Consider the following 144,179-nt stretch of genomic DNA (forward strand, 5'->3'; position numbering starts at 1 on the left):
CCATGCGGACTGTATTATGTAGGCAAGACAAGCACCACCCTCAAAGAACGTATCGGGAACCACAGGTCAGCCATCAGTAAAGCTCTAAGAGAGGGCAATGCCCTCCAGCCGGTGGCCAAACACTTTCTACTCAAAGGACATTCCTTGCCTACTTTCCGCTGTATGGCCATAGACTTTCAGCCCCCCCTGGACAGAGGAGGCAATCGTGATCAAGCGCTACTAAGGAGGGAGTCGAGATGGATCCATAAACTGGACACTGTGACCCCCCGTGGTCTAAATGAGACACTGCCCTTGGGGTGTTTTGTTTGATGAACTTTATATAATGTAATATTCACAAGTCAATAGCCCGCCCCCCCACACTTTGATACTTGTTCCATTCTGTTTGGCTTATGTGGTCTAAAGAGACATTTTGTATCCTGTGGACTATGTGCACACTCATAATTGTTGCCTCCGCTACATAATTGCTATTTTGTAACTTTCTCTCCCTCTACCCAGACCTGTGCAGTTTGCTGATACTATATATAGTTTTTAACAGTTCACTCTAGAGTACCGTTATTACCCCTGTGTTCACCTTGCCCTCATATTTGAGTGCGCTACAATATACAGTACCCCTGAAGTACCCACTCTAGCACCCATTGTTTGCATGTGAACCCCTTGCAGGAAGGCGATTAGGCACCAATAGTAGCCCGCAATAAGTCCTTTGCACCCTCAGTCCGTTTCAATGGGTTAGCAGCAGGTTAACAGGGGGGCTCTGGCCCGCTTTAATTAGTGGACCAGCCCCCCTTAAACCAGCAGGCTTCCTCGGTCCTGCGAAGCGCAAATTGAATCTTTTGGTATTGATGCGCCTCATAGGGAGGCTTGCGAATGCGCTTGGACACGGACGCTAGCCTAGGGTTGCTAGGCAACGCGACTACACGCCTGCACGCTGATCTGCCCGGTTCGCGAGTAAGTTCCGGTTCACCTCTGCAACAGGATGGACGGGTGAGTTCAGAATGCGGGTACAGGGGCTGCGCATACTGTATCGAGCGCACTAAAAATGCCTGAATGGAGCTTCCACATTGTACTAATAACGGTACGTTCACCCTGTCACTGGTTTTGCGTGCTAACACTGTTTTCTCACTAATACGGTTGCTAGGACTCCCTAGTAACCGTTTTTGGCGCCAAACCTGTTGGTTTAAATAGCCATTTTATGTGCACTGTTATTTTTTCCTTCCCTGATGAAGGTTCTTGATTAGAACCGAAACGTTGGATACAATAAACCTGTTATAGTTCATTCTTTGCTGATTTGATTTGGTTGCTTAACTCGGAGTGCCGTCATTTCTGGATCTATACTTTGTATTAACTACGGACTGGCACCCAGATTTGGATCTCGCTTATGGTGTGCGTTCCACTTTGGACTACTATATATATATATATATATATATATATATATATATATATATATATATATATATATATATATATATATATATATATATATATATCCCATATATATATTCACTTGCCACAAAAGCATTTATGAGGTTGGATGCAGATCCTGAGGGCCATTTCCGGCTTCCAAGCAGGTTCAGTTGGGTTGAGGTCAGGGCTCTGTGAAGGCAATTCAAATTCTTCAACACAAAGCCAACTTTATAGACCTCACTTTTTTCAGTGCAGTTTGCTGATACTATATATAGTTTTTAACAGTTCACTCTAGAGTACCGTTATTACCCCTGTGTTCACCTTGCCCTCATATTTGAGTGCGCTACAATATACAGTACCCCTGAAGTACCCACTCTAGCACCCATTGTTTGCATGTGAACCCCTTGCAGGAAGGCGATTAGGCACCAATAGTAGCCCGCAATAAGTCCTTTGCACCCTCAGTCCGTTTCAATGGGTTAGCAGCAGGTTAACAGGGGGGCTCTGGCCCGCTTTAATTAGTGGACCAGCCCCCCTTAAACCAGCAGGCTTCCTCGGTCCTGCGAAGCGCAAATTGAATCTTTTGGTATTGATGCGCCTCATAGGGAGGCTTGCGAATGCGCTTGGACACGGACGCTAGCCTAGGGTTGCTAGGCAACGCGACTACACGCCTGCACGCTGATCTGCCCGGTTCGCGAGTAAGTTCCGGTTCACCTCTGCAACAGGATGGACGGGTGAGTTCAGAATGCGGGTACAGGGGCTGCGCATACTGTATCGAGCGCACTAAAAATGCCTGAATGGAGCTTCCACATTGTACTAATAACGGTACGTTCACCCTGTCACTGGTTTTGCGTGCTACCACTGTTTTCTCACTAATACGGTTGCTAGGACTCCCTAGTAACCGTTTTTGGCGCCAAACCTGTTGGTTTAAATAGCCATTTTATGTGCACTGTTATTTTTTCCTTCCCTGATGAAGGTTCTTGATTAGAACCGAAACGTTGGATACAATAAACCTGTTATAGTTCATTCTTTGCTGATTTGATTTGGTTGCTTAACTCGGAGTGCCGTCATTTCTGGATCTATACTTTGTATTAACTACGGACTGGCACCCAGATTTGGATCTCGCTTATGGTGTGCGTTCCACTTTGGACTACTATATATATATATATATATATATATATATATATATATATATATATATATATATATATATATATCCCATATATATATTCACTTGCCACAAAAGCATTTATGAGGTTGGATGCAGATCCTGAGGGCCATTTCCGGCTTCCAAGCAGGTTCAGTTGGGTTGAGGTCAGGGCTCTGTGAAGGCAATTCAAATTCTTCAACACAAAGCCAACTTTATAGACCTCACTTTTTTCAGAGCCTTCATTAAACTTTTGCCACACAACAGGAAGTGCAGAATTGCCAGAAACGATGGTTTGCTTTTGTGCAATCTCCTAGCTAAAACAATGGAAACAGCCTTGGGCCATTATTCCTCTTCCACAAAACTTCACTGTGGGTATCATGTTTATACTCCTGCTAGTTTGCAATTGCAATCAACACAACTTTAATTATGTTTCTTTTTTTATTACTACTTTTCCCTTTTTCTTGTTATTGTTATGACATATGTTGAAACTCATGAATAAAGATATATTAAAAAGAGGGACTCTATAGCCAATTTAAATAAATTAATACAGTTGAGTTCAGAATAATAGCAGTGCGTTCATCAAAGTGAATAAATCTCAAAATCCTTAATATGCTTTTATTACTATACACGCAAAGGCATTGGTAACACTGCACATTCGATTCCAAAGCAAAACATGAAGAACCATTTATAAAATGTGTGTTATACCACTACAGAAAGTGAAGAAAAGGGAATATTAGGCTGTTCCAAAAAATAGCAGTGTCTGCATTCTTCTTTACAAACTCAAACATTCATTGTATAAATGGAAAAATGTTTCAAGATTTTGCTTTCCTTTGAATCACTGAACTAATATTTAGTTGTATAACCAGTGTTTCTGAGAACTGCTGCACATCTGTGTTGCATGGAGTCAACCAACTTCTGGCACCTGTTACATTCCACAATTCTTCTGCATTACTTGGTTTTGCCTCAGAAACAGCATTTTTTATGTCAATCCACAAATTTTCTATTGGATTATGGTCTGGGGATTGGGCTGGACACTCCATAAAGTCAATCTTGTTGGTCTGGAACCAAGATGTTGCTCATTTACTGGTGTGTTTGGGGTTGTTGTCTTGTTGAAACACACATTTCAAGGGCATTTTCTCTTTGGCATAAGGCAACATGATCTCTTCAAGTATTTTGATGTATTGAAACTGATCCATGATCCTTGGTATGTGATAAATAGGCCCAATACCATAGTATGAGAAACATCTCCATGTCATGATGCTTGCGCTACCATGCTTCACTGTCTTCATAGTGTATTGTGCCTTGAATTCAGTGTTTGGAGGTCTTCTTCTGACAAACTGTCTGTGGCCCCTAGACCCAAAAAGAACAATCTTTCATCAGTCACAACAATGCGTCATTTCTCATTAGGCCAGTCAATGTGTTCTATGGAAAATTGTAACCTCTTCAGCACATCTTTTTTCAACAATGGGACTTTGCAGGGGCTTCTTGTTGATAGTTTGGCTTCACATAGTTGATAGTTTGGCTTCACAATTCTAATTGTAACAGTACTCACAGGTAACTTTAGCCCTTCTGTGATCTTCCTAGAGCTGATCATTGGCTGAGTTTTTGCCATTTTGGTTATTCTGCTATCCATTCTATTCTATTTTAGTCTTTCAGGTTTTGGTTGCCAGTTTAAAGCATTTGAGATCATTTCAGCTGAGCAGCCTATCATTTTGTACACTTATTTAAAAGTTTTCCCTTCTCTAATCAACTTTTTAATCAAATTATGCTGTTCTGAACAATGTCTGGAACTGCCATTTTGTGTATAACTCTCATTTATATTATTTTTGCCAAAGTGCATAACCTTGCATTTATCAACATTGAACCTCATTTTCCAGTTTGCTGCCCAGTTTTCCAATTTAGACAAATCAAAGTGGCATCATCTCTGCAAGGAACCTATAGTTCTGCACAATTTTGTATCATCAACAACAATATAAACAGTACTTTCAATGCCCACCTCCAGGTGGAAAACAAAGGACCAAGTACAGAGCCCTGTGGTACTCCACTAACAACACTGGTCCAATTAGAAAATGTTCCATTTACCACCACTCTTTGTAGTCTATCTTTTAGCCAGTTCTCTATCCAGGTACAAATACTATGTTCCAGGCCAACATTCCTTAATTTAACCAGTAACCTTTTGTGTGGCACTGTATCAAATGCTTTAGCAAAGCCCATGTATTTCACGTCCACTGCCATTGCAGAGTTAATGTTCCTGCTCATCTCCTCATAAAAGGCAATAACATTTGTTTGGCAAGATTGGTTGCACATAAAACCATGCTGACACAAACTCAGACTAGGGGCAGACTTTTTAAAATGTCAGATTAGAACTCGCCACAGAAAAACTCACTCATTTTCTATGCATTCCTACGGGATTTTTAGAATCCGTATTTAGCAGTGGAGTTCACCGTTTATTAAATATGCTTTTAAAAAAAAATCCCATAGGAATGAATAGAAACTGAGTGGCATTTTCTGTGGTGAGTTCTAATTTCACACAGATAAATCTGTCCCATAGTATTATGATTTGCCACCATGCACAATATTTTCTTGCCGCCCTCCCTTAAATAAGGGCCATAATTGACACCTGTTTTTTCACAGAATGAATGACCTCACTAATTGAACTCCCCACTGCTATTATTTGGAACAAGTCTCAATTAATGATTCAATTACACAGAATCAGCAGCATGCATGTCATGGCTGTTGGTTTTCTATTACTCTACTATACCTACTAGTAAATTATTTGCCATGTAGAAATATAATTTCTACCAAAAAACATGATCAGGTTAGTGATGTCGGACCGCTATTATTCTGAACACAACCATATATTATGGCCCTTTAGCCGTTTACCTGAAGCACACAGCACCCCAAACTCACTGTGATCATAAATGTATTGGCTACCAAATGAAACATTTTTAACAAATATTTTGTCAGCAGTTGTCTACAGGAGTTGCCATAAAGCAATTCTCTAATTCTTTTTCAATTTAAGGTTGTTATCTGTTCACACACTACCTTAAAATAAACTATTTCATATAACTTATATATATTGTTTTGTAGTGTCATAAATTGTATTTGACTGCTGTTAACCATTGTTCTCATTGAGATTTATTTTGGGGAGTGCTTAGCATATTGGCACAGTTAATCACTATACAACTTTGACATTGTAAAAAAAAAAAAAGTTTAGGATGATACAGTTAAAGAAATTCTTTGATTTTTTTTTACTTACTGTGGATTTTAAAATAATCATAGTTTTTTTCATTTGCACCTCTCCAGTTTAGTGTTATCTGATTGCATTATCAGATTGTTATGGTTGCACTTACCCTAGGACCAGGTTGTTTAATGGGTGACCAGAAGATGAATAGAAGAGACACACTGCTGCCAACAGAAACAACAAAATCATCTGGGAATATAAATACTAACACCGTTATTCCACTGCAAAACTCAACTATCGAAGCTGTGGTGTCTTAATCTGTTTGGCTGCAACACAAATTGACAGTTATATAGACTATGTTCTTTCTAGTTTGGCATTAATTGCCCTTTAAACTACGTTCTTACTGGTTTAAGCAATTCCTGGAAATAATTATTCCCCCCATAGGGTAAGATTACATATGAATCTCTGTATTTATATGACAAACAGCGGAGGAGAGTTATTTTATAGCCCTAGTGAAAGCGATAGGCTTCATGTTCTTAGATTTCTAAATTGTAAACCACCTGACCTTTGCAGTAAAAGCTGGGATTCCACGAACTGAACTGCAGGTTTAAATAATTGATAATGCTCCTCATTTTCAGCCCCTGCAAGCTTCTGCTAACCATAAAGATAAATAAGTGCTCCTCTAACATAGGAATTGCTAAGCCCAGGTACTGAGTAATTGCAGTGAAAATTAACCTGTTCTATACAATATAAATTGACAGCTTTAAGGGGTTGGTGCACTTAAAGGGATATATTATACCAATATACTCCTTTTTTCAATCCTACTGGGGACTACTAAACCCTTGGGTTTAAATGCCATCTTTGATTTGTCTTGCTACTACGAGTAATGCTTTAAAGATGCCCAGTTTATACTGTGCTGCAAAATACTGTATTTTTGTACTCTTTTGAGATCTCTATACTTGTATTATTCACTGTTGGTTGTTTGATCCCTCCTTTCCTATTGGCAAACAGTGATTACATCCTGTATACTCTTTATTCAACCTATGATTAAGTGCCTCGGTAAGGCTATGTTTACCTAAAATAAAGCTAGCTGTTATTTTACTTCCCCTGTCTATGGGATCTGTTAATGTCTGTCATTTCTCAGTGGTATGTTCCTTCTCCATGAGCTTTAGGTCGCAGCGTCTGCATCTGACAGTTGTGTCCGTGAACGCTGCAACAACATCCCACTGTTATTGCTAACCTTATTTTCCGTCGCACCCGATTTGACGTCTGCATTTTGGCGCAGCGTGTCGAATCCACCGGAAACGCATAGAAGTCGTCCAAGTAGTTCTACCCTTAATTTCATAAAATCCCTTGTATATTTTTGCCTGTGTGCATGGAGTTTTTAGGGAATACGGTCCACGTAGTGTAAAACATAAGGATATTAAAAGCAAGTTCCTGTACCCGACCCTAACCCAGCGCACTGTCCTATTTATATACCCGCTCCCACCTGGGACATCACGGAAGAGCGTAGGGCACACGAGAATATAAAAATGTGCGCACTTGGTCACGCAGGTTCAGGCCAACCTACACACAATGTTTGTAGAATGCAGACTTTTAGCCTGCGTCCACGCGAACGCAAAACATTGTGCAGAGGTTGGCCCAAACTTATCTGACCTGTGGGCTTCAGGTCAGCCCACACATCACTATTTCTACTGATCTTGTGTAATAATTAAATATACAAAGGTGCAAAATTAGAGTAGTTAAAAGCTATGGTAACAAAGAGGACCCCAACTGCAGTAGATCACTTGATGCTAATAAACAATGGGCTGATAACCTGGCGCATACCTGCACGAATACTGTTAAATAAGGCCTACTGAACCATCAGTCCTGCTGTGTGCAAAGAGCTATGGCCACTGACCTTACACATATTGTTTACAAGCACAAAATAAGGTTGGGGGTCAAGGCCTTTTATCCTGTAGACTGTGTGTCACTTAATTTTGCAGTTTTAACACAACACACAATACAACCTGGCATGACATTAGAAGGCAAACGAATGCATTTACTCTGCGCTGAGTAGGAATAAAGACCTTTGATTAAATTTTTGTCTTTGTAATAATGTTGACGATTTATTAACCAACACCCCAATCCACAGAGAAGCAAACATCTTTTACATGCAATGCCACCACAAACCTTTGTCTACATGAAGTACATACAAAGAGCATAAGGAACGTTCAGCAAAAAAAAAATTTGAAACACAATCTTAACATTAACACAGCAAAATATTCGGTGGTTGGAAGCAATTTCAGAAATGGTTCCTGTTTGAATATGAACTTCAGTTCAAATAACACAGGCCTTTTCTTCATTTGCAAATACGATGGATATTAACCTCTTCAGTGCTGGAATCCTTCCAAGGGCTGAAGGGGTTAAACAAGCATATACGCATTCTATTTATATAGATTAAAAAGTATATTCAAAAATAAATAAGGATCAGCATAGGCCTTGATTACATTCTCTCTGTATAGATACACAGCCGTGTATCTTCCGCACAATGTTTTCCCCAAAGACTTAAAACGATGCACGTTCTTAGATTTTACTTTATTATTATTTGTCCAATCCTAGGTCCACCATAGGCAAAAGCCGCAAAGAAAGGTTCTTCAGCAATCACAATGGAAGATCTTCTGAATGAAACAAGTGGTCCCCATGTGCCATGAGGCAGGATTCACACTGTTGACGGATACGAGCAAGCTGAGTTCTGGTCAGAAGTGTCAGCACTCGTGGTGCAGTATATGGCTTCTTCAGTAGCAGGGGTAAGTAAACAAAAAAGATAAACCGCTTGGTTTTACACTGTGTCGATGGTAAGGAAAAAGAACTTTAATTACAATTACTATCAATAAATGATGGCTACATTCAGGTTCCCACGTATATTTATATGTACTGTAACATTCACAGATCTGTAAGTGCATGTTATGTTTTTCTAAAAGGTAGAAGCAGCAATTTTCCTGCGTTCCTGGTCAGCATGTCTATTAGGGCTCGTACGGATGAGTGTTTAACCTGCATTCCCCTGCGGTCAGTTTTAAAGGAATTGTTCAGTATAAAAATAAAAACTGGGTAAATAGACAGACTGTGCAAAATAAAAAATGCTTCTAATATAGTAAGTTAACCAAAAATTTAATATATAAAGGCTGGAGTGACTAAAGGTGTGACTTAATAGCCTAGTGTTGCCACCTGTCCGGTTTTGACCCCAGACAGCCCGGTTTTTTGAAAGGCTGCCCGGGTCAAAACGGCCTGCCCGGTTTTCCAGATTAGGAAAACCGGCAGGATTCCCTATGATTGGCACAGCGATCAGCAAATTGCCGATCGCTGCATCATAGCCCCGCCCCCTCCACATCACGGCCTCGCCCCCCTGCCCGGTCTCCACCGGGCTAAAAGGTGGCAACCCTATAATAGCGTGAATGCTACTTCCTTTGCAGCTCTAAAGCATTCCACTACAAAAGAAAATACAATCTATTTTTTTTCTAAGTGGCCTGTACTAACACAGACAATGGTAGGCGCTGAACACAGGTGGAAATCGTGTCGTGTTTCACCTGCGTCTGAGCAAGTACTGAAAAACGAATGCATTAGCAAAATGAATGAACTCATTAAAAAAAGACTGCAGGTAATAACGCTTGTCAGTACAAGCCCTTCAGCATGTGGCACGCATTTTGGCCACAGCTGTTCCCCCTACTGACATAAAAAAAACAGCAACATTGCTATGAAACGCCTGTGATTTATATTAGGGATGCACCGAATCCACTATTTGGGATTCGGCCGAATCTCCAAATCCGCGGTGAAAGATTCGGCCGAATACCGAACCAAATTTGCATATGCAAATTAGGGGCAGGAAAGAAAAAAGTGGAAAAAATTCTTCTTTTGTGATGAAGTGTCACGTGATTTCCCTATCCATCCCTAATTTACATAGCAAATTAGGATTTGGTTCATCCCTGATTTAAATGGAATCTGCCTGTAACTATGTCCACAATGAATCAGGCTGGAGATTTGTCTGCCAGGTGACATTACCATAAGGGCATCACAGTAGTCAAAACATCAAGTTTCCATAGTTCTTACGTTCTTAAAAAGTGTATTTCAGGAAAAGCCCTGCATGGGAGACTTGGTCTTTGCCAAAGAAAGAATAAAATATTCTTTTATTCTTAATGATTTATGAATATTACAATGTTTGAGATACTGTAATTTCAAAAGGTTTTTTTGGGGAAAATGTTTAGTTGAACCAACATGTACAAATCTAGACTTCTTCATAGGTCACAATAGTGTTAAGATTCAAAGTAAATCTATCTCATTTTGCTCACCTGGCCCTATTCTATTAACATAAAACTCGCATGGATTAAGGGTATGACTTCATGGTGCGCGTGTACTAAACACGTCGCAATGCGACTACAGGCATGTGACGTGTCGGATGTTTTACAGAAAACTGAAGTGAAGGAGAAATCGCAGGTAACAACTACACTGATCCGACTGTCGGATAAATACGCAGCGCGTTGCGGCGTGTCGGATCCACGCGCACCATGAAGTTCTACCCTTAAGGGATACAATTATGATCACTATAAAAATGCCAATTTTTAAAAAAAATTATATTAAAGCTGGGCTGTTTCCTGTTGCTTAATATTTGGAATTTTTAAAAATAAAATTACAGTTTTTATCCGATTCATCAGCTATTAAATCCCATTAATGTTCAGGGTACATAGGGTAATTTTCCTCCCATGGAAAATATGTACTACCTGTGGATGAGGAAATTGCCTGCAAATACCTTCACACCTAGAAAACAAAAACATCAATTGGACAATCACAGTTTCCTTCCAGAGCAACTTTAAGGGATTCCCTGACTGATGTGTACTGTATTACCAGCAACTATTTTTATTGTCCCATGTACAAAGGGATTAATAAGGCAATTTGTCACTCGCGGATACTGCAGATTTCCCATGGTGACAAATTTCCCAGTGTGCCATGACAAAAGCCAGTGGTCAAAATTCTCCAGTTATGTAATGGGTTTCAGATAGGCTTGCCAATCACTTTGGGTTAAGTACTTTGTTATAAAGATGGGTAAACAGTTATGCCAAGGCTGAAGGTAAAAAAATAAGTTTCCTTTGTAAATTTCATCTGGTGGGAAAGGGCCCAAACCTGTCCCTGCTACTTTCCACTGACTGTCATGTGCACATATAAAGTGTCAGTACTGCACTACAGCCATTGCCAAACTTACTTAATTCTGTAGACTTGACAGACTTGACTCGACTATATTTCAGTATGCAAGCATGTCAGGTACTATGGGATGTTCTATCCAGAAGGCTTGGAATTTTGTGAATAAAGGGTTTTCTTCTATCATATGGACCAGCAACTCTAAAATCTACAGATAACATTTAAACATTAAGAACGCAACATATTTTTTAGCCAGGAACACTTATTTATACTTAGTTAACATAAATCAAAAAGCACAGTCTTTAGGAAAAATAATGAGTCAATAATGAAGAATTGTTTATACAATACACTATGGGGAATGGCTCTACTTGCACATATAGGCATAATGTGCCGATAAATAATAGTTCAAATACCTGTACAGTTTTTTTTTAAAATTTTCAAGAAGTAGGAAAGTCTTCGTCCACATGGGGGTGTAAAATGTTAGGCACCCCCAAGTGATTGTATATACTTACCTGAAACCCCAGGCCGGTGCTCTTATCAGGAGAAAACTGAACGGGCCTGGGGTTCATCCAACGAGAACCACGGAGCGATCCTTTTCCGGCCCCTTCTTTCTTCAAATTTCCCAGGTCAGATGCACAGTAGACCGAAGACATTTTAGTTAAAGTTCGGCTTTCTTCTATAATGTGCATGTGCAGCCGAGAGAAGAAAGAAGAAGCAGGAAGAGGATCGTTCCGTGGTGCTCGCTGGAAGAACCCCGGGCCGGTGCAATTTTCTGCTGATAGCAGCACTGGCCTGGGGTTTCAGGTAAGTATATACAATCACTTGGGGTGCCTAACATTTGGCAACCCCAAGTGGAAGAAGACTTTCCTTCTAATTTAAGTAAAGGTTAATATTCCCTACAACTGTGCATCACTAAACATTACATGAACATACACATTACATATGCAAATTAGGATTCGGTTCATCCCTGATTTAAATGGAATCTGCCTGTAACTATGTCCACAATGAATCAGGCTGGAGATTTGTCTGCCAGGTGACATTACCATAAGGGCATCACAGTAGTCAAAACATCAAGTTTCCATAGTTCTTACGTTCTTAAAAAGTGTATTTCAGGAAAAGCCCTGCATGGGAGACTTGGTCTTTGCCAAAGAAAGAATAAAATATTCTTTTATTCTTAATGATTTATGAATATTACAATGTTTGAGATACTGTAATTTCAAAAGGTTTTTTTGGGGAAAATGTTTAGTTGAACCAACATGTACAAATCTAGACTTCTTCATAGGTCACAATAGTGTTAAGATTCAAAGTAAATCTATCTCATTTTGCTCACCTGGCCCTATTCTATTAACATAAAACTCGCATGGATTAAGGGTATGACTTCATGGTGCGCGTGTACTAAACACGTCGCAATGCGACTACAGGCATGTGACGTGTCGGATGTTTTACAGAAAACTGAAGTGAAGGAGAAATCGCAGGTAACAACTACACTGATCCGACTGTCGGATAAATACGCAGCGCGTTGCGGCGTGTCGGATCCACGCGCACCATGAAGTTCTACCCTTAAGGGATACAATTATGATCACTATAAAAATGCCAATTTTTAAAAAAAATTATATTAAAGCTGGGCTGTTTCCTGTTGCTTAATATTTGGAATTTTTAAAAATAAAATTACAGTTTTTATCCGATTCATCAGCTATTAAATCCCATTAATGTTCAGGGTACATAGGGTAATTTTCCTCCCATGGAAAATATGTACTACCTGTGGATGAGGAAATTGCCTGCAAATACCTTCACACCTAGAAAACAAAAACATCAATTGGACAATCACAGTTTCCTTCCAGAGCAACTTTAAGGGATTCCCTGACTGATGTGTACTGTATTACCAGCAACTATTTTTATTGTCCCATGTACAAAGGGATTAATAAGGCAATTTGTCACTCGCGGATACTGCAGATTTCCCATGGTGACAAATTTCCCAGTGTGCCATGACAAAAGCCAGTGGTCAAAATTCTCCAGTTATGTAATGGGTTTCAGATAGGCTTGCCAATCACTTTGGGTTAAGTACTTTGTTATAAAGATGGGTAAACAGTTATGCCAAGGCTGAAGGTAAAAAAATAAGTTTCCTTTGTAAATTTCATCTGGTGGGAAAGGGCCCAAACCTGTCCCTGCTACTTTCCACTGACTGTCATGTGCACATATAAAGTGTCAGTACTGCACTACAGCCATTGCCAAACTTACTTAATTCTGTAGACTTGACAGACTTGACTCGACTATATTTCAGTATGCAAGCATGTCAGGTACTATGGGATGTTCTATCCAGAAGGCTTGGAATTTTGTGAATAAAGGGTTTTCTTCTATCATATGGACCAGCAACTCTAAAATCTACAGATAACATTTAAACATTAAGAACGCAACATATTTTTTAGCCAGGAACACTTATTTATACTTAGTTAACATAAATCAAAAAGCACAGTCTTTAGGAAAAATAATGAGTCAATAATGAAGAATTGTTTATACAATACACTATGGGGAATGGCTCTACTTGCACATATAGGCATAATGTGCCGATAAATAATAGTTCAAATACCTGTACAGTTTTTTTTAAAATTTTCAAGAAGTAGGAAAGTCTTCGTCCACATGGGGGTGTAAAATGTTAGGCACCCCCAAGTGATTGTATATACTTACCTGAAACCCCAGGCCGGTGCTCTTATCAGGAGAAAACTGAACGGGCCTGGGGTTCATCCAACGAGAACCACGGAGCGATCCTTTTCCGGCCCCTTCTTTCTTCAAATTTCCCAGGTCAGATGCACAGTAGACCGAAGACATTTTAGTTAAAGTTCGGCTTTCTTCTATAATGTGCATGTGCAGCCGAGAGAAGAAAGAAGAAGCAGGAAGAGGATCGTTCCGTGGTGCTCGCTGGAAGAACCCCGGGCCGGTGCAATTTTCTGCTGATAGCAGCACTGGCCTGGGGTTTCAGGTAAGTATATACAATCACTTGGGGTGCCTAACATTTGGCAACCCCAAGTGGAAGAAGACTTTCCTTCTAATTTAAGTAAAGGTTAATATTCCCTACAACTGTGCATCACTAAACATTACATGAACATACACAGATACAGAAAGTATATTTTGATGATAGTATCCCTTTAACTTTTTTACTCCCTTGACAAGTGATAGCACAGATCATTATGCTACCTGGTTTGAAAACGAATGTAGCCATTGGTGTGCACACTATAGATTATGTCATGCTTGCATCTATAAGCCATAATTTCAGCCAGTCACATCTAGGTAAATGTAAACTTTCAGTAACTAGGCAATTCACACTTAGCCGACAACTGCATTAAGCATATACAAAAATCGACTGCATGGGTTAATAATAATCCGCACTGGCAAAGGCCATACATTGCCCATAAGTTTGGTACCTTTACTGAAAAAAGGAATATAAAATACCAACGCTATACGATTGGACATGGCAGGAAAAGAGAAGACTGGTTGATTCTAATTGCCATAAAATAATTGTAAACGGAATAAAAATAACCAGAGAAAAACTCTACAGATTTATTTAGTAATATCACAGAGAAAGGTGCACTTCCCCACACTCAGGACTAAGACACATTTGAATGATATGCAGGTTTACAGTAGGTGGGACTATATAGAATTACATGTCCTGCCAGCCCTTCTAAGAGTAAATAAGTGTCCTGGCTATGACCGCATGCTATATTGGCACACTCAGAGCAATGAGTATGTTGATATAATATAAGATCAAGCTTAATTATGTTTTTTAATAAATATGTCTCACTATATTTTCTTTTCATACTGATCTCCAGTTCAACCAATAAAGTGCATGTTATAAATATAAAGGATGAAAGTCTGTGAAGAAGTGTCTCTGCCAATAAAGAATTTCCTTCTTTTCCTTGGTCCCTATACAGTATCATCTGAAGACATCTAGCATGCTCTAGGATATGTTCAGTACGGAACATGCTATAGAGGTTATAGACTGTACAGTACTGGACTATGCTGTGAGTCATTGGCAGTGGTAGTATTACAAGGTGTTCCCTTTAATTCATTTTTGGGAGTTACTTGATCTAAATGATACAGTGGCACTGGACATCATTAACTACCTGAGGCACCACTGGAACTCAAAGGAAAGATATATTCCTATTTATACTAGACTATCTATCCCATACCTTGTTAAAGAGAGAGATGCATACAAGCCTGAAGCCTTAAATTATATGTAATATGGGTCATGAAATGTGTTGGGACTATGGTCTAACCTAATGTCTGGCACCCTGCTCCTGCAAAGCAACTAGAGCCACCCACCAGAACTCGTGTCTGGCTGTAATAGGTTTTCAAAAAAAAAAAAAAGAAGTGTATTGTAAAGTAACCCTAAACAAAGGGGGAAATGTTCATCATTATGTCACTTGCAGCACTCCATATTAGAACGTATTTCCTCTGAAGCCGGCACCCAGACAAAAAAGGGAAATCGAAGAAGGCGAGAGGTAAAAGCAGCTCTTGTTCACCACTGAAGTGAAACACGGATTCCAAAAAGCTTATTTATGAACATGTCAATTAACTTACTTTTACTATGGAAAATATTATATATAAATGCAATTAAGGATTTTAGGGGAGAGACTGCTATGTGCAGCTGGTCACTTTAATGTAATCAACAATGAAATATTACATTTAAATTAAAAAATTGTTTATAAAGTGTTGAAAAGGAAAAAAAAGGAGGGGCCTTAAAACCACTAATACTGAATACATTTATTGAACTGCATGTTGAAGACCACAAAATAAGCAGATTATATGATGTAGAAGCCCTGCAACACTGCGGCTGGCTGAAAACATATTTCATTATTAACCATGTGACACAACATAGTGCTTTAGAGATGGAGCCATTATCCAATCTGTTGATCTCCAGTTTTAACCACAGTGACTCATCTGAGAACATACTTTATTTCCCTGCCTACCTTCCATGCTGCCCTATACCCTGCTATCGCCTAATACCATTTCTGCTCTGAAGCTTTACAATGATTTCTGATGCATGCTTTAAATATTTGAGGACGGAGACCAGACTAGAATTTAAAAATATTTCCCTTTAGTTTCATGTAGTCTCCAGGGGATTACTCATACTATCTGGAAATAGCTTTAGGAACTCTAATAGGAGGACTTAATAGCATTTTATTAGAAGGCTTGAAAATGGGCTGGTCTAGGGGAACATGTTATTTGCCTTTGTTAAACAGTGAATATCAATTGCTTTGTGTTAAACAAAGCATGGTGTAGAATATCCAGTGCATAAGGGGTTATTGGGCTACTGATGTGAGTTACTAAGAGTACACATATGTACTGTACATATTTGTGCCTGGCCTAACTGCATAGGATGTGCGAAACTGTATAGATATTTTGAATTATAATTAGGTATTCTGATGCTCATTAGCGTTGTTCATCCTGACGTCACCATAAAAATACACATCCACCATTCATTCATGTTCCAATAATCTACTTTGAAGTGAAATGTTTATCAGTAACACTGTTCTCAGCAGTCATGCCCAGTGCTGTTTATCTAGTTTAAAAATAAAAATGAATAACCGAAATAACCCTGCTAATTATTTACTTGCATCAAAACCAGGTTCTATATTTGCAATATATATAGGCACAGCCTCAGTATTCAGTGTGCTACATTCATTAAATCAAGTCGCATTCCAGTCTCAACACAACTGCCCAAAACAAAGCTAAATTCTAGAATTGAGAATGGTGGAAGGCCAGAGAACTCTCATAGGAACTCTTCAGTCAACAGGCTGGATGGGCAGCTCAGTTCTTAGCTAAAGCTCCCTGGGAGAGAGTTTTCTGCATTTTGAAAAATGTAATAACTATTACGTTAGCTTGGGAATTGATTTCTCTACATTAAGAACCCACTAATGACTCTACTGCTGGCTGACACCCATTTGTTGGTGATCTGCTTCTGGCTCCTCCTCCTCCACATCTGCATTATATTCCTCAAAAGTGTCATCATCCACATCAGGAAGGCCAAGCAGCTGTGAGCAAAACAAGGGGGAGACAATTAGAAAACAGCATCTTCCAGTGATTTCCAGTTTACTGATTTTATGCATTGAACTAAGTCAAAAGGGGATGTTGACAAACATGTTTATTTTTTTTATTGAAACAATTGATTGACGTCTTTGTTTATGTCACTTGACTAAACCAGAAGTATTTTAGTAAAAGCAACCAGCCAAACAGACTGTAGAATCTAAGTCATCTGGCACTCCTGGTAAAGGGTTAATGACAAATGAGTGGATGTGAGTATTTTAGTAAAAGCAGCAGGCCATACAGACTCTAGAATCTAATAGACTATTATTAAAGGGTTAATGACAAACGAGTGTATGTGAGTGGAAGTTATAGCTGTTTCCAGTTTTGAAAATGGGGATGCCCCAATCACATAATAAGAAGAAGCATGGGAAGATTAATTTTCATTTGAAAAGTCTGAGATGTTGGCAGTATGGCCGAAATCAACCTAACTTTTCTACTAAATATGGTCGAGCATTAGAATAAAGTCAAACCTATTAGCCTTTTACATTGTTTATTTTTTCCTAAAACTTAACTAGATACAATGATAGTTTCCCTTTAAAAAGCACTGCCCTACTACTACACATTTACTATTACACATCAAGTATGTGGTTAACTACTATGCAAAGACACAAAATGTCTGATTCTCCTAGGATTTAAGAAGTCAAACCTGGACTCTTGGTTTAATTAATATTGTATTAAAGTGTACAGCAGTGCTTCTTTACCACTGGAGGCTAACACAGGTATAGATTTTCTTTTAATTCATTTATAGATCTTACAGAGGAAAAGAAACTTACAGGTCTGAAAGACTTGAAGACTTTTTCCAGTATTTCATGCAGAGTCTTCTTGCCACATGAGGAAATATAATCCTGGGCTAGCTGTAGAAATGGCAAGCAGTCCTCACTTTCACTCCATACATGCTGCAAGACACAAGTACAGAACATGTTAGAAAGGTGTATAAGCCCACATACACCTGTATAAGTCACGGTCAAACAGTGAAGTTCACCATCTAGCATTAGAGCACCTTTATCTAATGACTTTTCATTGCATGTTTATTTTTAATACTAAGAGAACTGTTGCTACTTCTGCCTACACATGTGCACCACACACAAAGGCTGTCCCACTGTGATACCCAATTATGGAAGTTTAATAACACTGAAGAACTAATGCTCTTACAGTGACATTTGCAGTGATTCTTTGATTACAGGCTTTAACCAGCTTTGCATTAACATAATAACATAAAATAATCATCTTTGTGTGCACACAGACACACACCTTATTGCACTTCATGATACAGAGTTCATCGGTGCAAATTTCACTTCCACAGACACAAAATTTAACCCAAATCCTCTACTCTCTATCAATCACACTTTAGGTTGTTTATTCGTTTTTAAGTTGCCAAGTCATGATAAAGGGGCTGTTTGGCAAATAAACTTATGATATAGGAAGCAGAATTCTCCTATAGAAAGATCCATATAATGTGTATATATGTGCACTGGGGGTCGTTTTGGGGGGGGGATTGAACTAGATGGACTGTGGCCTTTTTTTTCCAATCCAATCAATTATGTTACAAAGTCAACATTAACAAGAGCACTCCTTATAATTTTTAGCCCATAACCATGAACCTGCACTAAGCTCTTAGGGTCTGGCCTTCCGAAGCCCAATTCACACACTATACAGTATCATAGACAAGCCAAGGTGCTCTGTATTAACAAGGCACAAGGTCTATTCATTTCAGGAAACTAGGCCTCAATTAAAGGGGCATATTTATCACAGTGAAGTTACAGATTGCCACTCTCCATTCATTTCTATGGCATTTTTAAAAGCATGTTTAGCAAAGGGTGAACCTTCACTTTCACCCATTGATAAATACTCTTAAAAAAAATCCCATTTCCTTAGCACCTTATACACAAACCTCCCTCCCCCATGATTTTATACAGCCTTCATAAATCGGATATATAGGGAAGGTAAGAACCCAGGATATTGTGACTCTTACCAACCAATTAACCTGATTAACACTGATGCTAAAATATTTTCTAAAATCCTTGCAACTTAGGCAGGTATACACTCATTTGCAAACCCAACATGATAATGTAGGCTCTAGGATCATGGTGTCCTTGGACACCGTATGATTTCGTTGAGTGGCCATACCTCTGGGGAGCGCTTAGACGCTTCAGATTTGGCCCCATCTTTGTCAAATGGATTCAGCTTCTTTACCAGAAACATAAAACTCTAGTGAAGATAAATGGGATATTATCATCTCCGTTTTCCCTGACTCTGGGAATAATATATAAAAACAACTCCCTGGAGGACAAAATGGCATTATATGCCGATGACCTCTGCTCTTTCTAGGGAATTATGAACGATCACTACCTGCAGCACTGGATGTCCTTCGGGAATTTAGCGTTTATTCAGGCCTGACTGTTAATAGAGACAAGTCAGTTATACCCCATCTTTGTCAAATTGATTCAGCTTTTTTACCAGAAACATAAAACCCTAGTGAAGATAAATGGGATATTATCCTCTACATTTCCCCTGACTCAGGGAACTCGGCAAGGGTGCCCCTTGTCACCTCTCTTGTTCGTTTATTGCTATTGAACCCCTACCATAACAGGATATAAAAACAACTCCCTGGAGGACAAAATGGCATTATATGCCGATGACCTCCTGCTCTTTCTAGGGAATTATGAAAGATAGTGATCTTTCATAATTCCCTAGAAAGAGCAGGAGGTCACTGGATGTCCTTCGGGAATTTAGCGTTTATTCAGGCCTGACTGTTAGAGACAAGTCAGTTATACTCCCCCCTTTAAATTAAATTTTAGTATAATAGAGAGTCTGATATTCTGAGAAAATTTGATTTGCAATACATTTTTTATTATTTGTGGGTTTTGAGGGTTTTTTTTAGCAGCTCTCCAGTTTGCAATTTTAGCAATGTGGTTGCTAGGGTCCAAATTACCATAACAACCAGGCACTGATTTGAAAAAGAGACTGGAATATGAATAGGAGGGGCCTGCATAGAAAGAGGAGTAATAGGATGTAGAAATAACAATACATTTGTAGCCTTACAGACTGTTTGTTTTTTAGATGTGATCAGTGACCTCCATTTGAAAGCTGGAAAGAGTCAGAAGAAAAAAGCAAATAGTTAAAAAACTATAACGAATAATAAATGAAGACCAACTGAAAAGTTGCTTAGAATTAGTCATTCAATAACATACTAAGAGTATGTTTTTAATTTTTAAAAATTTAAATGGCAGTGTTTCAATAAGGGCTTGTCCAATTGTACAGTCTTTAGTACCGTTTTTATTTAGATCACACATTTAACAAACGGTGTGGTTTTTAATAAAGGGGTTTAGTTTATTTTAACCCCACCCAAGTCTCTACGCAGAACACAAGAAACAAAATAAAAGGTGGCCAATGAATTCTGTGAGGCAGCTGCTAGATACAAGGTTTTCTGCCAAAGCTTTAGCAGCTGTTCCCGGACTCTGAATAGGAGACTAAAACGGAGCAGCTTCCATTCAGGGCGTTTTCTAAATTGACCTCAGTAGGAGCATTTCATAATGTCTTCATTTTGTTTTGTTTTTTTGCTACACAACAATGTTATCTATAATCCAAGCCAAGTCTAATTATATTGTAATTGTGATAGCCTGCCAGTATGTGAGAGTAATGCCTACTGCAGATCTGGCCTTTGTCAACAAGCTCAGTTGGAATGACTGCTCGCTTACAGAACCGGATCAGAGTGCTAGTGGTGGTACTCAAAAAATGGCTTGTATTGAGGTTGAATGCAGCCCGTGTGCTTCTGCTCGCACTGTCTTTTCAAACTGAATTCCCAAACAAAACACAGATCTTGTAAGTTTTGTTATAAATAACACAAGTGAGTGACAAAGAGGTAAAGGTATTCATTATCCAGAATACTTGGGAGATGGGGTTTTCCAGATAAGGGGTCTTTCTGTAATTTGGATCACCATACCTAACTCTGCTAAGAAATAACCCAATAGGTTATCAATGTGAATTAATATGATAATGATAATATTAAATAATATGATATAAATGTTATCAATCCCCACGATTTCCTGATAAAAGCTAAGAAACATTGATATGATACTTTGAATTAGAATTGCCACAAGTCTTGATAAATTTGCAGAAACACCAGCATAGGTGTTTTGCCACCGTTGCCTTTCTATAGAAATGCTTCAGAGAGAACTGTTCTCACGTGGCCTAATGATGCATTAATAAATTGTAGCAGTAAACAACTGGGCAAAAGGAGTTGGATTTTGTGGGAAATTTCCCAGACTGTAGGGGCGGCGTTCAAGTATAAAGAGACAACATAACTACAATAATTAGGATGTGTTTAAATGCATTTGCAAATCATTGTCTTGTTTTTTACTTGAATTTCCTCCCATTTTTTCCCCTTGTACAGGAATGGGATCAATTATCCAGAAACCCATCAAAAGATCTAAATTACAGGAAGGCTATCTACCATTTTCTCTGTAATAATAAAACAGTACCTTGCACTTGAGCCAAACAAAAATATAATTCATTCTTATTGGAGGCAAAACAAGCCTATTGGTTTTAATTTATGTTTTAATATTTTTAGGCTTAAAGGGGTTGTTCACGTTTGAACTATTGAATGATTTGCAATTGGTTTTCATTTTTTATTATTTGTCAGTGACCCCCATTTGAAAGCTGGAAAGAGTCAGAAGAACAAGGCAAATAATTAAAAAACTATATAAAAAAAAATAATGCTATTCTATAAGCCATGTTATAACATACTAAAACTTAACTTAAAGGTGAACCACCCCTTTAAGGCATGGAGAGCCAAATTATGGAAAGACAGAAAACCCAAGTATTCTGGATTACAGGTCCCATATCTGTAATTACAATAGTTTATTGAGATAATAAGCTGTATAAACCACCCCTCCCCCATCTGCAGACTATGTCAAGTTTTCAGATAAGGAGAAGGTCTTATCTGTGATGTAGCAATATTTTTAGAACCCTTCTTCTCACAAATTACTTGTAAGGGAGTTAAAAAGTACACCTGGTTTTAGTTTTTTTGCCCTGTTTAGTGCAAGAAAATACATATTTCAGCATACCATAGAATATTGAGGTGTGGCAGGTGGAGAAGGTTACTTAGGAGATCAGGTACAGGGAGGCATGACAGCTCTCACAGTGGAGCTGGGTTATTAAAATGTTAATGATTTCATGCATGGGTAAATGAGGCAATTCATGGCAGAGATGTTAAAACCGTCATGATTTTTATGATGTCGTTTTTTTTTCTAAATTACATTGTTTAAACTGCTAATAATTCACTCTACCAATTAAAATGTAATTCCTGAACCAAGAAGTATATTGCCTGGTCATGTACTTTCAGAAAGAGCCAGTGCTGCACTATGGAACTGCTTGCAGGTAGGCTATTGTGCCTACTACTCAGTGTAACTGGAGTCACAGAGGGACTTGGATTTTTACTATTGAGGGTTATTCTCGCATGTACCAAGGAGCTGTTATCTAGTTACCTTCCCATTGTTCTGCTGCTGTGTGGGGGGGGGGGAGGTGATATCACTCCAACGTACAGGGCAGCAGTAAAGAGTGACTGAACTTTATCAGTGCACAAGTGACACAACTGGGGGAACCTGGCCAGTGGCAGATTTTAAATTAAAATATAAAAAAAAAAAAAAAATCTGTTTGCGCTTTTGAAAAAGGGATTTCAGTGCAGAATTCTGCTGGAGCAGAACTTGCCCCTCTGGTATTTTGCCTTATTTATATATTACAAGGCCAAAAGAGTCACAGGGTAAAGAAAAGTACAGCGGTGTAAATAGACATTACAGGGCCCCACAGCAAATTATTTTTCAGGCCCCCAAAATGTTTAGGGGTTTACTTGTTTTACCAATATTTATTGAAATGGTATATGAATTAGGGCCTCATGGGGCCTCTATATTTCCTGGTCCCCCCTGCAGCCACAGGGTCTGCTTCCTCTATAGTTTAGCCCCTGGCTCAGTGGTTTCCAGACATTTATACTTAATTGTAGTTAATACATATTCAATGGACCTTTCAACCCCAAGTAAGTGTGTTTCTTGTTTCTTTTATAGGGTTTGGTCTGTGGTTGAGGTACTCTGGGAATAACTGAATTTCGGCATTGGCCTAGTCACATGCTCACTGCATAAATTTACAAAGCCTAACCTAAAAACATGAAAGGCAGTGTAGCAGCTCAAGCATGTGACACAAGGGACAATTTAGTGGGATCAGTTTTCAGGTAGTTCACCAGTCCAGCTTCATTGAAGTTTTCCCTCTTACTTATCTTGAGTTTGGAGATGACCCCACATAATATCTATTTCAGCAGGTCACCTATCATGCAACGGTCCAAAGCATAGGGGCATCAGTTATGAATCAATGGTGACCAAATGGCCTAGTTACTGTCAGCCTAAAGCTGCCCCTTCATTAGTGCTCCGGGTTGCACTCTTAACTTTCTAATAAACTCTCCTGTTTCTGTCAGGGCCAGATTTACATAGTGGGAGCCCTTAGTCATTTGCTGTCCCTGTCCCCTCCCCTTTATTCACGCAAATTTTAGGAGAAATGGGGATTGGCGCATGGGAAGATTAAAAAAACAATTGTATCCCCTGCGTATCCCTAGTGTTTCTGAACCAATGTGGGTGTGGTTGGGCAGTACACCGCACCCTAAAATCCTGCTGCCCTATGCCTGGGCCTTGGTGGCCTTTCCACAAATCCAGGCCTGGTTCCTGTAAATCAGTGATGGGCAGGGCCGCGCCGCACAGGCACCCAAGGCATGCGCGAATTGCAGAGAACATGCGTTCACGCTCATGTGCAGAAGCACAAGAAGACGTAAATACCACAGAGTCGGGCACCAGACTGGGGGTAGGCGACAGAGGAGGTACGTGCCTGGCGCCCCACAGCTTTGCGCCCTAAGCACGTGACTACTCTTGGTCCAGCCCTGGTGATGGGCACAAAGGGCTTTAACCCCAGTGACATCAGCACATGTTGTGGGTTTATGATTAGGAGCAGATGACAATTTCAGAAGATGCAGGAAGAGCTGGTGGGTCACACAGGGCTGATACACCTGCACCTTATCTATAAAACACTACGACTGAAGCAAAGAGCCCAGAGCCCTTGTCGCTGGCACAGCAGGTGTGTGGGACACGAGCATATACTCATGATGTGCCACACTAATGACCCCAATGATCAAGCCGTGTGAATGTTTAGGTAACAAACAGCTGATCGGCGAGGTTGATAAGAGGGAATATCACATGATACTACCAATAGGCTTGTGGCAGGCCCCGCTCCTCTGTGGCTGCCCTACATAACAGCCGGCTAGCGCCAACCCAAACAATGCGCCTCCCTGGCCGCAGCCCAGGCCCCACCACCTTCCCACTTACAAAATGGTCACCACAGCCGCTCTCCGGGCACAGTACGTAGAAGGACACACCGGGGTCGGCGTAGAAATCCATTCTTCGCTCGGTCTCCTCGGTGGCGATGAGATCGAAGGGAGTATTGGAGCACCATTTGTCCGCCACGTCCGCCAGTTGCTGGAAATCCATACTCGGCGGCTCTCTTCCCCCAATCAGCCCGCGATCCCCTGGGTGTCCGCTTCCCGCGATGGGCAGCTCGCTGTAGCCTATGGGCGCATTGTTTACATGCCGCTCAGGAAGAGTGTGGGGAGGATGAGGGGAGGCAGTGCCACGGATTTGCAGAGGATGCTCGGGTATTGTTCGCCTTGCCGGCCGCCCTAAACACGCAGCTTGGAGTAGGGTTGCTGATGTGACGCAGCCAATGCAGATCGGTGACGTCAGGGCAGGCCCTGCCTCGCCAATTCTGTAGCGCCGCGTGACGTCACCAAGGCGGTGCCCAACCAGGTTCTCTACTGACAGGATGGAATGCTGGGAAATATTCTCTGCAGCATCCTTTAGGCTATAGCCTCAGTGTGTCTGTGGGAGATGTGCTGTGTGGCTGATTTATAGCTTGGCTGTGGGGACAGTGTGTTTACAATGAGATAAAGGGGAATTAAAAGAAGATATTAACAAGGCTGCCAATTGTACATGTATGGCTTCTTCCTATGTATTTTGTGGAGTTTCATGACATTACCAGTATATAGAGAATTAGAGTGCTCACCTGAACGTAATTACCCTCTCGGGTGCCGGGTGCTAAACAGTCCACAGGACCTCCTGCTCAAGGTCCAAATAACTCGAACATCCAAAGAAAACTGTAGCACACCGATCAAACTTGTCTTGTGAAGAAAAGTGGTTTTATTGGCTCACGGCAGACATAAAGTTTGGCAACGTTTCGGGCCACGCAGGGCCCTTTATCAAGCCTTGATAAAGGGCCCTGCGTGGCCCGAAACGTTGCCAAACTTTATGTCTGCCGTGAGCCAATAAAAACACTTTTCTTCACAAGACAAGTTTGATCGGTGTGCTACAGTTTTCTTTGGATATTACCAGTATATAGAGCACACATAAAAAAAGGAACATAAAAAAGGCATCCACTATGTGTTTTTCATAATGGAAGAGGATATAAATCTTGGTACCTTTCATATATATATACTTCAATTAAACATTTCCAATTGATTCAATGTTATTTGCAAATGGAACGTTTGTTTAACTCTTTCTGTTCTGTAGGTCTGACTTGAAACAGTGAAGTGGTTGTCAGTTCTCTTCCAGATCTGGCTTCTGCTAAATTGTTTTCGGAGTCAGAGCTGCGCGAGGTCTAGCCCGCCGCACAAATGCACAGCGATGGAGCGAATTGAAAGTGCGTGTGCCAATGTACTCGTGCGCTGAGCCAGCCAAAGTATCAGAAGACAAGCTATGTATAAATATATATGGGGATCATATAATAATTTCCCAAATGCTTTATTTACCAGTAGGTCTTTCCAGCTGACACAAGGTCACCCATTTTGATTAGAAGAAAGGGGGTTCCTCCTAAATATTCAGAAGTTTTTTTTTTACAATGAGAGCTGTGAAGATGTGGAATTCTCTCCCTGAATCAGTTGTACAGGCTGATATATAAGATACTGTAGCTTTAAGAAGCTGTTGAATGTAGAGTCCTGCGCGGGTCGATTTTTTGGGACCCGAACCTGACCCATACCCGCATTCTTACCCACTTAGACCCGCTACCCGACCCACAAGTACCTTATCCGCAACCGCGACTCACTGACCATCAAGAATCAGGAAGTGCTGTCATTGTAAACCGGAAGTGACGTCATCTGAAGTAGATGTGACCAGAAAAAAGGAGTAAATATCGTTATTGAGAAGACCCGCGGCCCAAACCGGCAGAACTGCCGACCCACATCAATACCCGCACCTGGAACTTCTACATGCAACCCGCAGGGTACAGCAGGCTTTTGCGGGTAACCAACCCGTTGCAGGACTCTAGTTGGACGTGAGGGAATACAGGGTTATGGAAAATATCTCATAGTACAAGTTGATCCAGGGACTAGTCCAATTGCCATTTTGGAGTCAGGAAGCAGGGTCAGGCCGGCCAGGCGTCCAAGGCAACCCGGCGGACCACCCCGCACGCACCTCCGGTGCGCATGCGCATGCCTGGCGAAGGAGAGAGCGACGGAAAGGAGGAGAATGTGATTGAGGGGAGGAGAATGCGATAAAGGGGAGGAGAACATAACTGGGGGGAGGAGGAGAACGCAATGGAGGGGAGGAGAACGGAGGGACGGAGGTAGGGGAAGGAGACAGGAGGGAGGGGAGAGTGATTGATGGGTGGGTGACAGAGGAAAGGAAGTAAGGGGTGTGAACCCTGCTAGGGGTAGGCAGAAGACAATTTTTAGAGGTAGCTGCCCAGTGCCCCCTATCATTGCGCCCTAGACAGCTGCCTTTTCTGCCTACCCCTAGTTCCTGCCCTGTCAGGAAGGATTTTTTTGCCCTCTCTGAGGTAAATTGGAAAGGCTAACTGTGTTAGGCAGATTATATATAGATTTACAAGGTTAAACTTGAGGGACATGTGTCTTTTTTCAACCTAACTTACTATGTTACAAGCGTGTGGCAGGTAGATCAACTGGCGACCAGAGGATGAGGGCCCGGAGAAGGGGTAGGCATAGAGAACAGGTATGTGCCTAGTGCCCCCCCCCCCACACCTTTGTGTGCTTTTTCTTCCTACACCTAGTTCTGGTCTAGTCAACAGTTTTGATAAGTAAAGAGACAGATTCTGCTTTCATATAGCAATTATATTTACAAATCACGTTAAAGCCACTTAAAATGTGTAATTAATGTTTACTAGAATGTTATTAAAATTTGGGAATCTTTATTAAAATTTGGGAATCTATTAAAATTTTGGGAATTTGGAAATTTGTTACATACATTCAGTGTTACAGGGTTGGACTGGGCCCCTGTACTAATGGGACCCGCCGGCCCAGACCCGCTCCCCTGATTGGCTGCCCCCTCCTAAAGAAAAATATGATGTGCCGCAATGCTCGGCGGGCTGGCGTTAGGGTTGCCACCCGGCCGGTAAAACACCTGCCAAGGCCGGGGCCGGTATTACAAATTTACCGGCAATGCAGTTGCCGGTAATTTGTAATACCCTTTAAAAAAAGCCCTCGGCCTGCCCCCAATTCACGCAGAACTTACCCTTTTTGCAGTGTTCTTGACATGGGTCGATGTTGCTCCGCCCCTTTCGTGGCACACTGCATAGCCCCGCCCACTCTTGCGTCATGGTCCGTCCCCTTTTTGTGCCCGCCCCCCACCGGCCGGTAATTTTTTCCAGCCCTAGCTGGCGTTCATGCATATGAATGGGGGGGGGGGCAAAGAGATTTGGAAGTTTAATAATGCTCCAGTCTGACCCTGCACTGTTATATGTTGTTATTGAGTCCAGCCATCACCGGGATAACGTTGTGTAAGGCCAAGCAGTGTTTTGTGTACAGTGCCCCAAGAAGTCATGTGGCCTTGTGATAGGGGCATTTATGGTTTGTACCTTTTCTGGTAAACAATAAATATCTGTTACCTGTCTTCATAGTATTATTGCCAACAGTGGTCCTTTAATCCGCCAGGTGAGGTGACAGCCATATATGAAGGCAATGTTAGTAGAAAAAGACAAATCACATTTTGCTTGCTGTAAAAAGCTAATAAATCATTGGTTTCCAGCGGCTACTGCCCAGGTGCAAAGTTGCCCAGAATTGGTAAATGAGCCCCCTTATATGACACTGTGGTAAATATGCTGCCCTAGGCCTATATGCAAAATACACCCATTGATAGGACCACCATCAAGAAAAAAATTACAAATGAAAAAGCACCAAAAATGGATGCTGCTAGTACTGTGGCTTGGGTGGATGACAAGTGGAATTTTGAAATAATTGGGGAGTGCTTAGGGCAGCGGCATGCTTGCCAGGGGGCACAAGTGATCCACGGGATTGGAGGAGGGCCCATGGATATTCCATGATCCATATCAAAATACTGGGCTGAAATTGAGAAGTGGCTTTTGGAATCCTTGCTGACCTGCGCCCTTTGAAGACACTAGAATTTAAATCATATGTAGGTGGGTTATTCTTAAGCTTAGTCATTGGAAGACAGGGGAAGTTGTAAGTGGGAAGGCCTATTGTTACTACTTTTTCCCCCGACTTGTCCCTGTACTTAGGTTATTAGCTTGTGAGTTTGAGGCCTATCTGCAAACCACAAGTAGTCAGCTCTCCTCCAGCAAAGATTCCAGCACACACAATAATTTGTAAACTCTAGGATTAATAGATCTGAGAAGGAGCAGAATAACAGTGGAACAAAGAATTGGAGAAATTGGAACTTAAAAAAGTATATTGTTATCAAAATGGTTTATTTACATGAAGCAGGCTTTTTCAAATGCATACCTCCCAACGTTTTGGAAGTAAAAAGAGGGACAAAAAATTTTTTTCCGCACGTAGCGCAGCATTTTTTGATCACACCCCTTTCTGTGGCCACACCCCCTAATTACCATGTTTGTTTTACAAAATTTGGCAGGTTATGAAAGTTTGAAAATATTTCTCCTTATCTAAACTGTGTTTTTGTGTCTCAAAATTGTTACAAAGTATCTTATTTGCACCTGTAGCTGTTCTGGGCTCTCTGCTAAAAGCCAATTAAGTGAGAAACTTTGTTTCTTTTTCTGGCTGATCAGTGCAGAGAAAAGAGGGACTTTCCAGTACAAATGAGGGACTGCGGGTTGAGCTGTCAAAAGAGGGACTGTCCCTCTGAAAAAGGGACAGTTGGGAGGTATGCAAATGAGCTGTTTTATGCAATATCTTTTTATAGAGACCTACATTGTTTGGGGGCTATAGTTTTCCTTTAAGTGTGAGGCTTCATTGAAAAATAGGGATATTTAGGTTACAAGGTACTCTGAAATCAGTTTTAGCACCCTCACCAGTGCTAGAGGGGTGCTATGGGGGTTGTTCTGGAACAGGAGTCACAGGTAGTGGTGGAGGGGGCAGAAAGCAGGAGGATCATGTGCCACTGGAGGTGGGGCCTAACGTGGGTCCTAGTGCTCGCCACTCTAGGCCTTTGTGGACTCGCCACAAATCTGGGCCAGGTGGTCACATGCACCCCTCTAGCTGTGGGCCCCCTGCTTACCCTGAGAGGTACACCACTGACTCCACTGGCAGTAACATGACTTAAAGTCCAGAGTGGATCATATGGAGTCCACTGACATGAGTGCACCATTTTAAAACACATAGCCAGGTATGGGACCTGTCATCCAGAATGCTTGGGACCTGGGGCTTTCGAATTTTTCCATTATTTGAATATTCATACCTAGGGCTACTAGAAAATCATGTAAACATTAAATAAACTCAAAAGGCTGGTTTTGGCTTCAATAAGGATATGTCTTTGTTTGGATCAAATACAAGGATAGTGTGTTTGTACTGAGACAGCTAGACTGATAGCTAATGGATAGATTTTTAATATGTGCCCTCTAATTTTCCAGTGAGGTTAAACAGGTTAATGAATACGGAAGAAGCATACAGCCCTCAGTGATTTCTCTTCACCTAACTGGTATGACTGTTGCTGTCTTGTGACCCAGGGTCACGCTCAGCTATATCTGTATAACAGAGCAGTAAGAGCAGGATGCATCATAAACGGCTGATGATATCAAGTGACGAGAATATCAATCAGTAAAAGCTGAATAGAATCCTAGATGGCAAGTGGAACCTGAAACTGCAATGAATGGAGCTTCAGCATGCTCTGCAGGAATGCAGCCATCATTATGCCTGAGTCAATGACAGACTGGAAACTTTAGACTCTGCAGTCTCTGGCTGTTGTACCATCACTGTAAACAACTCAGTTTGAACAGATCATGCCACAAGTGTAGCTTAACTACACTGTAGTTAGAAATATTGTACATTATGTTTTGGTCTTCTGTACCAGCCCAAGGCAACCACAATCCTTTAGCAGTAAAGATCTGTGTCTCCAACGATGCCCCAGTAGCTCACCATCTTCTTTTTTCTGCTGATTCACTGCACATGCTCTGATTCACTGCACAGGCACTTACTGAGCTTAGGGACCGACGCACAATATACACATAGAAATGTCACAGTATAAGGCTGATTAGTAATTAATAAAGATAATTACTACATAGCAGCACAGAAACCAGTGCAATTAGCATCATCATTTAATAATCAGCCCTGTAGCATTAGCTTATATTACAGACCAACCTCATTTTCTGCTTGATAATTTGTGACGACCCCCAAGCTTAGCTTCTCAATAGCTGCTCAGAGCCCACTGAGCATGTGAGTGTCACACTTTCCAAGATGGTGACCCCTGTGACAAGTTTGAAGTCCTGGATCACTGCTACTATTGAGAAGCTGAAACTTTAGGCTGGTGCAATAAGTTCAGTATATAAAATATGACATTTTTAGCCACATTAATGTTTAGGGTTTAGTTCTCCTTTAATGGGGGCTTTAAAGGGGTGGGGCAGCTTTAAGTTAAGTATGTTATAAAATGACCAATTCTAAGCAACTTTTTAGATGGTCTTCATTATTTCTTTTTTTATAGTTATTGAAATACAAGTATGGATTACAGCCTTACATGTTTCATGCACCCACAACACTCTGTCATAGGTTGAGCCTATGATTAAGTGTTGTGAGAGCACGAAATGCGTAAGGCTTGTACTTCAATAAAGACCTTTTTACTACAACTGCCTGGAGGATTGCTGTTTGAGTGCCTACCCTACAAACAATATGGTGATGTCCGCTCCCTTATGCTGAAGGCTTGGGGCAGAGCACATGGTGAGTCTCTCTAAAAAGAAATGTATTGGTGATGTTAATCTAATTAGTTTTCCAGAAATGTAATCTATAAAAGCTGGAGTGAACAGGTGTCTAAGATGTCAGAGAGCTTCAAAGGAAGAAGTTGTGTTCTGGTTATTATGTTAGAGATCTATCCACTGCAGACTTCAAAGACTACATTTTCAACTATATATTAAACATTTTTTATTTCTCATAGACTATCCCCACTATTTTACACTGAAGAGTTGCTTAAAAGGAAATGTAAACTTGAAAAAAATGTGCCCAGATTGCTCTTTTGCATTTTTTTAAAGTGATTAAGCTGTTTTAAACTGCCAAAATAATACACTTTGTAATACTACCACCTGAACGTTTCAACTCAAAAAGAGATCAGAAACCTCAGATATTTTCTTAGAGTCTTAGTGAAAAAGAACGCAGAGGCCTGTGGCTATTGCACAATGCCTCACTCAGTGGGGGATAGTAAATGTGAGCAGATGAGTGACATATAGAAAACTTGGACTAAATATTATCTGAATAAAGGCAAATACAAAAATTTCCCTATATGCTGATGACATGCTGGTCTACCTGGCAGACCCGAGGGACTCCCTGTCTGAGCTCCTAAGGGAGATATGACATTTCGGAGAGTTTTCAGGCCTCAGGGTGAATTGGGGGAAATCGCTTGTGTTCCCTATTGACCCGGATACCCAAAAAGACCCCAGACATGGTCCACTCTTGCAGTGGGTGACTCGTTTCAGATATCTTGGCATAGAAATTCATAGAAATCTATCACTATATCTTACACAAAAGATATAGTGATAGAATACAAAACTGGGCGACTCTACCACTCTCCCTCCCAGGGTGCATTAATCTACTAAAAATTATTTTTTTACCCAAGTTTTTATATGCGTTTCACAATGCACCAATTATACCCCCCAAAAGGTGGTTCGCAACAGTAGATGGTATTATGCGGGGCTTTATTTGGGCAGGACAACAGCCGAGGATTAAGTGGCAGACCCTACAGGCCCCAGTTGCTAGAGGCGGTTTGGCGCTCCCAAACCTTCTACTCTTTTTTTTATGCCAGTCAGTTAGTCTATGCTGCTCTCCCCTTTGGATGAAATGTAATCTTGATCAGGGAAACTACATGCATGTGTTTTGGGACTGTCCTCATATTCAGAGATTCTGGACAGAGGTTTTGGCGTATGGTGCACTTAAGCTTGGACTCCCTAATGTTCGCTCTCCTGAGCTCTGTTTGTTGGGTATTACTGAAGGACTATCGCTAACCCATTATGAAAGGATGAGTCTGCTGCAACTGTTACACTTTGCCAAGAAAGCCATCCTGATGAACTGGAAAGCAACAGTTCCTCCGATAATAGGCTTCTGGAAAAAGCTTGTAAATGATGTTCTCCCTAGTCAAAAACTTACTTACTTAGTCAGAGGCTGCCCAGACAAATTTGGGAAGATATGGGGTGGCTGGCTAGAAAGTGACATGGATACCTAGATGCTCTTCTCATCGTAGGGCTGGAAGGCAGAGTGATATAGTTACACTATCCGAACCCGTGTCTAGTATGGTACTGACATACGCTTTGATTAAAGTTCTGTACAGGGGAGTAAATAGAATTCTATTTACGTACCAGTTGTTGGAGGTGCCGTCCTCCTATGTTCCATGCACCGTGAACGTTGAAAGAGGGACCAGGTGTGCATCTGCATTTCGTTTGGCTCTGTACTGGGGAGCCCATCCCCCCTTTTTTCTATACAATCTTTTTCTTCCTTATCCCTTTTCCTACTTTCAATCTCTATCTAATCTATTATGATTGTAAAAATTCAATAAAGAAAATCTTGCAAAAATAAAAAAAAATAAAGGCAAATACAAACTCTGCTATTACTTTATTTTGAAGATAAAATATATATACAAAAGCCTTACATAAAATTAAATATAAATGTTCATGTAAGAATCTGAAATTATTATAACACACTTACCAAAAACACTGAGGCATATAGTCTTATGCCAAACTCACAAATAAAAGTAAGCTTTTCAAAACAAGCATAAATAATGAGATTATTATTACTTGACTACAGGGATAAGCAAACATGCTGGGACACCTGTTAGGGCTCTTAATGATGGTTGTTTTTGCCCTGCAGTCCACTGCTTTCCATTTTAATGCGTTCAACAGTGGGGGAGAGCAGGACTAAACACATCAGATTTTTCCTTATGGGCGTGTACTCATGATGCCGCACAGAAGGAATCATATGCGTTTTGTGCTGCTCTCCCCTTTGGATGAAGGGATTAAAAAGAGCCCTAAAACTACAAGTGGGCCAAGATGTCAGTGGGAAATTTTATTCAGTTTGACATATTTTCATTGTGTATTCTAATCATGCTTCTTTGCCCAAAGGCATGCAGTTACGATTATAAAGGACAAAGAGAAATAATGGTCACTAAGCACCAACTCATGTGGGTCTTTTGGTAGACAAGTTTGACTCTGGATCACAGCCGGTTTGTCAAAACAGAAAATGAGATATGCCACTGTTATAAGTTTTACACATAATTAAGTAGATCCATCAAGTAGATCATCCCAAAAGATGCTTATCACCAGCATAAGATAAATGTGTCTTAAAAATAATATATATTGTTGTTAAAGGGGAACTATCATGAAAATGAAAATTCTCATACTGAAATAAGAAACGTTTTATATTCATTGACAGTTAGATCCAATATATCTTATAGGGAGATGAATTAGAGCTCACTCAAATAACGGATTCCAGTACAAACAAAATCTAACAAAATAACTGCCTGTTGCACAAATCCTGCATGTAGAGAGACATGACGTCGGGTAATTTTAATAGAGTGAGCTCTAATACATCTTCTAGGCAAAAGGAGCCCCCCTATAAGATATATTGGATCTAAGGGCAGAGACACACACTCAGATTCAGGGAGATTAGTCACCCAGAATGAAAAGAAACAGATGTTGAGAGAGGAATAGTGAACATAAACTTGATTAGTTCAGAAACAATGCCGAATATTTAATTTATTATATTTAGAAATCTTCTTATTTCAGTATACTGAAGCTTATAGATAAGTAGGCAGATACATTAGATAGCTTTAAGAAGGGGTTGGATAGCTTTTTAGCAAGTGAGGGAATACAGGGTTATGGGAGATAGCTCATAGTACAAGTTGATCCAGGGACTAGTCCGATTGCCATTTTGGAGTCAGGAAGGATTTTTTTCCCCCTCTGAGGCAAATTGGTGAGGCTTCAGAAGGTTTTTTTTGACTACCTCTGGATCAATTGGCAGTTAGGCAGGTTAAAAAAATTAAAAATGTTGAACTTGATGGACTTGTGTCTTTTTTCCACCGAACTTACTATGTTATATTAAATTTAAATTTTCGTGATAGTTCCCCTTTAAAAGAAAAAAGGGGATTGAGGAGAGCATAATGAAAAAATGGGTTATTTTATCATATTATGCAGTGCAGAAATAGTTTATCATTCACAACAGTCCCTGCGCCAGTGGAAGCTTAGAATTTACCTAGTCACATTCACACAACAAACACACACACACTCTATTTCATAAGGGCCATCTAACCCACCTGTATTAGTGAAGTAGATACTGGAATGTGGGAGAAACCCTAAGGTTACTTGCACATGGCACCATGGTTGGAAATTAAATCAAGGCAGCAACCCAAACCCCTGAACCACCATGCAGGGTAAAAATGGGACAAAAGGCCAGAGAGAAGATTGAAAGAAAAAGAAGAAAATGCCTAAAGAGTAAACATTTTGTTAAGCACCCTGGATATTTAAGGTCTTTATTGTCAAACGCTGATGCAAAGTCTCATACAAGTATGAACAAATTAAAATGCTGTAAGGAGATCAATTAGTTTAGCTCAAATGCCCCTGCACCTTTTTGTGTGAATGAGGTACAGAGGCACATTAGCAAGGAAGCCCTGTACTTTACACTTCCCACTGACCAGGAAGTACAGGGTTATCAGAAATAGCATGCAATTGAGGAGTGAGTAAGTGAATGTCTATACTCTGCCTGCATACTGCCCAGAATATGCATCTTTTTAAATTGAGATTAAACATCATTCACACCAGTCCCTGTCCCATGGAGTTAACAATCTAAGTCCTTATCATATTCACACACACATGCGGTCATTTATATAAGGAGCTAGAGAAGGATAATACAATAATTAATGACTTGCTATGATCTCAATCTGTCTAATGAATATAGTTCCACATTTGTAGGCCTGCCTTTTTATTCATCTCTAGTCTAGAAAACAAATTATCTAGTACTGGAGGGTACTGCTGGCAATAATCATGTCTGTTTCAGTACCTGTCCTGAAGGTAATAGATGACTGCATCAACCCTAGTCAGTAATTATTTATGGCCTTTTAGTTGGCACATGACATGGGCAGTTCAGAGAGTACTCAGCTGCCATTTCTTTCATGAATTTTTATTAATATCACTGCATGCTAAGAGAATGTTGCATATGTTCAGGTTCCATCAAATCACTTATATTAGTATAGTAGAGAGAAAAGAACCAACGCAAGGTGTACTTATTATACTGGTGATGGCTACAAGAAAGCACACATTACTTGCACTGCAAATGAGCAACAAGTTTGTGGGTAATAGCTATGGATATTTGTCCTGCATTATTACCATTTGAGAATGGTAACTATTACTATTTCAGCAAATAATCGCTCAGTCTCCAGTCCATGAACTGCATCCCCATTCATCCTAGTAAACACACAGAGCTAGAGCTGCCTAATTCAGACTTTACAGCCTTTAACAGTTTTATGACTGTGACATTTCAGCCCATGGCTTGTTTGCTGCATTTGTGCAAATATATACATACAAAAAATAACATATATACAGAAAGGAGACTTGTCCTTTAGTCATCACTGTCACTTCCTGATTCACTTAACTGAAGGTCATTTCCTGAAGCAGAAAGAAACAGATATAGAAAACCAGTTAATACATTTGAATAGGCAGTTTAGCAAATAAAATTATCATACTAGATACAAGTCAGGTATTGCAGAAAATAAGAGAATATCAGCTTTGTTACATAGCCTTATTTATTGCACAGTGGTGTTGGTAAATAAACATGAATGTGGATTCACTCATGAAATAGTGAGGGGTGTAAGGGTAAAGCATATTTGCATCTGTACTATGTCTAAAATATTGCTTTTAATAATCATTCTGCATCTTTATAACTCCTATAAGATCAAATCCTACATATTGGAGTACCTACATTAGGTTGAGGCTGCACATCTACATGCTATAAATGTGAGTGCCTGTTAGTGGAACATACTTGTAGCTTGTAAGCTCTTTTGGGTAGTAGGTTTTCTTAATACATATCATTTAAAGGACAAGGCAAGTTTAACATTCTCTACAGTGATGCTAACTGTACACAACTTTTCCTGCATTTGTGCTCAGAACTCTGCAGCCTGCTCTTCCAAAATAAAATCTGCTCCCAATTCTTCAGGTTGCAGGCCATAGACCCATAAAGCCTTTGCTGATTGCAGGATCTCCAGGCTTCCCCTGCAATCCAAATTGCAAGACAAGGTGGGATAGAAACAGTTGCACTAAGTGCAATTATGTTATAGTGCTGTAGACGCAAGTACCTTTATATGACTGTGGTACTAGACTGTGCGAACACTTGTAAATGAGCCCTACCCTTTTTACAGAAAATAAAGTAGATATGCACCGAATACAGGATTCAGCCGATTCTGGCTTTTTCAGCAGGATTCAGCCGAATCCTTCTGCCCAGATAAACCGAATCTGAACCTTAATTTGCATATGCAAATTAGGGGTGGGAGGGAAAGCGTGTGATTTTTTGTCAGAAAACAAGGAAGTAAAAAATGTTTTCCCCTCCCCACCCCTAATTTGCATATGCAAATTAAGGTTCGGATTCAGTTTGGTATTCGGCCGAATCTTTCGCAAAGGATCCGGGGGTTCGGCCGAATCCATAATAGTGGATTCGGCGCATCCCTAAAATAAAGTATGTATGCTTCAATATTGAGTTTGTTTGGACGCCTTTATAATGATCTGTAATACAGGTATAGGGGCTATTATCAGGAATGATTGGGACCTGGGGATTTCTGGAAAAAAGACTTACTTGAAAAACGGCAGGTCCCAAGCATTTCAGATTAGCAAAATTTGGATTACCATACAAATAGTCTAAAAAAAATTACTTGCTTAAAATAGACAGTTTGGGAAATGGTATAATTCTGTTTTGTTAATTATGACTTGGTAAAGAAAGAGTCTTAGGGGTTTTTTTTTTTTTAGGGATGCACCGAATCCACTATTTTGGATTCGGCCGAACCCCCGAATCCTTTGCAAAAGATTCGGGCGAATACCGAACCAAACCCTAATTTGCATATGCAAATTAGTGGTGAGAATGGGAAAACATTTTTAACTTCCTTGTTTTCTGACATAAAGTCACGCAATTTCTCTCCCCACCCTAATTTGCATAAGAAAATTAGGATTCAGATTCAGTTCTGCCTTGCAGAAGGATTCGGCCGAATCCGAATCCTGCTGAAAAAGGCCGAATCCCGAACCGAATCCTGGATTCGGTGCATCCCTATATTTTTTTATCAAAAAAGTTCTCATTTTCTGAAAACTACTCCGATCAAATCCACAAGGACTTCCCCCCCCCCATTTATCAATAAATTTTTCCAAAAATTTTGTGTGGGAAAAAAATTGATAAAATCCTAATAGTATAACTTTTTTGGATTTGTTGCCCGAAACCAGCGACTTATTCGGATTTGTGACCTGCAAACCACAAAATCTTCGGATTATTGGACCAAACCCAGCGCAGATCAGGATATAAACGGGACATTTACCATTGACTTCTACATGATCTCGGTAGGTCTGAGTTGGAGTACTTTTTTATTTGGATTTTAACACCATCGGGGTTTAATAAATAACAAAAAAAAGTCTGAGTTTAAAAGTCTGACCAGAAAAAAAACAGACTATGATAAATAACCCTTAAAGTTAGCATAGGTGGAGCTGGATCAGCACCTTTATCGGTGAGTGTATGGCCACCTTTAAGCAAAATCTGAAGGATCCAAATAATGCGTCTAGTTTTTGATGCTTAATAGCAATAGTCATTTAGGAGCTTATCTATCAATGTCTGCTTCTTCCTAGGTAGAACTAATCAGAGTTGGTGGAGCAAAGCACTTTTCTGGTGGAGAAAAGCTCTAACCCTGAGACACGTCTTGCTTCTTGAATAGGTAAGCAGGTAAGTTTATAATAATTGAAAGTCTATTTTAGTACTTTCTTGACTATAGAGGAAAAGTACCCTTGGGGCCACTTAAAGTAAGTAAAATGTCTATGGTCAATCATTCCATCACGTGAAACGGAGAGATCAAGTGGTGCTCCAGAATAGCAAAGTAAATAGCTCACCAAGTGCCCATGAATAAGTACCAAATGCCCACGACTAAGTACCTTGGAGGTACGAAACGCATAGGGCCTATGGAGATGCATTTATACTTTTAACTATGCACAATAAAGACTTATTTTTTTAACTTATATTATTGGCCCTGTGAATTCCTCTGAGTGCTGGATAACCCCTTCTCTTTGCTGTATACATCAATCATTCCATTACACCACAAAACCTTTATGATAGAAACATACATCTGTATGCTTGAAAAGTTATTCTGAGAATTTTTCTTTTCTTGGAAACACAGTAATAAACAATATGAACTGTACGCAAAACTTACTGAGTGTGTTCATTAGTTGATTTGTTCCTTGTGACCTACTGCTGCCATTAGAAACAGGTATCCTGCTGTTATATTGTTGAGGTGGCAGCTGTTGAGATGGAGATTCCTGTGTTTCTTCTTCACCACTGCTAGAGCTGTCATCGTCACTCCCAGAGGTGCTCCCAGACTCAGAAGAACTGCTGCTGCTGCTCATCTGCTCTATAATCTCTACCTCTGCCCTCAGTTCTGTGGAGAGATGCATAGGTTCTTGTTCAGTACAGCAGAGAGAAGATCACACACCCAAACTTTCCCATCATGTATGAGATTTTATTATAACTATTGTATGGTTTTTAGAGCTGGACAGTTTATATTAATAAATTATACATTTTAAAATGTTGATCAGCATTCTAATCTTAATCATTTGAATTAATCCTGCAGCAACGTAAACAATTAATTTGTAGTATACACACAAAAACCTTAAGCAGTAAAGCATGAAAGAACTGTTCATTTTAGGAAGAACGTAAACCATAATTCCAACACTGCTCTACCTAACAAATTATGACACACTATTTGCAGGCATGAAAACAAACTTTAAGGGTAGTGACACATGGGAAGATTTGTCGCCCACAATTATTTTGACGTGGCTGCAGGCGACAAATCTCCCAAAAATGTCTCTCTATTGCCAGTTAATGAAATCGTGTTCCACAATTTTCCACTAACAAAATATCTCTTCATCAGGGTAAAACCTGCCTGAAATGTTTCAGCGGAACCACAGTGACTGGATTTTGGTGACTGTATGTCTCCTAGATAAGCTAATTTAATTGGGTTGATGTAGGAAAGGTAAAACATACTAGGGTGCAATTGCCATATTTTTTTCTCACAATGCATTACCCCCCCCTAATTACAACCTTACTGCATATGCAAATTAGCAATTCACTTACCTACTACAGTTGTGTAGGCTCACCAAAAAAGTGCATATTCTTTGTAGCAAATATAATCATAGTCTGCCAGGAATCATTTCTGATGTTTGCTGTGTTATGTCTGCACCAGATTCTTTAGGTGCAAGTATGCTGTGCCCATTGCCACAGGATGGAACATTAACCCTGGTGCTACCACCTGGTCAGAAGGAGGAATAGCTCCAGGGTTACCGATGTGCATCAATAGGCACAGCCGCGGCTTAATCCGAATGTAAGGCAGAAAGGAGTGAGCTTTTAAACACCTGTTTGAAGTGGCTCTAAGCATATAATCACAACATATATGTGAGGACATATATATCAAAGGGTGATTTATCAAACAGGTATGTGTACAGAGACCAAACAAAACCGACAAAACTAGTGCTTCCACTTACCTCTTTTAATGTCATCAAGCTGTGGTTCAGGAGAAGGATGATCTTTCAATGGAGATGTTTTAGGCCCAGCAGCTACTTTGGAAGGTGCTTTAAACTGAGGTGTGGGTTGAGAAGCACGGGCAGCCTGCTGTTCAATACGTGCTTGGATCTTACTGCTGCCCTCAGCTCTGAAAGACATTTGTGCCCATTTTACTACTAATAAGAATAGAATGCATCTCCTATTTCCAATGGTGCTGGACTGGTAAAGATTGAGGCGTGCCATTCACTGCTACCCCTGGAGGGGCAATTGGTCAGCCTCTTGAGGGGGATTAAACAAACAGTTACTTTGGTCCTACTTGAGCTGGATTGCACGATAGTGGAGTGCTCTACCTGACCGGTGATCATTAGTTGAAGGTGCCGGGTGCTTTTACAAGAAGACCCTTCCTTTGCACAGGGTCATAGATACTTGTAGTCAAAAATCCAGCAGCACACCGTTAGATTGCTTTTTGAAATCAGTGTTTTATTAAGCCCATATGTATCCGCAAAAGGGCAACGTTTCAGGCCCCTCCGGGCCCTTTATCAAGTCTTGCTGGATTTTTGACTACTTGAGCTGTATAGCATAATCCAGGCAGGCAGCTGACTTCAACAGTATTCAAAAAGAGGTTTTCCTAAAGGGATTCTTCCTTTCTTCATGAATTGTGGGATACATGTAATTCACTTTAAATGGGATCAAGCACTAAAGAGTTAAATTGTATCACATGATAGCTCACATGGTGTTAAAGGTATTTAATGCAATTGTGTTCACTTGATTTTTATTGCACCTGAGGAAGGGTTTGACCTCGAAAGCTTGTGCCAACTCTACTGGAATAAAATGTTCTAAAAGGCAAAGCCAATGTCTGGTGTGCTTCCTCCCTATGGGAATTCTTGTATGAAAAATTGGCTTGGAAGTAGCTGGAGGAGTTGAATGCACCCTATGGAAAGAAAGTAAGTGGTGTGCCAAAGAAAATGTTTTTGGTTCAAAAAGAGGTGCCATTTGCCTAGAAAGATATATAGATATTAAAGTATGCTGTTTAATCTAGGAAAAATAATATGTATGGCTTCTATTCTTTATATCTACATTATTCCCTTATCCAGGCAATCCCATGTAACAACATTCCATAAAACAGATCCCATACATGCACAGTTTAACTATAACTGTTATCTGTTAAAGGAGAACTAAAGCTAGAAAGAACTAAAGAAGTAGGCTAGAAATGTTTTACATTATGTTTTGTGCTTCTGTACCAGCCCAAGGCAACCTCAGCCCTTTAGCAGTAAAGATCTGTGTCTCCAAAGATGCCCCAGTAGCTCCCCATCTTCTTTTCTGCTGATTTACTGCACATGATCTTTACTGCTGTCTGTTACTAAGCTTAGTGACCGACTCAAAATATGCAGTAAACATAGAATATAAATGTCACAATATAAGGCTGATTAGTAATTAATACAGATAATTACTACATGACAGCACAAAAACCAGTGCAACTAGCATTAGAATTTAATAATCAGCCTTGCAGCATCAGCTTATATTACAGGCCAACCTCATTTTCCGCTTGATAATTTATGACAACCCCTAAGCTTAGCTTCTTAACAGCTGCTCAGAGCCCACTGAGCATTTGAGAGTCACAGACACTTTCCAAGATGGTGACCCCTGTCACAAGTTTGAAGTCCTGGATCATTGCTGCTATTGAGAAGCTGAAACTTTAGGCTGGTACAATAAGTGCAGCATATAAAATATGGCATTTTAGTCAAATTCATTTTTAAGGTTAAGTTCGCCTTTAAGGCTGTACTCACGTGTAGTTAACGTTGCTTTCTGTTAGTCATTAACTTGACCCCTTAATAAGAGAAACCTTTTGTGGTCTCTCTTTATAGACTACTCTACCAGAGCTGAAAATATTAGTGCTTCAGGGTAATTCAAAAAAGTGCCTCCAACTAGCTATACCTGGTTTTCTTTACTTGAATGCTGCTGCTCAGTTTTTCCAGCACATATTCCCCTGTGTCATGGTTAATGATCAGCACACAGTCCTTTTGGTAAGGACGTTTGTTTCCTTTAAATACCGTCATGGGAGGTGTAGAACCCTGATAGTACAGAAGACAAAGACCTTAATTAGACATCTTTCTGTATCATAAATTTAGTTTAATTCACTTCAGCCACATAATAGTATTTTGTGGTATTAGTAACCATAATAGACCTAATACAGAGAAAGGGTTCAGAAGAATGGTATACTTTGGGGTTATAATGAAAACATATTTTGATCTGTGAAACAATCCTGTATATATTGTTGTACGAACTATCCTTTGCATGTCAGTGAAATGGAAATAACTATTATTAGACCGATATAATTTATATTGTTTATTATTTAAGGATACATAGTAGGACTTGTTTACTAAGAATGTGCATCAGCAGAGCTTGTACCATTCTTGAGAAAGCAAAAAGTGTGGGAGTTTGCTCTGCCCTAGTCCCACTGGAAGACTAGGGGGCAAATTCACTAAGCGCCGAACGCTAGCGTTAATTCGCTAGCGTTTGGCATTTTCGTTACTGCGCAAATTCACTAACGAATGCTGGCGTAGTTTCGCTAGTGTTACTTGCACCCTTACGCCAGGCGAATTTTCGCTAGCGACGTAACTACGCAAATTCACTAACTTGCGCAGTGTACTGAATGCTACCTTTTACGCTAGACTTCCTTTGCCACTTCAGACCTGGCGAAGCGCAATAGAGTAGATAGGGGTTGTTTCAAAAAAAGTCAAATTTTTTTCTAAGTCACAAAAAACGCTGGCGTGTTTTCTACATTATGGGTGATAGGCTGAAAAAGATCGAAATTTTTTTTGGGGCTCCCCTCATTCCCACCTACATTTCCTGACTCATGGCAACTTACCTATACAGTGGGCACATGTGTAGGGCAAAATAAAATTTTGATTTGATGATTTGAAGGTTTTCTTGGCATTTGTAGTGCTGATACGTATTCCTCCATTGAAATTTGAATTTGGCGCCGTATGCAAATTAGCCTTCGCTAGCGTAACTTCGCTTTACATAGCGAATCAACGCTAGCGCAACTTCGCAACCTTACGCTACCCCTGAGCGCAACTTCGGATTTTAGTTTATTTGCGGAGCGCTGGCGAAACTACGCCTGGCGAAGTGCGGCGAAGCGCGGCGAAGTTGCGCCTGGCGCAACTTCGCATCTTAGTGAATTTGCCCCTAGAAGTGGTGACACAAGACACGTAGTTTAAGTGGCCTGATATCAAACTACGCACAGCAAGGTAAGGAGAAGCGAAGGTCCCTCATTTTAAATGTTAACATATAGACCCTGGCTGGGGCAAGATTTTTTATATAGGTAAATTGCAATTTTAAACTGCAAAGCAAGGGATTTTAAGGGGAACTCTGCGTATGTGACCCTATATAGATTTGTAAAACTTCAACTTTCAAAACAGATTCTCCTGCAGTATTCAATTGTATTTGGCTATCCACACTCTGCAGTGGACTAGGGATAAGCAGGAGAGGCACGTTCCTCTGGTAAAGTTGCAGGAGGGCAAAAGAAAGGAGCATTTGTGGTGGCTTCAGCAAGTGGCTTTTGCCATACTTCCTTTTAAATGCTATATTTTATGTAGACTTTTGCATAGTTAAAGGGAAAAAACCCCATAAAGGAACAGTAACACCAAAAAATTAAAGTGTTTTGAAGGAATGACAATATAATGTATTGTTGCCCAGCACGGGTAAAACTGGTAAAAATGCTACTATAGTTTACATTAACATTCTGAAGAATCCCATTGTATACTACAAAGTTTATCTCTGCATCATATTTATCAAATGGTGAACTCCATTGATAAATACAATTCTAAAAATCCCATAGGAATAAATAGAATGTAAGTGGTGAGTTCTAATCTCAAATTTTGCTAAATCTGGCCTTGATTTATTATGTGCAAGGGAGTGAGTTGGAGAAAGGAGAAGGGAAGCAAATAGAGTACAGTGGGGGATCAGTGATTTTTTTTTAAAAAGTAAAACAATACATCTACAGGTATTGGACCTATTATCCAGAATGATTGGTACCTGGGGTTTTCCAGATATTGGATCTTTCCATAATTGGGATCACCATACCTTAAGTCTACTAGAAAATCATTTAAACTAAATATAAAATAAACCCTATAGGCTGTTTTTGCTTCCAATAAGGATACTTACAGTATATCCTTATTTGATCAAGTACAAGGTACTGTTTATTATTACAAAGAAAAAGAAAATCATTTTTAAAAATGTGGATTATTTTGATAAAATGGAGTCTATGGGAGACAGCCTTTCCTTAATTCAGAGCTTTCAGGATAACAGGTTTACCAATAATGGATCCCATAAAAGGTAAAAGTATTAAAGCACAGTAAAAAGTATAGAGGTAGCATTATGAAGCACTTGAAGCATGATGAGCAAGGTATGGTAAAGGAGGTCAGAGGAAGAATCCAGAAATCATTTTTTGGAAAAGGAGCATGAAGGCCTGGGGGCATAGTTATTCTGATCTTGTTTTCACTTTTTGTACTTGGGGACTCTGGGGAGAAATGTCCCCAACTGTGAATTCTTCACGTGTTTTGGATATGTGCTCAGGTGAGGAAAAGTTGCAATGTAAATATGTACATTTTGAAGGAGGACTGTTTCTGTTTCATTTTAAAAAATATATTTAAAAATGATACATTTGTATTATATATATATTTAATTTTTCATTTCATACCACAACCTAAGAGAGGTAAAGGCCACAAAACTGCAGGACTTACAGGGATATGTGGCAAGGTAATTGTTACTTCATCTCCTTTGCCAACCTGAAGTTCCCCCTCGCAAGAAGTGTCTATGGATGCTGGCTTGAAATCATCTAAAAAGAAAAAAAAATTAAAAGATGGTGTTTAATAATTTTAAGAATTATAAGGACAATTAATATATAAGTGCTGACCTTTACAGCCAGTCATTATCTGATTTCTGTGAAAACACTCAGAGGCACATTTATCAAAGGTCAAATTTCAATTCATGCGAGTTTTCTAAACTCCGATAAATTTGAAATTCGACCAATTCTAATTTTCAACTCGGAAGATTTGAAATGACCCAAAAATTTGAATCAAATTCAATCAAAGTTGATTTGAGTTTTGCCCCGAAAAAAACTTGAATGTCAGGAAGGCTGCAAACATCTCCAAATTGAATCCTGGACCTCTCCTATTGACTTAAACAGTAATTTGGCAGGTTTTAGATGGTGTATAGTCGAATTCTTACAGGGCCAGAGTATGATAAATCGAATTAGAATTTTTTAAAAAACTTGAATCGAATTTGCATAACTCCCTAGTCGAATCTGACAGTTTGACCACAAAAAAAAATTTGCCCCAGAATGTAAGGAATACAGTGAATGTACCAGTAGAGTCTAATGCTGGATAGTGTCTATTTTCTTATGTTTCATTCATATATAGAACAGTTGTGCCTCTTTAATACAGAACAAACAATTTTCTTGAAGGTATTGACTTTTTCTCTTCGATTCTTTTCTGGCCTAGACATTAAGATTGAGGGTGTCGTTTATTGTGAATACAGAAGATAGATTATTGTCATAGTATCTAGTGAACAGTAATATACTTATTCACACCTCTCAGTTGCTTGTGTTGTATTTTGCTTGGCTGTGCCATGTCTCTGTCCAGTAACAAACACAGGAGAAGCGCACACAGGCCTTTGCTTGTGGGATTTTGAGCTACACCATTTATTAATCACAGAAAATGATTGTGCAAGCTTTCAGGATTACTCGATTTGTCATATGCAATATAACAAAAAGTTATATATTTCATCTGATGACAGGTTTGCCCAAAGAGCTTGGGTTATCATTCTATAAACATTCTATACCGTAGGGGCTATCACCCTATACTGTGTGCTCTTCCCATGTATGTGCTATTGGCACTATAAATATATGATATCAGTCATCTGTCCATACCAGTAAAAATATCAATCTAGTATGCACTTTACCAAAGATCTATATTTGGCTCTTTTTTTAAAGGAGATATATAGCATAGCTTAAAAACCATACTCATATTTAAAGTAATATCGAATAATATATGGTGCTGGTTTCACTCTGGGCTAAAACGTTATTATATTTAAAAAGGTTGGAGCTCCCTACAGATCTGCTATGGTCCCTGTTCGTATTTCAAATCAAGGGTGGGTGTGTCCTAACAGTCCCTGCCAAAAGCACAATAGTAGGGGGCATCCAATCACAGTCCTGCAGGCACACAATCAAAGACAGGCTTCAGTTCCCTATCAGGTCAGCCTAGCTGCTGATTGGTTCCTATCCTACAGTGCAGTGTTCTGGCTCCCCTACACAGCCTGGGAAAGGTGGCAGCAGGAAGTGGAACATATGGACGGGACTAGTTGGGCTTTTGTAGTAATTTTCAATAAAGTAACTAGAAACCCTACTTTTTAAAGCACATTACTTCTATATTTATGCACTGGCACATTCTTGTTTTTATGCAATATTTTTCCTTTAACCGTGTCCTAAAGAATCCTTGTAAATGTTGGTACTTGCATCCAAATATAAAAAATAATAGATTTCAAAGAACTGTACACTGAATGTGAATATGACATGGTCTGGGTTAACTGGTCCCATGACATAATCTAAAATACAAGCTCAAGTTTCTGCAACTAAGAGTTAAGGAAATTCCAACCATGTAAAAAGGGGTGTTTTGTCAACTGGGAGGTGTGAATTTAGGAGGTGGGGCTATAAATGGCACGTCCTGGATTTTTGAATCCCATCATACACCCACCTACAGCAGGTATCGGGTACAGGGCTCCCCCACACCTGAGATTTCAACCAACCCCATATATTAAGGGTGATAACTGTTCTCTGCAGGCATTTTTGAGACTTTATTTTAAATTAGCATCCAGGGCAGCCAGGATCATTATCACCATCATGGGGCTGGTTGATCTCTCTTGTAGTACAGTGCTCAACACCCTGAGATGAATTCCTAATTTAGCAGAAATGCACAGGCTGCACAAATCAATGTAGGAGAAAATGCAAAGTCTACTGGCCCTAAAGTGCAGAATTGTTCACCTCTTGTTTGGGGCAATAGAAAATGACCCCTCAGATTTGCGACTTTTGGATTCTGTTGCCACTTATCACTTCACTACTCTTTTGACATATTGAAATTGCTATTCTTGTGGTGTTGAACCAGCACACTGGTGGTTAATTAAAAGGCAGTCATCCATGGAAATTTAGCATAAAGACCTTCCAGGACCAGTCATCAGATATGAAGGCACATACAAGCCCCGCCCCGTCCTGGTGTAGTCGTGTGACGTCATGGTACTCACAGCGTACTGTGTGAAAAGAGGAACGCGGCCTCTTTTCGAAGCTCTCACCGAGACGAAGGACGTGCTCCTCTCGGTCCAGCGGTGGAGGGGGCGGAGTTCCGTTCATTCTGAGACTCGAACCTAAATTATGATTCTAATAGAATAGACAAGAACCGCTGGAATAGCCGCCCACAGGTATCTCAGCGCAGGCGCACCACCCTAACCCGCAATGGGATTATCGCACGCAAGCGTTGAGAATGGAATCACCGTACTGTAATTTGTGCGCAGGCGCATGTTACTTTTCTGTCAAATCATAGAGGTTATGGATAGACTGTCGCTTGCAGGCTACAGAGCAGTGCAGTAGCAAATTTGCTCCGATGCAGAAATCCAGTTGGGGCTGGAGAACATAGTTCCGTTTACCTATTGCAGATTAAACGAGAGAGGTGCAATTGCAATACATATTTTTACGTACACACTGGTATAACTTTTTTTTCCAGAAAGACATCATGTTTTCTAATTATATCTGAATTAGTTCTATTTTTGTAACAATGTATGGCTCTATATACATTAAACGCAGTAATGTACACACTAATGGAGATTTCTGCTTTGTATATAAAAAAAAAAGATCCATTAAAAAGGACAACACCAAAAATAAGCACGCTTTGCACTAAAATCTATAATCTTATATTTCCTCACTAACTTCAGAGCTTCCATAAATAACATCATTATTATTCACCAGTTTTATGCCTTGTACTGTGTTTTTGTTTTTTAAAGAAATACATCAACTCAACAAATTCATATACAGAACTATATTGCTGCATTCTCATGGGCAAAAAGGTCAGAATATTAAAGTGATACTAACATGTTCCTATAATAAGATTAAGCCGTCTTTTTTTTTAATTGTTCAGTTTAAAAATAAAAACTGGTTAAACGGATAGGGTGTGCAAAAAAAATGTTTTCAATATAGTTAGTCAGCCAAAAATGCAGATTCTAATGAAGACGCCACCTGAGGCGGCTCCTTAAATGCCGCCCCTCGCAGGAACACTAGTGCGGAGAGCGCAACTGCGATCTCTTGCAATAGTAAAGCCGAATTTACCGGAAATTCGTCTCTTTAAAATGACAGGAGCGGCTTTTTGCCGGCCCTGGAAACTCATCTGGCGCTGCCGTCTGAGGCGAGTGCCTCAGCTCGCCTCATTGGCAGAGCGCACCTGTGTCTAACATAACATCCAGAACACTATTTGCAGCTCTCTTGGTTTCCACTGATTACCAGACAGTAATCAATCAGTGTCTTGGGGGGGTGGCACATGGTAGCTTACAACAAAGGTTCCTGATTCCCCAGCCTCTCCAATTACTTAGCTTGGTGTCCAGAAGAGAGGTCGGCACTTCTCCAATATACATAAGAGCAAAAGAATCACCAGACACTCTACTGCAGGTGAAGCGGGGCGGACCCCTGCGTGTTTATTCAAGTCTTTGTCATGTAACGTTTTGGGGGCGGACCTCTTTGTCAGACATGGGTCATAACTGTTGCTTTTGAATCTGAATGCTGAGGATCAATTGCAAACTCACTGAACAGAACAAAAAATAAATAATGAAGACCAACTGAAATGTTGCTTAGAATTGGCCATTCTATAACATACTAAATGTGAACTGAAAGGTGAAGCACCCCTTTAACACAAGTCAGTCAGCCTTGTAGTAAAACCTTTGTCAAAGGCTCATTAACACACCTTTCATGAAATATAATATTGTGTTATATCATATGATTACACAACTATGTCATTTACTTATTTTTATTTACAGTAAACTACCATATTTAAGAGTTTTTAAATAAAACTGCTTGGTAAATATTATACTATTCCTTTATTAATATGTTCTGTGTGCTGCCACTAGATGACACTGCATTCTAATTTGCAAATACAGTATATATTTTTTTAACACACTGATTCATGCTTTAGTCTTTTATTACTTTTTACATACAAATTTGTCAAAATGTTTAAGTTAGCAAGGTGAGCCCAGTGGGGATCATCTGGACAAATGTTTTAAATGCTGTATATTTCTCATATTCATTAACAAATGATATAGTTGGAGTGAATCACAAATAAACATTTGTTTCTGCATTGCAGAATTTCTAATATGGCCTCTAAAACAGAAGAAAACACGCATGAAAGTTGTGAAAAAGAAAGCTCTGAATTGTGGTCTGAACCCTTATCCCAGAGGAAGGAAAATGAATTGAGACTTCTTACCTTTGAAGAGGCTGAGAAACTGCAAAATGATAGAGATCTTGTTTCAGAGTTCAAACAGCTGAAATTGGAAAGAGAGGCACAGAAAAACTGGGACCTGTTTTACAAGAGGAACAGTACTAATTTCTTCAAGGACCGTCACTGGACAACAAGGGAATTTGAAGAACTCAAAGCCTGTAGGGAGGTAAAAATTAAATTATATTATTATACTGACCAATACATGTTTGTCAAAGTTTAGTAGCTGATTAAAATAGTGCTTATCCCATGTGTGAGAGATGCTGCATTATAAAAATTTTGCTTTGACAAGTGTAGCAAGTATTGCACCATTTTCAGGATAATTTAGCCACTGGAGAGCACCGATTAGTTGATTAGATATGGCTATCTCATCTTCAAAAAAGGGGCTGCCCCATTAATATGAATAAGCACAAATACACAGAAAGATAAAGATAGCAGAATGTTTTAACAAACATCTAGACAAATAAAGAGTGCATCATGTGAAATAATAAAAAAACGACATTTTACATTTAAAGGGGTATCCAACTTTTAGTATGATGCAGAGAGTTGTATTCTGAGATAATTTGTAATTGGTTTTCATTTTTAAAATGCATGGTTTTTGAGTTATGTAGCTTTTTATTCAGCTGCTCTCCAGTTTGCCATTTCAACCATCCAGTTGTCAGTTTCCAAGTTACCCTAGAAACCTTGCATTAATTTGACGGAAATATGAATAGGAGAGGGATTCAATAGAAAGATAACGAATAAAAGGTAGCAATAACCGTACATTTGTAGCCTTACAGAGCATTTGTTATAAGATGGGGTCAGTGACCCCCATTTGAAAGCTGCAAAGAGTCAGAAGAAGGCAAATCATTCAAAATCTACAAAAAAGAAAAAATTAAGACAAATTGAAAAGTTGCTTAGAATTGGCAAAACATACAACATACTAAAAGTTAACACAAAGGCGAACCACCCCTTTAATGATATCGAATGACTCATGAAAGTTTAGATTTGTGTGTGTTTGGTTTAAGGGAATCAAGTTTCTTCAGGTTGAGATGGTTTTACGGTAGAGAGAGTTCAGGCTAGTCATACCTTGTTTATGTTTTTAATCTGAGTACTAATGTTTCTGTATTTTCATAACTGTTATTATTATATCATATACTATTATGTGAGCTTCAAAAATTAATTTAAGGAATTGGACACAAAGTCCAACTTTTCTTTTCTCAAGTACTAATGCTGCTATCCAAAGCCACCACATTCCCAGTGCAGACATCTCCATTTCAGAACTCTGGAGCTGCGTTTTTACTAAAAGACAAAGACTCTGGAGCTGCCTTTTTAGGCAATAAGGACAGAACAGATTTATTGTATATATGTCTCACTCTGTCCTGTTATTGGCTCAATTTGGTGAGGCCTCCGTACTATACGCAGTGCAGAAATGGATATCTCTTTCTAGTAGTTAAGGCATCTGACCAGTTCATGGCAGATTTTGGTATTGATTTTTCTTGAAATATGGCTTAAGACATGACCAATCAACATAATAAGAGAGTAACCCTTCGGGCTAAAACTGTATAAAAATGATCAGAGCATAAAGCACTTTCTGCCCTCACAATAAGACGAGAAATGCATTTTTTTTAAAACTATGCCATAATTATGTTGCTGTATACTGTATGAGGTGCATTTCACATAGTGTGTTGATAAGAGATACAGTTGAAGCGCTATGGTTGTAATTATGTAGCATGTAAACATATGTTGTGTACAGGTATATGTTTATTCAGTATAGTACTATAGTACTTTTTAGTATATCTCATTATCAAGGTAGAGAAGTAGGATGTAACATAAAGCTATTATGTAACTTGAAGGAGAGACTTTGGAAGATTGGAAATAGAATATTTCCTTTTTGATGGATTTGACTTCAGTTGTTTTTTTGTAATAGTGTCACAAGACAAAAACTCCTGCTTTCATTGTATTTCTTTTTTCAGACTGAGCAGCAGAGACTGATCATCTTGGAAGCAGGATGTGGTGTTGGTAACTGTTTATTTCCACTTCTAGAAGAAGATCCCAGCCTTTTTGTCTATGCTTGTGATTTCTCACCTCGTGCTGTGGACTTTGTCAAGGTAATAATGTTTTTTTTTACACACCTTTTTTCAATTCTCATAAATTTGGGTAGGATTTACAATGTAGCCCAGGTAAGGTTATGGCCCCCCATAACTTCTCTGCTTAGCTGATCATAATTTTCAATGTAAATGTTGCTGCTATAGGTTCTCCCACTAGAAATCGATGATGGATGATTTCTATTTTACTATTGACTAAACTCATATTAAGTTTTAAGCAGTTGTATAATTTAATCTACAGCAAAACCCATCTTACAATGCTGAGACATGCAAAGCGTTTCAATGTGATCTGACCAAGGATGACCTAACAGGCAATATCCCTGCAAACAGTGTGGATGTTTCTACCTTAATCTTTGTGCTTTCAGCAGTCCATCCTGACAAAATGCATCTTGTTCTACAGAACATTCATAAGGTATGTATGAAAGAGAAATTTAAATTTCACCCAAATAATAAAAGAATACAATTTTACAACAAGAAAGATAAGGTAATTACTATACTTACAAATATTCAACGATTTAAAGTTATTTATAAATGCAATTGAAAGTATTAGCTCTGTCCTTTGCTTTTTTATTCTATGCACTGCTTGGTCAACCACAGAAACAATGCATCACAAATCAGCCAGTCAAGACTTCAGTTACAACAATGCATTGCATGTGTCTGTAATTATACTTTTATCTTAAGACTGTCTGATTTAAATAAGCATAAATTTAAAGCTTCACTTGTTTAGCAAGGCTGCCAAATGAGCGGCTCTTACTCCAATTTGGCCACCTTGAGTTGGGCCATATGGGACTTATCCGATAGTCTGGTCCTCAGCCCAAACAATCAGTTCAAAGTGAAGGGAATGCAGGATTTTTAAAGGAGAACTAAAGCCTAACTAAAGAATTAGGCTAGAAATATTGTACATTATGTTTTGGGCTTCTGTATCAGCCCAAGGCAACCACAGTCCTTTAGCAGGGAAGACCTGTGTCTCCAAAGATGCCCCAGTAGCTCCCCATCGCTCCCCATCTTCTTTTCTGCTGATTCACTGCACATGCATGAAAGAAAAATAAAGATTGCACACTCTTTTGAATCAAAAGAAAAAAAAATTATTACATGCCAGTTACACCATGTGGCAACAGCATGTCGCCCTAGGCATTTTATCAGGGGCACAAAAATCATAAAAAAGGCAGAAAGAAACACATATTCACTGCACATGATCTGTGCTAATGTTACTTACTGATCTTAAGGTCCCACTCACTATACAGTATACAGTACACATAGACTATAAATGACACAATATAAGGCTGATTAGTAATTAATACAGATAATTATTACATGGCAGCACAGAAACCAGTGCAACTAGCATAAGAATTTAATAATCAGCCTTGTAGCATCAGCTTATATTACAGACAACCCTCATTTTCTGTTTGATAATTTGCAACGACCCCTAAGCTTAGCATCTCAACAGCTGCTCAGAGCCCACTGAGCATATGAGTGTTGTAGATGGTGACCCCTGTTACAGGTTTAAAGTCCTGGATTATTGCTGCTATTGAGAAGCTAAAACTTAATTCTGGTGCCAAAGGTTAAAGGGGACCAGTCACAATATTCTAAATCCTATTTTATCATGTTAGTCAAGCAAAATTAATTTTAATTACACTGTATAAATTATTTGAATCTTGTTTCCATCAGTCTGGGAATTCATAATAATAGCAAGCAGGCAGGAGCCATTTTGTGGACACTGTTATTAAGACAAGCCTTGCATCGTCTCTAAATCTTGTTTGTGCTCCAGAATGGGGGACCTGGTGTTCATCCCCATGCCCTGTCTACACAATTAAATGGTGAAGAGAATGGGGAATGTGGGGAGAGCAGTGACATCTAGGAAGTGCTGAATGGAAAGTAAAAGTAATTGTCTGCCCCGTCTAAGGCATAGAGGCGGGGCAGGCAATATTTGACTGACAGATGAGATTTTTTAAATGAGTTTATAACAGCTATGAATGCTTAAATAAAAAAAGAATTTGGGTTTCATGTTTAATTTGTGAAGGACATTTATTATACAGCTTTTTATGTCTGGGTGACAGTTCCACTTTAAGCATGTAAAATATGGCATTTTTAACCATATTCATTTTTAGGGTTAAGTTCTGATTTAAAGAAGAAGGAAAGTTAAAGTCACTGTGAGGGGTGGCAAATGTTAGGCACCCCTTAGTAATTGTAATCATTTACCTGGCGGAATAAAGAAGAAGTAGAAGATGAGAATGGTTTGTTGTGCTTGCATAGAAGAGCCCCAGGCCAGTGTAGTTTTCTGCTAACAGGAGCACCCCTAGTGATTTTAATGTTCTCCTTTAAACCTGCCAGATCAATGACCGAAATTCTGTTAACTCTTTCATATATTATTTCATATGTGTTGTTTGCCTTGCAGGTGCTGAAACCAGGAGCATGCGTTTTATTTAGAGATTATGGACTGTATGATCATGCAATGTTGCGCTTTAAACCCGGAAGTAAATTGGGCGAAAACTTCTATGTCAGACAAGATGGGACAAGATCTTTCTTCTTTACTAAAGGTCAACCATATTTTTTTTTTTTAAAGTTGTTTTTATTAAAGAATTTTGTAAGCATGTCATACATCAATGGACTAGAAAAGTCCCAGTATCAGTCAACATAGTGAAGGAAGTATGCAAATAAACAGAAACATAAAACAAAGCTAGCATAACATTATATTTTCACGGTTTTGTATTACAAATATATCAATATTCCGAGATTGGACACAGATTCCCAGATCTAAAGAGACAGGTTAGGTCCATTTACCTTAAATAAGACGACAGAAGCCTATTAGTACGGTCCTGGGGGGTGAACTTGTGGATGGTCTGGTTCCTTGAAGCGAGTTTTGGATGTAGTCATTTGTTTCTTGAAGCAAAGAATTACCTTTCAAGATTTCCATGTCATACCATGTAGTATTTAGGTCAACCATATTTAATAATTCAAACTTTTTATTAAATCAAATATATGAATTAAATCAATCAAGTAATAGTTCAAACATTTTATTAAGTGCAAGCATTTTACCACAGTTATATACAGGATGGTGATGGAGGCTTATCAGAAGGAGACATAGCTAAGGCGCTGGCTGAAATGATTAACTACGGTAGCTTACACAAATATTGAGAAAAGTGGAAAAATAGGTGGTTGTATCCTCTTTTACACTTGCATTCAGGAAATTGTGTTTATATATCAACTGTGTGATCAGTTGAATCAGTTGAGTTTCTTTCATTATGCAAGAACAATTATTAGCAGGAAATCCCCTTTAACTGCAACATTTCATACGTATTTTTTTCATGTATCACACATTTCCTTTCAAATGGTAATTACAAAATCAGAAAGAGCAAGAGTATATTTTAAGTGTAACCAAAATCTCAAGCACAACCTCTTTATTCTTTCAGACTATTTGCAGTGCCTTTTTAAGAACACTGGTTTTGAAGAAATGTCAAATGAGTATGTACTTCGGGAGACCGTAAACAAAAAGGAAGACCTCTGTGTTCCAAGGGTTTTTATCCAGAGCAAATTTTGTAAACCTAATAAACAATGTTAAATGAATATAAGAATGTTTTTAATAAGTATAGTTTTGCCAATAAAACGTGTTTATTTTTATTCTAATTACTTTTTATGGGGAGATTGAGCTTGTAATAATCTCTTTTCTCCAGTACTTTTTGTGCGAGGAAAAAAGGTCAATATTAATAAGATATTATTATCAGTGATAATAGGAAAGATCCAGGCAGAATGAAACTGAGAACTCCATAGTATAGATGAGAGTAGACAATAAAGATTATAATAAAAAAAATAGCAATAGTAATGGTTAGAAAGATATCCAGAATGCCCAAGACCTGGGGTTTCCAGATAATGGATCTTTCCATAATTTGGATCTTCATACCTTAAGTCTACTAGAAAAACATTAGATAAACCCAATAAACTTTAAATGAACATAATAGGCTGCTTTTGCTATATATAAGAATTGATTATACCTTAGTTTGGATCAAGTACAAGGTACTGTTACACTATTACATTGAAAAGGGAAATCATTTTAAAAATATGAATTTTTACGAATAAATATTAATAAAATGGAGTCAATGGGAGACAGCATTTCTGTGATTCTGAGCTTCCTGGAAAGCAGGTCCCTGGATAATGGGTTTCCGGATAACGAATCCCAAAGGTATGAGAGTGTATAGAAATGTGAAGTAATAATGAAATGATCATTTTTAGATTGGAAAAGCTAGGGGCATAATTATCACACTGCACTTCTTTATCAAGAAGCAAGCAATATGTTTAAGTTACCTGTGTGCAGTGTGCAAAGTGCAAAAAACTGACCTGTTGTTTGTGGCACCCATAGGAATAAGTCTGTGTTATAGTTAGATGAGCAAGTTAGGAAGGGCCAAAAGGAGCAAGATGCAGTGGTTTCTTGTGGTTTCTGCCCAGCTCTGGCTACATAGCTGTGTTACACCCACAATGCTGTGCTTTGTGTTTTGGGTCAGATTCAGTGTTAATTAAGTCCCATTTTCCAAAGAGTTTTAGGATAAGTACAGTATATTCATTCAGACTGACAATTTACCCATCAGTCTTTCCTGTTCCATTTGCTAAATGTGGAGAAAATTATTGACGTGGTTGCACTAGACAACATGACAACATCAGAGAGAATGATTGCAAATCACTCTGTAAACAATTTACTAATATTCACTAATTATGAATATGCAATGGTTTATTAACATGTGTATTCATAAAATTAATTAATCACGAATGAAATGCTTTAAAACTGATCAGATCTTTATCCAGAAAAACTGAGGACTATATATTTTTATATAATGTTATTGCAAATGTTTTGGTTTAAAGGACAAGGAAAGTTAAACTAAAGAAGTAGGCTAGAAATGTTGTAAATTATGTTTTTGACTTCTGTACCAGCCGAAGGCAACCACAGCCTTTTAGCAGTAAAGATCTGTGTCTCCAAAGATGCCCCAGTAGCCCCCCCATCTTCTTTTCTACTGAGCTTAGGGACTGACGCACAATATAGAATAAATGTCACAAAATAAGGCTGATTACTAATTAATAAAGATGCAGCGAATCCACAATTTTGGATTCGGCCGAACCCCCGAATCCTTTGCGTAAGATTCGGCCAAAAACCGAACCGAATACTAATTTGCATATGCAAATTAGGGGTGGGAAGGGGAAAAAAATATTTGCTTCCTTGTTTAGAGACAAAAGGTCATGCGATTTCCCTCCCACCCTAATTCACATGTAAATTAGGATTCGGATTTGCTTCGGCCAGGGAGAAGGATTCGTCCGAATCCTGCTGAAAAAGGCCGAATCTCAAACTGAATCCTGGATTCGGTGCATCCCTAATGGGTAAGTTATATAAGAAATATATATGGCCATGTTGACATATTGTTTTGATTGTAAAAACTTAATGTTGGGGGAGGCAGCTAGACAAAATTTTAAAGGGGAACTGTCACCTTAAAGGAACAGTTCAGTGTAAAACTAAAAACTATATAAAAAATGTTTCTAATATAGTTAGTTAACCAAAAATTTATCTATAAAGGCTGCAGTGACTGGATGTCTAACACAATAGCCAGAACACTACTTCCTGCTTTTCAGCTCTCTAACTCTGAGTTAGTCAGCGCATTTAAGAGGGGCGGCATGGGACATAACTGTTCAGTGGATTTGCAATTAGTCCTCGGCATGCAGCTCAGATTCAAAAACAACAGTTATGACCCATGAGCCCCCCCCCTCAAGTCACTGATTGGTTACTGCCTGGTAACCAATTTACTTACACTATTTAAATTATTTTCTTTTTACAATCACAGGAAGCAGGCAGGGACCATTGTGTGGGCACTATTATTAAAGGTTGTTCAACTTTAAGTTAACTTTTAGTATGCTATAGAATGACCAGATGTAAGCAGCTGTTCAATTGGTCTTCATTATTTATTTTATATAGCTTTTTTAATTATATGCCTTTTATGTCTGACTCTTTTCTGCTTTCAAATGGGTGTCACTGACCCTGTCTAAAAAGCGGTTCTGTATGGTTACAAATGTATTGTTGTTGCTACTGTGTTTAACTCCTCTTTCTATTCAGGCCCTTTCATATTCAAGTTCCAGTCTCTTATTAAAATAACTGCAATGTTGCTAGGGTAATTCGGATCATAGCAATCAGATTGCTGAAATTGCAAACAGGAGAGCTGCTAAACAACAAAAAGCAAGTAACTCTAAACCCACAAAAATAAAAAATTAAGACCAATTGCCAAGTGTTTTCGAATATCACTCTCTACAAGTTAACTCCAAGATGAACAACCCCTTTAAGGAAAATTTTTGTTTCAACCCAAAATCCTGTGTAGGTGCCAGAATGGGGACTTAGTGACCATTCTCATGTACAGGCTAAACAGTTATAGATGGTGAGGAGGAAGGGGTCATATGAGGAGCACAGTGATATACTGTATAGAAAGTGCTGAATGGAAAGTGAAAGTGCCAAAGGTATAGAAGCGGGGCTGGCAATATATAATTGACAGCTCCGATTTTTAAATACATTTATAAAGCTGGCCATAGATGCAAAGATCCGATCGTACGAATCAACGTACGATCGGACTTTCCCATCTCCCGACCCTCCACTAACCATTCAGATCAAAGTCTTTACCATTCCGATCAAATAAGAACAGATCACCCAATTTTCTGCCCCTGACAGCAATCGTACGATACTTATGTCTGACAACACTAGTGACAGTCTCCCACTGAAAATCGTACGATCGGCAATACACGCAGAGATATTATCGGCAGGCGACAGAAATTTTCTAACCTGTCCGATCGACCAAACGACCGATCTCCGACGGACGAAAAATGTCGGGACTCTCCACACACGGTCCGAAAATCGTACGAATCCACGATTCGTACGATCGGATCTTTGCGTCTATGGCCAGCTTAACAGTTATATGGGTCTCATGTTCAATTGAAATAAAATCGAGGTGCAGGACAGATCCACGGCAGTAATCTTTGACTGCAAATACATTTATTGTGAATGTGAAGAACACATGTTTCGGGCTAGGCCCTTTATCATGTTTAATTTGCAAATTACTTTTATTATGATACTTTTTATGTGTAGGTGACAGGTTACCTTTGCAATGGATGGGGTGAGCATAACTGCTGGTGCAGATTACTGAGCAGGCAATTGGGTATTTATTGCAGGGACTTGATGAGATAGGATCATATCAGAGTAACTAGAAGAATCATTGTGAGCTGACATTTAGTTTAGGGTAAACTCTTAAAGGAGTTGTTCATCTTTAAAGGAGAAGGAAAGTCTTTGTGCACTTGGGGGTGCCAAATTTTAGGCACCCCCAAGTGATTGTATTGACTTACCTGAAAACCCTGGCCGGTGCTCCTATCAGCAGAAAACTCGACTGGCCCAGGGTTATACCAGTGAGCAGGGCCGCTCCGGCCATGAGGCAAGGTGAGAATCTTGCCTCAGGCGGCACAGAGCGGCCAGTTACCAGGGGTGGCAAAAAGCCGCCCTTTGGTAACTTTCAGAGCCGAATTTTTTAAAACGCAATAGCATTCACTGCACTAGCGATGCGACCCCTCCTTGACCCGCTCTGACGCTACAAGTTAGAACCACGGAGTGATCATCTTCTAGCTTCTTCTTTCTTCAAATTTCCCGTGGCAGACGCATGCAAAGTTGAACGAAATAACAAACTTTTAGTTAAATTTTGACTTTTCATTCTACTGAGCAAGTGCAACCGCGTGAAGAAAGAGGATTGCTTTGTGGTGCTCACTGGTATAACCCCGGACCGGTGCAGTTTTCTGCTGATAGGAGCACCAGCCTGGGGTTTCAGGTAAGCCAATACAATCACTTGGGGGGGGGGTAGCATTTGGCATCACCAAGTGCACAAAGCCTTTCTTTCTCCTTTAACTTTTAGTGATATTCTGAGAAAACTGGTTTTCGTTTTATTATTATTTGTGGTTTTTGAGTTATTTCGCTTTTTATTCAGCAGCTCCAGGTTGCAATTTCAGCAATCTGGTTGCTAGGGTCCAAATTACCATAGCAACCATGCACTGATTTGAATAAGAGATTGGAATGTGAATAGAAGAGAACCTGAATAGAAAGACAAGTAATAAAAAGTAACAATAACTATAATTTTGTAGCCTTATAGTTAATTTTCTTTTTAGATGGGGCCAGTGAGAAAGCAAATTGTTAAAACACTATTAAAAAAAAAAACAAAGAAGGCCAATTGAAAAGTTGTTTAGAATTGGCCATTTTATAACATACTAAAAGGAATTAAAGGGGTGAACCACCCCTTTAATTCCTGTCCTAGTTATCTTCGAGACTAGTTATAAATGATGTTAGTTTTATATATAAATTAAGGTGGGCCCTGGCCCAGTGAAAAATTTAAATAAAGGCAATAGAGTCAGATCAGGGGCTAGGATGATTTAAAGACAGAGCTGAGGTAAAAATGTTGCCAAACGCACAGGTCAGTGGGTGTTTTTTTGAAACCACTAATTTTTCAAACTGCGCAACATTTGTTTTTACTATCCATTAGAGTCTGTGGGTGTTTTTGTTTTCCTATACGAAATGTGGCAAACTACCCCAGATATTTTGCTCATCCCTAACTATAAGGTAAACCATTATGTGTGGGGGTTTACATCCCCATTGAGCTTGAATTGAAGGGGTAAAAGGTGATCATATGAATCCCCACCAGGTGTGTCGGTATAAATAATATCTTGTAGACCCTTTAATTAACTACATATTCCAGCATGCTCCATAGTGGATTGCAACTCGGGGCTGCAACCTGAATTTTGCCACTAATCCAGCCCCATTGTCTTTGCAATAACCTCACACATCCGCAGCGCAGAAGATGAGTTCTCCCTCCTTCCAGTGACAGCTTTGTGGGCGGGGTTTCGACATCATCTCCCTCCCCCTCCCGCTGCTTCCCATTTGCACAAGGGAAATAGGTTTGAGTTCGCTGCATTTGGGTCTGGCTCTGTACTGGCCAAGCAGGGAAGAGCTCGGCGGGCAGACTGTGGAGGCTATTGAGGGAGAGCCATGCAGGGGGTTCACTGAGCTGCGGCGGCTGCCCGGTGTAGTGGAGGCAGGTCCCAGAGACACAGCTGCTGCCGCAGAAACACATTCTCGTGCAGCAAAATGGATACAATACTGATAAAGAACATGGGGCAGCAGGAGAATGAGCAGCTGAAGGAAGAAGATGAGGAGGAGGAAGTGGACCCCCGGATCCAGGTAGTACAGTGCTGAGGCTTTAACTGGGTGCCTGTTAGTCATGACTGGCAAGGTTCTGCTTGTTGGCCAGTCTGTCAGGGTGGGAGGTGTGTCTGGCTCTGTCTGTCCTGCCACTGCAGATATTGGCAGTATTATAACACGCATCTTATTTGGATTCCCTGGCTACTGGCATGAGATGAGGGGAAATACTATGACAGCTGTGTGCCAAAGGCTTTGTTGCTTTAAAAACGATAATATTGCCTATGTTTGTACTATAACAGGGATGTTCAAGTGCTACTACTAATCCCAGCACCCCCTGCCACACGGATCAGATTGGACCTTCCTGCTAGTAATATCTCCTTTGCGAGGGCTGCTTATTAAAGGAGAGGTATTATATAAGTTCAATAGGCAAACTATAGTTCCCAGAATCCCCTATCAACTAAAAACTGTCAGAGGCTGATAGCAAATGAAGTAAAACAGCAGCTGCATGACTGTACGCTGGATGTACCTAGCATAGAGTGTCATTTAGGCATTTCGCCTTTGTTAGGACTGGATATTGGCTTTCATTTCATAAGGGAACAAATGCAGAGACTTTATATCGTTTTGAAAAGGATCAATAGTTATGCTAAAGCAGGAATGGGCAAACCAATGCGTGGGCATTTTAGTTAAGTCTTCCAAGATATGCTGAAACAAATCCAGGGGAATATCAGACTATTTACATTCTCGGACATTGCTGTGGATTTTTAACATACTGCTGTTTTTTTTTTCAACTTCTGTTCATTAGGAATGTGTCCGTTCCTAGGGTCTCCTCCTAGCTAAGGATGGTGGCATATATTTTGTTGGAGGCCTTTGTGTCTAGGATATTTCAGTAACCTCATGCAGCAGGGGCCCTGCTTCTAGTGGCACATTGCAGCTTTCAGGTGGAGCCACAATGGAAGTGCATTGCCCTGTGACTGTACCGCAGTATCTAACCTCACTTGGTTTTATTTGTGCTGGGTCTTCTAAAAATGTAAAACTAGACTCAAGCCATGATGAATCATAAGCAACGTGTTTTCTTGCAATTCATTTTATTTTGCCATTGTTTATTTTTTGATGCCACTCAGCTTGGCTGGCACATAGTCGAGAGTAAGACAACGGACTTCAGAGTACAATCTTTCATTGGTGATAGATGGGGGGTGTTCTGCTAACTCCTATACAAAATGCTTCCGCAGGTGTAGGAAATAACCTAGCATAGCATGATGCCAGATGTTGCATATAAATAAATGATATAGAAATCAGTTGTACAATGCAGAAATAGTGGCAAAGGGGCACATGCGATTTTAACTTCTATGACATGATATATCGGCAATGAACATGTGCACGTATATATTAGACATGCAAACCATGTGTAACAGATTTTATACAGGTATGGGACCTATTATCCAGAATGCTCTGGACCTGGGGTTTTCTGGATAATGTATGTTTATGTAATTTTGATCTTCATACCATACATCTACTAGAAAATCAAATAAACATGAAATAAAACCAATAGGCTGGTTCTACTTCCAATAAGGATTATGTATATCTTAGTTTGGATCAAGTACAAGGTACTGTTTTATTATTGCAGAGAAAAAGGACATAATTTTTAAAAAAAATGGATTATTTGGATACAATGGAGTCTATGGGAGACAGCCTTTCTGTAATTTGGAGCATTCTGGATACCGGATTCCAGATAACAGATCCTATACCTGAACTGTCCTTCCTACTGTACATTACAAGTATATTAGAAGCCACCGACAGGATCCCTGAGGTCATACAACCCCCTGATGATTTTTAATTTCCCTTATACATTGCTGACAAAAGAAGAACAGCGTATATACATTTAAAGGACAAACTCAAATCTTGGATAAAGTTCAGTTCAAGTTCTGGTCAAGTTGGATCTGAAAGGGGGAAAACAAACAAAAAAAAAAATGTGAACAAACAAAAAGCCCACTGCTTAAGGGCTAGTCCACACGGGGAGATAGCGACGTGTTTGCGACAAAGCGCCGCGACAGTCGCCGCGACCGGCGCAGGCGACAGTTTTGTATGGGCGCCTATGTAAAAACGCCTGTGCTAACCACACGAGGCGATGCGCTTTTCAACAGTCGCCTGAAAAAGCCTGGCGAGGCATTTTCAGGCGACTGTTGAAAAGCGCATCGCCTCGTGTGGTTAGCACAGGCGTTTTTACATAGGCGCCCATACAAAACTGTCGCCTGCGCCGGTCGCGGCGCTTTTTCGCCGCGACCGCAAACGCGTCGCTATCTCCCCGTGTGGACTAGCCCTGCTATTCCACACGGGGAGATAGCGACGCGGTCGCGGCGACTGTCGCGGCGCTTTGTCGCCGCGACCGCAAACGCGTCGCTATCTCCCCGTGTGGAATAGCCCTTAAAGTGGCGAACGAACAGAGGCAGCAATCTTGTGTACACACACAATTTTGAAAAAAGCTTTCATAAATGTAAATGTGCAAATTGGGGTACAGCTTTGGTTTGTTATTCAGTAAAAAGTTTTGCAGGTTTTGGCATATGGCTGAATCCAAAGATACAATGCTAATACAATTTTATAATCTGGAAATTGTTGATAAGGTCATAACTGTTTATTTGGCGATGAAGAGAGCTGTAACTGAGCAACAATTACAATATGCAAGTTAGACCCACACCATTCATTAGTATTCTAGTTTTTGTATACAGAATGTGCTATCATAAAGAAAGTGAAATCAGCCTGTTGCTTGGGCGCAAAAGAGACTGAATATAGTTATACAGTGCTTAAGTTGCCGACTTTTTGGCACCATTTGTTACATCCTCTTATTAATCCTTATATTCAGCACTGGAGTTTGAAAATAGGGGGCACAAATCACCTTCTTCCTTAATTTTTCTCTTATGGGGCCCCTGTAGTGTCGAGGGTCCAAGCCAAGTTCCTTTTCTACCAAAGCATAACACTGAACCTGCTTATTTATATGCCAGTTTGGGGTACCTGAAAGTATAGTAGTGTATAATAATGCTGCTTTGTCAATTATAGTACACAGACAATGTTCCCTCTAATTCCCTCTAGGCTATGTGCTCATAAAAAAAATATTTTTTGCGTGCATTTTCAACTGGTGTGCGCAGTTTTTAAAAACTGTGTGCTCAGGTTAGAAGTTGTACAAAATTTTTTGTGCCCACCACAATTTGTTGTGTGCACTGGACTCAACATGTATGTCTGTGCTCACATGTGCACACCTTAGAGGGAACATTGTTCACAGATAGGGATGAGCGAATTTTTTCGCCTTGTTTCGCGGAAAAAATGACGCCCATAGACTTGTATGGCATTGTGCGTCAAAATAAAAAAAGTTCGCTGCGTGACAATTTTTTTGACGCCCATAGACTTTAATGGGCGTTAGCGTAATTTTGCCGGCGGTGAATTTTTGGCGAAACTAAACGGGTTAAATTCGCCCATCCGTATTCACAGATCTAGTTAACCACTGTCTGCGCTATGTATAATATTGCATGAAATTCCTCTAGGAGTGCTTACTAGTTGTCTCAGCTGCTGCTGAACTTCAACTCCCAGCATCCTCTGCCACCAAGAGTTTAATATGTATTATTGGTTAAAGAGCATATAACATCACAAAAAGTCTTGTTTTCAAACTGCAAATTATTTTTTTATTGATTTTTTTTTGTTCAGTGTAAATTTGAATAAAATGACCCCCCCCCCATACCCATCATGCTTCCCAGTAGCAGTCAAACATGCCTGGCTTTTTGTTAGAATACACAGTTAAAGCTAAAAAAAACCCCCAGATCTTTTGTTTATTGTAAGCTAGAAATTCTAATTGGAGTACCTTCTAGGAGAGGTGGAAGTATTGTGTAATGGTTTTCTCAGGGCATAGTGTCACTGCAGTTTAGTATGGCAGTAAAGAGCCTTCCCAGGGAAACCAGCTGGACGTGGTACACTGAGGAGTTGCCCTAATTTCCCTTCCTTCCTCTACAGCAGGAGAACTCAAACATTGCAGATGTTGCAGAACTGGAATACCCACTTCCACCTCTGCCAGGAGAACATGTTAAGAGTTGTAGGCAGATGTACCATATCTGACCTATATATGACAATATAAAATGTAATACACTGTACCAATAAGTTTATTATCTCACCAGTAATACGTGGGGTCTGGGTGCACATGCTCGAGACCTACAGCTCAAGGTGGAGGTATCCAAACAAAGGAAAAACTGGCAGGCACTCACAGATCCCACAAACAGGCTTGTAAAAAAAACTGTAAACTTTATTTTAAGGCAAAGAATAAATCAATACATAGTCGTACCTTCTGGCACTTAATCACAGGTCATCGTTCCATTTATGATCAACTTTAGCTTAGAAACATTGCTGTATAATCCAATCGGCAATCATTTCAAGGGAACCTAAGGCAGCAAACATGATTTTAAGTCAAATTATACACTTGGTGACCAGGCCTCCCTGGACCAAACAGGCATTTTACAAAAATCTCCCCCTGACTGGCCTTCATTGTTTTAGCAGCTCACACCTCATCTATTCTAACCATCTCAGCTTCTTGCCTCTGTTGTTTTTGACATCAACACCTATAGGAAGATGTAGGGTGCTGTGCGTAAAGGTTGTTTAGTTCTCTATGGAGCAGTGAACTCTTTTTCAAAGGTACTTTTTGTTTATACTATCAATCTGACCTGTTTACTACTTATGGTTGTAAATTACGTCTCTTGTTCTTCGGGGACTTTGTGTTTGTACCTATGGCAAATGTTAAATGCAGGCTTTTCTTAAAGGAACAGTTCAATGTAAAACTAAACACTGGGTAAATAGGCTGTGCAAAATAAAAAATGTTTTCAGTGAGGCAAAAATCTATAAAGGCTGGAGTGACTGGATGTCTAACAGAACAGAACCCAACGTCCTTCTTTTCAGCTCTCTAACTCTGAGTTAGTGAATGACTTTAAGGGGGGCCACATGGGACATAACCGTTCAGTGAGTTTGCAATTGATCCTCCGCATTCAGCTCAGATTCAACAGTTATGACCCATGTGCCCCCCTTCAAGTCACTGATTGGTTACTGCCTGGTAACCAGTCAGTGGATACCAAGAGAGCTGCAAAGCAGGAAATTGGGTTCTTTTATGTTAGAAATACAGTCACTCCAGCCTTTATACATTACATTTTTGGCTAACTAACTATTAGAAATGTTTTTTATTTTGCACAGCCCTGTTTTTATTTTTATACTGAACAATTCCTTTAAAGTGCATATTGCATATAATTGTGATTTGGGACAGAAATATTCAATGGATATAAAATGGATAAATTAGTTCATATTTTTGAGCAATGACATTTTATAACTACTGGACAGTTTTCAAAATATGTGCAGTATTAGGATATTTGTCTATCCAAACAGGCTCTGTCCACTTTCATATCATTGTATTTGAATATGATGTGATGTAACTGAATTTGAGAAGGCTATACAGGTATGGGATCAGTTACCTGGAAACCTGTTATCCAGAACGTTCAGATTTACTGGAAGGCCATCTCCCATAGACTCCATCTTAATCTTATTTTTTATTTATTAAGACAGTACATTGTTCTATAAATAAGATAAGAGGAACAACAACAGAACACTATATATATATATATATATATATATATATATATATATATATATATATATATATATATATATATATATATATATATATATATATATAGTGAATAAAGTACCCCCTATTCTAAAATATAAGGATATTATAAGTTACCGAGGAGTTTTCATGAAACTCAGAGGAAAATGGCAGAAATTACATCAGAACTCACCGTTTATAACTGATGACATCAGTACTCACCGTTTATAATTTACAAGATATTCATGGCTTTTGTGTATTATATATATATATATATATATATATATATATATATATATATATATATATATATATATACACATACACACACATATACACTGTTTCCTTTGTAAAGAGCTCTTCTTCATAATGCTATAGAGCTTGCAAGGCTGCCAGTACTAGTTATATTGCTCATATTTGGGTTGGCTTAAAAACATAAGGCTAGTATTAATTACTGTTGAATTTACTTTTTTTTAAATGTAGCACTGAGTTATCTTAATTTATATAGATGACTCCTAGAATTTAATATTAAAGGTTGACACAATAACATACACCCAATTATAACACCTACTTCTTTAATACAGTCACACCAATCCGATCACAGAAGCATCTGCCTCTATTTCTCAACTTAATGAAACATTGGGTGTAGTGGGCAAGTTCCAACCACATCTATTCATGACTTCTTAAAAGTCAGAAAGCCATTTTTCTAATGGGAGACATCATTGTGCTAGCTTTACTACATCATTGATCTCACTGATGATATTAAGTGATATTCTATTACGGTAACTAGAATATAATAGCTTAATTTTTAAAACAAAATGGTTAAACATTTCTCCAAAGCTCACTTAATTATTTAGCGAAGTACAATTTGATGTATGTTCCTTTTTTTTCTGCTCTGCATAATAATGTTTTATGCCGTTTTATTGAATGAGAGAGATTTCAAGACTATATGGAAACATACTGAGAGTTGAAGAACATTTTTGGGGATTTCCATAAACCTTTTCCACTTCGTACAGTTTCAGAGTTGATGTGGGAAGGCTGAAACTCCTACCACTACCATTACATTTAACTCTTAAGATAGGCAATTGTTTATATAGACATGATGTAGATAATAAAAGTAGCTGTAATAAAAGGCACTTCATTATTTTAATTAAGGGTATAAGCCAAGGGCCTGCTCTGAATATGTGTAACTTCTCTTCCCTACCAATAAACAAACCTTGTAGAGCTCATACAACATTTTGGCAATAGATATGTTCTTTTTTTAATCATAAATTAGTGGATACTGTAATTGTTGGTTTTATTGTACATAAGTACACTGACCTAGCTGGAAAAGATTACAATGTCAAAAAGTTGTCAGCCTTTCCAGCTTTGTGTTGTGCCTTGCAATATGATAATATAATCAGCCAAGAGGCCCTCGTACTTGTTGTTCATGGAAAAGAATGTCAGTTTGTTGTTGTAGGATTGCATGTGTCAGGATGAAGGGTCGCCTTGGAGATATGAGTTGAGTATGTCTTTAATGAGAACCACATTTTCAGTTTCCATTTAACATTCCAAAGCTTTTTCAGTTCCCTTGTTCTGCTAATGCTAAGTGCCAGGAAAAGCCTTTCTATGAATACAATCTGCTATTAGCAAAATTTAGCAATTCAAGAGCTATGCTGCTTTTCTTTATTAAAAACTGAAGACCTATATTTAATATTGTGCAAACTGGGAAAATGTTATAATACTGTTGCACAATAAGTCTGCATCAAAGCAAATAACATGTAAGGCAAGAAAAAATACATTTTAAAGTAGGGTTGATTTATTCTTCGAGAAGGAAAAGTGGTGGGTTGCATAGAATATCCAGCGATTATGTGAGGGTCTTGAAAGCTTTGAAGGTGGGGTAGTGTTCTGAAGAACAATAGTAAACAGAAGGTTTGATCATAAAGCCATACCGTATATTAAAGGTAATTAGCTGAATATAGATTGTAGTGACAATCTTTCAAACTTCATCCTAAACTAATAAAAACAACAAGTTACATATATGGGAACTGTTAACTGGAAAGCTCCAAATTACAGAAAGGCCATCTCCTATCCAACTAATCCAAATTTTTAAAAATTATTATTCCTTTTTGTCTGTAATAATAAAACAGTACCTTGTACTAAACTAAGATATAAATAATCATTATTGGAAACAGAACCAGCTTATTGAGTTTAATAAATGTTTTAAACATTTTCTACTAGACTTAGGGGGTTATTTACTAAACTCTGAATGCCAAAAACCTGAAAAATTAGTTTTATTAGTTTTTTTTGTATAAAATCTGAATTTTTAGTGGGGGAAAAAAACCCACTAATTTTTCAGGATTTATTATACCCCGAGGATGGGCAAAGTCCGAATCTGAAAATCCGGCATCTCAGACCTGCCGAGGTTGCATATAAGTCAATGGGAGAAGTCCCAAAGATTTTCGGATGGAGAAAATCCAAAAAAAACGCAAGATTCGTATTTTGCACGTTTTTTTCCCTGTTTTTTTCCGGCAAACAATTTTTTTTGGAAAGGTGAAACATAAATAAGGTGAAAGAAACCTGTAAAAATGTGGTCGTTTTTTTTTTTTTTTCCAGAAAATATTGAGATAAATTCAGACTTTGATAAATAACCCCCTTAAGGTATGAAGATCCATATTACAGAAAGATCCATTACTCAGAAAGCCCCAGGTACCGACCATTCTGGATAACTGGTCCCATACCTGTACTACTTTTACAGAAAATGCATCTTGGGAAAATAAAATGCGAACATGTACCGGCTACATATAACAGCTGAATTAGGCCATCTAGTTATTAATCAAGTGAAACTGTTAACCATCTAGTACAGTTTGTAGTCGCATTTTATGACAGGACAGATGTGATGAATTAATTTTTAAGTTTTAAACGTCTTTTCATTATCAGTGAGGATATCATAAAAAGTGCAAAGTTTGCTACAGTCACCCATAGCAACCAATCAGCAGATAGCATTTACTGGTCTCCATGGGTTTTATTAAATCTAGAGCAAGTCCAATAATGAAGAACAGAAACCATTATAAAAGCTCTTGTTTAAAACTGATGCAGATGTGCCAATTTGTATTGCTAGCAATTTAGCAAAACATGTTTCCTTATGATGTACAGGTATGGGACCCATTATCCAGAAAGCTACAAATTACGGAAAGGCCATCTCCTGTAGACTCCATTTTATCCAAATTTTTAAAAATGATTTCCTTTTTCTCTGTAATAATAAAACAGGACCTTGTACTTGATCCAAACTAAGATATAATTAATCCTTATTGGAAGCAAAACCAGCCTATTGGGTTTATTTAAATGGTTTGTTCACCTTTGAGTTAACTTTTAGTATGATGTAGAGAGTGATATTCTGAGACAATTTGTTATTGGATTTTATTTATTTTTTTATTTGTGGTTATTTAGCTTTTTATTTAGCGGTTCTCCATTTTGCAATCTCATTGCTAGGGTCCAAATTTGAATAAAAGACTGTAAAATGAATAGCACAGGGCCTGCATAGAAACATGAGTAATAAATAAAAGTAGCAATGTTTATAAATGTGTAGCCTCAAAGAGCATTTGGTTTTATAAGGGTTCAGTGACCCCCATTTGAAAGCTGGAAAGAGTCAGAAAAAGGCAGCAAATAATTCAAAAACTGTAAAAAATAAACAATGAAGACCAATTGAAAGGTTGCTTAGAATTGAGCATTCTATAACATAATAAAAGTTAACTTAAGGGTGAACTACCTTAGTAGACTTAAGGTGTGAATATTCAAATTACAGAAAGAGCCGTTATCCAGAAAACCCTAGGTCCAGTGCATTCTGAATAACAGGTCCCATATCTGTATAAGCAAAGCAAATGGAAAATCTGTCTTGTATAAGGGGTCCATTTATGTTTTATTTTTTACAAAAAAGGTTTATTTGTGTTTATGGTTCTGGGTGTATTTTTATATAAGGCTTCAGATGGACTTACAAAGATGGAACTGTCTGTAAACTGCAGAGAAGTTGTTACAATTTGTAACATCAGTGTTTAGTCCCTCAATATCTGCCAGGATTTCAAATGATGCAGGAAGAGAAGAACTGTTAAACATCATGTGTATTTCAGCATAGAAAATGGCATTTATTCATACTTTTTGAAGAAACCGGTAACTGTGATGGATATATAAGGGGTTTCTGTGTTATGTGGGCCTCTTTATCAAATTATTTTGGTTTGGAAGCCAGAGTTCCCCTTTAATAAAGATTTGCAAGTAACCCTATTCAATATTTTTCTAACTTGTATTTATCTTTCCACTGCCACATATTATGTGCCCCTATTATTGAAGCTGATTGACTGTCACGGCTTGCTTGTGTGGTGCTCTTTTATTTAATGTGCAATGTAACATTTCAGCTTTCTTTCCCTGACAGGGAGAACTAGAGAAGCTTAATCAGTCCACTGATGACATTAACAGAAGAGAGATCGAACTGGAGGTAAGGTGACAAATATATTAAGTGTGTCATTATATCATTAACAGCTACCGCTACTATGGCATAGTGCACTATTATTGAGATGAAACTGGGGATTTCGTTACATAATTTTTCCATTGAATGCCCCCATTTCTTCCTTTTTCAGTGTTATTGTATAGTATATCTTCTTAGATCCCTTGCTCATTAAAACACTGTGTGGGCTCCGATAGGTTGTACTCTTCCTGCCAAGAGCACCAGAGCAAGGCCTGCAACCTAGAACTAAAACTAGGAACAAAACGAAGAAAAACTATACCCTCAAAATGCCCTTTAGCAAAAGATAATTGACCTTATATTAAAAGAGAACTAAAACTTAACTAAAGGAATAGGCTAGAAATGTTGCCCATTATGTTTTAGGTTTTTATACCAGCCCAAGGCAATCACAGGCCTTTAGCAGGGAAGATCTGTGTCTCCAAAGATGCCCGAGTAGCACCCCAACTTCTTTTCTGCTGATTCACTGCACATGCTCTGTGCTACTGTCACTTACTGAGCTTAGGGCCTGACTCACAATATACTGTACACGTAGAAGATAAATGTCACAATATAAGGCTGATTTAATAATCAGCCTTGTAGCATCATCTTATATTACAGGCCAACCTTATTGTCTGCTTGATAATTTGCAACAACCCCTAAGCTTAGCTTCTCAACAGCTGCTCAGAGCCCACTGAGTGGGTGTTGTTGGTGAATGTTGCAGGTACTTTCCAAGATGGTGATACCCTGGGACAAGTTTGAAGTTCTGGATCATTGCTGCTATTGAGAAGCTGAAACTTTAGGCTGGTGCAATAACTTCAATTTAAATGGAAAATGAATCAACGTCTGTTTGATAAATTTATTACAATTATTACACCTATTAATACATTCAGCTATTCCCAGTTTGACCTCTAGTTGTTAGTTATCATCAAATTATTTAAAGCATATGCCATGAGTTTTTTTCCGTACTCTCCTGTGCTGCTACATGCACTGCCAACAATAGCTACTTGTATGAGGGTTGCAGTTTTTTTTTTAAAAAAAAAAGGAAAGTGAGATTATAAAACTTTTTTCTGCACCTGGGGAAAATTTACATGTGTATATTCACACACGCAATTGCCACACCAAACTGTTTATAGATAAGCACATGCTTCATTGTTAGCCGGATGTGTTTAGGTCAGCGAGGCTGATGTGTTGCTCTATGCAAATAACCTAGTCTAGGGATCAGTGTTCCAAAAATCAAGCAGTCTACAAAGTGAAACAATAATTATTTCAAACTTGTTCTCATTATAAATTTGAGGACACATATACAAAATCCAAGTTTTAAAAAATGTTGAATACATTGCAAAGATCATAATAAATACCCCCCAACAGTGTGGGCTACAACCAGTAACAGTGAAAAACTATTGAAGTTTTATTTTTTAAAATTAAGCCTTGTGTTTCTTTTAATTGCATGTCTGAAAGTTAGCTTCAGATTCACTGTGTGTGAGGGCACACAGGCTGATCAGATTCAAATCAATGGAGTACGGGCACTGAGGCTGACAACATCCAGAACTTCCAGCCTGTGTGCCTGTAGCCTAAGGCGCCTGTGGGCTTACAAATGCAAATGTAAACTGCAAAATGTGCATAAATTGTATACGTTTGAGCACTATTCACAAAGCTTCTATATATATGCTCCTCTATACAGCCATAAGGAGGTGTTACTTCTAGGTTTTTTTTTTTGATTGGTGTGATTTTCTGCAATACCAAGAGGGAAATTTATTATATGGGGAAAAAAATGGAGGTATAATTCGCCACACATCTCTAGGCATCGCTGTGTAAAAAAAAAAGGTGTAAAAATTGTGTAATTTTTTTACAGGCTTTTTCTTTAAGCAGCATCTGCCGGAACTTACATACAAAGGTCTGAAGCAGTTGGTGTTCACATGGTGTAAAATAAATCACACCTTGATAAATTCGCCATTTATTGAACACAGCTTTTTACACTGTTTTTCAGCAAATTTTGTTATACCAAGCATAATAAATAGGCCTCCAAGTTTGCAATTGTCCTAAGGTATTGCTCCTGATGCTGCTACATAAAAACTGACTTGAGGGATAAGGCAACAAAGTTTAGCCCATACATGGATCCCACAGCATAACTGACCCATATTAGTGGAAAAAAGGGAGGGAGCAGAGGGTCAATATTTGAATTACATTGTTATTTGGGTTGGTGACAGTCAGAGCTATTGCACACAGGGAGATGTTTTACTGTGTGTTTAGTGGTCCAAATGTAAGGGCCCAAAACTCCCTTTTTTGGCCCCTACAATAATTGCCTTTCCTTCTCCTTTAAGAACTTAATTTTCTTTTCAATTTAGCTTGGTCAGTGGATTTAGATAATTAGTGCCTCGTTTAAAGGTGTCTGACAGAACATTTCACTTGGCTCATTGTGGAGTGTCTCTCTCTCTCTCTAAGGGCTCTTACAAACGAGCATTTTGAGCTGCGCTCCCCTGCGTTCCGGTTTCATGCATTCAGTCGCAGGGGAGCGCAGGAGTAGACGCACTGAATTCTTTTCAATGGGGCTGTACTCACACAGACGCGTGTAAGCGCCGAACGCAGGTTGGGACGCAGCAGGTTGCATTTTTCCTGCTTTCAGCACTTTTGGGTCTGTGTGAGTACAGCCCCATTGAAAATAATTCAGTGCGTCTACTTCTGCGCTCCCCTGTGGCTGAACGCATGGAATCGGAACAGAGTTACATGCAGCCATCTTCCGGGTCTTCAGCAAACGGAGTGAGAAATTGGCATATCGGCGCATGCGCAGTTGGAACAATTTGCCGGTTTGCGATAACTGCGCATGCGCTCAAAAGGGGCATCAAAGATTTCCAAATTTTAGTTTGGAACCCGGAGTTCCCCTTTAAAGATGAACCACTTCTTTAATAAGAGAGCAAAGAGTTTTAGTAGCGGTGCATTGCTGCTCAGTGCTGAGCTATAGTTATGTTGACAATTTGTAAATGCTGATATTTCTGTCAACTGCTTGATAGCTCTTAATTATCAAGTAGACTACATGTTAAATATCCCGAGAGTATTTCTACACTCCTTTGTGCAACCAAATGCAGCAAAAGCTTAATTATCACAATAGATATCCAAAAGCAAATCAATGTTCCATACCCACCTTATATACAAAAACTCGAAACAAATATTTTTCTCCAAAAAATGTCAGGAAGGCTATTGAGATCTTCAAATGGGTCACTGGACCTCTGTCATTGACTTCTACATGAACTTGCCTGGTATTAGGTGGTATACTATTGAACTTGAGTTGTTCCCAGGGTGAAGGTATGATAAATCTCAAATTCGAGTTTGGATTTTTCCCAACCACAATACAATATATATGTTTGTTGTTGCTATGTGTGTCAGAAGACTGTCGGTACTAATAAATCCTGATTTGCCAAATACTGATGATTTGTATAACTGAGCTGAAGTGTCCTAAACAATCACAACTTCAGCTTTGAATATGCATTTATTTTCTTAAAGGAAAACTATACACCCAAACAATGTAGGTCTCTATAAAAAGATATTGCATAAAACAGCTCATATGTAAGACCCTGCTTCATATAAATAAACCATTTTCATAATAATATACTTTTCTAGTAGTATGTGCCATTGCGTAAAAGGGCAAGATTTACTTAAATATATATTCCAGTTTGGTAAGATTCTTTAATGTCACTTAATATGATATAAACTGTTGCTTATTTGTTTTGGGGGTATAGTTTTCCTTTAAGTTCTCCAAAGCTATAATGTAAAATATGACTCGGCACACCATGGCTCAGTGGCAAGCTTATAGTTTTATTGATATGATGATAAAATAGGTTTATAATTTATTTGGGTTACTTCTGGGGCACAACAAGTAAGTCACTCTCGGTAGGAGTTTCTAGCTTTGATGACAATAAAATCATGAAATCCGATATTTTTTTTGAGTAAACGCATTGTTTATAAATAATAAGTAAAACCTACCTATCTTTGAACTTAGTGAAGTAACTAAAGAGGAAGCAGGCCTGGACTGGGAGGTCTGCTTCCTCTATAGTAAAGAAATCTCCTCTCGCCAGCTGCTGCCTTACCTTTGGGGCAAGTGTCCAACAGGCAGGTGCTGGTAGAAAGGGTATGGCACCTCTGAAGCTTTTTTTAAGGGGAACCGGGTGCACTGTTGTTACCCCGCTGAATTTAGGTGATCTGTCAGACTTTGTACAGGTTGCATGACTTGAAATTATAGCCTTCCATTTATTGCTGTATTACAGCTCTGTTTTAAGGTCCACAGGATGGACATCACAATCTTATTTTTAAAATCGAGTTGGGTGTGGACTTATCATTATAATGTATGGATGATATCACATGAATAGAAATTGTCATAATCTTGCAGTTATTGTTGAAGTATATAATTCCAATATGACAGCAGTTATATATTTCTTTTGTATTGTAAATATTATTATATATATTAGTTGAGTTCATTAAGGTTTCTCAACATGCATGTAACTAGCCTGGAACATATTTATACAAGGCATTGTTTTGTCAGGAAGGAAGAGTTCAATTTTGCTTCCTTTACATGACCGCTTCATGTTTAATTATCTGCAGGATTCCAGACAGAAGTTCCGTTCCGTACTAACTGAAGCTACCCTGAAACTTGATGAAATGGTCAAGAAGATTGGGAAAGCTGTGGAGGATTCTAAACCTTACTGGGAAGCCCGAAAAGTTGCCAGACAGGTACATTAATCCCTCGCTGTGTTGTTGCTTTAGGTTCCACAAGATTAAATCAAATATTCATTTGCACGGACATACTCATTATTTCCATCCAATACTTGTGAAATGATTTTCTCATACTCTCTTTCAGGGTGCTTACTTATTGGCACTGAAGTCTCCAGGTACAGGCATGGGACCTGTTATCCAAAATATTCGGGGCCTGGGGTTTTCTGAATAACAGATCTTTCTGTAATTTGGATCTTCATACCTTAAAGGGGTTGTTCATCTTTGAGATAACCTTTAGTATGATGTAGAGAGTGGTATTCTGAAACCATTTGCAAGTGGTTTTCATTTTTTATTATTTAAGGTTTTTGAGTTATTTAGCGTTTTATTCAGCAGCCCTTCAATTTGCATTTTAAGCAATCTGGTAGCTAGAGTCCAAATTACCCTAGCAACCATGCATTGATTTGAATAAGAGACTGGAATTGGGCCTGAACAGAAAGACAAGTAATAAAAATTATCAATAACAATACATTTTTAGCCTTACAAAGCATTTGCTCTTTAGAAGGGGTCAACGACTCCCATATGAAAGCGGCAAAGAGTCAGAAGAAAAAGGTAAATAACTATAAAAAATAAATAATGAAAGCCAATTGAAAAGTTGCTTAGAATTGTCCATTCTATAACATACCCAAAGTTACCTTAAAGGTGAACCACCCCTTTAAGTCTATTAGAAAATCATGTAAACATCAAATAATATACAAAAAGGGGGGTTGTGGGAGCACTCAAAAGTCTAAGTTAAAGTATATTTAAGTATAATGGAAGTGCTACTTTTTAATGCACATTCCCTGGTCCCCTGTCTCATGAGCAATTCAGTATAAATGCAAGTGTATGTGTTTACAAAAAGTTATAATCATAAAGTTGATAAGCCACCATACCACGTCAAGGTAAACCCCATAAGGTGGTCCCTAACTTGTTTACCTCTGATCATAGTATAAAAACATTAAATAAACCCAATAGGCTGGTTTTGCTTTCAATGTGGATTAATTATATCTTAGTTTGGACCAAGAACAAAGCACTGTTATTATTATTACAGAGAAAAAGGAAATTGTTTTTAATCTGGAATATTTGGATAAAATGGAGTCTATGGGAGATGGCCTTGTATCTAATTCATAAACTGAAATCCTGCAAATCAGAAAAAACTAGTTCACACTGATTCATTTTCAACTTTTAATCCAACCTGATTGCCCACTGACTGGCACATGAAGTGTACATTGACATTTTTTTCTTCTGTATTTTTCTACTGGTGGACATAACACCACATGTGACTTTAGTTTAATACACAGTCATGAGTTGAAGTACAAAATCATACCATACAGTACGACCTTTCAATACAAATCTTCATAGACAAGTCATAATATACGCTCTTGCGTGAACATGGTTTAGCAAATCGAATTCGAGTTGAGGCTACTGTTTTAGAGTTGGGATTGCATCACTTCTGACACTTGAAATTGCATTTGCATATCATTCTTTTTATGCAAGTCTGCTATATCTATTGAATTGACCAACTGTTGGAACCCTGGAATTAATGCCACCATCAGTACAGCACATACTGCTTTGAAAATATATAACTGTTTACTTGGTCTTTGTGCTCATGTCATACCTGTCCTAGACATGTATTTACTTTAGCTCGATGATTGCTACCCTTGCAGGTAACAAGGTATAGCTTTTTTAAGCTAGAAGTACATGAGAGCCACATACTGAAGAGTCACATGTTGCTTTTTAATATCCATGTCACTTTATACCTGTTGTCTGTTAATACATTTTGCAAAACACAATTTTTCTTCCCAAAAAATGAAAAGAGGCTTAAAGGAGAGAAGTGGGCTAGAAATGTTGTACATTATGTTTTGGATTCTATACCAGCCCAAGGCAACCACAGCCCTTTTGCATGGAAGATCTGTATCTCCAAAGATGCCCCAGTAGCTCCCCATCTTCTTTTCTGCTGATTCACTGCACATGCTATGTGCTGCTGTCACTTACTGAGCTTAGGGACCAAGTTAAAATATACATTACACATAGAATATAAATGGCACAATATAAGGCTGATTAGTAATTAATACAGATAACTACTACATGGCAGCACATAAACCAGTGCAACTAGCATCAGAATTGAATCAGCTTTGTATTATCATTTATATTACAAGCCAACATCATTTACTGCTTGATGATTTGTGAAGACCCCTAAGCTTAGCTTCTCAACAGCTGCTCAGAGCCCACTGAGTATGTGAGTTTTGCAGACACTTTCCAAGATGGTCACCCCCTGGGACAAGTTTGAAGTTCTTGATCATTGCTGCTATTGAGAAACTGAAACTTTAGGCTGGTGCAATAAGTTCAGTATAGAAAATATGGCATTTTAGCCATATTCGTTTTTAGGGTTTAGTTATCCTTTAAGGCATTATCTGAAGAAACCGCTCTCAATAATAGTTAGCAATGCACAAAAAAAATACTCTTTCCTATCTATTTAGCCTTGTGAAATCCAGTGAGAATTGCAGGGCGTGTGCATATTTGTATGCTTTAGTAGCTATGTGGTGTGATGGTATATGTGTTGGTACTGCTAACAGAAACCCACTAATAGCTGACACTTGTTTCCAGAGTATGCTTTGACATCCTGTTTTCACTTTTGACTTTCCTGAAATCCTTAACCCATCCTGTGCCTGAGGAAAATGGTTAAAGAAAAATATACTTGTGCTAATTAGCTTTAATTTGTACGTGTGTCATTTATATAAACTAAGCAGCCCATAGGGCAAATTAGGAAGGGATAACTACCCTGTACCTTGCACTCAAAATTAACTATAGACTAGAATGTTAATGCTAACACTTTGAGGCACATTTATTAAGGGCTCTTACAGACGAGTGTTTGTAGCTGCGCTCCCCTGCGTTCCTTTTTTATGCGTTCAGCCGCAGTAGAGCGCAGGAGTAGACGCATTCTGTTTTTTTCAATGGGGCTGTACTCACACAGGCGCATGTAGGCGCCGAACGCAGGAAAAATGCAGCATGTTGCGTCTCAACCTGCGTTCGGTGCCTACATGCGCCTGTGTGAGTACAGCCCCATTGAAAAAAACTGAATGCGTCTACTCCTGCACTCCCCTGCGGCTGAACGGATAAAAAAGGAACGCAGGGGAGCGCAGCTTCAAACACTCGTCTGTAAGAGCCCTTAATAAATGTGCCTCAAAGTGTTAGCATTAACATTCTAGTCTAAGAGCCCTAAGGGTCGAATTATGAATTCATGTGAGTTTATTTTAAACTCCCATAAATTCGACTATTTGAACTTTATTATTAAAATCAATTTTTTCCAACTCGGACGAATTTAAACGTCCGACAATTCAAAACGAAATCGATCAAACTTGATTAGTATTTTTCTCTGAAAAAAAAACTCATATATCAGTAAAGCTGCAAACATCTCCAAATCAATTCCTGGACCTCTCCCTTTGGCTTAAACAGCAATTCTGCAGGTTTTAGGTGGCAATTAGTAACAGTCGAATTCATAAAGAGCCAGAGTATGATAAATCTCAAAAATCTAATTAGAATTTTCAAAAAACACTCAAATTGAATTTGGATAAATTCCTAGTTGAATTTAACAGTTTTGACCATACAAAATGCATTCACTGAAGGCTGAGAAGGTGATGCAGGAAGTTGTAGTTCAACAACAGCTCAAGGGTCATTGGTTGGACAGTTCTTTATCCTGCAATGCACGGTGGCTGGTAGTCAAGAAATCTGCAGGAATAGTTTATTATTGGAAAGCGGATAGACACAACTCATATGTGCCACCGAAGGAACTCGCATTGCAGCAAGCCTTTATTTTAATGGGAAGATTCAAAACATTCCTAAGTAACTCGTGTTGGATTTTTTTTTGGTTTTGATTTCATCAGTCTGAAGGAAAAAAGATGTACAGGTATAGGATCCTCTGGAAACCCATTATCCAGAAAGCTCCTAATTACAGAGAGGCCATGTCCCATAGACTCCATTAAGCAAATAATTTAGAATTTTTAAAATATTTCTTTTTTTCTGTAACATTGAAATTGTATCTTGTACTTGATTTTTTTTTTTAGTAGACTTTAGGTATGGGCATCCAAATTAGGGAAAGATCCCTTATCCGGAAAACCCCAGGCATTCTGAATAACAGGTCCCATACCTATAATAAGAATTTAATAAAGCTCAGAATTGCACAGTTCTTCCGCAGAAATGTCAATGGAGAAGATGCCACGTCTAGTAACGATTAAGGCTTGCTGGCTAAAAATTTAGTTTTTGCATATTGCTACAGGCCATTTAGGAGGTTATTTATCAAAATCCAAATTTATCTCATTATTTTTTTAAATATACTCCGACTAAATGGGTTATTTCCTCTATTGATCAATACATTTTCCTGAAAAATTCCAGTGCGGGAAAAAACTCGCAAAAATTGTATGAAAATTTGAATTTTCAAATCTTTGGGATTTCTCCCATTGACTTATATACAACCTCGGCACATCTGAGATACCGGATTTTCGGATTCTGACTTTTTCTAGTTCAAAAAAAAAAATTTTTTTTTGAGTTTTTGGCATTCGGACTTTTAATTAATAACCTTTAGTAGTGCTGTTCCTGTTTTTCTAAACCATCAGAAACACCGCTGAGCATTTATAGCTAGAAAATACTTCCCTTATTCTTGCCTTGCATCACTTCGAATCTGGCTTTTCTTAATAGATTGATCTCCCTTTAACATTGTTAGTTTAGAATTTTTTTTTTTTTGTTCGAATGTACCCTGATGAACTCTTTGATGTCTAGAGTAAATGAACCATTAAAAGAAGAAAAACAAGTTACTCTTAATCATTTATTAACCTTGTAATTGGAAATTGAGGCTGGCTCCTTTTTTCATGTTTTAGTCTGAAAGTCGGACAGAAACTTTATTTGTTGGTGGTCCCTGTCTTGAAATACATTAATACCCTATAGGAGCATAAAAACTGTCGGGACCAGAGAAAACTATGAGAAAATTCATGACAGCTATGAGTAGCAGCCAGTGTTCTCACTGTAGTTCTCTGTCCCACAAACAGTGTGAATGTCAGTTGGAAATTTTATATGTAATCCATTAAAAAGAGATTATTTCTTGTGTGTATATAAACATGCATAATGTTTTACACTAGGATATGTTTCATGGCAGTGGTGAGATTCGGTGCGCCACCTACTTCCTATATATTTCAAATGGGGACGAAGCCAGTTGCAGAGATACTCTGAGAGTCATGTTCTTTTCAGAATCTTCTGTAATAATTTGGTTACAGTTTCCTGTGTTTTTCAGCTATATCTCTTACTGTATATAGAACACCAAATAAGCGCTAACCCCACTGTATTTGGACTTTGTGCAAGACAGGATTACCTTGAACAGGCCCGGATTTGTGGAAAGGCCATCTAGGCCCGGTCCTAGGGTGGCAGGATTTTAGGGGGGCGGCATGCTGCCAATCTACACGCACATTGGTTCAAAAACACTGGGGATGCGCTGGTGATACAATCATTTTTGAAATGCGCCAATCCCCATTGCTTTGATCTCGATGATAAAAATTTGCACGAACGACGGACGGACGGCAGTGGGCCTAGGGGCACCCACTATGTAAATCCGGCCCTGACCTTGAAAAGCAAATTAATAGGCATTCTCCCAAATCTTATACTATTTGGCCTTTGAGCCCCCCCCCCCCCACGTCACTGCTACAGGGGGTCCAGTTCCACCGCATTACTGTGATGCAACCTGGGGTAAAACACAGCAATTTGGCCACCATTTACAGACAAAATTAAATTTCTGCTATAAATAAAGCAAAATATACAGTATCACTTTCTGCTTAGAAGGCCTATAGGCCACAACTAAAGGTGGCCATAGACGCACAGATAATATCGTACGAAACGAATTTTCGTCCGATATTCGTTGCGTGTATGGTGGAAAAAGAGCCGACCGATATCGGCAGAAGACTTGGATATCGGTCGGCTCGTCGATCGGGCTGGACGGAAAATTTTGATCGGGTGCCTTTGAAGGGACCCAAACATCGCCCATTGTTAGTGCTGAATCGTCAGATACAGGTAGAATTCTATTGTTTCTTCCCGTATATCTACCTGTATATCTGCCGATTCAGCTCTACACGTGTGTATTGAAACTAACGATCTTTCTTGGAAAGATCTTTTCCAAGAAAGATCGTAATTGTTACGTCTATGGCCTCCTTAAGAGAGGCAGTGCCTCAAATGAGAAGTGCTTTCGTTCCTTGCCCCAGAACCAATATTGATTATATTTTGGAGGGTGCAAATAAAGACACTAAAGTCTTACCCCCATATGTAATAAAAGACACAAAGTTTGCCCAGGAGCAGTAACCAGCAGCAACCAATTATATATGTGCTTTTGAACAGGTGACCAGTTAATGCTACATGCGGATTAGTTTCTATTGGTTACTGCTCCTGGGCAAACATAGTGCATTTTATTACATAACCTGTAATGCTTACCTCTGGATCTAAGCCAATAGAGTCTGAGTGGCCTGATGGTCTATTTTCAGCTTTGCACAATCTGTAGAAGTGTTATTTAAATGTTGTGAAAATGCTATTACCGTCTTGTGAAAATACACTTTAAATGCCTTATATTATAAAACACTTTGTCCCAGTGTCAGCATTTAATAAATAGAATCCTCTACAGGAATAATAATGGTAAATTGCAAACATACCACCATTTCCATTGCAATTTATTTGCCTAATAAAAGAAACATACTTCTAAGCAATTTTGCATTATATATTAATTACAAATGTTTTTAAGGTACTGTCATATGCATTGCTTTTGAAAGCTGCGTTTGTCCCTTTCTAGTCTCTGCCCTGGTGGCTCAGACTGTTGGAACAAAATAAGACAAGACAGTTGATTAACAGACCTGTCTTTGCTGGGGAACTAAGCCTTTTGCAACATTGTTTAAAAAGTAACAACTAGGAGTTAAAGGGGAACTCCGGCTTCCAAACCAAAATTTGATAAAGAGACCCACATTACTTAGAAACCCCTAATATACCCATCACAGTTACCTGTTTCTTTAAAGTGGACCCGTCACCCAGACATGAAAATCTGTATAATAAAAGTCCTTTTTAAATTAAACATGAAATCCAATTTCTTTTTTTTTTTATTAAAGCATTCATAGCTGTTGTAAACTCATTTAAAAATATCAGCTGTCAATCAAATATTGCCTACCCCGCCTCTATGCCTAGGCATAGAGGCGGGGCAAGCAATTACTTTCACTTTCCATTCAGCACTTCCTACATGTCACCGCTCTCCCCACATTCCCCCAGCTCTCTTAATGAATTAATTGTGTAACCACGACATGGGGATGGGCATTGGGTCCCTGTCCCCTGGTGCACAAATAAGATTCTGAGATGATGCAAGGCTTGTATTAATAACAGTGTCCACAAAATGGCTCCTTCCTGGTTGCTATAATTTTGAATTCCCAGACTAATGGAAACAATATTCAAATAATTTATACAGTGTAATTAAAGTTCATTTTGCTAGACTAACATGATAAAATAGGATTTGGAATAATTTTGTTTGGGTGACGGGTCCACTTTAAAAAGTATGAATAAATGCTGCAATCCAGCTGTTTAACTGTTCTTCTCTTACTGTATCATTTGGAATCCTAGCAGAGAAGGAGGGACTAAACCAGGGGTGTCCAACCTTTTGGCTTCCCTGGGCCACATTGGAAGAAGAAAAATTTTCTGGGCCACACTCGAAATACACACAAACACTAATGCTAGCTTTTTATTTATTTTATTGTAAAAGTACCGGAAAAATAAAAGAGTATCATAAACCTAGTGAGATTTTTGACATTGTGTTTGAGAAACTAATGTATCAATATCTGGTTGAATGAAAGTAGTTGCAATTCTCAGTGAATTCTTAAGGTGCTCATCAGATAATTTGGTTCTAATTTTACTCTTAGGGGCATAATTATCAAAGGTTAAAAAAACTTTGAATTCAAAAAGACCAATCGAATGGAGGTTGAAGGGTTTTTGGGGTCGAAGTGGGCCGAATTCGGCCCACTGCGAATCGTATGATTGTACTTTGACTCGTACAATCGTACTTTGATTAGAAGTTTTTTAACTTCGACCTTCGATATCCCAAACTCCCCCAATTGCCTCCATACAGGTTCTATGAGGTCCCCCATAGGCTAAAACAGCACTACGGCAGCTTTTAGGTGGCAAATGGTCGAAGTTTTAAATAGACAGTACTTCAAAAAAATTCTAATTTTGAAGTTTTTTAAAATTCTAATCGAAGTTGGAATCGAAGTTGGACTATTCCCTAGTTGAAGTACCCAAAAATTACTTCAAAATTCAAAGTTTTTTACTTCTAAAATTCACTTCGACCTTTGATAAATCTGCCCCTTAGTGTGTTCATTCTTTAAAAAAGTTGCTCACAAATGTAGGCGCTGCATATATCCCTATTATAGCGGGCGATGCTTACCTGCCTTTGTAAGTAACCGCTCCCTTGTTAACCGCTTTCTCTGCTCTAGGAAGCCACACACCCCATGTAAAATTTGAACTCAACATGCACACAATTAGCGACCGCATACATACGCTCTCTGTGTGTGACATTGCAACATGCCATTTCCTGGATTGGTGGAAGTTCAAGCTGGGCCGCATTCATATCGATCCTGGGCCGCATGCGGCCTTCAGGCCACGGGGTTGGACACCCCTGGACTAAACACTGTTACAAATTTGTAACAACTTCTCCAAAGCTTACAGACCGCATGAGGGAACTACATAACCCACAATGCATTGCACTGACGTACCATTACTTATTGAAATCACGTGTGCAGGGAATTGTGGAGTTTGGATGCAGCCTGAGATAGATAGCTGCTGATACAAAGTAACAGTAGTCAGCCAGCTCAGCAAAGTAGTCAAACAGATCAGCAGGAGAGCAGGGGGCTAGGCTTAGGGAACTGTTCCAAACCATTAAAAATCATGAAAAGTCTGAATATTTTTAAATTGATGTATATTGCAAAGTTGCTTGAAATTATGTTTACTTTTTTTTTTTAAGAAGCTTAAATTGTGTTTGTGTGGAGTTCCCCTTTAAGCAAATGTTGCTGTCAATAGCAATTGTTTTTACAAATAACTTTAAAAGCACCGAATTTTTCATGATTGTATATTGGAAAGTTGCTTAGAATTATGTTTTTATTAGGCAAATTTGTATTTTGTGGTTGGCTTGCCGTATAAAGGAGGAGAAGGAAAGTAGATTGTGGTCCAGATGCACAAGCCCAACACCCTAATCAAGGGGAGCGGAAATCCGTGTCTATGCAAAAACAGCATAGGCACTCAAGAATCCATATAGTTTACCAATAAGTATGTTAAAAAGGAAAATCTTTATTCAAGCCAATATCTTCACCATTTTATGCAATTAATTCTCCAAGCTATGGATTCTTGAATGCCTATGCAGTTTTTGCATATGCACAGCTCTTCTACTTTCTCATCTGCCAGTGCACCATATACTAACAGATATGGTGCATCAAACATATAAGATATTCAGACCCGCCCAATTCCAAACAGACCGAAGTCCTTCGTACATGAATATTGCATTCATGCTCCAGAAATTATATGATTTTGTTGGTATGTCTATTGGAAAATTTACTGCTCGCACAACAAAATATTTTTAAACTGTACCCCAAGCTTTTAAAAGTTTTATCAAACATGTATGAATAAAGTGCAAGTTAGGGGTTGTGTGAGGGGTCATGAGAGAAGATGCTCCTTCCACCCACCCCTAATGAATACAGAGTTACTGAACACAGTCATTGCTATATTCTTTGGGGCGGGCGTTAGATTTCTGTGCTCCAAATTAGTCTTTTACTTGAGGTTTTGTCATATATGCTGGCGGCTGAAGTTTCTGGTGCAGTTGAGCTTTATAGGTTAATTGAGTAGTCTCACTTAGCATGCATGAGACAAAGCATTAATCCTGCCTTAGATGTTCAGATTTTATATCTTCTAGGACGAACTCAAACTAACCATTCAGATTTAAATTGTAGGATTAAAGTAGAAAATAACAAATCAGATGATGTTCTGGCCATTAATTGACAGACAGATATAATTTGAAAGTTATGTCCCGGAAATAGTAGTGACGGTCACCCATGGATATTGTGAGATAGGCAATGCATATTATTTTTACCAGACTAAAAATTTCTAACCTGCCTGACTAAACAACTGTTCTCCATTGTAAGGAAAATTGTCTGGACATTAAATCTGAGTCAAAATGTGCAAAACTTCTTTTTATGCATAGATCTGTGCGTCTATGGCCAGCTGAAGGGTACTTTATGCTCAGCCTAAACTTTGGGAACCTCCTTAGAGACTAAACAAATAAGGCAGACAGTTAGTATAGAGTCCCATTGCAGTTAGGGGATGGGACACCTAAGTGCCCCCTGCCCCTCATACATTGCTGCCAATCTCAGGAGCACAGAGCTCTGGGGCAATTCTTTAAACTTAGAACACTGGGGAAAAATGTTGGATTGTGCAGATTCTTTTCCCTCTGCTTTTCAGTTTACAAATGACTCCTTATGTGTTTTTCATAGCAAGATGATTCATGAAAATAACTGAGTTTGCAAATGCATATACAGTAGTTGGTATCATGTCCCTTTCAATATTTCATAGCAAGATGAATCATGAAAATAACCGAGTTTGCAAATGCATATACAGTAGTTGGTATCATGTCCCTTTCAATGTAATTACAAAATCCAGTGACCAGAGAAGTCGGCCAAAAATTTGACCTTGTACTATTCTTAAAGGTATTGTTCATGTAGTTACAAAATCCAGTGACCAGAGAAGTCGGCCAAAAATGTGACCTTGTACTATTCTTAAAGGTATTGTTCAATATAAAAATAAAAACTGGGCAAATAGACTGTGCAAAATAAAAAAATGTTTCTAATATAGTTAGTTAGATAAAAACATAATGTATAAAGGCTGGAGTGACTGGATGTCTAATATATTAGCCAATACACTACCTGCTTTTCAGCTCTCTTGGTTTCCACTGATTGGTTACGAGGCAGTAACCAGCCTTTATACATTACATTTTTGGCTAACTAACTATATTAGAAACATTTTTTATTTTGCACATATAATCTATTTACCCAGTTTTTATTTTTACAGTGAACTGTTCCTTTAAGAGAGAGACTATAGAAAGCTTTTTCTGCTGTAACACTAGAGCTTGTTACAGTGCTTGTATCTGTGACCCACTTGCTTAGGCAGTTGCGCTTCACTTAGTATTTTCTGCAGCCTACAATATCATTATCAGGTAACTTACTTGGATGAATCTAAGAGAGAAGCACAGTTTACAAATAAAGATGTATATGGATGTTAGAGAGCTGAATGGAATGTATAAATAAAGAATGGTAGTCTTTATATAATGTTGTCCACCAAGCTTGCCTTGTGCTAACTACAAAAGAAATGAGAGAATAAGAAAATGCTTCACTGGTTATACACAAAGGCCTTGAACATGGATAAATAAGCACAAAACAAATGACCCCTGACAGAAAGCAACACCCTGCGGTAGGCTTTGTCCTCATATGTTGACCACTCTTCTGGCTATGGCAATAAATCCACAAGAATATTCTTTTATCTATGCCAGTAATTATGGCTATATTTTGTGACGAGTCCTTTGTGTAGCCTGGTTTTGCTGATCTCTCTGTATACTAGATAATCACATTGTGCAGTAGGCTTGACAAGCCACTTAAAGCCATCAGTATGCTGAATAAAACTGTTGTCTGTTCTGCTAATAAGACACTGTGATTGCCTCCTCTTTCATGACCCAAGGTCTTTATATAGGTCTCAGTGGAGCTAGAAACATCGGTATAAACAGAAATATGTGGATGTGACCTACAGATATTCTTAAATATATACCAGAACTATTTTTTAATGAAAAACGAAACCCTTAAATTGAATATGGCTAGAAATGCCATATTTTATATGATGAGCTTATTGAACCAACCTAAAGGTTCAGCATCTCTGTAGTTGTAATGTTCCAGGCATTAAAAGTGGTCACAGGTGTTTCCCATCTTTAATTTTGTTAGGAGTAGCTACAACACGCACATGCTCAGTTCACTGAGCAGCTGTTGATAAGTTGAGCTTAGGGATCGTCATAAATGGCAGAAAATTAGGCCGCTCTGTCATATTAGTTCATGCTACAGGGCTGATTATTAAATTCTGATGCCATTGTGCTGGTTTCTGAGCTGTCGTACCAATAATTTGATTTTATTTTTACTAATCAGCCTTATATTGTGACATGTTATGATATATATTCAGTATATTGTGTGTTGGTCCCTAAAGGCACAGATCTTCCCTGCTAAAGGGTTGTGGTTACCCTGGTACAGAAGCCCAAAACATAATGTACAACATTGCTGCCCTACTTCTTTAGTTAAGCTTTAGTTCTCCTTTAAGTTAATTTGAAAATGTTCTCCTTTGCTTTGTTTTTATTTTCTGTGGTTTTGTTTGTGGCCAGTAAGAAACATTTAACCTTTGGCAGATTAAACTGTATTTTGCAATGCAATGAGCTGTACCATATAGTACATGCTAAAAAGCCAAAAGGACTACATCGCCTGGTAGTGTTTTCCCTTCCTTGGATTCTTACTTTTTGTTGCATTTATTTCCAGACTTTTAAACAAAATTCTTGTTACACCGGACTATATTAATGCTGACACCAACACTATTGAATAAACTGAACCATAGTATTTGATCATTAAGGTTGAAGACACACAAAGCTACTAAGCAGCAGCTACTTGTTGTGGCTACAGAATACCCTACCATAGACAATACTGGTAAAACATATCTAGTGTCTTAGCCAGTTATCACTATTGTCTATTTTGTAGCTATGACAAGTTGCTGCTACTAGTAGCTCTGCGTGTTTTTACCCTAAATGCTGCCTGCTGACTGGTTTCCGATCTGGTAAAAAATTTCATTGCATTTCCTCTTTGATTCCTTATTCATTTGTTGATGGGAAAAATGTATGTATATTTTTTTCCTGCCTTACTTAAGTTTACACCCCTTCTTACTGCAGATGGGGTGATGGAACGACCATAAAGAAATCTGAGTATTCCATCAACCTTTGATTTCTCATGCAGTTTTTTTTTATCAGCCTCCACAGTGTACATTAAAAACTATTGTAATGTTAATGCGCCCTCATAGTCAGCTGATGCCCTTGATCCCTGTGACAAACAGAGTAATACCAATGATAAGAAAACCTTAAGGGTAGGGGCACGTCTTCCCTCTGTCTTGCGCCGGCTAAAATGAAAAATCGACTGCGCTCACGAGGAAACTTCAGGCGACTTCGGAGTACGAAGCGCCGCGTGTGCTTTAGCGCAGGCAATTTTTAATTTTAGCCGGTGTAAGAAAGAGGGAAGGCGTTCGGGGAGATTGGTCGCCGCAATGACGAGGCGATTAGTCGCCTTCCTACTACATCTCCCCGAATCGCGCAGCGTGCCCCTACCCTAAAGGAAGAGTAACACAACAAAGTGTTTTAAAATAATGAAAATATAATTTTCATTAGCCCTGTACTGATAAAGCTTGTGCGTTTGTTTGTTTATAAAAACAAGCTACTGTCTATCCATGGGGGCAGTGATTCAAAACTGAAAAAGGCACAGCTTACACAACAGATAAGCTCTAACAAGATAACTCCTGGTGCAGAATATCCAGATACAGAAGTGCTCAATAAAAAGTGCAAAAAAAACATCCACCTTATCAGTATGGTAACCCCACTAATAAAGGTAATAAAAAAAACTCTCTGCAGAGAATGCTTACTCACCAGATTTAAGAGGTATATAGGCCAAACACAGTCAATTCAATCTTCACAACCTTGGATAAAACAAAGATATGAATGCCATATTATGAAGTATAGCTTTTTAATTTGTCAATAAAAGAGCCCCAACCGAGTCCACAATATAAGTTCCTCTATTATATAGTGGGCTAATAGAGTTTCTGAAGCAAACACACAAGTTGTAACTGTGCAGGGCAACAGTACATTATATTGTCAATCCTTTAAAACACTTTTTGGTGTTACTGTTCCTTTAATCCGTACTTCATAGAAGAGATAATGAAAAACTAATTTTCTTATGTGATTTTGTGTAAGCCAGAACATTGTAATTTGGTAAAATTGCGTGTTTGATTTCTTTATTTTTTCTGGTTTGATTTTCTCTTCAGGCTCAGCTAGAGGCACAGAAAGCCACCCGAGACTTTCAACGTGCCACGGAAGTATTGCGGGCAGCCAAAGAAACAATCTCTCTGGCAGAGCAGAGGCTGCTGGAAGATGACAAACGCCAGTTTGATTCTGCTTGGCAGGAAATGCTGAACCATGCCACACAGCGGGTAATACTTGTTAGAGGCTTTATAAAAAAACAAATGTCTGCTTTACCTTCTGTGGACTATTCTGTTATGATGGTACTAAGGATATCTAATTTTTGTAGAAACCTAGAACTTTTGTATTGATGCATTTATAAATGCAACTGGTCATAAGCTTCCTCCAAGTGTGTACAATGCCCCCAGCCTGGTGATGCTGAATGTCAGAGGAGCAAATGGGCACCCTCAGGATCACCATTACAAATGACGAAGCCTGTACAACAAAATTTTCTGGTCCCTGCCTACCCCAGATCCCACACCACAGTTAAAAATGGTAAAACCCCCCACACACAAGTTATCAAAAGCCATTGATGGTCAGGGCCCCCATACAAGTTAAAAAAAATTGTGACACCAGGCCCCCCCCCATAAAAGTAAAAAAAAACAAAAAAAAAAAAACATTGGTGGTCAGGGACCCCCTACAAAAAAAAAATAAATAGTTGGTGACCAGGACCCCCCTATAAGTAAAAAAAAAACATTGGTGCCAGGGCCCCCCATAAAAGTTTTTTTAAAAATCATTGGTGGTCAGGATCCCTCATAAAAGATATTTACAAAAACTTTGGGACCAGGCCCCCCCAAAAAGACACATTGGGGCCCCAGAGAATATTTTTAGAAAAACATTGATGGCAGGGGCTTAAGAGTATTAAAATAATACATTGATGACTTCAACTTCGGCTCCTTTCTCGGCTTCTGGTCTTTTTGTGGCTTCATGACTTCAATTTCTGCTCCTTTCACAGCTTCGGTTCTATTTTCGCGGCTTCATAACTTCAACTTCGGCTCCTTTCGTAGCTTCGGGACTTCTGCGACTTAGGCACGGTTTTGGTGCTGACAAGGGGGGCCAGGCTATTTTGAAAAGTGCAGCACAGCTGGGCCCCCCTTTAGGCCCAGGCCTGGTGTGATAGTACCCCCTGATGGCACTGGGCACCCTTCAATGGCCAATACTGCTCTGGTAGGCAGCACCAGGCAGACCCAACAGCAGAAGTTTGGTGTGAGCTGATGAGTTTATACAGTTACTCAGCTTTCTTTTTCTGATACAGTCACTGTGGGTCTCCAGTATCTCTTCAGGGCCCATTCATGAGCTGTTGGTATAGTGGCTTTTGCCTAAAGCTAGTTATTAGTTGTACTATGGCTAGTAATGTAAAAATGTGTTTTTACTGACTTCAATAGTCTATCTGCATTAATTTTAAAATAAAGCAACTTAAAGTAATTTTAGGTTTTAATCAGGTGGGCTAGAGACAAATTTCTCCCATAATGACAAAGCACATTTCTAATGAGGCATTACAAGCACTTGATCTCAAGTTAAACTTTCCGGTCCATTAGACGATCAAGTTACTGGAATCCACCATTGTTTCAGCACAAAGGTTATGTGAGGGAAACAGACCTGCGAATATATTCCCTAGCATGTGCTGACTCATAAAGCCATCATAAAATCCTGGTTTGTTGCAGATTATGCAATTAGTTTAAGCATTATACTGGTAAGGTCTAAATTCTTCTGTAATGTGCATAGTATGGTAATAAAACCCATTTGTGTGGCGGGTTAAATTAATGAAAGCAATATATTAGATAACCAAGCTCGTCATTATCAGGGCCGTTTTAAGGCCTTGGTGGGCCCTCGTTGAATTTGAAAAGGACTTTTTTCATACAGATTTTTGTGTCTGGGTGACAGGTCCACTTTAAGGTGGTCCTGGTCATTAAGCAGCACATGAACCAAATGTTATTGTTCTTATCTTGAATGAGCAGGACATAATGTAAGTATTCCATGCAGTTTTATTTGCCAGTTGGTGCAGATTAGATTGTTTTTTGGATTTCACATAATCCTTATTTATTCCTCGTGTAATACACACATTTGCCAGTCCCTTGCCTTTTTGTTCTCCAGAAAATGCTTTGAACTAGTACGGAGCGCAAAGTTAAATAGGTGAAGAGCCGCGCTTGGTTATGGTAGTTATACAGCTGCACCAAAATGTGGGTCCACTTGTATAGTTCAAACAATCAAAAGGAAGGTGCGCCAATTGGAGGTTGAGTGCCGTATGTCAAAAGAAAAAGCAATCCCAATAGTGTATTAACCTTTTTACAGGAATTGATGTTTGTGTCCCAGTCTCCTGGTGTATACAACGGTACCTGTACGGGAAAAAACTTCATATAGTGCAAAAACTTAAGTGTATTCGCAAAGGAGAGCTAGTAACTGCACTTACCCCGCCTTTGGATAAAATAGCATGTGGAGGTAGTGCACCTTGGATGCAGGTTTCACGCCCAAGTCTATTGTTCCACATGAGTTGAAATCACACCTGGAACAAATTGTTTATCAGAAACGAAAAAAGTTTCTGACTTGAAGCTAAAAACACCAGATGAGGATCAGGGAGACCCTGTCTTTCACACACCTTTTTGTATTAATGGGCACCTCTTTGTTTGCAAGGTGATGGAAGAGGAACAGAAGAAGACCCGCAGTGAGCTGGTACACAAGGAGACAGCCGCGAAGTACAATGCAGCCATGGGCAGGATGAAGCAGCTGGAGAAGAAGTTAAAGAGAACAATCAACAAATCAAAGTAAGCTCTAAGGGACACTAAACAATATGTTTTGAACAATGCTTATTATGGGGCATGACTTGGCTGGGGTGATTTCAGAGATTTGCTACTCCTGAGACAAAAAGAGAATGCTATTACTTTATTGAAGCTTTGATATTGAGATAACATAGATAATCTGCATGCCAGCTTTCCCACATTTATACATTGTTATTAGCTGTGTAATAATGTATTGCATGTATTCTATATGTAACACATATTGATTTTATTGGATGCATAAGAATGTAAGTATGGGGTAAAGTTGCTCTTCTATTCTGCAGCAGTAGTGACATTGCAGTAGGAGAGGCTACTTACTTGCTTGTCCTTGGAGATGTGTATTAGCTGAATGAAAGCAGTAAAACTAGATTGTACTAGTGCTTTATTCTACTGTGCATAGCCTTGAGAATGGTCCTAGGTATGAGCTGTAATATTAATCGCTACTATGTTTAAAGGGATACTGTCATGGGAAAAACGTTTTTCTCAAAACGCATAATTTAATAGTACTGCTGCAACGGAATTCTTCACGGATTTCAATTTCTCAAAAGAGCAAACATTTTTTTTTATTTAATTTTGAAATCTTACATGGCGCTAGACATATTGTCAGTTTCCCAGCTGCCCCCAGTCATGTGACTTGTGCTCTGATAAACTACAGTCACCCTTTACTGCTGTACTGCAAGTTGGAGTGATATCAACCCCCCCCCCCAGCAGCCCAACAACTGAACAACGGGAAGGTCCCCAGATAGCAGCTTCCTAACACAAGATAACAGCTGCCCTGGTAGATCTAAGAACAGCACTCAATATTAAAATCCAGGTCCCACTTCCGACACATTCAGTTACATTGAGTAGGAGACAACAACAGCCTGCCAGAAAGCAGTTCCTTCCTAAAGTGCTGGCTCTTTCTGAAAGTACATGACCAGCAAAATGACCTGAGATGGCTGCCTACACACCAATATTACAACTAACAAAAATATACTTGCTGGTTCAGGAATTACATTTTATATTGTAGAGTGAATTATTTGCAGTGTAACTGTGTAATTTAGAAATAAAAACTACATCATAAAAATCATGGCAGAATCCCTTTAATGTTTGGATAAAGTAAATATAAGTCTTCAAGTGTGCAGCTCACTACAATGGAATAACTATCTCTACAGTGCTGCAATTGCGAAGCAGTAAGAGGCAAAAAGTGCACCCTTAAAGGAGAAGGAAACCCTTTTGGCGCAAAACCCCTCCCCCCCGGGCAAATACCGGCTGGAATCTACTGCGCATGCGGCAAAAGTCACAAAGTTTTCCGATTTCTTTTTTCGGCAACTTCGTGACTTTTGCCACATGCGCAGTAAATTCCAACTGGCAAATGCTCCTACTGCGTATGCGCCGTCAAACGCCGGGGAATCCAAGAAGAAGACTGCACGGGAGAAGATGGCGTCTGCAAACTCCACGGGAGAGGACCTGTGTCGTGGGGTAAGTAGCAACTTAGGGGCATTTGCCCAAGGGAGGAGGGCCTACGGGGGGAGGGGTTTTGCGCCGAAAGGTTTTCCTTCTCCTTTAATGCTTCTTTGTGGCTGAGTCAGTGCTGCACTCTGTAACCTTCACCAAATTAAAAATGTAGGCTGAGGTACAGCGAGTATAGCAGAGGGTGCAAGACAGCCCTGTCAATTTCCACTGTAGGGCAGAAGGTAAGTATGTTGCACTTTTGCAGATGGCAAATGCCAGTGCTCCCTAGCTTGGGTGTCTGATGAGGCACAATTTAAGTGGGTAGTTGGGGGAAATGCCTACATGACTTTCCTTCCATCATGAATCTAATACTACTGAATTCAGAGCACTGTATTTATGGGTAAGACTCAGGTTTTCTCACTTCATTTTGGGGTACAAAGACCATGGCTATTCTGCAAAATGCATTTAAGTGTGCAAAAAAACTGGCATTTTGCACCTTTCTGGCACTTTGCCCTGCACTGTAAATCTGCATACAATTTAAATGTAAATCAGCCATACATTGGATGGGTTGGATTTGTTTAGGGCAGTGAGTTAAGATGGTATGTTTTATACAAATACTGAATTCCACTTAATATGTTAAGCATTGCATTTCAAAAGCATTATGAAATAAATTTTGCTTTTTGCATGCTCTGTGTGCAGCAAGAATGTTTCAGTCCTAGCACTTAAATATAGTATGATTGATAAAGATAATCTGCCTTGGAGTAGGGTGATGACATTAAACAAACTGTTTGAATTCATTCATGTGGCCTATTTGTCTGTTTGCTTTGTGGGTGCTGCATATACCAACTAAAATTAGCTGCCCAGGTCACATGACAATGATTCTCATTGGGACAGACATAGCTCCAAGGAGGCTATTTATAGATATTTATTTTTCTCAGTAAAATCTTGCACAGCTTAAGCTGTTTGTTCATATGAACTGTTTGCTTCAGGGTTTTAACATGATCTGTTGATGTTTTTCCCAGCCGTGCAGCTGAACACCTTATCCATAGCCTATGAACTTAATGTAAACATGAGCTCATTTTGCAACAGTCTTATGGTAGTCCAAGCTACAGCAGTCCGTAGTTTGATAACAATTGAACACTGATACTTTTGCATTGGTCGTGAAACTGTACCCATGAACATTGAAGGTCTTGATACATATATATCTCATAAAATAAGCCCATATGTAAAATACTGTTTTATATGAAGACTTTTTATTTACAAATATATTTTTGTACTAGTATGTTCAACTAGCTATTGGAACACTCTTATTTCAGAAGTGTTTGGGTCCTTTCTAATATGAATGAACAGAGATTTTCATCATGGCTTCCCCATTTCGCTAGAACAACCCATAATGGGGGCATTTACAAGGGTGGAGTGGCATAAATGATGTTGTTATTGGCTGCCCAGAGGTGTGGGTAATTGGACTTATCTGACTTATGCAGAACCATTAGCAGTAAGTCCCTGGCTCAGGAACAAAGTGTGTACAAAAGGAGACATGTGACATATCAGTATTCTAGTGAGTCTCTTGGTCTTTGTAGAAGTAATGGTGTAACCAAATAATAACGGTTATCAGCACAAGGCTGTGACATCTTCCCAAATACCAATTATTTTCATCATGGTGTTATCATAATATTTTGCACAAAGCTTAATAGCCTGTGAATCTGATCTTAATGTTCCTGTTATTCATTGTCAGTTTGTATCACAGCGGCTGGATAATATTAACCTTTCTGCTTCCTTTTCTTACACAGGCCTTATTTCGAACTCAAGGCAAAGTATTACCTACTGCTTGAGGTAAGTAGCCAATTTTCACTATCAATCTTTATTGCACATCATGTGGGAATACTGGTCTATCTAATATGTAATTTTAGTCTTATACATAATTATTTCTTACTTTTGCTGAATTAAAGCTATAATATTTAAAGCAACATAAGCTTATATAGCAGTATTTCTCACCCGAATGTTGCTGAACTACAGCTTCCAGTAGTCTCTTCGATATTTATTAAATATGGGTTAAAGCATACTGTTGCTGTAGTCCAGCAACAGTAGAAATAGATTCTTGGCTGAACTATACAATGTTTTAAGTCCTTAAGGGCTCTTGATGCAAGAGTATTCTGTCTGATCTGTTGATCTTGATTTTATATTTCTGACTAAGTAGAACAAGGAAGCCAATAACGTGCTGTGTTTTTGTTCTTGTAGCAACTAAAGAAAACAGTGGATGACCTCCAAGCTAAACTCTCTCTCGCAAAGGGAGAATATAAGACTGCCCTCAAAAACCTAGAGATGATCTCTGATGAGATTCATGAAAGGCGCCGAACGTCAACTATGGGCCCCAGGGGGAGAGGAGTAGGCTCTGAAGGCAATAATTCACTTGAGGACCTCTCATCTTGCAAACTGGACTCAGATACTATATCCAGTGAGTAGAGATTTTTATTGACCATAATAAAAGATCTAGCTAATACAGGTATGAGACTCGTTATCCAGAAGGCTCTGAATTATGGGATGGTCGTCTCCCATTGACTACATTTTATCCAAATAATCCAAATTTTCAAACTCTTGTAATAAAACAGTACCTTTTACTTGATCCAAACTAAGATACAATTAATCCTTATTGGAGGCAAAACCAGCCTATATGATTTATTTAATAAAATCTCTAGTAGACTTAGGGTATGAAGATCCAGATTACTGAAAGATCAGTTGTCTGGAAAGCACCAGGTCACGAGCATCTGAATAACAGGTTCCATACCTGTAGTTCTATTTCTCTGTACTCAAGTGCATGCTTGTGGTTTGTCCAACCATAATCTTTGGGTAACGTGTCTGAGAACTTGTAGTAGAATACTTAGTAGGGCTAATGACTTGTTTCCACCCAGGCACCAGCACCGCATCTATATGGAACAGTCTCCCAAGAGATTTTGCTGGGATGACCGTGCTGGGAATTAGCTTTCTAAAATATCTTTAGTATATATTTAGCATCACTGAAACAGCCTCTGTCAGATTAGTATTGTGTTCTGTGATACGGGTCATCTGACACTATTTAACCACTGATAGCCCTGAGTTTAACATGGCCCAAATAAACAGGACATACCGTATGTAGGAAATGTGTACTACCTATTATTAAGATTTTGATTATCATTATTAATAATAATAATAATAATAAGGGACAGTATACACCTAAAAACTACTAAAAATGAGCATGATGAATAATTTTGCCTAATATTTTAACATTTTCCTTAGTTCATTATCAGAGGCTTATCTGTGGATATGTAATTAGTTTTATCAGCTTCTCATCTGCACTTCAGGACCAGGAAGTGACAGGGAACTGGTTTAATTTAATTAATTTTCTTGTTTAGAGCCAGAAATAATAAAAAGAAAAAACAGATATTTCTTTATTAAAACAATAGGCAAAAAGTATGTTGAACAAGTATGTAGTACCATTGTCTGGTAACATGCATGTAGAAAGATTAACTGAGCTGACATACAAAGGGTTACTAGTGCTGATCAATATATGTACAGACCTGGTCTTGCCTAGAGGGCTTCTCAGTAAGTGTGTTTTTTGTCCTTGGCAGGCTAATAGTTCTTAGGCACCTACAAAGACATGACACACATATTATTCCCATATATCTATCATGTACAATCATGCCTTCCAAATGATTTTGCCTCTATTCTTATTGAGCTTGCCAACACACATGCATTTACATTAGATAAAACCCTCATGTAATCTGTCTGTGAAACAGGGACATGGTGGCATGGTTGGCATTTGTTCTTATGTTTGCTGAAATGTGATTGTTTTATTTGAGTACTAGCTGTGCTTTGTTTTCTCATTTTGGCTGACCTAGCAAAACCCAAATGCTTAGTTTTCCATAGAGCAATTACAGCCTGATCCAAGGGGTTGTTAACCTTTAAATTAACTTTTAGTATGATTTAGACAATTTGCAATTGGTTTTCATTTTTTATCATGTAAGGTTTTTGAGTTATTTAGCTTTTTATTCAGCAGCTCTCCAGTTTGCAATTTCAGTAATCTGGTTGCTAGGGTCCCAATTCTCCTAATAATTATGCATTGATTTCAATAAGAGACTGGAATATGAATATGAGAGGCCTGAATAGAAAGACGAGTAATAAAAAGTAACAATGGCAATACATTTGTAGCCTTACAGAGTACTTGCTTTTTAGATGGTGTCAGCGACCCCCATTTGAAAGCCGTAAAGAGTCAGAAGAAAAAGGCAAATAACTAAACAACTATAAAAAATAAATAATGACCAAGTGAAAAGTTGCTTAGAATTAGGCATTCTATATCATACTTAAAGTTAACTTAAAGGGGTTGTTCACCTTTGAGATAACTTTTAATATGATCTAGAGAGTGATCTTCGGATACAATTTGCAATTGGTTTTAACATTTTATTATTTAAGGTTTTTGCGTTATTTAGCTTTTTATTCAGTGACTCTTCAATTTTCATTTTAAGCAATCTTGTTGCTAGGGTGCAAATTCCCCTAGCAACCATGCACTGATTTAAATAAAAGACTGGAATATGAATAGGAGAGGGGCTGAATAAAAAGACTGGGAATGCCAAGTAGCAATAACAATACATTTGTAGCCTTACAGAGCATTTGCTTCTTAGAAGGGGTCAGCGACGCCCATATGAAAGCTACAAAGAGTCAGAAGAAAATAACTATAAAACTATAAAACATAAACAATGAAAACCAATTCAAAAACTGCTTAGAACTGGTCATTCTATAACACACTAAAAGTTACCTTAAAGGTGAACCACCACTTTAGGATGAACCACCCCTTTAAGAACCACAACATTTGAACTTGAATTACCACCAATGTGTTTATGTATTGCAGTGACATCAGAGGTGTTTGATGACGACAACCTTAGCAGCTTGGTGTCCGAGGAAGATTCTGAAACCCAGTCTCTGTCTAGTTGTAGCTCTGGCCCAACCAGCCCATCTGAGATTCCAAGTCCATTTTCAAATGCCCCTCATCCTGGGACCTTGGATTTGTCAAGCCCCTTGTCCCTCTCTGACTTTGGTTTGATTTCACCAGTACTAGGCCCTCGAAGCGAATGTAGCGGGGCATCCTCACCAGAGTGTGATCTGGAAAGAGGTAAGAGAGGGGGTTGCTCTGTATTAATGGCTGCTTATTGACATTGCACACTTGCACATTTAATATATAATACTGTATGTCTCCTATTATTATTCTTATTATTTTTTTTATTAATTTTATTAAAAAGTTCAAGCATTACAAAGTTATTTCAGTATATACATTGTTTCATGCATTTGTAGGTTTGGTACCTTATATAAATACAAATTCGAGCAAAACAATCGGGATCGGGCCTGAAAGGGGGCAGCGCGATATAAATGGCAGATTGGGTGGGCCATTTGTTGGGTTGGGGATAAAGGGGAGAGTGTGGAATATCAAGGACTGAACCACTGATCAGGAAATTCACTGCTGGTAACTTGTTATACTAGCCCTGGCCTTGACGGATATATTACTGGATAGCCCAAGTCGTATACAATTGGCAGCAGTTAATGTTTTTGCTTTTTGTGCTAGTTAGTAGTACCGGAAACCCTTTATCCAGAAAGCACAGAATTACGGAAAGGCATTTTCCCATAAACTCCATTTTATCCAAATAATCCAAATTTAAAAAAGATTTCCTTTTTCTTTGTAGTAATAAAACAGTACCTTGTACTTGATCCAAACTAAGATATAATTATCCTTATTGGAAGCAAAACCAGCCTATTGGGTTTATTTAATATTTACAGGATTTTTAGTAAGCATAAGGTATGAAGATCCAAATTACAGAAAGACTTGTATCCAGAAAAACCCAGGTCCCGCGCATTCTGGATAACAGGTCTCATACCTGTAGTTAATAAGCAGTGGTGCAATTTTGTACTTTGAATTATGATTTCTTATTTTTCCACTCCGTTACGGCTAAAAACAGAGCAGAATGGCAGCACAGAGTTTCTGAGTGGATACGAGAGGTGCATTAGTCTAATTCAATGTTAGTAATGGCTAATGTCATATTGGGAAACTTTCCATCTCATTAAATGGCAAGGCTGCTTCCTTCACAGTGAAGAATGCACACTAGCAAGCGTCTTTGTTCATTTGTAATAAGTAAACAAAATGCTTCCATTTTGTCCCCTTTCTATAAGAAGAGAGGTGCCTGTGTAAAGATCTGTAGAGAAAGCAAAATGTGGTGAGGAATGGAAAGGAAGCACACAGCACAGATTAAAATCTAGACAACAACTCACAGGGTTCCCACCTCCATGTTGTGATTGGTTTGGAGGTAGAGGGGGACAGTCTCAGTTTCTGGTCTATGTAAAAATCCAACAGGGTTCCTCATATTCCTGTTTCCAAAAACAATTTTTGCTTGATTTAAATCTTCTGGTATTAATGGATTGTTTTTTTTATGTTTTGTTTTAGGGAACAGGGCAGAAGGATCAGAGAATGCTGCCCAAGACCGATTAAACAACAATAATAACAGTAGAAGCAATAGCAAGAAAGCCATGACATTGCCAGTCCTGGACAACAAGATGAAGCAGCTGTCATTGGAATGTACGAAGACTGGGAACGGCACAAACACGGAGGAGAAGAAATGCAGCCGTTCCCAATCTTTAGTCTCTACTCTGTTGGTCAATGCTGTGTGAGCATATAGATAAGCGAGCAGGAATCCTGTGCCAACGGCCTTCTTTCATTCCATGCAGACGTCCGCAGACTGCTGGGACATAAGCTCCACACACTGGGAGATGATTAGCAGGAGACTCCGCACTATAGGAAGTAGAGGTGGCTTTTTCAGCACGCTACCTGTTGCCTTTTACCAAGTGTGTACATTTAGGTGTGTATCCTGTCCATATAGCCATCACTAGAGCAATAAATTCAATGAACTTTCTGTGCCAAAAACTCCTGAATTCCAAAGGGAGCTTCAGTGATGAGGTGTTTTCTTCCCCTGCTTTTCTAGGTAGGACAACAATCTCTTATTGTACAGTATAATGGAGAGACAGCATTGATGTCTTAGCAGATCAGCTCCTGTCACATCTCATATTATGTAGTCAAACAACTGTGTTCACATTTTCTATGCTGAAGTTGAAACAGTGCCAAGTAATTTGCACAATGAGCCATTAAATTATACGTGCACAGATCCATTTGATGTGATTTAGACATTTACAAGTATTCCTTTCGTTATCTGTCTAGCCCCATACATTGCTCCAATTGACTCCACTTGGTCTTCTTGACCACTTAATAGCAATTTGCTCAGATTAAATAAAGCCTTCGGAAAGTAACTTCCCATGTGTCTAACCAGTAACTTCATAGTGCTCCTATAAGTCACTCTTCCCAGTCAAATGCCATCCAGTATTCGTGCTTCGTTCATCCGTGCTCTCGAGTGGTGAAGAAAGACATCACCCAGTTCTTCAACTCCTACCCTGGAGGGAATTTGAGTCATGCCATAGACAAGTGTATGAAGATCAGGATTGTTTCCGTGTGTTCCATCACTAGATACTTTCAAATTATGAGGATTAATACACTCAGCGGTGGATAGTTCCATATGATTTTATCTTGCATATGTTTTATACTATACCCATAACTTGCAGGCCACCACATAATAAGACGTTTGAAGGATTCTGGGAGTTCGAGTTCACAAAAGCCAGGCACCAGTGAGTTGGACATCCCTGTTTTATACCAGCTTCTTATAGCTTGTGTTTTTCTTTCTTGCATAAATGGATTACTACTATGTGCCATTGGGAAATAACTACTGGGCAAATAGCAGTTTTATGCACTTCTAGTTTCACTGGGCTGCCCTTGTGGGAACCTGAGGAAGGTTGCAGATCTGGGGCAGGGGTTGCTTCCATTAAACTGACCACAATTTGTCAACTGCCATGCCCAGCTATATTGCACCCCTTCTCTGAATCTCCACCCCCCCCCCCATACTTTATTACAAACTATCATAACCGTCCATAATGTATGGGAAGCCTAGGATTTGCCACTGAGATTTAACTATAGACAATGATACTGCTGGGCCAGGGCAGAGGAGTCTTAGCTGCTGGTTTGTAGTAACAGGGTTTGCACGTCTCTTTTCTATGTTACTCCAAAGTTTTTGATGTATGACTTTGCTAGGGGAATTTAGTATTATTGGAATATGGTGACTGCCACTGCTGCTGTCTTTGTGTTCATTCCACAGCTTGTGTGTTTCTGCAGCGAAATAAAGGGTGTTTCATGCAAGTTATGAGACGTTTATCTTGTATTATTTGGACTTCTCAAGAAAATCTTTCCTTAAAAAAAATCTTACAATCTATATTGTTATTATAATAACACAGAGACTGACAGAAAAACTGGAGAAAAATGCCCACTTTTTGGCAAGCTCATTCAGTTAGGCTTACGTAGAAAAGGTGCATTAATGCTGGACTTCCAATAAATATATTTTATATAGACATACATATTATCCACAGATAAGAATAAACCATGATAGTCTGTCTCTGATTTACAGCCTGACCCACTTTAGACTGGCAGAGTAAATTAAACCTTGTTCTCTGTTGAACTGAAATCTCTACTTTCCAGAGAATCAGTACACCACCACCATGGAAACATTGTGTAGAATCTATTCTATGGAGAATGTGAGTTTGTGTAAATTACTGGCAGATTATAAATCTGCAGGATACAATTACTGGCAAGTGCAAATACTGGGAGTGCCACACTGCATTGTTGTTGTGGTGTCCCATGCTTCCCATGGACAAGTTTAGCTCATATGCTGTAAAGAACTTTATTGATTTTTGTATTGAACTTGCTTTTGCTCAGCTTTAGTAGGGGCACAATGTAACTCAGACAAACCCCCCCTTAACTGGCCTTTAATCAAGCTCACTGATCTATGAATTACAGTGCCAACTAATGGTAACAACATGTAACCACATGAAACAGTATTTCCTCACCAAATCCAAACACTTTTAAAGTACTTTTTACAGAATTTATTTGCAGTCCTTGTCATTGCCATATCTATAATAGACTATTTATCAGTGTGTCTTGTGTTGTACTTAAATAATCTCAACACTAATAGGTGGGGGCCTTAACAACCCAAGCCAATTTTATTCACAGGCAATTTTATACAGTGCCGGACCAGTTGGGCGCCCTCCTCGTGTGCAAACATGCGCAGAACTACTCCGGACTTGCTGAAAATGGCATGTTTTATATGTGTTCCATAATGCACCAGAGCACTTCCCTGAACCTGGTTCAAAACACTTGATTCAATAATAAGGGGTTTTATATGGTCAGACGAACGACCCAGGCTGGCCCTACAGACGCTTCAGGCTTCGCTAACGGGGGGTGGACTGGCCCTTCTTAACTTTGAGAGATATTTTCTAGCCAGCCAGCTGGTCTATGCGCACTGGTGGCTAGCTCCACAGTTAGACAACCGTTCGCTCATACTTGAAGCCGCTATTGTGTGTTCTTTAGAGGCCCTGGCTAAGATGCTATACAGGGATATTTCCCCACCACAAAGAATGACACCCCCATTAGAACAGTAGTGGAAACCTTTTAGGTAGCACTTAAAATTGCCCAAAATAAAAAGTCGTCTAGTCCAAATGGACCCCTATTTGGGGCAACAAACATCTCCCACATTTTAACTCTGTGCCAGACATTTCAAGATGGGTGGCTGCAGGTGTTAAAACATTAGGAGATATCATAGCTAATGGGGACTGTAAACAATTCAATATACTCCAAATGAATTCCAACTCCCAGCAAATATGTTGTTTAGGTACTTTCAATTAAAACAAGCCTTTCAGTCCTAGTTTCCTCCAAGACCACTAGCGGTCACAGATACCACCTTGGAAGTATATCTCCGCAGACTAGACTTGGCAAAAGTACTAACACACGTGTTTATTATATTGATGCAATCGAACATAACCCAATTGGACAAAGTCAAATAACATTGGTGTGAAGATATCCTAGAACTAGACTATGAGAGGTGGAAAGATTCCCAAGCTTTAGTGCCACCAACTTGCAATCTCTAGCAAGGATAGGTATATATAGACAAATTTTTTTTTAACAGAGTATACCTTACCCCAAAACGATTGGCCAGGATTTACCCTGGAGTTTCAGACCAGTGTCACAAATGCCTTAATTCTGTAGGTATATTATTTTATGTCTTCTGGGAGTGCCCAATAATCCAGGGATTCTGGCGTGAGGTTCTTGCATACGCAGAAAATACTCTAGCGCTCCCCAATATACTGTTACCCAGCCTCTGTCTACTGGGTATCATTGAAGCAGTACCACTGAGACCCCCAGTCAAACTGTTTTGCCTGCAACTGTTCTATTACCAAAAAAGTCAATACTGCTTCATTGGAAGTCCACAGGGCTGCCTGCGTTGAACTTCATCACTTTGATCATCCTGGATCAAAGTGATGGGACCCGCTGACAATTTTGTTCACTTGTGAGTTGCAATAGTCTTGCACTTGTTCTTAACTGCACCTTTTTGTCAGATGACCGAAAATGCAGAGGGTGTTTTATTGAGGTTGAGAGAGTGCTTTATGTTGTTGTGGTGATCATTTGAAATTGATGCAGTGTGGAAATATGTGCAATTAGGCAATATTGCAGGATCAGTGAACATACAGGGGCGGAGAGAGGTGGCATCAGCAGGGGCGATGTGGGTGCCTGTGGCTTTTGATTCATACTCAGGTTGCTCCATCGCCCATTATATATATTATATAGTGTGTTTAGACTATTGTTTGAGAAAGGTGTCGAGTTATTGTCGCTAAGAACGAGTTTATATGCAGAGGGTGTCTTATTGAGGATGATATAGTGTTTTATGTTGTTGTGGTGTTCATTTGAATTTGATGCAGTGTGGAAATAGGTGCAAATAGGCAGTACTGCAGGATTCATGAACATACAGGGGTAGAGAGAGTTGGAGACAGCGGGCATGATGTGTTTCAGGCAATTGCTTAGTATACATGTCATTCCCTTTTCTTACTCTAGGATTGTGTCATTGCAGGGGTGCTACGCCAATGAGGTGAGTTGAGAAATTCGCCATAGATTGCAGCATCCCAGTAGTTACCATTGGCATCAAAATGCCACTCTTGTAACTTTAAGAGCATAATTCAGTTTTCAAACTGGAAATTTTGCTCTTCTAACGCAGATAGCGCAGTTCCCTCCTGTACCCCCTGGATCCCTTTGCCAACATTATGGACACCCCTCGACCCCCTCTAGTGCATAAAAGTGATTACATAGGGGAGGGTGAGCGGCAGCAGCAAACCAGGTCTACCCCAATGTTTTTGGCACAGTATAATATTATTAATCATATTTTGTAGTCTATTTCTAAGTCATAATGGAAAGCCTTATGATGGATTTGGTGAGTATTGGAGAACGTTTCAGAGATATATGGTTAGATGTATGAACTGCTTTGAACACAGGGCCAGTAGTATAAAGTCGTTTCTGTGTGAAGTTTTAATCTAAAATGTTATTCTTGCTTTTATGAAAAATAAAAAAAAATATATTTAGTGTTTTTGACAATAAAAAGTAGGAGGTTTTTTCCACACTGATCCCATGAGTGTGCTATTAATTTATCGGTTATTACTTATACCTTCTGTGTTCCTGAAACTCACACAAGGAGCATATGATTAAAATCCTCATCTAAAGTTTCATAAGGAAATGGAAATCTCCTGCAGGAATAGGAATTTTCTGTATCCAGACGGTAGGTAAGATGGACTAATTCACCGTGCTCCCATTGGCCAATATTACTATTGTATTCACATTTCATCAGCCTTGCTCTTATCTACAGACTTCAGCTCTTTTTACAACTATGTGTAACATCTGTGTCCTCCAGTTACTGCCCATATAGGGGTGTGCAGCAGTCAGGAGTAGGGAGGAATAGGGAATGAAGGATGCCTTCAAGGCAGGGCACTACATGTTTTGGATTAAGGTGATCCTTCCTCAGGTGCTAGTGTTTACAATGTGCATAACCCAAACTCCCAATTTATCACACAGAAAAACCAGCAAGCTTATCAGTTCCATAGTATTGCCAGATAAATTACATTACATGATAAAAATATTCTTTATTCAGTACTGCCCTCTAGGGGCCTACTCCAGAAGTACACTAATCACTTAAGGCAGTTATCACAGTACTTGTATTCATATTTATACAATGTTGCAGGTGTTTGTTCCCTACCTGCCTCATTACAATAATGTATTCAAAATATCAAAGTCCACTTTCCTGAAAAAATAAATAAATACATTTATAAGAAACATTTGAAGCTTTGTGTATCATTCAGACCAAATAGTTCAAGGGTATTAAGTATGTCTATCCATTTTTCTTCACATTGTAGCAACAATCTTTTGCTGTTTCCACCTCTGCTAGGCATTTAAACTTCTTCTAGCACAAGCCACCTCAAGCTTGCACTAGTATGTTTATTTTCAAAGAAGTGTTTTCCAACGGGTGTGTGTGTTTTGGCTACTTGAGGATTGATGTTGGTTATCGACCTTTTATGTTCATTAATCCTGATTCTCACCTTCCTAGAGGTTTGTTCCACATACATTTTCCCACAAGGGCATTTTAAGCCATATATAACAAAATCAGTGTTACAAGTACTGTACTGTTTGACCAGTATTTTGTTAGCCTTTAGTGGATGAGTTACATGACCTCCCTTTATAATTGAATTACAATAACCACAGTTGAGGCATGGGAACTTGGGTGTGCTTAAAAATCTGGTAGTGTTCTGTTTCTGATATATATATATATCCGATTTTTATCAATTTATATATCCGATTTTATCAATTTATCAGCTACATTTGGACCTCTTTTGTAAGAGAAGAGTGGCAATTCTCCATAATATTTTCCCAATATAGGGTTCTTTTGTAATATTGACCAATGATGGTTAATGATTTTTTGTATACTTTTACTGTTGGGGCCATATTTTGATACAAAGGGTATTGGTTCTGCTCTTTTCTTCTTTACAGTTTTATTTAACAGGGACTCCCTCCCTATCCAAAATACCCCATCACGTATTTTTACTGGAGTACCCCTTCTGTAGCCTCTGGCCGCAAATTTTTCAAGAAGCACATTAGAGCTATTTAAGTATTTCTGATCAGTTGATGCAATACGTCTAATACCCTTGAACCATATGGTCTGAATGATACACAACGCTTCAAATGTTTCATTTTTTTCCCCCCAGGAAACATTGAATACATTATTGTAATGAGGCAGGTAGGGAACTACCACCTGCAACATTGTATACATATGAATACAAGTACTGTGATAACTGCATTAAGTGATTAGTGTACTAATCACCCCTAGAGGGCAGTACTGCATAAAGAATGTTTTTATCATGTAATATAATTTATCTGGCCACACTGTGGAACTGATAAGCTTGCTGGTTTTTCTGTGTGATAAATTGGGAGTTTGGGTTATGTACAATGTAAACACTATCACCTGAGGAAGGATCACCTCTATCCGAAACATGTAGTGCCATGCCATTCAATAAAATATTATGTGTTTGAGCAACAAAGGTACTCCAGAGTACTATATTTTTGATTTATGAAGATAAGGAATTTTGGCTACTCCCAACTCTGTTTGATGAACTAAATACACTGAGAACAAAAGGAAAACCTTTACCAACACTTGGACTTTGCCTTCAAGGCAGCTCTATCTACCAGGCAGATAACAACTCAGCCACACCCTGCTTCTAGGCTAAACACACCTCCCCAAGCTGATTGGTCAGTACACTCTAGCATTGCTTTCAATGAAGTTGCAAGATATGGAGTGTGTGATGTCATCTTCTCCTCCTACTTTAACTGGTATGCAGGCCCTGCTCCATGCCATCTAACAGTCATTCTCTTTTTTTTCTTTCCCTTTGCTAAAATACTTTCATTCCTCTACTCTAATCTTATTCAGAATTCAACTCTTCCTTCTTTCTGCCTTACCTTCTCTTGTACCCTTCTAGATATCCACCCTTTAACTAACAAATCCACATTAACATATGGGCTGTTTTGCTCCAAGTCAATTAACTCCTTGCACTAACTGACAGCTGGCCTTCACAGAATGATACTGCCACTGAGGCTGCACTTTCTCATGGCAGTCTCTTTTTCTCCCACACCCCTGGTCCACTGGATGCAGTTGGGGAGTCAGAATTCTCTTTTCATTGTTCGTTCCTTTAGCTTTTTCATTCAAATTTTGAGGTACATGCCCTTCAGATCGTTGATCCTCTCATGTCATTTAAGGACCTCCTTCAGCCACATTCTCTGATAACTTCCTTTTTGACTTTGAAACTTGGATCCTTAGTGATTATAACTGCCACATATATGATCCCTTACAACCTTGAACCTCTCATTTTTTCCAGTCAATATGCTCTTTTGAACTCCAGCAGTGAGCTAACACCCCAACCCCAACATAAGAATGGCCACTTTCTGTACCTAGTATATACCAATAATCTGTACAGTGATCCCTTTCTGATCATTATCTGGTTACATTTTCTGGCTCACACTTTCCTATGCCACCTACTCCTTCTCCTTCTGTGTAATGTGGTACCTAGTCACTCACTGTCCTTCTTAGCCGAATCTTACTCCCACCAATGTCACACACTGGGGATTGCAGTAAACTTTGAACTCAGTAACACTTTATAAGTCACCAGTACAGCCTCATGAATAATCTGCCCGATAGATCATAACCAGAACTCATGGCTCTCTAGGCTCTACCAACTGCCTACCTTCCCAGCCTTCTCCATGATTCAGGAATGATGAAACCTTTTACAGATTTTCAGCACCACCTTGTGTGAAAGTCCTAGGCCTTGTCTACCCTATTCTTTCTCCTTTTGGGGGCCCTACCTGGGCAAGGGACTGCCAAGACACTGGTCATTTTCTTATGTGCATAAACTTTAACACATGTGCTTTAAAACTTGCCTCTGAATGTGGTTTCTTGCCCAAGCTGGTGTCTCTTCTACATGACTTAGTGTAGTAATTTCTTGTATTTGTAGTCAAGTTCATCTGTCTGCTTTGAAATTGATCCTATGCCTTTCCATGGATTGGTATTTCTCATTGCTGTCATTGGCCTGTCCACACATTCTGAGCTACATTGCTCATTATCTCTAAGCAAAGGTTAGTTTTAACACCTTTGCTACAAATTCATTGCGGTCTCACATTGGTCATAAAGGATACAAACAATGAAAATCTTGGTCACTAACGTTCACAAACGTTTTTTTGCGCTAACTAAACATCTTACATACCCCCATTAGGTTTTTCTTCAGTAACTATTGCTGCTGTTGGCATGAATTTGGTCAGGGAAAATATTTTAACTATTGTACAACTGATGTACTAAAGCCTTACAAATAGAATAGTCCATAAATGGACAAGAATGAATTGGGTCAGTCTTTCAGCACCAGTGAAAGGGATACTTTTGACCATGTTCTCCAAATCCACAAGCCAGGGGAATTTATAACTTTTGGGAAAATAATTTGTTTTTAACATGTTTACCTATATCTATATAAGTAAACATGGTAAATATATATATATAATATTAAAAATTTGAAGGCCTCTAAGAAAGAGGTATATATTGCAATATATGGACAAACAATCCCTGTTTTCTTTAAAGGAGTGGGCTATTTTAGTAGCTTAATGCACAAAATGTCTCAATTTCTTTAATATATTGATAATGGGTTGAGTGCAGAAGACCTCTTGTCTTTGTATGAATTTTGTGGTCACAGCCTCATTGTACTGCCGGTTTATGGTTTAAAAATTAGTGGTGAGCACAACTTTCCCTTTGTTGTAATAGTTTATACAGGAGCAGTGACCAGCTCCATGTTGTAGCTCCCACCCTTTCCAGCTATAGTCAGGTGATCCCAGTGGTGGCCAATAAAAGGGCAACCATGTTTTGGTGTTTTAACCTTGAAAGCAAGTGAGTTGCAGGTAAAACCTAGTCCCTGTGTAAAATGTATAATGAAGTAGTAGAATGAATCAGATTAAAAAGAGTGTAGGACTGGCCAGATATGGGATGACATTGATGTAGTTGGCCAGCTTAAATATATTGCAATATATGGACAAACAATCCCTGTTTTGTTTCAAGGAAAGGACATTTTTGGTAACTTTATACACAAAATGTACATTAATTATAATTAATTTATTGATAATGGGTTAATGAGTTGAGTACCAAGCTATAACCCAATTTAAACCTAGCCAGCATGCATCTGCCAATACAACTTTCCCTGGCAGGGTATTTCACAGTCTCACTGACCTCACTATGAAGAATTGTTGGTTGCAAGCTACCTTAAATATAAAGTTTTAAGGACCCTTTCTGGCTGCATGCAGCAGCACTGCACTTGTGAGGGGTGGGCAGGATAAGGCATTTAGGTTCTCCCCTTCCTGTCCCAAACTTACATATCATTCATCAAGACTTGCCTTGCACCATTCTGCACCTAGCATTGGATTTTCAATCTGGACACAAAGTGCTTAAATAATGAAAACAGAGCCTCCCAGGCGGCCGGCCCAGCATGCTGAGAGGAGGACTTGACGGCAATGAGCAGAGGGAAGCAGTGATGTCTGGTGTGTGACAAATCAGAAATTACATCACACAGGAGTGTCACGCCATTTTCTGTGAGACGCCCACCCGCCCTTAAGTAGTATGGGTTGGGGAATGTGGGTTAAGTTGATGTGGGGAGTTAATTTAAGCAAGCATTCCAGGGTGTGGTTGGTTTGTCATATACAGTACATATTCAGGTTATAATGTGTTACATTGCACTTTATTGATATTTGTAAAACATAAATGTATTATTAAAGCTGTGGCCTTTTCAATCCCAAACCAGGTGTCCTTATCTCTTTGTAAGAGGGTAAGATACCTAACCGAGTGGGTAAGAAGAGGGCATTATGATTAAGGTTACAGAGTTAATACCTGCTTTCTCCTTTCACCCCATGGACAATGCCTAAGTCAATATGGGGCATGCTTTTAGCACTTGTTTCTGGATCATAGTAAATTACACTTAGGGGGCCCATTTACTTAGCTCAAGTGAATAGAATAGAATAAAAAGAACTTCGAAGTTCGAATGATTTTTTTGGCTACTTCGACCATCGAATTGGCTACTTCGACCTTTGACTACGACTTTGAATCGAACAATTCGAACTAAAAATCGTTCGACTATTCGACCATTCGATAGTTGAAGTACTGTCTCTTTAAAAAAACTTTGATCCCCTACTTCGCCACCTAAAACCTACCGAGGTGCCATGTTAGCCTATGGGGAAGAAAAATCATTAGATCGATCAATTAAAATCCTTTGAATCTAACGGTTCGAAGGATTTAATCGTTCCATCGAACGATTTTTCGTTTGATCAAACTATTTGCTGTAAATCCTTCGACTTCGATATTCAAAGTCGAAGGATTTACATTCGGCAGTCGAATATCGAGGGTTAATTAACCCTCGATATTGGACCCTATGTAAATCTGCCCCTTAAAGAATAATTATTTGTCATTTGCATTGTACAACTCTAAAGATAAAAGTGGCATTTTTGTGTTACTTTAATAAAAACGTCCTAAAAATCCTGTTCCTCTGTCTGCTTTCTCAGGCTGTGCAGAAATGTCTGCAGCTCTCAGCACTCCAGTGTATCATGCTATCATGCTATCAGCAGCTTATAAGAAACAGTATGGAACCACTTCACCCCAGTGGAAAATGTGTATCAAAATTCTGTATTTTACTACTTTCACTTTGTCCTTGGGACATGTTAATTAAAACCTTTTCAGGTGTCAGGTGATAAAGAGTCCAAAGGCCCACCTGCCCAGGGCCAGTTTTATTATTAAAGAGTCCAAAATTTGCTAGCACACTGATCCAACATTGAGTGCAAAAACTGTTTAATGGGCTCAAAAGTAGACAAGAATTCTGGCAATGTTTTGGACCACACTGGACCCTTTATCAAGCCTGAATTTACACACAAAGTACTGTATTAAATAGTGTAGCAAGGAAGGATGTTTATGGAGTGGCCAGCCCAATCCCCGGATCTTAATCCAATAGAAAATTTGTGGGGTGACATCAAAAATGCTGTTTCTGAAGCAAAACCAAGATATGCAGAAGAATTGTGGAATGCTGACTCTATGCAACACAGATATGCAGCAATTCTCAGAAACACTGCTCATACAATTACATATTAGATCAGAATCAGAGATGCAAAGGAAAGCAAAATCTTGAAACATTTTTCTGTTTATACAGTGAATGTCTGAGTTTGTAAAGAAGAATGCAGACACCGCTTACATATTCGCATTGTAACAGTGTCACACCAGTTAATATGAAATACTTTCTGTTAAAAATATCCAAAATGACATGCATAATAGCCATGTTGTACCTTGATACATTATTATATTTAAACTTTTGTAATATATGTATATATTTTTTAAAAGTGTTTCATATTTTCTTCAGTTAACAGAATATTAAACTAAAAAAGAAAACATAATTTATAGTTTATGGAAACATAAGACCTTGTTGTATAATTTGTTGTGTAATTTAAGAAACCAAAACATATTCTACACAGGTATGGGACCTTTTATCCACAATGCTTAGGACCTGGGGTTTTCCAGATAATGGATCTTTCTGAAATTTGGATCTGCATACCTTAAGTCTACTAGAAAATCATGTAAACATTATAGTCTGGTTCTTCTTTCAATAAGGATTAATTAATATGTTAGTCTGGATCAAGTACAAGGTACTATTTTAATATTACAGAGAAAAAGGAAATCATTTGTAAAAATTTGCATTATCTAAATTAAAATGGAGTCTGTGGGAGACAGCCTCTCTGTAGTTCGGAGCTTTCCAGATAACTGGTTTCTGGATAGCAGATCCCATACCTGTACTGTATTTTGTAGAATTTCAGGAAATCCACATGCAAAGGCAATATATGAACTTGAAAGAATGAGACATAACTGAGAATTGATGAAAATGGGTCATATTTAACTTTAACTATGATTATTTATAAATAGTCTGTCTAAGTAGTGTTATTTTTTTGTTTATATTCAAACATCCAGTGTAGTATTTTAACAAAGTAGCGTTAAAAAGGTCAACCCCCCCAAAAAAAGGCATCTCCCACAGACCCCATTTAATCCATATAATCAAAATTTATAAAAAGTATTTATTGTTTTCCATGTAATAATAAAACCGTATGCAAAGTCTTTCATGCTCTGAAACGTGAAAACTTGTTATTGGGTAGTTTAAATGCCAATGCATAAGGTGCTGGGAGAGAAAGGGCAGCCTTTCTTAATACTTTTGTTAATAGGAACAATTACATGTATAAACCTTGAATCTAAATCTATGTTTATTTTATAGTTGGTTTGCATTTATTGTATAGGCTTACCTTCCAAACTTTTGAAAAACAGAGTACAATATGGCTGTTGGGTTGAGTTTCTAAAATCTGTTTATTGGCTTAAGATGTATTGTTTCAAGGTCCCAGACTCATTACTGTGTGTTGCCAAATGTCTAATCCCTTGTGTTAATATCACATCATTTTACCAATGATATAACCATTACTGCAACCACTTTTGATGATACGCCAAGTGCTCAAACTGAACTTTTGCAACTTGGTGTCATTTAACGGGAGCAGGAGAGGACTGGATAGCAGGAGAGGGAAGGTCAAGGCAAGGTTAGAATGCAAAGCAGGTACAGGGGAAAAGGCAAGAGCAGGAAAACAGAGCTAGGGGCAAACCACAGTACGCAGGAAGGCAAAGGTAGGATCAAAGTAAAAGGGCTAGAGCTAGAACCTTTACTACAGTGCTAATATACAGTAGGTAAATGCTCAGTCTCCTATGGTGAGGAGGGCTGCCCTTATATAGGGCAGGGTCAGCCCAGATTGGCTGACCTTAACCCACCAATTAGGCCACAGCTGGGAGGGACTACAAGGGCCAGATGACAGATGGTGAGCAACACTGCCAGCTGCTCACCTGGCCCAATGGTTAAGGCATTAAACCAGAAACCCAGAGGTCCCCGGCTTGAATCCCAGCAGAGCCTGACATTAGCCCCTCCTCACCAGGCGCCTAAAGGCCTGACAATTTTAAGTGCCTGGGGTACTGGCAGCGGTACAGTCGAATCCACCCTAGCGGGTGCCCAACTGAGAGTCAAGACAATAGGCAGAACCACCTTAATGGGTGCCTGGGGTACTGGCAGCAGTACAGGCAACTCCACCTTCATGGGTGCCTGGGTTTTGGAAGTTATTGATTGAGTGGTTACAGTTACTGTGTTAACTTGGTAGAAGCCCCTCTCCTGGGGGCACTGGACTTGGCAAAAGCCACTCTCCTTGAGGCACTGGACTAAGAGGCAGTGGACCCTGCTGGGGAGCCAGCACAGGGGGCAGCTGCTGGGGAGTTAGCACTGGTACAGGGGGCAGCTGCTGGGGAGCCAGCACAGGTACAGGAACTGTAGGCAGCGGAGGCTGCTGGGGAGACCCCTCGGAATCTGAGGGTAGGGGAGGCTGCTGAGGAACCGGCTGTGAGCAGTGGATGCTGCAGCTGAACTGGCTCTGGAACTGTGGGCAGTGGAGGCGGCTGGGGAAGTCCCTCTGCAGCTGTGGGAAGCAGAGGCTGCTGGGGAAGCCCCTCTGGAGCTATAGGCAGTGGAGGCTGCTGGGGAAGCCCCTCTGGAGCTGTAAGCAGTGACATCAGCGGGGTAGCCAGCCCAGGAACTGAGGCAATCAGCTGAGGGGTAACCGGCCAGGGAATTGAGGCAGACAGCTGAGGGGTAGCTGGCCCAGGAACTAAGGCAGACAGCTGAGGGGTAGCTGTCCAGGGAACTGAGGCAGCCTGCTGAGGGGTAGCTGGCCCAGAAACGGAGGCAGACTGCTGAGGGGTAGCCAGCCTTGGAACTGAGGCAGACAGCTGAGGGGTAACCGGCCCGGGAACTAAGACAGACAGCTGAGGGGTAGCCGGCCCGGGAACTGAGGCAGACAGCTGAGGGGTAACTGGCCCGGGAACTAAGACAGACAGCTGAGGGGTAACTGGCCCGGGAACTAAGACAGACAGCTGAGGGGTAGCCGGCCTGGGAACTGAGGCAGACAGCTGAGGGGTAACTGGCCCGGGAACTAAAGCAGATAGCTGAGGGGTGACTGGCCAGGGAACTGAGGCTGACAGCTGAGGGGTAGCCGGCCTGGGAACTGAGGCAGACAGCTGGGAGGTAGCCAGAAGATGTTGTCCGCGAGCTCTGCTGTGCTTACTCTGCATCTGTATGTGAGTAATGAATTAGGGGTACTTTCAGGGGTAGTCACCTTTCCGGGGAGGAAGCACAGAGAGGGGACTATGTAGGGTAGTGGGTAGGCGTTTTTATTATTGGGGGCCTAGTTCACCTTTAAACATACAGGGGCTCAGCCTTTATCATGCCGAATACTCCTCGCATTCCAGAGGAGTGGCAATTTTCACTAGGAAGGGGCTAGGTCTGGGGGTAGAAGACCTGCGAACTGACACGAAAGGTAGATATGTAATCCTAAAGTGCCTGTTGTTGAATCAATGCCTAATCATCATCAATGTGTATGTCCCTCCCCCGTTCACTGTACTCCTTCTCGATGAGATACTAATGCATGTTGCTAATTTGGGGCAATTCCCGACTGTATGGTTAGGGGATTTCAATGCAGTCCCTGATTCTTCCATGGACAGGCTCAGGCCTTTAGCCCAGGATTCCTCAAGTTTTCCAAACTGGATAGCAGGTGCGGGACTACTTGATGCATGGAGGTGCAAACACCCCAACGTTAAGCAGTACTCCTGCTTCACTGTTGCAACCTCAGCATTATCCCGCATTGACCTTGCCCTAGTTAATCAAGAGGCACTCCGCCTTATTATGACTGTAGATTTCCTACCCCGGGTGTGTTCTGATCACGCACCCCTACAATTATCCCTCCAACTCCCCGGCCCTGAGCAGACTTCCCCTTGGCGTTTGGCCCCAAAATGGGTTCACAACCTTAGTGTACTTGAGAGTTTCCAGCCCCAGCTGAAAGAATTTTGGGAATTGAATGCTGGTACTGCGGCAGCAGAAACAGTTTGGGACTCATGTAAAGCATGGACTAGGGGTGCTTATATTTCACTCATTAAGGGGGAGCGTACTAGAATAGAAGGGGACATAGAGAGGGCCAAGACGGACCTGTCGGAAGCCGAGTACAACTTGACGCTGGGTGATAGCCCCTCACACAGACAAGCCTTAGCAGCAGCGCAAAGATCTATAGACCTTTTGCTTACCGAGAAATACTCCCAGTTTGAAGTGAATAGGCGGGCTGCCTGGTATGATAGAGGGGATAAGAGCGGTAAATTGCTGGCGCTATTAGCGAAGGACCCCATGCAGCTGACAGTCATACCTAGATTGATTGCACCCTCCGGGGAGGAGCTCTTAGACGCTAAAGCAATAGCGAATGCCTTTGGGATTTTTATAGAGATTTATATCAATCAGGTTGCTATGACAGGGCCACTTTGGAAGAATTTTTGGAACTGACACCCTTCCCAAAACTAACTGGTGCGCAAATGGATTCCTTAGTTTCCCCTATTTCGGCCGACGAGATTAAAGACGCAATAACTAATTTCCCTAATAATAAAGCCCCCGGCCCGGACGGAATTCCAATAGAGTGGTACAAGGCGAATGCTACTCTGTTGGCCCCTATCCTGGCCTCACTTTTTAATGATTGTGCTGAGTCTGGCAGTATCCCGCTCTCCTGTTCTCTAGCAACAATAACTGTGATCTTAAAACAGGGCAGACCCAGCCACTTGTGTGACTCATATCGTCCCATTTCGTTGCTGGACGCAGACATTAAGATATTTGCCAAGGTCCTGGCTACCAGGCTTAAAGGGGTAATAGAACATCTGATTTGCCCGGATCAGACGGGCTTCATGCCAGGTAGAGCGACAGATATCAATATTAGGCGTCTGTATACAAATATTCAAGCCAACCATGACAATGGGGGCGAGAGGGTTGTGGTCTCATTAGACACGGCCAAGGCCTTTGATACTGTCCAGTGGCCTTATCTGTGGGAGGTCCTGGCCCGCTTTGGTCTGGGTGACAGATTTGTCATGTGGATAAAAGCTCTGTATAAATCCCCGACAGGGCAGGTAAAAGTCAACAACTACCTCTCGGACCCGTTTGAGCTTCATCGAGGCACAAGACAGGGCTGCCCTCTTTCCCCCCTTTTGTTCGCGTTAGCGATAGAACCACTGGCCATTCGGATTCGCAGAGATCCGGGCATAGTGGGTCTTAGATTAGGTCAGCTGGAGGAGAAGGTGTCCTTGTATGCCGATGATATGCTGGTATACCTGGCAGATCCGGGGCCTCGCTAACTAGGCTCCTGCAAGTGGTTGACCAGTTCGGTGTTCACTCTGGGCTTAGGGTAAATTGGGAGAAATCTACAATATTTCCAATAGATCAGATACCTCCCCTGGCTCGAACTCCTTCCCCACTGCAATGGACTTGCTCCTTTAAGTACCTAGGTGTGATTATTCATAGAGACCCCAAAGAATACATATCTAACAACTTAGACCCTGTCTTACAAGAGTACCGCAGGAAAACCACCACCTGGGCCAACCTTCCGCTTTCCCTAGTGGGAAGGGCGAACCTTGTTAAGATGGTATTCCTGCCTAAATTCTTGTATAAGCTTCATAATGCCCCAGCATATATACCCCAAAGCTGGTTTAAACAACTGGACAAAATCACCAGCTCCTTTCTCTGGGAGAATCGAGCCCCCCGCATCAGTTTGACAACCCTCCAGGCCCCTGTATCAGGGGGAGGCCTGGCGTTGCCAAATTTTTTACTCTATTACCACGCCTCACAACTGGTTTATGCCCACTGGTGGCTGACGTTTGATTTGAATAATCATGCCCTTTTGGCGGAAGCGGCATGTGCCACCTCACTTGAGGCTCTGGCAAATCATTTGTACAGAGGAGGGAACTCTGTTTTTCCTCAGACTTCATCTATGACCCCAGTGATGAAAATTTTTAATCTATATATTAAGCACATGTACCCCCACCAAGACACCTGGTCACCTGGCACCCCCTTATGGGAAAATCCCAACCTCCAGCACTTTAGGGGGCTTCCCGATTCTGGGCTTTGGGCGTCTCTGGGAATCAAATACTTGACCCAAATTGTAGAGAGAGGGCAGCTTAAACCCTTCCAGACCTTGAGAACAGAGCACCAGCTCCCTACTAATATGATATTTCGCTATCTGCAATTGAGTCATGCCTTCCAGGCCCAGTTTCGGGTTCGTCCTTTAAACTTAAACCAATGCTCGTTGGAACGATACCTCAGGCAGCCAGGGCTGCAAAAAGCCATATCTTGGTTTTATGCTATTTTACAGAAATCCTTGGGCTCACATATAGACCGTTTACGCCTAAAATGGGAAGTGGATATCCCAGGTCTGGATGAGGAGGCCTGGACGGGTGTCATAGAGCAGATTCCAGAACTTTTCATGTCTAATAGGGATAGACTGATACAGTTAAAATTTTTCAACAGGGTGTATCTTACTCCCCAACGGCTTGCCAAGATCTACCCGGGAACGCCAGACACCTGCTACAAATGTGGGGTAGAGGTTGGTACTCTCTTCCATGTGTTTTGGGAATGCCCTAGTATTCAAGGTTACTGGGGGAGAGTACTAGATTTTATTCAGTCTAGTTTTGACTTACCGAATATTCGCTCCCCGGAGCTATGCCTAATGGGTCACACTGAACCACTTACTTTCCCCCAGTGCCAGAGATTGTTTTATTTGCAATTACTTTATTATGCTAAGAAAGCCATCTTGTTGACTTGGAAGGATACTTCCCCTCCCTCTTTAAGTCGATGGAAACGACTGATAAACGAAATTCTCCCCCTGCAGAAGGCAGTGTATTTGGCTAGAGGGTGCCCGGAAAAATTCCTAAAGATATGGGGCCCTTGGCTTGAGTTGCCTGACACTGCTACTCACTCATTTCAAGCATTGACTTAGGCATGGTGATATTGCTCCTCTTGAAGCTAATGCATGTATATTGTTTTGTAGTACCTACTATGTAACCTTTGGTAGACAATTGTAAGACTCTCTTTTCCTCTGTACTTTGTATGTCTTTTTGAAAAAAGTTAATAAAAACAAATTAAAAAAAAAAAAACATACAGGGGCTGGGGTATTTGTGTCCGGGGTATTTGCTTGGCACACAGGTTAATCCATGGCACGTTCCTTTACTCTAGGATCAACCTTAAGCAAAGTAAAGGGACCTGCTGACAACTTTTGTGACTGGTGCTCTTTGTATATCCCCACATTTTGTTTTACCCATACCCAAAAATGTTGAATACGTTTTCTCTTGATATTACTTTCTTATTGGTTTGTTTTCGCAAAATTATATTGCATATCATGTTTTCTTATTTTTTGTCCATTTTTTTTCTTGATATTTCTTTGTTATGGGTATGCTTTTGCAAAAGGTTTATTGCATAACATGTATTTGTATGGTTTGTCCATTTTATTAATTTACAAAATATATATAGAGTTATAGCGAATAAAAATGCCTTTAGATGCAGAGCGTGACATTTTGAGCTTTATGTTCTAGTGGGGGCTATTTGAACTTGATTCGGTGTGGACATAGGTTCAAATAGGCATTTTTATAGTATTATCATGCTATTGGGGCGGAGAGAGGCTGTATTGGCAGAGGCAATGTGTGTCTGGGGTAACACATATGCAAATAAGTGCTAAGAGGTGCATATTGCAGTTTGAGCGCGGAATTCATTTTGTTAGAATGGGGGTACAACAGGGACGGTACATGACCAGCACTCCCCAAACTCTGCACCCTAGACACTTGCCTTTTCTGCCTACCCCCAGCTTCAGCCCTGCTTGGAGGATCGTGGAGGTATGTGAAGATACACGGTTCCTTCTTCTTACTTGTCTTACTACATTTTTGGATTTATCTTTTTAGTAGTTCATAGCATATTATTTTTTTCAAAATAAATAGAATTAAACATTTTAAGAATGCATTCAAATGATTGGTGTGTTTAACTGAGATTGATCTTGTTGTGGTGTTCACTTTCATTTCAATAGAAGTAGCAATGAAAGAGGCAAAAATTAAGCTCTCTACCTTCATAAAAAATACAGCCCTCGCCTTTTTGGAACCTTTGAATACAGTGCAATCTATATAATCAGTGTTGCACATGGGCACTAAGGGCACACCATAAGTGAGCCTTTACTTAGCAGGCAGTGAGAACAGGGATACATTTCCAAGTAAAGTAAATAAATTTAAATTCTCTGTTGGGTAAATATGAAGGGTAAAATTGCTTTTTGTGCATTACTAGATAGTTTTGTATTATCAATGTGTGGAAATGAATACTTTTTTGGCAGCAATAGCCTTGTTATGCAATAGGGATTATTGTTTGGTCAGTGGCACATGGCTCATTTTCAAGCACCTTGACATCTTCAATATTTACTAGCTCAAGAGGCGATGTCATTTAACCATAAATGACATCGATCTCAGAAAGAGAGTCTATGATGCCAGCAGTATGGTCTCTAAGTGGCTCCATAGATTCTATGGGACAGATTCACTAGAGGGCGAGTTGTCGCCAGCGGCCACTTCGCACACACCGCACCACTTTGCCAGGCGCAATTTGCTACCACTACACTAATTCACTAATATGAGAAGTTGCGTTCTGGGCACCGAACAATGTTGACTATTCGCTAGCGTTACTTCAGCAGTGCGAGCATTTCATAGCAAAGATTCGCTAGCGTTCCTTTGTGCCTAACGAAAACAACAGGGAAGGTAGGTGCCTAGCACTCCCCAAGCTTTACACCCTAAACACTTGCCTTTTTTGCCCACCCCCAGCTCCAGCCCTGCTTGGAGGATCGTGGAGGTATGTGAAGATACACGGTTCCTTCTCCTTACTTGTCTTACTACATTTTTGAATTTATCTTTTTATATTTTCTGTTTGATTTATAAATTTGTGATTGTAAATTTTCAAACTGAATTCAGGGTCCAATCAGAGCAGATATCAGCAGCACACTGTAGATATGAATAAACGTGTATTTTATTGCATCAAATTATTTCAAACAGGGCAATGTTTCGGGCCACCCGGGCCCTTTATCAAGCCTAGTGTTACAATTCCCACATCCATATTTAAAATATATAGAGGGTGTGGAAAAAAAGGCCATTCCCTCTTCCTGTGACAACATAAAAAATCAGTGCTATTTACTTAACCCATGATGGTCAAAAATATATAAAAATTCAGTCCACTTCAGTGAAATCCATAAAATGTCTGTCTTTAACCTCGTGCTCAACATTACTTTGTATACACTTAATATATACAATGAATAAAAATGTAGTGATTATATCATCAAGAAAGGATAACATGAAACTAGGCACTTAAACATAGCTTGCGTGATATCATGCCCGTAATATCTTAGTATCAGAAGTTGCGTGACTCATATTGAGGGAACCAGCCCTCAAAAAATGTTCTAGGAACTCAATTATTATATTCCCTTTCCTTCCCTATCAAGACTGTAGTAATTGTTTGTATTCGTCTGTATCTCTAAACAGTAGCCATCTCAACCAGGTGTCTCTATACTTAGAGTATTGCTTACTTGAAAAGGTAGATAACTCCTCAAATTTAGCTATCTCATTCACTTTACCTGCCCATTCCTTAGCGGACGGTGGACTGGAAGATTTCCAGAGCCGTGGAATGAGTATCTTAGCAGCATTCAGTAGGTGCCTCTCCAGGGTGGTATCTGGGATTACCTCTTCGATCCCAACCTCCCAAAACAATAAGACATGAGCGGGTGAGTCAGATAGTTTCCTCCCTAGAACTTACTTGACGATATCATCTGACCGTAAACGAATTTGCATTGTGTTAATATGTAATGGCATCGTAAAAATTATTTTGGATGCAGACTTGCCTCCCCCCTTTCTTCTTTCTGTATCCCCCCCTTTTTTTTTTTCACTTATGTATTTATTATTTAATCATTTTATTTCTTTCTTCATGTATATTTCCTTTTTCTTCAAAATTAATAAAAATTACATTGCAAAAAAAAAAAAAAAAAATTTAGTGATTAAAAATTGAAAAAAATTGTAATAAAGTCTTAATAGTGAACTTACAAAAATCTTTGATAAAAATAGAAAAAGTTGTTGCTTTACATAAAAAATGCATCTTAAATGCTTAACAGCTCATTTTGCAAAATACACCCCAAAGAAGACATAATACATTTGAACAGCATAGTATTTATCACCTGAGGCACACTCCATATCCATTCCGCATACCGCACTCAGTACATACCTGAGATACATAATGATATGCCTGCAAATGATGTCGGCACTCAGGGTGTCTGTTATCAGTAACCTTTGAAAAAAAGGGGGACAAAAACATTTTTACTAGTATACAATCACAGTCTCAAATTAAGTACAGGACACATACCTCTACCTAAGAAATAAACATGGCAGGTGTGTACTCTCTATTGAGGCCCCGAGGGCAAATGGTATTTAACTTATGGATCCACATCATCTCAAATTTCTTGAGCATAAGTAATCTATTGCCACCCCTTCTCAGTTCTTCTACTGAATCAATTACTTGAAACTTCAGCTGACTTATGGAGTGTCTGGCTGTATGGAAGTGTAAAGGAACTGGTAATGCTGTTAGGCCCCTACGTATAGTGGATTTGTGTTTAGATATCCGATCCCGAATCTTTTGAGTAGTCTCTCCCACATACAACAAACCGCACGGGCATTTCAACACATAGATTACAAATGTAGATTCACAGGTGTAATAGTTCTTAATCATATATTTTTTACCCGAATGCGGATGGAAAAAACAATTGCCCTTAGTAATTGAATTACATTGTGTACAGTTTAAACAAGGGAACGTTCCAAATTTCGGATTTTGCAAAAGTTTTTGCTTTGGGCCTTTTTTACTTCCAACATCAGCCTTTACCAGCTGATCCTTAAAACTTCTCCCTCGCTTATATGACAGAAGGGGCACCTCACGGAAAGCTGTCACATCTGGATGGCACGATCTCAGTAAATGCCAATGTTTACGGATAATGTTACCCACTCGCCTACTGGCTGTAGTGTAAGTAGTTACAAAAGCCAGTCTCTCACCCTTCTTAACATCTCTTTTGACTGGGGCGAGTAGCTCACTCCTGTTCTTTTTTTGTGTCCTATCCATGTTCGTCTTGATTACCCCTTCTGGGTAACCCCTCTGTCTAAATCTCTCCCTCATTTCTCCTGCTGTGCCTTGATACTCCACTTTGTTACTTACAATACGCTTCAATCTCGTGAATTGTGACAGGGGTAGCAAAGTTTTGAGTGAGTCAGGGTGGAAACTACTATAATGTAGGAGATTATTCCTGTCTGTTTCTTTTCTAAAAAGATTTGTCTCAAGGTTGACACCCTTTCGAATGATTTGGACATCTAAAAAATTCAGGGTTGTTCTATCAGACACACAGGTAAATCTCAATGTCGACTCAATGTTGTTAAGAAATTTGTGAAACTCACCCAAGCTCTCCTGTGTGCCATCCCAGATGATCAAGAGATCATCTATATAGCGTAAAAAAAGTTTGCAATGTTGTTGATACAGTGAATGTGTGTATATTATAGTCTCCTCAAGATGTGCCATATATAGATTCGCATAGGTTGGGGCGACATTACTGCCCATCGCGGTCCCCCTTTGCTGCATATAAAAAGTGTCCTCAAATAGAGGTCAAGCAAAAAGGTTTTGTGTGGCATAGTATAATCCGTGGTGTTCAAAAAGTAACGAGTAGCATTAAGGCCCGACTCGTGTGAAATAGATGTGTATAAGCTAGCCACATCAAAGCTTACAAGGAGTATATCATGATCAGGGAGAACAATGTTGCCGAATATATTAAGGAGATACGTTGTATCTTTCACATATGATTTAGTGTGCTGTACCAATGGTTGCAACAAAGTATCAAGATAAATAGCTAGTGGACTTAACACTGAGTCAGTACCTGCCACTATAGGTCGTCCTGGGGGATTTTCTAAATTCTTGTGTATCTTTGGCAGAGTATACAACACAGGGGTAACTGGATCACTTTTGATTAAAACATTTTTGAGATCTGTCACGGCCGGCACCCAATACCAGAACTAGAGCCAAGCACCGTGGTCAGAGCTCTCTTCACCAGTATGTGTGACCACTTTTGGGCTTCGGGAAGGCCCTCCGCCTACTGGGGTGCCACCTGGACTTATGAGTGGGCAAGGCTAGAGTTCTGGCAGGCAATGGGGCACGGCAAGTATCTAGAGTCTTTTGGGCCGAGGATCACGGATACAGGCAAGGATGAGGCAGAGAGGATAGTCAGACAGGCTGGGTCGAGGCAGGCAGATAGCAAGGATCGTCAGGCAGGCAAAACCGGGTATCAAGCAGAAGGGGTTCAGGCAATAGAGTAGTCGGGTATCAGGCACAGGTCAGGATTCAGATGGGAGCGTCGTCAGGAAACAGGCAGAGGTCAAAAACCGGATAACTAGCAGAATAAACACGAACAAACAGCACAAGGCTTCAGGCAAAACCACAGGATAAATCCTATCACGGGCAACCAGCAGTACCAATGAATGGGCTTAAATACCGTTTGAAATTCGTGCCATTGCGTCATTACGCCAGCGCGCCTGCGCCTTTAAATAATGCGCATGTGCGCCGCGCGCGCACTAGGACCCGGAAGCCGACGGAGAAGGAGCGCGGCGGCGTGGCGGCCGTCCACGCCGCCGCGACTCCGGTAATTTTCTTACATTACCACCCTCTCTAGGGGGGGCCACTGGACCCCCAGGCTTCCCAGGAAACTTAATGTGAAATTGCCTCCTGAGGCGGTCAGCCTTGATGTCATCAACTGAGACCCAGGAGTTCTCCTCAGGACCAAATCCCTTCCATCTAGTGAGGTACTGGAGTTTGTTACGTACCAAACGGGAATCAAGGAACTCCTGGATCTCAAATTCAGGCTGACCGTCAACTTGCACTGGAGGAGGAACAGAAACAAGGCGGGTGTTAGAAGCAGGTTTTAGTAGCGAGACATGAAAGGAATCAGAAATTTTGAAATTAACAGGTAACTTAAGACGAACAGAAGAAGGGTTGATAATAGAAGTGATGGGATATGGACCAATGAAACGGGGACCCAATTTTAGGGAAGGAACTTTCAATTTAATGTTCTTGGTGGAGAGCCACACCAAGTCTCCCACCTTATATTGGGGTGCCTCCCTGCGTTTCCTATCGGCAGCCCTCTTCTGAGAGGATGTAGCCGTCTTAAGAGAGTTGTGAACTTGTGACCAGACTTTAGAAAACTGTTCGACAGAGGAGTTGGCAGATGGAACAGAGGAACCAGACCGTGAAAAAGAAAATGCCTTGGGGTGCAACCCATTAACAACAAAAAACGGAGACTCCCCAGTGGAGGAGTGAGAAGCATTATTGTAGGCAAATTCTGCCCAGGGTAACAATTCTGCCCAAGAAGACTGATTCTCAGAGACATAACACCTTAGAAATTGTTCTAAGGTCTGATTTACCCTTTCAGTTTGCCCGTTGGTTTGTGGGTGATAAGCAGTAGAAAAAGAAAGATTAATCCCCACTAAAGAGCAAAATGCTCGCCAAAACTTGGAGACAAACTGAACCCCTCTGTCAGAAACAATATTAACAGGAAAACCATGTAACTTGAATATGTGCTGAATAAAAAGCTCAGATAAGGTTTTAGCGGAAGGAAGATGTGGAAGTGCGATAAAATGACCCATTTTGCTAAATCTGTCCACGACCACCCAAATTACTGTTTTCCCCTGGGACGATGGTAAGTCCACTATAAAATCCATCGAAAGATGGGTCCACGGTCTCTCAGGAATAGGCAGGGGAATGAGTAATCCCTGGGACAAATTTTTAGAAGATTTAGAGCGTTGGCAAACAGGGCAAGAGTCTACAAACGATTTTACATCTTGCTTGAAAGTTGGCCACCACACACTTCTAGACAACAAAGATGTAGTTTTACCTACACCGGGGTGTCCTGCCATTTTGGAATCATGAACCTCTCTTAACACCTGTTCTCTGAGATTTTCAGGAACAAAAAGCCTCCCCTCAGGAGTGTTGGAGGGAGCATCAGTTTGAACAGAGGACAATAAGGAAGAGAGGTCAGATTCCAATGTGGCTACAATACATTCACTCGGGATAATAGAAGGATTATCATCTGAGTCAGAACAGATTGAGTCGAAGCTCCTAGAGAGAGCATCTGCCTTGATGTTCTTTGTACCAGGTCTAAAGGTTAAAGAAAAATCAAACCTGGTGAAGAACAGAGCCCACCTAGCCTGTCTAGGGTTTAATCGCTTAGCTGACTCAATATAGAGCAAATTCTTATGGTCAGTATAGACCGTAATCTGGTGTTTAGCCCCCTCCAGTAGGTGCCGCCATTCCTCAAAGGCCCACTTGACCGCCAACAATTCACGATTCCCTATATCATAGTTTACCTCAGCAGGCAGGAACTTCCTAGAGAAGAACGCACAGGGATGCAATTTGTTGGTAGTCGGGTGCCTTTGGGAAAGAACCGCCCCTGCTCCTACCTCAGAAGCATCTACCTCCACAATGAAAGGTAAAGCAGTATCAGGATGGCGTAGAATTGGGGCGGAACTGAATTCCCTCTTGAGGGTTTCAAAAGCTTGAATAGCTTCAGGGGGCCACATGCTGGGATCAGCACCTTTTTTGGTTAAATTAGTGATGGGCGCCACTATGACAGAAAAGTTTTTGATGAATTGCCTGTAATAATTTGCGAACCCCAAGAATCTCTGGGTTGCACGCAGTGAAAGGGGTTGAGTCCAATCCAGGACAGCTCTCACCTTGCCCGGATCCATCTCAAGACCCTTAAAAGAAATGTTGAACCCCAGAAATTGGACAGAGGTTACCTCGAATGTGCATTTCTCTAGCTTAGCATACAGACAATTCACCCTTAACCTACGTAATACCTCACAGACATGAATGCGATGTTCGCAAAGGTTTGCAGAAAAAATTTGTATGTCGTCAAGATAAACCACAACATATACCCCTAACAGGTCCCGGAAGATGTCATTGACAAATTCCTGAAACACTGCTGGGGCGTTACATAGACCAAAGGGCATTACGAGGTACTCATAGTGGCCATCCCTGGTATTGAAAGCAGTTTTCCACTCGTCCCCCTCCCTGATCCGTATGAGATTGTAAGCTCCCCTCAGGTCTAATTTGGAGAAGATTTTAGCATCCTTGACCTGGTCAAACAATTCAGAGATAAGGGGTAAGGGATAGCGATTTTTCACAGTGATCTTGTTCAAGCCCCTATAATCAATACAGGGGCGTAAACCACCGTCTTTCTTGCCTACAAAGAAAAACCCTGCCCCCGCAGGGGAACTGGAAGGCCTAATAAACCCTCTAGCAAGGTTCTCTTGAATATACTCTCTCATTGCCTGGGCCTCAGGCAATGAAAGGTGAAAGGTTCTGCCTCGAGGGGGAGATGATCCCGGAAGCAGATCAATAGGGCAGTCATACTGCCGATGTGGGGGTAGTGTCTCAGCTGCCTTTTTGGAAAATACGTCAGAATAGGCAGTGTAGGCAGATGGTAACCCCTCAAGGATGGTATTACCCACTACAGATGGAGTACACACCCCACTACAACCAGAACCCCACTGAATAACCTCCCTAGAAACCCAATCTATCAGAGGGTTATGCCTCTGGAGCCAGGGTAAACCCAGAATGAGAGGACAGGAAGCTCCCTCAATGAGGTACAGAGCGATTTCTTCAGAATGCAGATTACTTATACACAAGGACAGGTTGATGGTCTTTTGGGAAACCACCCCAGACCCCAAGGGTCTTTTGTCTACAGCAAGGATTCTCATGGGCGGATTAAGGGCAACCAGTGGAATTTTGAATGAATTTGCAGCAAAAGCCGCGTCCAAGAAATTACCCTCTGCCCCAGAATCAACGAAAGCCGACACTTTGATAGTGCCCGTAGGCCAGGTCAATTTAACTGGTAATAGAACCTTGGAGGCAGATTGGGGAGAGGAAACGCCTGCACCCAAATGGAGCTCCCCTTCTCCATTTAGGCTTGGGCATTTCCCGGCCTCTTGGTGCATTGATTGAGAAAGTGACCCTTCTCCCCACAATAAATACACAGCCCAAGGGACCGCCTGCGTGCCTTTTCCTCTGGAGTAAGGTGTGAGATGCCTAGCTGCATAGGTTCCTCCTGAGGTTGAGACACAGAGGGGTTTGAAAACTTAGCACTATGCACATGTTTAAACCCAACAGAAGTATCCTGTTCATCCCTATTCTCCCTTTGTCTCCTATCTATCTGGATGACCAAAGACATAAGGTCATCCAGACTGGAAGATAGGGGATAGTTAACAAGGCTGTCTTTGACAGATTTGGCCAGACCAATGCGAAACTGACTCCGTAGAGCCGTATCATTCCACCCCGTTTCCACCGCCCACCTACGAAACTCAGTACAATAAGTTTCCACCTCCCGTTTACCTTGGCGTAATTTACGAATCGCGGAGTCGGCCGAAGAGGCGCGATCCGGGTCATCGTATAGAATAGCCATAGAACGGAAGAACTGGTCTAAAGAAAAACGGGCAGGATCGGTGGCTGGCAGTCTAAGTGCCCAGATTTGGGGGTCACCCACTAATAGGGTCATAACGAATCTGACCTTTTCCTCATCAGAGGGAAAAGAATGGGGGAAAAAGCTGAGGTACAGCTTGCAGGCTTCTTGAAAAACTGGGTTCTGTCCCCACCGAACTTGGCAGGAAATGCGATCTTGGGTTCCTGGGGTCTGGATGTAGAACCCCTATCTGGCGGGGAACCCACAGAGGATGTAGGAACAGAACTAGCTGAGTGTTGCGAGGGTCCCAGCTGGCGGGTTAGATTATGGAACCCCTGGAGCAGATAATTTTGCTTTTGCTCCTGGTCCTCCATTCGTTGCAGCAAAGTAGTAAGCAACAGATCAGTGGATGTTGGGAGAGGAGCAGCAGCAGCTTCAATGTGATCGTCGTCCTCCATGGCCCGTGATAATGTCACGGCCGGCACCCAATACCAGAACTAGAGCCAAGCACCGTGGTCAGAGCTCTCTTCACCAGTATGTGTGACCACTTTTGGGCTTCGGGAAGGCCCTCCGCCTACTGGGGTGCCACCTGGACTTATGAGTGGGCAAGGCTAGAGTTCTGGCAGGCAATGGGGCACGGCAAGTATCTAGAGTCTTTTGGGCCGAGGATCACGGTTACAGGCAAGGGCAAGTATCTAGAGTCTTTTGGGCCGAGGATCACGGTTACAGGCAAGGATGAGGCAGAGAGGATAGTCAGACAGGCTGGGTCGAGGCAGGCAGATAGCAAGGATCGTCAGGCAGGCAAGGGTCAAAACCGGGTATCAAGCAGAAGGGGTTCAGGCAATAGAGTAGTCGGGTATCAGGCACAGGTCAGGATTCAGATGGGAGCGTCGTCAGGAAACAGGCAGAGGTCAAAAACCGGATAACTAGCAGAATAAACACAAACAAACAGCACAAGGCTTCAGGCAAAACCACAGGATAAATCACGGGCAACCAGCAGTACCAATGAATGGGCTTAAATACCGTTTGAAATTCGCGCCATTGCGCGCTGACGTCATTACGCCAGTGCGCCTGCGCCTTTAAATAATACGCATGCGCGCCGCGCGCGCACTAGGACCCGGAAGCCGACGGAGGAGGAGCGCGGCGGCGTGGCGGCCGTCCACGCCGCCGTGACTCCGGTAATTTTCTTACAAGATCGCTATCAATAACGTCATCATCAAAGGCTTTAAATACTCTGGTCATTATACATTGTTGGATAGAGGTTAAGGGGTTCACATCAACCATAAGTTAGATACCATTTGGCCTCAGGGCCTTAATAGAGAGTACACACCTGCCATGTTTATTTCTTAGGTAGAGGTATGTGTCCTGTACTTAATATGAGACTGTGATTGTATACTAGTAAAAATGTTTTTGTCCCCCTTTTTTTCAAAGGTTACTGATAACAGACACCCTGAGTGCCGACATCATTTGCAGGCATATCATTATGTATCTCAGGTATGTACTGAGTGCGGTATGCGGAATGGATATGGAGTGTGCCTCAGGTGATAAATACTATGCTGTTCAAATGTATTATGTTTTCTTTGGGGTGTATTTTGCAAAATGAGCTGTTAAGCATTTAAGATGTGTTTTTTATGTAAAGCAACAACTTTTTATATTTTTATCAAAGATTTTTGTAAGTTCACTATTAAGACTTTATTACAATTGGTCCTTTTTATTTTTAACTTTATCTTTTTTCAATTTTTAATCACAATTTTTAATCACTACATTTTTATTCATTGTATATATTAAGTGTATACAAAGTAATGTTGAGCACGAGGTTAAAGACAGACATTTTATGGATTTCACTGAAATGGACTGAATTTTTATATATTTTTGACCATCATGGGTTAAGTAAATAGCACTGATTTTTTATGTTGTCACAGAAAGAGGGCGTGGCCTTTTTTTCCACACCCCCTCCTCATATTTTAAATATGGATGTGGGAATTGTAACACTAGGCTTGATAAAGGGCCCGGGTGGCCCGAAACGTTGCCCTGTTTGAAATAATTTGATGCAATAAAATACACGTTTATTCATATCTACGGTGTGCTGCTGATATCTGCTCTGATTGGATAACTTGACCCTGTAACAGGCGTGGGTCCTTCAGTACAGCACCTGGTACCACAATGGTATGTGTCCAAGGTCTTAAGCTCTCCACCTCAGTTTCTGCACTGAATTCAGTGTCATCATTACTATGCCCTTTTACTAAATTACATTTTTTCATTAGTTTCCCATCTTACAATTACCTGACTTGTTGTTTTATAAGTTCATGGCATATTATTTTTTTCAAAATAAATAGAATTATACATTTTAAGAATGCATTCAAATGAATTGGGATGTTTAACTGAGATTGATCTTTATGTGGTGTTTACTTTAAATGCAATATAATTAGCAAAGAAAGAGGCAAAAATGTTTAAGCTCTCTACCTTCATAAAAAACACAGCCCTCGTTTTTTTGGAACCTTTGAATACAGTGCAATCTATACAATCAGTGTCGGACATGGGCACTAAGGGCACACCAGAAGATAATTATTAGCAGTCAGAAATATATTTATTTAACTGCATGACAAATCTGTGCAAATAGAAAAACACAAACCACCCCACTGTCCCTTTGTTTTTATCCTTCTGATTCAAGCAGAGGTCTGACTGCAGTCAGTATTCAAATTTCACAATATCGGAAGGGATAGAAAAGAACCCCCACTTGATCAGTTAAACTAAAGCAGTCACAATGTATTTTTTACACACTTATTAAATCCCAGTTAAGTTATTAGCACTTAGATAAACACCACTAATTAGTACATAGAGTTGATTATATCACTTAGTAATGAGTTATAAAGTGCTGTGCAATAAGTTATAAAGTGCAGTGCAATAAGTTAATTAAATATTAAAAGCTCAAAAATCCAAAGGGATCTATATTGCAATAGACCATAGAATTCAGACGAGACCCCTTCACACAGATTTATACCCTACCAAATTAATCAATTGTATTGTGCCAAATTGATTAAGTGCTACCCCGAATGATGACTAAATTCTTAATTGATAGTTACTATATTATTAAATAAATTGATTGTATAGAGGAATTACTAGATTAAGAGATTTGATTCAATAAATATAAAGTGCTAAAAAGTGCTGTATTAGTTAATGCTCCTACGTGAATAGTAAGGTTCAATTGATTAAATTAAATAGACTGCCATTGGATAGGATAAAAACTAAAATCAATGCTCAAATTCATGAAAAAAGGAGGAAAATGAAATAAGAGGAGGTGGAGTTGTCCCAAAACTGCTGCCTAAATTGTTTCTATCCCTGGGACTCCACAAAGATGGAGAAGGCAGAGTAACCGGGACTGTGGTCTCAGTTTTTAGCTGGGCCCTAAGCTTGTTTTTGAAGCTCATATAACCTATAAAACCACAATTCCACGGTCTCCTGGGAGTTTGGTATACAGAGAAAGAGCTGAACCAAGCAAAGATTATTTCCGCCACCCCCAAAAAAATTTTTTTAGCCAAGGTTTTTGAATTAAAATTAAAAATAGCCAAAGATCAATGGATAAGAACGCCGACGCGCATTTCGCAATGTTTGCTTTGTCAAGGCGTAATGAAAATGTTCCCTCAGGCACGTGGTTTAAATTACTTCCGCGTCCTACGTCACGTGGCTAAATTATCGCGAGACCTTACCACTCGATCGCACACGTTCACTTGCTCCACATACACCTATCGCAAGGACCTCCTGGAGTACGTGTGCCTCTCTCCTATTGGCTCCGCCGTTGTCATGACACCCACGCCGTAACCCAGTGTTATACAACACAATAGAACACCCCTGTCATTCACCCTGGTTTGTTTAAACTTTCTACATGCCGGTATTGCGCTTATGATCCTAAACCAGGAGTTTCCATATAGACAGGAATGTTGTGGAACATTTCTATTTTTACAAATAACCAGTGTATATGGACTAGTTTTTCTAACCTATTATTAAATTATTTATATATTTATATTCTGTACTTTATTTATAAAAAACATTAATTGCTCTTATTAGATGTATATGTGATTAACTCCTAAAAACATATTTATTAATTATTCATTAAAAGAGGTTCAATATAATCATATATGTAGCTTTTCATATGAGCTCATGAAATTTTTATATTTTTTTATAAAAATAGAATAAATAAAATTGTTAAAAACCATTCCTGTTTCGTCTGTAATTATTAAATGAATGATGTAAATAAATTATTTTCAATTATCCCATTCGGGGACACCGTATTTTTTTTTTTTAAAGAGTAATTTTTATTGAATTTTACAACATAAAGAGTAGAGAGAAGAAAACAGATTAAGAAAAGAAAGAAAAGAAAAGAGAAAAGGGAGGGGGGAAGGAAGTATGGCTGAAAATTGGCAATCAGTTGTTAGTTGAGGTGGCAGGTGACTCGATCCAAGGGTTCCATATATTCTCAAACTTCTTTGGGCATCCTCGGGCAAAGTACGTGAGTTTATATAATTCCAATTGCGAGTTAATTAGTCCAATCCATCTACTCAGCGTTGGGGGCGAAGGGCCCATCCAGTGAAGGGCAACCACTTTTTTCGCATAAAAGAGAAGCAATCTCATCAGGCATCTAGTGTTTACTCTAGGTATCACCGAATCAAGAAGGCCCAGAAGACAGGTAGCAGGGTTAAGTATTTGGGGAAGTTCCAGTTCAGCAGCCATAAAGTGCACAATTGCTCTCCAAAATCGGAGTATTACTGGGCAGTCCCACATTAAATGCATAAAGTTGGCGACAGAAGCACCACATTTAGGACAGGCGGGTGAAACTGCTCTACCCATTACAAATAGTTTCTGCGGGGTGAGGTATGTTTGGTGTATGATCCTAAATTGGATAAGTCTGTCTCTAACACTAATGGAGTGTAAAGGTTGTCTATAATTTCTTCCCAATCATCTGGATCCACACTGACTCCACAACTTTCCCACTTATATTTCACTCTGGGCCTGGGGTCATATCTATTAGAGATCAAGTGCTTATACGTATGCAACAGGAGTTTTGCTTTAGTGGGCTGAGCTATCAACTCCTCCACCATCGTGCGTTGTATTTGCACAGGGGAAGTTGGGAATTGCGCTGCAAAAAGGTGGGCGATCTGGTTGAATCTAAATTCGGACAGGTTAGGCAGAGAAAGGATCTGACAAAGAGTAGCTAGCGTAGGAAGACTCCCCTCAAAGAACACTTGGGACAGTCGTTTTAACCCTAACTTAGTCCAAGTTCCCACTTCTAAGAATGTAGCAAAATGCAGATAGTTACTGTTACCCCATAAAGGCGAGTCCGGAGATAAAGTAATATCGGTCTTAGTGATCTGTACCATTGCGTCCCAGGCTCTTTTAGTAGCATCCATAGCAGGTAATAAGGGGCCAACATCTTTCTGAGTTCTATATAAAGCATTGTGTAGGCTGTCCACTGAAGTAAAATATAAGGCTTCTATTACGGAAGCCAGGTTTTCTGCGTCAAACACTTTCCAGCTGGCTGCATGTGAGGCCTCGGAGGCAAGGTAGTATAGCTCAAAATTTGGAGAATTAAGTCCCAGCTGATCGTGTGGGGCATTGAGAGTGACTCTGGATAGCGTGGGCGTTTTATTACCCCAAATGAATTCCGATTGTGTGCGGTCTATATCATGTAAGGCTTTTTTGGGTATGTGGCAGGGTGTATTACTGAATATATAAAGAAATTTAGGAAGATAGATCATTTTGCATATATTTATCCTGCCTATAAGGGTAAGAGGGAGTTTAGTCCAGTGTGTAAGTGTATCCTTAAATTTGCGATGCAAGGCATATAAATTATGCTGCAGAAATAGCGTCGGATCTTTGTGTACCGTTATCCCCAGGTATTTTAAAGTTATCTACCACTTTAAGATTACAATCCGGGTCTACCACTGTCGGGAGTTGTCCATCAATGGGAAAGATTACAGACTTGTCCCAATTAATTTGGAGGCCCGAAAACGTACCAAATTTCTTTACAATCCCAAGTGCAGAGGTGAGTGAATCATGCGGGTCTGCTAAATACAGTAGCGTATCATCTGCATAGAGTGAAACTTTCTTCTCAATTGTTTTGTATATGAGTATCTTTACTCTTTGAGAGTGTCGAATCGCTATGGCCATAGGTTCAATTGCCAGAGCAAAGATTAACGGGGAGAGGGGACACCCTTGGCGAGTACCTCTCGTAAGGTGGAATGGTGAGGAAGTAATGCTATTAACCCTGATGGAAGCCTTTGGTTCACTGTACATCAGCTTAAGCCATTTTGTGAAAGAAGGACCAAAACCCATCCTAGTTACTACCTCCCATAGATATGGCCATTCAACCGAATCAAATGCCTTAGCCGTGTCTAAAGAAACCACCAACCTGGAGCCCAGATTTTCGTGTCTCAGTTGTAAATTAAGGAATAGTCTTCTCAGATTAAAACTAGTCGATTTAGAAGGCATGAAGCCCGTCTTATCTGGTAGACACCACCTTGACAAGACGTGTAGCTAAAATTTTTGCAAGAATTTTAATTTCCATGTTGAGCAAAGAGATTGGCCTATAAGAAGAACACGCTGTGGGGTCCTTTTCCGGCTTGGGGATGACCACAATTGTTGCGTCAGAAAACGTTTTGGGTAAAGAGAAATTCTCAAAGGCATACATCAGGGTTTCATGTAATTTGGGCACTATCTCACGTATATGAATGCGATACCATTCTATGACAAAGCCATCTGGGCCTAGGGATTTACCCGAAGGAAAAGATAATATGGTTTCTGCAATCTCATATGGGGAAATCTGTGAGTCCATATACTTTGCTTGCTGAGGTGAAATTTTCGGAATGGGAATACCATTAAGATAATCGTGGAGGTCAGTATTAGAATAGCATGCAGTAGATGTGTAGAGAGAGGAATAATATTTACTGAATTCTAGGGCTATCTCAGATGGGGCAGTTAACACCTCACCTGTTGATGAGAGTATTCTGGGGACAGCGGAGGTACCATGAGGAGGATTAGCAAGGAAGGAAAGAGTTCCACCCTATGCAGATTCAGCCGCCTAAGAGCAGCTGCAAATTCAGCATGAGTCTGAGGTGTGGGATTGCCAATGTATTCAGCTTCAGATTGGGCTACTGCTGATTCCAAAAGTTGCAGAGTATCTTTAGAGGTGTTTCTAGCCCTGGTAATTGCAGCTATCAGGGTACCCCGAGATACAGTTTTAAAAGCTTCCCAGGTAGTCAAGGGGTCCGCGGAGCCATGATTAAAAATCCGAAATGGACTCCGTGGACTCCTCAACTACACTAGGGACCCACAACCAGTATGGGCTCAGCCTCCAGTTCTTGTGAACAGGGTCAGAGAGGAGATCTAATGAGAGGAGCAGAGGGGCATTATCTGAGATTCCACGGGGCAAATATTTAACCTCTCTAACTTTGGGGAGGAGATCCGAGGTAACCAGTGCTAAATCTATTCTAGACAATGATTGATATGTAGTAGAATAACAGGAAAATTCCCTAGAGTCAGGGTACTTCCAGCGCCACACATCAACCAAATTGGGGGACACCGTATTTAATTTAAAGATCCAGTAGCTTTCTCGTTTTAACAGGGCCTGTTCGAGATTTCCTTTTCAAATTCCCAATTCCACCTTTTCCAAAGCCCAAAATTTCATTCCATATGGTGTACTTTTTTAAAATGCTGAGCTACAGTAGAGAGAGTTTTTTCATTTTTATTCCCATTTCCTGCCGTTCTGATAGCACTACAATGTTGCTGCATCCTTGTTTTTAACATCTGTGTGGTCATACCTATGTACTGTTTACTGCAAGGACATTCGATGCAATAGATTACACCGTGGGTCCTGCAATTTATATAATCATTAACCTTATGGGTTTTGCCAAAACGAGATCTCTACTGTAGCTCACATTTTAATGATTTTTAAATGTTAAAATGTTTATGATGTTAATCATAAAGGTTAATCATAAATGAACCTTCATAACAAATGTTAACCCCTAGTCCCGCCAGTTTTAAACAAAACCACTGTAAACTCTATAAGTGCATCAAACATTGACTGTCTTGTCCCTCCATGTGGGACTTTCTTGAGGAGCATAGACATGGCGTTACAGATTGAATGTTTCTTAAACATCATGTAAGGAAAAACTTTTTTTGTTAAGTAACCCTGTTCTAAAACAGTTGTAGAAATGTATGTTTAAAATGTATGTTTAAAAAAAAAAGCCTCTAGCCTCTGCTTAATGAGGTACTGTTCACCTTTAAATTGACTTTTAGTACAGTATGTTTTAAGCAAACTTCAGCAACTGAAAATGCTACTTGGCTTAAGAGGGGGGATCTGCTGTGATATTTTAATGGTATTCTTATTTTATATTGCTTAACTTTCTTTTTAGGCCCTCACCATTCATATTCACTCAGACTGCTGGCATCTTGCTAGGGCTCAATTAAAATTCCAAACCTGAGAAAGGCACAACAAAAACTGTACTGATTTCAAATACCATAAAAAAATTAACACTAACTACAAACTGTCAAATTTTTTTTGCCAAACAGTGAGAAAAAGAAAAGTTTTAGTAAATAACCCCCTAAAAGTTATTTTTTTTAAAGAAAATTAGGGCCCAACCTAAATGGGCACCCCCAAACTATGCTTATGTATTATTTTCTATTACTCTATCTCAATTACTTGTCGGATTAAAGATCACAGTTTTCTGTGATTAAAGGGAAAGAATAAAGATAATCTCAAATATTATAATATAATTTTAACATTTTAAAGATTAATTCAACTAAAAGAAACTTGAAAATGCAAAAACGACACCATAACTTGTAGAGATTGGACAAATTAAGCATTTAAGCAAATCCATGTTGGATTTTTTTTTCTTTGAGACTTTTAAAATAGCAGTGTTGTAATAGCCCCATAAAAATGAATGGAGCAATGTGATTTTCATTTGCTAAAACTCTTTTAGTAGGATTAAACGTCATCATGTTTTGGAATTTAGATATTTCTATGTGATTGTATATTATAAAGATGCAAAATGGGAAGTTGAGATATCAGCCTTTATGCATTGTCTTTATTGTTAAAGGACAAGGAAAAGCAAAAAAATAAAATCCCATTTTTACTTTCTTTAATGAAAAAGAAATCTATCTCCAATATACTTTAATTAAAAAATGCGTGCCGTTTTTATAAGAAACCTGACTGTATGCAGTGAAATTCTCCCTTCATTTACTGCTGTGGGTAGGAATTGTCAGACGGTCCCTAACTGCTGAGCAGGGAAACAATCATACTTATGAACAGCAGGGGGAGCCCCTGCCTTACTTACCAATTCAAGCAGCTTTGTTTATGACAATCCCTAAGCAGCCCAGACCACACTGAGCATATGCACAGTCTTAGGGGCACATTTACTAAGCTGGAATGAAGTATTCGAAGTAAAAAAACTTTGAATTTCGAAGTAAAAAAACGTTGAATTTCGAAGGTTTTTTGGGTATTTTGACCATCGAATAGGCTACTTCGACCTTCGACTACAACTTCGACTTCGAATCAAACGATTCGAACTAAAAATCATTCGACTATTCAAACATCGATAGTCGAAGTACTGTCTCTTTAAAAAAAACTTTGACCACCTACTTTGTCACCTAAAACCTACCTAGCATCAATGTTAGCCTATGGGGAAGGTGCCCATAGGCTTCCTTACAATTTTCTGATCGAAGGAAAATCGTTTGAAAGCATAAATCATTTGTTTGACTAGGCTTGTGGTGCAGTAAGTTCATGCTTATGTTTAGTATACAAAATACAGCATTTCTAGCCTTATTCTATTCTATTTTAGACTTTCCTTATCCTTTAATAATAAATTAATAATAAAAAATAAGTGAATATATAGTCAGAATTTTATATTTTTTCAAATTAATGATATTATTGGTATGGCTCCTTTTTCCAGAAATCTGTTATCCAGAAACCTCTGAATTACAGGAAGGCAGTGTCCCATAGACACCATTATATACAAATAATTCTATTTTTTAAAAACTATTTTTCTCTGCAATAATAAAACAATACCTCGTACTTGATCCCAACTAAGATACAATTAATCCTTATAAGAAGCAAAAAAATCCTATTGGGTCTATTAAATATTTAAAAAAAAAATTAGTATGCTTAGGGAGTTATTTACTAAAGTCTGAATTATTCTGGTTCAATTTTTAAAGAGGAACAAATGTTTTTTTCGTAGGAAAAAAAACAGAATTTTTCAGATTCATTAAGATCTGATGGTGTTAAATGTCCAATAAAAAAGTACTCAAACTCAGACCTGTCCAGAACATGTAAAAGTCAATGGTAGATATCCCGTTAACAACTGGAAGATTTTCTGAATTGCGTTAGGTTTCCAAAAAAATCGTAGCTTTCAGGCGATTTTAAGAAAAAAATCGTAGGTTTCAAGCGCAAAATCCCAAATATTGTAGTATTCAGATTTTTCTACGATTTAATTATGACTTTTCCCGCACAAGAAAAATTTATGAAAATGTATTGATAAATAGGGGGGATTTGGTCGGAGTGGTTTTCTGAAAATAGTGAGAACGTTTCGGATTTTGATAATTAACCCCCTTAAAGTATGGAGTACAAATTACGGAAAGATCCCTTATCTTAAAACCCCCCCAGGTCCCAAGCATTCTGGATAACAGGTCCCATACCTCATCATGTGAATGTGGAATGTGAATTTAAATGGTTACACCTTTTTTAGGAGGGACAGAGGGATTAACAAGGGTGGAGGAGTGTGTTTGTATGTAAAGCCTGAATTAAAGCCATGCACTAAAGAAATAACCATAGCTGGCACTGGTGAGGGTGTAGAATCCCTCTGGGTAGAGATTTTGACTGGGCAAAAGGTAACAAAAAGAATTATCATTGGTGTATAAGTGTCGAGTATGAAGCCCAGCTACTCTTGCAGATACAAGCAGCTTCACAGCAGGGTCAAGTTGTTGCTATGGGTGACTTCAATTATCCAGACATTGACTGGGGTAATGGGGTTGCTAAAACAGAAAAGGCTAGTACGTTTGTAAATATGCTGAATGACAACTTTTTATTCCAGCTCGTTCAAGAACCTACTAGGAATAACTCTCTTTTGGACCTTGTAATAACTAACAATACTCAACTCATCTCTAACATTTGTGTGGGTGAGCATTTAGGGAATAGTGATCATAACATGGTCTCCTTTGAGATTCTGTTGCAGAAGCAATTCTATAAGGGAGTAACTAAAACACTAAATTTCAGACGTGCAAACTTTGACAGTATAAGGGCATCTCTGCAACATATTAAGTGGGAAATGCTTTTCACAGGGTTAAACACAGAACAAAAATGGGAAGTCTTTAAAATTCTGCTTAATAAATATTCTTGTCAGTATATTCCACTTGTAAGCAAGGAACGTCGTTGCAAAGCAAAACCTTTTTGGTTCAATAGAAGCGTTGGTGTTGAGGTGGGTAAGAAAAGACGTGCTTTTAAGGCTTTCAAGTTAGCTGGGACAGCTGAATCATTTATAAGGTACAAGGAGGCCAATAAATCATGCAAAGAAGCTATAAGGCAAGCTAAAATTGATATAGAAAAGGATATTGCAGCCAGCAGTAAAAAAAACCCAAAATTATTTTTTAAATATGTTAATAGTAAAAAAATGAAGCAGGAAGGGGTGGGACCCTTACTATCAGAGGGGGGTCAGCTGGTTGATGAAAACAAAATAAAAGCGCAGATTCTGTCTACACAAATGAGGAACCAGTAAGTGAAGGTTTCCTTCTTAATAGTACCAATTCTAGTAATACAACTAATGATGCATGGGTCACACATGAAGAAATTCAAAAGAGACTAGAACATGTTAAGATTAACAAAGGTCCAGGGCCAGATGGTATTCATCCCAGGGTAATTAGCGAGCTTAGCTCTGCGATTGCCAAACCTCTTTACTTAATTTTTCAGGATTCATTGAGATCTGGCATAGTGCCGAGAGACTGGCGAATTGCTAATGTGGTGCCTCTATTCAAAAAAGGATCCCGTTCTCAGCCTCAAAACTATAGGCCAGTTAGTCTGACGTCAGTGGTAGGAAAGCTTTTTGAAGGGTTAATAAAGGATAAGATACTGGACTTCATAGCAAATCATAATACTATGAGTTTGTGCCAGCATGGTTTTATGCATAATAGATCTTGCCAGACTAACTTAATTTCTTTTTATGAGAAGGTAAGTAGAGACCTCGATTCTGGGATGGCAGTGGATGTGATTTACTTAGACTAAAGCATTTGATACAGTGCCACACAAAAGGTTACTGGTTAAATTAAGGAACGTTGGCCTGGAACCAGGGTCGGACTGGGAGGCATGGGGCCCACCGGGGCTACTGCCCCAGGGCCCCCTCCAGCCGCCACTGCCGCTCCGGAGTGCTGCAGGGGGCTAGTGCGCATGCACGCGGAGCCGCGTTTGTGCGCATGCGCAGCCATTCTATTCTACCGCAACCGCAAACAAAGTGGGGTCGCGCCGCCCCACTAAGTAGTGGATCTGGGCCGGCGGGGCCCACAAGAGCCCGGGGCCCACCGGGGTTTTTCCCGGTGTCCCGCCGGCCCAGTCCGACACTGCCTGGAACATAGTATTTGTACCTGGATAGAGAACTGGCTAAAATATAGACTACAAAGAGTGGTGGTAAAAGAAACATTTCCCAATTGGACCAGTGTTGTTAGTGGAGTACCGCAGGGCTCTATACTAGGTCCCTTGCTTTTCAACTTGTTTATTAATGACCTGGAGGTGGGCATTGAAAGTACTGTTTCTATTTTTGCAGATGATACTAAATTGTGCAGAACTATAGGTTCCATGCAGGATGCTGCCACTTTGCAGAGTGATTTGTCTAAATTGGAAAACTGGGCAGAAAACTGGAAAATGAGGTTCAATGTTGATAAATGCAAGGTAATGCACTTTGACAAAAATAATATAAATGCAAGTTATACACTAAATGGCAGTGTGTTGGGAGTCTCCTTAAATTAGAAGGATCTAGGGGTCTTTGTAGATAACACGTTGTCTAATTCTGGTCAGTGTCATTCTGTGGCTACTAAAGCAAATAAAGTTCTGTCTTGCATAAAAAAGGGCATTAACGCAAGGGATGAAAACATAATTATGCCTCTTTATAGGTCCCTGGTAAGGCCTCATCTGGAGTATGCAGTGCAGTTTTGGACTCCAGTCCTTAAGAGGGATATAAATGAGCTGGAGAGAGTGCAGAGACGTGCAACTAAATTGGTTAGAGGGATGATGAGGGGAGACTGTCAAGGTTGGGGTTGTTTTCTCTGGAAAAAAGGCGCTTGTGAGGGGACATGATTACACTTTACAGGTACATTAGAGGACATTATAGACAAATAGCAGGGGACCTTTTTACCCATAAAGAGGATCACCGTACCAGAGGCCACCCCTTTAGACTAGAAGAAAAGAACTTTCATTTGAAGCAACGTAGGGGGTTCTTCACAGTGAGGACAGTGAGGTTGTGATGGCTGATTCAGTTAATGTCTTTAAGAATGGCTTGGATGATTTTTTGGACAAACATAATATCAAAGGCTATTGTGATACTAAGCTCTATAGTTAGTATAGGTATGGGTATATAGAATATGTATGAAAGTAGGGAGGGGTGTGTGTATGGATGCTGGGTTTTCATTTGGAGGGGTTGGACTTGATGGACTTTGTCTTTTTTCAACCCGATTTAACTATGTAACTATGTAAGTATGTAACTATCATGATTTATGTAAATTACCTTTATTTAAAACATAATATATTGAATATGAACCACTAGGGGTCAGTATTCACATACAAATAATTTTGTACATTATTACTATTAACCAGTAAAGTAAGTTGTAAGTGTTACACACCTTTGAGGCAAACAGGACAACATTGTTCTATCTACATTCATTAGTTTTAGTAACTTCTGCTGCTGACAATGACCCAGATAAATATTATATTTAGGCTACAATCTAACAGATATGCTGTGCTGAACTATACTACATAGCTCCAGTGTCTTCCTTCATCTGTATATGGCAGGTATTTGTAGTTTTAAACAACTGCTACTCAATCTGAGAACATTATGGCAATAACAAACTTTAAGGGGCATTTAAATGAACTTGTGTAAATAAAATTGTACTAAGTCTTTATTTTTTATTCTTGTGATTTTTTAAAAATAATTTCATTTTAATTTAAGCAGCTCTCCAGTTTCTAAAACTATCTGGTGGCTATGGTCTCATTTACCTTAAGCTCACCATAGACATTAAGATTTTAGTGCGATCTGACAAATGCGTCAAATTATTATGAAGTTAGTGAGCACCGAATGATTGTGCATCAAACGATTTTTTTCATCCGACATTGGCCAGAAAATCGATTGGGCAGGTTAGAAGTTTTTCATTGTTGACAGTGAAATGTATCCATTTTCCAATTGTTTGCAGGGTCAACAGGCAGCTACCCACAGTTTTTCTGGCTTCAACTAGACAATATCACTTGAAATGGGCTTTTTAATTGATGGACAAATTGTACATTTAAACGATCGTTTCAAGATAAGCTTGGTCTTACGATAACAAAAATATCTTTTAATATTCTATCTATGGCCACCTTTAGTAATAGGGCAGACTGGAAGATTAATAGGAAAAGGGCAAACAGAAAGCTTCTTAACAAAAAATAACTATAACAATACAATTTTAGCATTAAACACATTTTATGGCTCCCCATTTAAAATCTAGATAGCGGGAGATAAAGGCAAAAAAAAATAAAATACAATAAATTAAAAAATGAAGACCTATTAAAAGTTGTTAAGAAAAGGACATCCTGTAACATGCTGTCTAAAATATTGAATTTTTTATGGGACAATGGTTTCTCCTACAAATTAACACTGTGTTTTTTTTTTTCTTCATATTTACCTTATACATATGCTGGTAAAAAATTTTTTAAATTAGAAGACTCTTAAGGACTGATAAGGATTTGCTTTATACACCTGTAAAACAGAAAGAACTTCTTAAAAATGAAAATTTAATTTAAGCTTACTCACACTTAAGTAAGAAACGTTCTAAATACAATCAATTAGAAATTCTGCATTATTTCTGAAATAATCAAGTTTATATTCACTATTTCTCTCAGCATCGGTTTCTCTTTATTCTGTCTTCATGTAGCAGTTGGGTGTCAGATGAATGACCCAATATATCTTATAAGGGGACTCCCTTTCCTAGCAGATGAATTAGAGCTGACTCAAATAACTGATTCCAGTACAAACAAAATCTAACAAAATAACTGCCTTTTGCACAAATCCTGCATGTAGAGAGACATGATGTCTAGTGATCTTAATGGATTAAGCTCTAATACATCTTCTAGGCAAAAGAAGCACCCCTATAAGATATATTGGATCATTCATCTGACACCCAACTCCTGCATGAAGGAATAGTGAAGATAAACTTGATTATTTTAGAAACAGTTCAGAATTTTTAATTGATTGCATTTGGAAAGTTTCTTCTTTTAGTATGCTGTAGCTAATA

General features: G+C 39.5%; 4 protein-coding genes across 6 annotated transcripts; 2 read left to right on the forward strand and 2 right to left on the reverse strand.

Annotated features, from left to right (window-relative positions):
- Positions 1-15,639: 15,639 nt before the first annotated feature.
- Positions 15,640-24,692, reverse strand: mturn.S (maturin, neural progenitor differentiation regulator homolog (Xenopus) S homeolog). The gene is made up of 3 exons (NM_001086157.1): positions 24,344-24,692; positions 17,756-17,878; positions 15,640-16,930 (listed from the first exon to the last, which is right to left on the reverse strand). Exons 1-3 carry the CDS (start codon positions 24,503-24,505, stop codon positions 16,820-16,822), a joined length of 396 nt encoding a protein of 131 aa, NP_001079626.1. The 5' UTR covers positions 24,506-24,692; the 3' UTR covers positions 15,640-16,819.
- A 9,853-nt stretch (positions 24,693-34,545) lies between these two features.
- Positions 34,546-47,677, reverse strand: eaf1.S (ELL associated factor 1 S homeolog). Of its 2 annotated transcripts, none has more exons than XM_041567538.1 (6): positions 47,548-47,677; positions 44,946-45,040; positions 42,136-42,272; positions 40,182-40,348; positions 38,855-39,079; positions 34,546-36,068 (listed from the first exon to the last, which is right to left on the reverse strand). In XM_041567538.1, exons 1-6 carry the CDS (start codon positions 47,603-47,605, stop codon positions 36,022-36,024), a joined length of 729 nt encoding a protein of 242 aa, XP_041423472.1. In that variant the 5' UTR covers positions 47,606-47,677; the 3' UTR covers positions 34,546-36,021. The 2 variants fall into 2 exon arrangements, with proteins under 2 accessions (XP_041423472.1, XP_018124813.1); XM_018269324.2 differs by having other exon boundaries at positions 47,500-47,629.
- On the forward strand, positions 47,540-55,435 carry mettl6.S (methyltransferase like 6 S homeolog). 2 transcript variants are annotated; one of them, XM_018269322.2, is made up of 7 exons: positions 47,540-47,673; positions 48,253-48,315; positions 49,599-49,899; positions 51,686-51,820; positions 52,059-52,229; positions 54,213-54,354; positions 55,228-55,435. In XM_018269322.2, the coding sequence occupies exons 3-7, from the start codon at positions 49,609-49,611 to the stop codon at positions 55,374-55,376; spliced, it is 888 nt and encodes a 295-aa protein (XP_018124811.1). In that variant the 5' UTR covers positions 47,540-47,673; positions 48,253-48,315; positions 49,599-49,608; the 3' UTR covers positions 55,377-55,435. The 2 variants fall into 2 exon arrangements, with proteins under 2 accessions (XP_018124811.1, XP_018124812.1); XM_018269323.2 differs by lacking the exons at positions 47,540-47,673; positions 48,253-48,315 and adding an exon at positions 47,796-47,921.
- A 5,282-nt stretch (positions 55,436-60,717) lies between these two features.
- Positions 60,718-102,450, forward strand: sh3bp5.S (SH3-domain binding protein 5 S homeolog). The gene is made up of 9 exons (XM_018269325.2): positions 60,718-61,049; positions 71,039-71,101; positions 75,701-75,829; positions 90,008-90,172; positions 92,613-92,743; positions 95,980-96,022; positions 96,428-96,644; positions 99,072-99,332; positions 100,653-102,450. The coding sequence occupies exons 1-9, from the start codon at positions 60,957-60,959 to the stop codon at positions 100,874-100,876; spliced, it is 1,326 nt and encodes a 441-aa protein (XP_018124814.1). The 5' UTR covers positions 60,718-60,956; the 3' UTR covers positions 100,877-102,450.
- The last annotated feature ends 41,729 nt before the right edge of the window (positions 102,451-144,179 follow it).

The sequence above is a fragment of the Xenopus laevis genome, chromosome 6S, assembly GCF_017654675.1.
Source record: "Xenopus laevis strain J_2021 chromosome 6S, Xenopus_laevis_v10.1, whole genome shotgun sequence".
NCBI classification, from domain to species: domain Eukaryota; kingdom Metazoa; phylum Chordata; class Amphibia; order Anura; family Pipidae; genus Xenopus; species Xenopus laevis.

Coding starts and splice junctions, on each gene's coding strand:
- mturn.S (NM_001086157.1), bottom strand. CDS start 24,505: ATGGATTTCCAGCAACTGGCGGACGTGGCGGACAAATGGTGCTCCAAT. Junction 17,879..24,343: donor GCGGCTGTGGTGACCATTTT/GTAAGTGGGAAG, acceptor TGTGTCTTGCAG/CATGTATGGAGTGAAAGTGA. Junction 16,931..17,755: donor TCTTCAAGTCTTTCAGACCT/GTAAGTTTCTTT, acceptor TTTTGCTCACAG/CTGCTTGGCCTTCCTGATGT.
- eaf1.S (XM_018269324.2), bottom strand. CDS start 47,605: ATGAACGGAACTCCGCCCCCTCCACCGCTGGACCGAGAGGAGCACGTC. Junction 42,273..44,945: donor TTACCTTGCCACATATCCCT/GTAAGTCCTGCA, acceptor CTGTACTATCAG/GGTTCTACACCTCCCATGAC. Junction 36,069..38,854: donor TCAACTAATGAACACACTCA/GTAAGTTTTGCG, acceptor TTTCTGCTTCAG/GAAATGACCTTCAGTTAAGT.
- mettl6.S (XM_018269322.2), top strand. CDS start 49,609: ATGGCCTCTAAAACAGAAGAAAACACGCATGAAAGTTGTGAAAAAGAA. Junction 51,821..52,058: donor GTGCTGTGGACTTTGTCAAG/GTAATAATGTTT, acceptor TTTAATCTACAG/CAAAACCCATCTTACAATGC. Junction 52,230..54,212: donor TTCTACAGAACATTCATAAG/GTATGTATGAAA, acceptor TTTGCCTTGCAG/GTGCTGAAACCAGGAGCATG.
- sh3bp5.S (XM_018269325.2), top strand. CDS start 60,957: ATGGATACAATACTGATAAAGAACATGGGGCAGCAGGAGAATGAGCAG. Junction 92,744..95,979: donor AGAACAATCAACAAATCAAA/GTAAGCTCTAAG, acceptor TTTCTTACACAG/GCCTTATTTCGAACTCAAGG. Junction 96,645..99,071: donor GGACTCAGATACTATATCCA/GTGAGTAGAGAT, acceptor TATGTATTGCAG/TGACATCAGAGGTGTTTGAT.